At 38.0% G+C, this 106,340-nt stretch overlaps 4 protein-coding genes and 1 long non-coding RNA gene across 18 annotated transcripts; 1 reads left to right on the forward strand and 4 right to left on the reverse strand.

Annotated features, from left to right (window-relative positions):
- Positions 1 to 1,418: 1,418 nt before the first annotated feature.
- brsk1a (BR serine/threonine kinase 1a) lies at positions 1,419 to 19,592 on the reverse strand. Of its 9 annotated transcripts, none has more exons than XM_084434864.1 (20): positions 18,538 to 19,592; positions 18,360 to 18,454; positions 17,668 to 17,753; positions 17,418 to 17,558; positions 15,758 to 15,874; positions 13,713 to 13,746; positions 13,543 to 13,611; positions 13,237 to 13,383; positions 11,811 to 11,842; positions 11,422 to 11,586; positions 11,240 to 11,337; positions 8,439 to 8,453; positions 8,174 to 8,324; positions 8,029 to 8,089; positions 5,243 to 5,522; positions 4,249 to 4,297; positions 3,581 to 3,704; positions 2,981 to 3,188; positions 2,199 to 2,288; positions 1,419 to 2,123 (listed from the first exon to the last, which is right to left on the reverse strand). In XM_084434864.1, the coding sequence occupies exons 1-20, from the start codon at positions 18,620 to 18,622 to the stop codon at positions 1,942 to 1,944; spliced, it is 2,229 nt and encodes a 742-aa protein (XP_084290990.1). In that variant the 5' UTR covers positions 18,623 to 19,592; the 3' UTR covers positions 1,419 to 1,941. The 9 variants fall into 9 exon arrangements, with proteins under 9 accessions (XP_084290990.1, XP_084290985.1, XP_084290991.1 ...); XM_084434859.1 differs by having other exon boundaries at positions 5,243 to 5,816; XM_084434857.1 differs by having other exon boundaries at positions 1,425 to 2,144; positions 5,243 to 5,816.
- Positions 19,593 to 21,274: 1,682 nt separating this feature from the next.
- LOC311306057 lies at positions 21,275 to 25,281 on the reverse strand. Its single transcript, XR_014630123.1, has 3 exons — positions 25,021 to 25,281; positions 22,055 to 22,158; positions 21,275 to 21,868 (listed from the first exon to the last, which is right to left on the reverse strand). It is a non-coding gene; the product is annotated as an uncharacterized lncRNA (long non-coding RNA).
- Positions 25,282 to 27,466: 2,185 nt separating this feature from the next.
- kansl1a (KAT8 regulatory NSL complex subunit 1a) lies at positions 27,467 to 52,920 on the forward strand. 2 transcript variants are annotated; one of them, XR_014630057.1, is made up of 14 exons: positions 27,467 to 27,913; positions 31,014 to 32,404; positions 43,662 to 43,803; positions 43,988 to 44,142; positions 44,620 to 44,755; positions 44,862 to 45,033; positions 46,395 to 46,595; positions 46,680 to 46,847; positions 47,709 to 47,839; positions 48,806 to 49,024; positions 49,105 to 49,162; positions 49,257 to 49,369; positions 49,446 to 49,698; positions 51,644 to 52,920. XR_014630057.1 is itself a non-coding variant. In XM_084433529.1 (14 exons), the coding sequence occupies exons 2-14, from the start codon at positions 31,062 to 31,064 to the stop codon at positions 51,794 to 51,796; spliced, it is 3,144 nt and encodes a 1,047-aa protein (XP_084289655.1). In that variant the 5' UTR covers positions 27,467 to 27,913; positions 31,014 to 31,061; the 3' UTR covers positions 51,797 to 52,920. The 2 variants fall into 2 exon arrangements, 1 of the variants encoding a protein (XP_084289655.1); XM_084433529.1 differs by having other exon boundaries at positions 48,906 to 49,024.
- A 3,312-nt stretch (positions 52,921 to 56,232) lies between these two features.
- mapta (microtubule-associated protein tau a) lies at positions 56,233 to 93,514 on the reverse strand. Of its 5 annotated transcripts, XM_084434249.1 has the most exons (15): positions 93,411 to 93,514; positions 84,761 to 84,967; positions 78,346 to 78,423; positions 77,328 to 77,396; positions 75,860 to 75,880; positions 72,452 to 72,486; positions 71,298 to 71,373; positions 70,036 to 70,295; positions 68,952 to 69,044; positions 68,061 to 68,153; positions 67,296 to 67,388; positions 66,969 to 67,061; positions 63,308 to 63,389; positions 63,066 to 63,172; positions 56,233 to 58,787 (listed from the first exon to the last, which is right to left on the reverse strand). In XM_084434249.1, exons 2-15 carry the CDS (start codon positions 84,945 to 84,947, stop codon positions 58,590 to 58,592), a joined length of 1,485 nt encoding a protein of 494 aa, XP_084290375.1. In that variant the 5' UTR covers positions 84,948 to 84,967; positions 93,411 to 93,514; the 3' UTR covers positions 56,233 to 58,589. The 5 variants fall into 5 exon arrangements, with proteins under 5 accessions (XP_084290375.1, XP_084290371.1, XP_084290373.1 ...); XM_084434246.1 differs by lacking the exons at positions 67,296 to 67,388; positions 68,061 to 68,153 and adding an exon at positions 62,420 to 62,564 and having other exon boundaries at positions 58,669 to 58,787; XM_084434245.1 differs by lacking the exons at positions 67,296 to 67,388; positions 68,061 to 68,153.
- Positions 73,566 to 74,772, reverse strand: LOC311305671 (uncharacterized protein; the record flags this gene model as incomplete). Its single annotated transcript, XM_084433485.1, has 1 exon — positions 73,566 to 74,772. Exon 1 carries the CDS (start codon positions 74,247 to 74,249, stop codon positions 73,566 to 73,568), a length of 684 nt encoding a protein of 227 aa, XP_084289611.1. The 5' UTR covers positions 74,250 to 74,772.
- Positions 93,515 to 106,340: the final 12,826 nt, after the last annotated feature.

The following is a 106,340-nucleotide window of genomic DNA, read 5'->3' on the forward strand; positions in this document are numbered from 1 at the left end:
CATGGATCCAATGTCAGAAAACACTTTTTCCTCATAATATACATTGCACATCACCTCATTTCTGAAAGAGTCTGAAAATGGTTAGTTTGAAGATTCAGTCTCTCTAAACCCCTACTTTCAGAGAGATGCTCTGCTCTGATTGGTCAGACGGCTCAGTCTGTTGTGATTGGTCTAAACAAAGCGCCCATTACCATATCTGAACTTCAGCAGCAGATCTGCCTGAGCGCTTGATACACAGTGATACGAATAGTAATGACGGTGACGGTTTTTCCGCATCAATTATAGCGCGAGTCCTCGTCCTTTTGTAGAACATGCAAAGCGGATTCGTCACACTGAAAACAGGAACTTCTCGACATGTCGACAACATGAACCAAACTCTTCCAGTCTCAGCAACGACAGGGTTTGAGCGCGGGTCAAAGCAGACGTTGTTCGAGGGCAGCCAATGAAGACCACAGGCTGGCATTATGCAAATTTGTTATATTGTAACAGGAAGTGAGACTGGAATTACTGACGACTCGTTTCAGCAGTTCAGAATCGATTTTTTTAAGGATAGAATAAGAATTAGAATACCTTTATTCTAAAGCACAGCTGCATTACACACTGCATAAAAGATAATATTTGAAAAAGCATTCTGGGGCACTTTAAAAACGGTTCATCCAAAGGTTCTTTAGGAAACCAAAAATGTCTTTTGGAATCGTTATTATATTCTCCCAAAATATGTATTTTTAATACCCCAAACATTCCAACACAGATATGTACACCTAATGGCCACTCTTTTTAAATCCCCAGAGTAATACACAAACAAATTATTTTCGATAAATCAAAATTCGTAAGTAAAATAGTCAACGACATTCACTTGGTTGGCTTCAACCAAAAGTCTTGCAGCAACAGAGAATTGGGATGAAAATCCTTTTTCGTATTTTGGAGAGATTCCCGTTCCCGTTCCCTTTGGCATTTAAAAGGGAAACGTTACATCTGAACTCTTGTCGGAGACAACAGTCATGGGAATCGTCCATTAGTCAGACGCTCTCGCATTTTGGAGCCGACAAAAGGGTGAATCGAGGCCAGATTTCGATGTGTAAACGCACGCACAATTGCTTTACAATCACATTCAGTCATTAGGGGCGACGCTTGCTGTGAGGGGTGATGTTATTTAGCATGCAGCATTTCTGTGGAGAGTGAAAATGAACTTGTCTATAGATAATGACGAAGGGCTGGTGAGCAACGGTACTATTTACGGTCATAAAATCATCATGAGTCTGTCCGCTCATAGAGGTAATCATGTTTTAAAAGATTCAGCGTGTGCAGCTTTGTTAAACTGAATCTTTTGTAGCTTATTGATTTTTATTGCATATGACTGAGCAGACTCTTGGTGCTGATAGCTTTTGGATCTGGATCACTAAATATTTTTTTTTGTTGATGTTAAAAACATGATTTGGAGGATAAAAATTCAGACTAATTGGACTAAGATCTCTGTTGCTATAATTACTGGATTGCTGAAACAGATAGCAGGACTGTAAGGAACAGATGGTGTGCTACCCACAACCGGAACCTTTCACGAATGTCATTATAAAGTCTTAAGACTCAAGTTTTGCACATTACATCCAAATCACATGAGAGAAAATACAGCAGAAATCAAAGCATTGTCCAGGATGACCAATTAAATCATTTCCAGAGGTGTTCCTCGGATCTCAGAAGTTCATGTTCAGTGGAGATAGATGATTCTTTGCTTCATTGCATCCCGTGTTCTTGCACAAAGAGGCCGTTTACTGTTCGTGTATCAGTATTTGGTTTCATTCGGCTTTCAAAAAGCTCCTTTAAAAACAATTTTACCATCATGCTGTTCTGAAGTGAGAAGGGGAAAAGGAAAGTTTGAGTAGTTTTGTCTCATATCATGGCTAATATCTTGATGGGTTGCTGATTATTCACAATATTTCTCGTTTAGGGCTGTGATTGTGTTCCACTGGAGGAAAGTAGGCGGGTTCTTTCTTTTCCCGAACCCCTGCGCTGGAGTAAAACCCCGCTCTCGCCGCGCTCCACCCATTCACACCGATCGCCTCCGCCCTCGGACCGCCGGGAGTTTTGTCTGGTCGGTGTTCTAGGAGGGCGACCGTTCTTCTCATCTGGCACAAGGCAAAAAAAGGCTACGGAGGAGTGGAAACAGGCTGGAATAATTCATGATATGTGTTCGTTCTTACCTGAAAGAGTTTGCGTCATGGACTGATCATGAGCACCGAGCAACTGGGCTTGAATCGTTTCAACAACTCTTCTAAATCTGCGACTTGGACCTACAAATATGAATTCACACACATCATTTAACGTCAGTGGTGTGTAGTTGGCCTCTGAAATGAGGTGGCAAAATCCCCTTTATGGGTTTGAGTGTTGTTTAGTCAAATGGAAATGTTATAAATGAATGGAAATAATGAAAACGATTTCCGTGTTCAAGGCACCATTTTTTTTTTACACTTGTAATACTTCTTTATAATCATACTTATTAAAATCAAAGTCTCATGAACATTTAACTTTTTTTGAGAAAATATGTAAAATACTGTTTACTATAAAAAAAAATTAATGCATTGAAATAGACAAAGTTTAATGATTTCCATTTTCCAGGTTAAATGGAAAATCGTTTTATCTTACCATTGCTATAACATTTATTTCAATCATGACAACTTTCGAAAGATTTTTAGCATGGTAATGGATAAGTAATTGAATACTGCTTAAGAAAACTGCAACAATGATATACTGTAAAAAAAAATTTTTTACAATAACTAGCATATTAATATTTGCTTAAATTTTTTTTATACTGGCTGCAAAACAAATGCTACCTCCTTCAGAAACTTTATCCGCTGGTGTCGCTGCTGGACGTTGTAAAATTGAGTGATTTAAACACTGTTTTGTTTCTGTACAACAAATGAAATGCTCTGATACTTTACTGGAAGTGAGCAAATAAATCATTTATAAAAAAAGCAGTTCTTACCTGATATGAGGCTAAAAGTTACACTATATATTCCAAAATCCTTCTGTCCATCCCTCTCTCTCTCCCGCTCCTGCTCTCTTTCCCCCTCAGAGAAGGAGATGTCTACCTGGAATTTGACGGGCTTCTGGAAGACAGACGGACCTCCAGAAGTCTTGTATTCTGCTCGGAAACTCGTCTGAGAGATTACGCTGTGACTGAGGGAGGGAATCTGAAGACAAAAGCAAGAGAGAAAGAAAAGAACTGATGCGTTTAGGCGTGTACATCATCACTGTTTATCAATCAATCAATCAGCTTATTAGAATGATTTCTGAGGGGTCATGTGACACTGAAGAGTAATGATGCTGAAAATTCAGCTTTGCATCACAGGAATAAATAAAAAAAATAAATATATTACCAAAAAAAATCTGTTTTATTGTATTTTTGATCAAATAAATACAGCCTTGATGAGCATAAGAGAGTTTAAAAAACAAAAAAACACCAATCTTTTGAACAGCAGTGTGTATGTGATTAATTTAGATGAATCTGATTCATGTCATGTAATACAATTTATTAAAATGTTTAATCCATCGACAAAAAGCTGCGCAAATCAGGTAGACTCACAGAGAGGAAGGCATGGACGATATCAGCTTTAATGGAACTAAGAGGTTTGTCTCTGATGACCACAAATATCTGCTCTTCTTTCTCCAAACTGATGAAATTCCCAAACCAGGACCTTTTAGCCAGCCTGCCGGAACACAAACACAGACAGAAAAGCTGTAAAACTGGTCAAAATAATGCAGCACACTGAAGAATTATAAACTACAGATTACTATTGTCAATATATTTCTCTCAATAGCACATACAAGTCACCAAGTCACGTCTATTCAAAATGTGAGTGTTGACATCTGGAACATTTCATGTTTAGAATCTGGAGGATGTCACTAAAATATTCCCTGTCGAATGTTAGACTGTTAGACATTGAGCTTTTGCAATATTTCTTATTTAGAATGTATGGGAATTGAATTTTATAAAGATGCTCAACAGCTTTAATGAAACTGTTTCTTTTTCATATGCTACCTAAAGGAACAGTAGCAAAAACAGGTAATAGCTCAATTGGAGGACAAAAACCTTTTCCTAACATTATAAGTGGACCTCAGGGAATACATTAATGTAACATAAACTGTACAATATACAGTAAACCCTTTAAAATAGAATGCAACTCTATCCCGATGATTCTTTGACAGACTTCTTGGCATCACACATGTGCTGGGATGGGAAATGTTTCTTACTCTGGGCTGGATTCTGGTGTTAAACTGGACATGTCCTCTGTGGTTGGCACTATTGGAAAGGTAAGAGTAAGAATGAAACATAGACCGAATACAACCTGACATTAACTAAATTTGATTATTTGACAGTTTTATATTTCAGGGGTTTTCAAACTGAGATCCAGGCACCACCAGAGGGACGCAAGCAGTGCTATGTTAGTATCATTGATATACTATTATATTACAGTTTTTGTTAATATTTTGAATTAGATTTCATTTTTATATGAAATATAATTTTTTTTCACTTTAATTGTTTTTGTTAAAGTTTCAGTCATTTTGTTTTTTAAATTTATGTTTTTGTCATTTTTATTAGATTATTGTTAATTTATTTAATTTTAGTAGTTAAACTTAAAGTAAAAGAAAATAATAAATGTTGAAAAATAATAAATAAAAATAAAATAAATTAAAGTTGTTCCTAGTGCTCTCAAATCGATTAATCGTGATTAATCGCATCTAACATTAAAAATTTGTAAAAATATATATATGTGTGTGTATACTTTGCATATATATTTACAAACGTTTATGTTTTGCGATTAATCGCAAAAAATTGTTTTACATTTAATTGTTATCGCAGTTAATGTTTATTTGATTTAAAGTAATGAAAAGTATGTTAGAAAAAATTGGGTAAGTAAGTAAGTAAATAAATAAAAATATTATTTAACTTTTACTGTTTCATTCTGGTATCCAAGGTCAGAAATAATGAGATTAATCAATTATTTTATTATTTATTTTATTATTAACTTCATTTTTCTTCAAGTTTATACATCTAAAAGTACTCTAATAATAGGAAGAAAAAAGATAGTGTCAACTTAATAAAAGGTAAATATATTCCAGATATAATATTTTTTATTTGTCACCAGAAATGGGTCTTTAGGGGTCCATGGCACCAAAAAGTTTGAAAACCCCAACTCTACTTGATTAAATACTTCCAAACGTAAAGATAGCCGCCTGCACCCACCCTGCAGCTTGCGCCGGTGGAACCGCGGCGACCCCAACAGGTTGTTCTTCAGTGAGTTGAGGCGTGTCCTCCAGTGGGCGGAGCTACTGGCCGCCATGCCACCGCCTCCCCCTGGACTAGAGGGTGGGGTCAAGGAGAGTGAGCCCACGCCCACATTTCCTCCCTCGGCTCGGGAGGAAGAAGAGGAAGAGGAGGAGGAGGGTGGGGTAGCGGTGGGGGGGTGGGGGTGATGCACGGGGGTACCCAGGGGGGTTGGCAGGGGAGAGCCCTGAGGGGTGACCTGAGACATGGGATACAAGCTTTTAGTCACCGACTTCAGCACCGCAGATGGAGAAGGAAAGAAGAGGAAACGGGGAATGGGTGACAAGAGGGGAGAAGGGGAGGGAGAGCGGGAAGAGGAGGCGGGAAGGGGGAGGGACTTCATGGACTGGAGTAGGGGGCGTTCAGGTGCATTTTTAGATGGAAGCGTCTGCGTTTTGGGTTCATGCGATCGATTGGGACGAGTGATGGTGCTGCCGCTTCCCGCTTTGGTGGCGGCAACTACCTCTGGCTCGCTGAAGGTAAAGACAGGGCTCTGATGGGATGAGGAGGAGAAGAATCGGGTGGAGGAGTGAAGGCCGTGGCAGATGGAGAGAGAAACAGGAGTGAAAATGAGCAATGGCAGGTGATACGGATTAGTGCACAGTGATGGTGTATGGGGACGTGTGTGTGTGTGTGTGTGTGTGTGTGTCTAAGACTGACTGATGTGCATGTTCGTATTAACTAAGTTCAGAAAATGTGAATGATAAAATGGCTAAATATTCAACTTGTGTCATAAAGATATAAGAAGCCCTTTTGGAAAAATGACAAACAAAATACTACCTCAAGGCATAGTTCATCCCAAAATTTTAAAAAGTGAATGTATAAATCTAAACTTTAAAATAAAGTCTCATTAGTTGTTTAATGCATTGACTAACAACGAGCGACACTTTTTATTAATCTTTGTTAACATTAGATAATAAAAATACAACTGTTCATTGTTAAAGGGATATTTCACCGCTGGAAAGATGAATGTGTATTTAAATTGGGTCATTTATGTAGTAGAAATGTGAAATTATTTTATAAGTTGGTGCCTTCTAGACTGAGAAAAGCCAGAAAATGTATTTTTGGCTCATGTGGACGAAAGACAACAACTCCCAGAATGCACTTGCTTCGCTGCCCTACGAGGCCACTCCCAAGCCACGCCTACCGGTTACAGAGGGCAGTATCGGGTGAAATGATACAGCTAGGCTACTAGTCGACTGGAAACTGAAAAGACGGCGTTTTATCGTGAGATCCCCCTATGGGCGGGTTGAACACATGCGGAACAAGCTCCTCCTACTGGCTGTAGTCTCTCGCCTCTGGACAAAAAAGCCTCTGATGCTAAATGAAGATTTTTGCGTCATCTGAGGTTTTTTTTTTCCAGACACACAATACAGAAATCTCTCGTCTCAGGGGGACATGAGGGAGGGAAGCACGGTCATGCGAAAATACTACCGGGTTTCTACTGATACAAAGCTTAATGCTAATCGGTGAAGTATCCCTTTAATGTTAGCTCAGATCCATTAAATAATATTAATAGATAGCTCTTTTGATTGTAATGCATTAGTAAATGTTGAAAGTAACATTAACTAAGATTTATATATGCTTTAGAAGTATTTTTCATTGTTAGTTCACGTTAACTAATGTAGTTAACTAATGTAGTTAACTAATGTCAAACAAAAACTTATTGTAAAGCATTACAAAATTATAGTCTGTTGCTCACACGAGGCTATTATAGAGCTTTAGAAGACTTGAAATCTAATACACAAGTCATATAGACTGCTTTGTCTATTTTTTTATTATTATTTCGAACAATTTCTAACTTCGATACAATACCTTGAAAAATATCAATATTCAATACCATTTTCAAAGAAAAATGCCACAACATTAAGGGCATAAAATTGGAATACTAAGGTCATTTACTTTTGACCACAAACAAAGTATTTTCTTATAAACTGAAGCTGTTTGAGATTACGCAGGCCTGATAGCTCTGAGTGGGATGATATGATAAAAACAATAATATATTATTATTATTATTATTATTAAACATATTACTATTGTAATACAACTGCACTGTAAAATAAAAAAAAATTATTTCATAAAAAGTACCTTAATTATTTTATTTTACACTGCAGAAGTAAAATTACAATACTTATGTCTTGATATCTTCACTTGCAAGTGTTGAACACTCAGGCTTTTATTTTGGCAAAAAACTTTAGGGAAGCCTTTTACATTTTTGTGACAACAGGTTTACAAACGTATCTCATTACAAATTTAGTGAAATGCAGCAATCATCTGTCCACAAAATGTTGGAGATTATGCGATTGAGAAAAAGCATAACCGGCACATGTTGCATTCCCAAATGCATGTAGAATTTGCTGAATTTATTGTGAATCGAGCCACTCTGAGACGCTTAAAAAACACTTTATCACAACCTGCTAGCATGTAAGAATACAGTGCTGTGCTTTGCTCTTAAACACGCAGCGCAACAAACTATATACTTATACTAGAAGAGCAGAAAATACCTGCAGAAAATGAGTATCAAAACCATTGCAAATATTTCAGTATCAATATGTATCGGGAAAATTATATTTTTGTCAACACCGCTGCTGAGTAACTCTGTTTGTATTCATAATAACAATATAAGGGTGACTAAATTATGATAGAATTGTCATGTTTGGTGAACAATCCCTTTAATAGAAAAAGGTTGGCAAACAGGCACTTACCCTGGGACTACTCAGAGGACTAGAAGAAAGGCCAGTTGATGCTCCACTAACAGATCGAGATCTGTGGTCGAGAGTCAACAGAGCTAAATCAATATTTACAAAGTTCCATATGTGCATTAAAGCGTGTATATGAGTGTGTGTGTACCTTTGGCTGTGCGTGGAGGTGTCCAGCGCTCTGCGTGGGGGTGTTGGAGAGCCCTGCTCCGTCACACTCAGCACCTCCAGACTCTTCCGTTCGGGCCGGCAGCGGCCGTGACGGGTTAGCATGGGTGAGTCTACACGCTTCCGCGGAGGGTCTATACAGAAAGACAAAACGTTCGCAGTTTGCCTGTAGCTCAAACAGCAGAGTATGGCGCTAGCAACGCCAAGGCTGTGGTTTCGATTACCAGGAAAACTGATAAAATGTATACCATGAATGCAATGCACTGTAATTTCCGGAAAAGGCGCACCGGATCCAATTGCATTGTTGAAAGCAAAAAAAAAAAACATAAGTCACATTTTATCATTACATTCAGAAATATTGTAAAATACTTGTAAATGAAACGAAACGTTTACAAACATTATAAACACTGTAAACGTTTTTCGTTCCACTCACTTCACAAAAAAATCCTTCAAATGTAACAGTATACAGAACAAGAATGAAAACTGTACATATTAAATAAAGATAAATTGAGCTCTTTAACTTTTTATGTTTGGCTGACTGCATTTTAGTTTGATGATGTATAGGCTGCGATGTCAAGTCGTGTGCACTTTGCGTTCTTGATGTTAATTGCATTATTTAAAGCGCCCCTCTTATGCTTTTTCGAATATTAGCTTTCATAAAGTGTGTAATGTAGCTGTTTGTGAACGTAAAATGTCTGTAAAGTTTTAAAGATAAAAGTGCATGAAAAAGAAAGTTATTGGGCCCTATCATACACCCGGCGCAATGCAGCGCCATGCGTGACTTAAGTGTTTTTTGCTAGTTTCAGCCTGACGCAGTTATCATTTTCACGCCACGTTGTTTAAATAGCAAATGCATTTGCACCCATTTATGCACACATGGGGCCCTATTTTCGAAACGCAAGTAACTTTGTGGGCGGGTCTTGGGCGCTGTTGCTATTATACCGGCGGGATAAATGACTCTTGCGCCCGACGCAAATCTGAAATGGGTTGGTCTGAAGAAGCTTCATTATTCATAGGTGTGGTTTGGGCGTTACGTGAAATAAACCAATAAGAGCGACATCTCACATTCCCTTTAAGAGCAGGCGCGCTTGTTCCATGGCGGTTTGCTATTATAACGGCGGATTTGCCAGGCGCACGCCAGGAGCGGTTCACAGCCGAAGAGACCGACGTTCTCGTCAGAGCCGTAAAACACAGAGAAGTGACATTGTATGGGGATGGGAGAAACCCACTCAAATTAGTTTAGGTTAAACAGGCGTATAAAAATGTGGGTAAATGTGTAAGCTAGATTTATGCCTATTTTTTCACATCTTCATGGACACAATGATTTCCCTCATGTGTTAATATTTTTCCTTGTAATAATGTATGTTTTTCTAAAAATGAGAACTGCTGCGTCTGTGTGTAAATGAGATAAGCAAAGTGTATGCGTGTTGTGCACACGCTACATTGATTATGGCCAAGCATGCACCCTTAAAATAGCATATGAATAACATGCGCAACGCGCCACTGACTTTAGACTAGGTTTTTCCTGGTCAGTGGCGGAACTGTTTTCTAAACCTGCAAAATAGCACCAGGGAACCTTTGCGCCGGAACACACCTCCTCTTTGCGCTGAACCGCCCCCGGGAGCGCAAGTTCATTCCCTAATTTACCGACGTGCGTCTGTGGAGGGAAAAGTCCGCTGTGCGCGGGTGCAAAATAGGAATGATACATGCGTCGGTGTACAAAGTCAATTGTGCTGGGTGCAAGATAGGGCCCATGGGCTGCTGGTCTGAAAACGAGGTGTGTTCAGGCGCATTGTTGGCGCGTTGCTAGTCTTAGGCAACTGAAAAGTCTAAAAGCCTGGTCTAAAGTCAATGGCGCAGTATATGTTTTTAATTTAAAGAGCGCGTTAGTAATGTGCGCCTATAGACGGGTCCACAACACTCTGCTTATTACACACACAGGGATGCGCAGCAACACACAAACATGCCAAATATTAAAAATAAAAGGATTACAACGTAAAAGATTAATATTGTGTACATAAAGATATGGTGGAATCCGGCTTGTCCCGTAGAAGGTCTGCTCGCACCCTTTAACCTCGCACACGAGCAGATCCGTTTGCTCTCTGGAGACACGTTCAGTTTTTCCGTTTGCAAATTCCGTCATGTAAATAGCTAATCCGCCATGGCGCAAGCACAACTGGCTTTTAAAGGGAATGGGAGATGAGTCTCTGGTTGGTTTATTTCACGTTACGCCGAAAACACACCCATTTCTCATTAAGAGAATAGGGACAACCCTTTTAGACCATGTGCCGCGCGCGCCGACCATTTTTCCGTCGTTAAACTAGCAAAAGTGGATTCCGACACGCCCAAACTGCACTTGCGCTGTGTGCTTTAGACAATGCGCTTAGATCGTTAAAATAGGGCCCTCTGTCTCGTAAAGGAAAGAATAGATTCTGAACTGCTGAAACGAGTCTTAAGTAACTCCACTCTTACTTCCTGTTACAAACCTACGTGACAAAGTAAAAAAATCCAGCCTATGGTCTTCATTGGCTGTCTGTGAACAACGTCTACTTTGACCCTCAAACACTGTAGTTGTAGCTGAGACTGGAATGTTTGGTTTGTGTTGTCTACATGTCGAGAAGACGCTGTTTTCAGCGCTGCGAATCCACTTTTTTTCCCCTGCTTTTTGAGAAATAAGGTGATGTGGAATGTATATTATGAGAAAAGTTTTTTGTTTTTTTTTACCTTTGATGCATGTAAACCCCATGTAGGAGACCTCCAAAACAAAATTAGGAACCTTTAAAGTAGCATAATAGGGGCACCTTAAGTCGCTTCGGAAAATAAGTCGCAGCAGATTTCAGATGTATTCCGGAAAATACAGTAATTTGCTTTGGATAAAAGCATCAGCCAAATGTATAAATGTAAATGGCCACATGGTTTCACATGAGTACCTGTAACTTGATGCTGACCATTAGTTAATCTGTCATAAATATATGATTCTATAAACTGCACTTTATTTAACCCTTCGTTTAACTGTGTAAATGAACAATCCAGGGGAAAAGACACAAACCGATTTCATTTCTTGGAGGAAGATCCTCATCCTCATAGCTGGGATAGCGCTCTTTACGGTCTAACAGGAGATAATAGATCATCTTCTCTTGGTTATCTCTGAGGAATGGAGCGAGATAAATAATAAAAACGTTAAACATTAAGTAGTTTTCTGGCGAAAATGTGCATGGTACTTGCACTCACTCTTCACACTGCAGGTCTTGGGCCAGTTTAACCCGGTCCCTGAAACAGCCCAGAGAATACATGCTGTCCAGCACATCCGGGTCCAGCTCTGTCAGAGACATGATCCGGCCCATACACACACGCCTCGGGGGCGGCTGTTCCGGACACGGCTCATTGCGTCCAGCTCTTGATCACACACACACACAAACAAACACACAGACCAACGTGAGCTGCCTGCACAAATCATCTGCGATTTTGGCAGTTGTGAAAGACACAGGCTGAAATCATTTTAATAGAAATAGAGATCTATTCATAAAATACAGCCATAAACACACAAATAATATGCTTTCGCTAACCTACAGTGATAGTAAGAATATAAATAATCAATAATATAAATAATCAATACTTACTGATACCAGGCATGTGTCTGGATGGCCTCTAGCTGCAGGGGGAGGACAACAGATGGTGTAAATAGTGTAATCTGCTGACAGGCAGATGGCGCTATAACTCGAGTAGTGTTGTAGTGAAGACCACTTAAACCGAGACCAAGTCAAGACCAAGACCAGTGCGTGTTGATACCAAAACAACAAAGCTCATCTTTGCACTGCAGAGGTGTCTAAATTGGTACAATTACACCTGCATAAATAATTAAATTGAACATTTGTATAAAATAAATATCACATTTGCAATCGTGCTCATATATTAATAATATTTATTGCTTAATATTATTAAATGTTATATACTGTCGTCTTGATCGGCCTTGAGATAAAATCCACAGTCCTCTTATGCCAGACTGTTTCGATTTCGGCAATCCTGTAAAATCATTGTACGACATGGATCTAATAAATTTGGTTACGACATGTACGTAGACTGTACGATGATGACACTTATTAAATCGTAGGCTACGACGCAAGTTAGCATAGAAGAATAAAACGTCATCAGCATGTGCCAGTGGTAAACAAATAGAGCAAGATGAATCGCACTTTGCAATTGTGCTTTTTATGTGCGCTGAAAAAAAAGGAGGAAGTGAAAGAGGAGAATATAGACACGGTCATGGCTAGGGAAAAGCAAATGGAGCTTGAGGTAAGTAGAGTGCCATGTCGCGTTGATCAATACGTCATTTCATGGTGCACTTTTATTGGCTAGTCAGCAGATGTAGGTCGTAGCAGCAAACACACTGTGAGATGATCATGATACATGTCTGGCTATCTTTGGCCGCAAGACAGTGACAACGACCGTCTCTCACTGTACGATGTAGGAGCAACAACCACAGAAATCGCCACGATTGGTCATCATCGTACAGTGTGTACCGGGCATTAGTCTGAGACAGAGACAAGACTGAGTAGACTCGAGACCGAGACAAGACCAGGACCTTCTTGAGTCTTGAGTACTACAACACTACATGATGTTTTATTAACAAAGTTCGGGAGGAGCACGTTCAGATAATTGAACCTATTTAAACACCTCTGTGGAGCACATTCAGATAATCAAAGCTAATTAAACACTAGGGAAGCACATTCAGTTAATCAACCCAATCAACGAGTTAAGAGGTATATATGTACAGCAGACTTACCTCCGTTTGTTGACAGTTTAACAGCATCCCTCCACCACCCTATCTCCTCACTTCTAGTCCTAACTACTCTTACAACAACCAGAGGGAGCACTCTGGGTTCGGACAAAAAAAATCGAGCTCGGAGCCCTCCCCCCGGACAGCGCGCCAAATATGCATAATCTTTACTCTGTTTAATTTGATGTAAGTGTGAACTCGTGAAATTGAAGCAAACAGCCAAGTGTAACAACAAGTATGCTTATTCAGAGTCCATAGTACGCCCTCACCGTGAATCTTTTTTCAGGGTCGACCTCTATCATGCCCCGCAGCAGAGCCTGGCAGTCGGGTGGGATGAAATGGGGCATGTGGAACACTCCACTCTTCACCTTCTCCAGCAGCTGCCGCAGGTTATCGTGGTCGAAGGGCAGAGCGCCCTGTGGACGGCAGACAGGAACACCCACATACATAAACACAGATGGTAGTGACATGCAAGGAGTGTTGCATTTATTTGCTTAACAACCTTTGAGCTAAAAATGAGTAATAGGTGATAAGTGAGGAAAATGCCCTTAAAACTGAAGTGATTTCCTCCTCACCACTAGCAGAGCGAAGAGAATGACTCCACAGCTCCATACATCAGCCCGTCGACCATCATATTTCTCACCCTACAGTAGAAGCCAAAGAGGGTAGTAAGGTCAATGGTACACCTTCAGACAAAATGATGCTTTAAAACATCTATGTTACTTTTTAGGATATATGGACCTACCCTGATAACTTCTGGACATGCATAATGAGGAGATCTGCAAATAGTTTGGGAAAACAGAGTATGGAAGGGTGTGAGAAGGTATAGTTTTTTACAAATATTTTCGTTTACAAAAAAAAAAAAAAAAACCTCTACAGCATTTATTTATGGAATTGAAATATAGTTAAGGAGTAAGGAATAGGAATGGTGACTTGATAAAATGCTGCTGCTTCTTCTTCTGAGTCCAAGGACCAGATTTAATAAACAGGGAAAATTAGCGTGAGAGCGCAATTCCAAAAATAGGAGTGGAAAGTTCAAATTGAAGAACACAGACATAGCCAAATCATTTCCATAATGACCAACGCAGTCTACCAAGAGCAGCGCAAATTAGCATCCGGTGGTTTTGGGGTGGTAAAATAATGGTGCAAATACCAGTAAATTGACAAGCACAAACCTTACTAAATCACCGTGCATGATTCAATAAATACTCTCCTCCCATAAGTTTTGTGTCTGAAAGGGAAACTCCTACAAATGCATATGCGATAAGGTCAGCCGTAAAAATAACCCTGTTCATGCCTTGTCAGCGCTAATATTTCACTGCGTGTCTTTAGTAAATCCTGACAGTCGTTTTTTAATGACAAATGAGGGTTTGCGCTGACGCACGCTGTTAGTAAATCTGGCCCAAAATTTCTAAAATTAATGCAGCCTTGGTCCAGGGTTGCCAAGTTCACGGTTTTCACAGGTTGACCCCCGTTTAAAGGTTTGACATATTGCATAAATTGTATTTGACTGAAATGCTTGTATTGGATTATATTCAACCAATGTTAAAACTGTACTAAGTGTTAAGTTTTGTTAAGGAGGGCCTCTGGTAGGGAGACTTTTTGAGCTGTGTTTATGATCACTAAGTATAACAATGGCAACATTTTGAGTTTTGATTTGTGATATAGTCTATCGCAACCCTGCCTTTCAAGCTACGACCACCAAACTCTGCACAGACTTTCAGGCTGTTCTGACTTAGTGTGATTAAACATGCTAGAAGCACGCAAGCAATGTGTTAAATCTACTAATTTAACACAACAGGTTAATCTAAGCACCAGGCTAGTGTTAAAAATGTTAGCAACATGCTAAAAATGCTAGCAACATGCTAAAATATAGTAGCATCATGCTATTTATGAGCTAAAACATTCTAGCAACATGCTACAAAAATGCTAGCTACATGTTAAAGCATGAACACATTATTTTAGCAGATTCTAAAAACCAGCTAAAACATACTAGAAACATGCTAACGACTTCTAGAAAATTGCCAGCAACATGCTAAATTACGTTAGCCAAATGTGCTTAAACATGTTAATAATAACTAGTAGCATGCTATGTTAATGCTTTACATATTAGAAATCATGCTATCAATGCCTAGCAAGCTAACTGGCTGTTTTTCTTATAGTATCTATTTAAACATCAAACTTTAAAAAATATTTACAACTTTTAAACAAGCCTTTGTCAAGCCAACTTTAAAGTTTGTCCTGAAGAAATCGAACCTACTTCTCTAGTTGCTAGATTGGGCTATATAAAATTACTTTATATTAGCCTATTGAACAAATTCATTTATCAAGTTCTATCCTACTGCAAAAAAAGGCCTAAGCTAAGTGAACAAGTCTTCTTACAGTAACCCTATTCAAGGTGCATTCAGTAGTTCTTTGTCAATCATTATAATGTTTTTCGTGTACTTTAAGTACCGCTACCACAATGTGTTCGACGATGTACTGCCATCTTTCGATATGGATCAACATGATCATATTTTGTCTTTTTGTAGTATCTTTTGATGTACACGTGAGTTTTAGAGGGTGGTTTGACAGCACTTTTAAAATTTTTAAAGTATGAATGTCATTGCATTAGATAACAAAACATTAAACCAAGTGGCATTTGCTAACAATTATTTTGATTGTGTACTTTAACAAAGCTGGAAAGCTCCATGCAATTTTCACAGAAATATCCATGTCATAAACCATATTGCAATGTGCAATTAAGCAAGCAATAGTATTACAAACCACACGCACATACAAAATACTCACCCACAGCTTGTCTCTAGCAGACTGTCTCCCACCTGTAGTGAGGCCATGCCAAAGTCTGCGATCCTGATATTGTTCCTCTCATCCAGCAGAAGGTTTTCTGGCTTTAGGTCTCTATGACTACAAGAGCACAGAGGACAAGCGGTTCTGAACACGTCGCACACCAACAACCCTCCACAGAAAAAATACTTTGAAATAAATACAGCACAGGGTACAAAATATTCAGAAACATTAATACTTCACTCATCCTTGTCTTTAGAGGGGCACACACCTGTATCTGCTCAACTTCGAGACTAGAGCTACAACCATCACCACATATGGAAATGAGTGACTAAAAACTCCTCACTTAATGCTCATGTTGAAAACAAACCATTATGTAGATATACATTATCAAACCACTCCACTATTTGAATGAGATTTTGTTTTTTATATGGTCTTTATATTTTTATATGTTTATAGTGCCCCAATTATGCTATTTTAAAGGTCCCTAATGTTGTTTTGGAGTCTCCTACAATAGGTTTACATGCATCCAACGTCAGAAAACACTTTGTCTCATATTATATATTGCACATCACCTCATTTCTCAAAGAGTCTTTAAACCCCTCCTTTCCGAGAGCCTACTCTGCTCTGATTGGTCAGACAACCCAGTCTGTTGTAATTGGTCGACAGCGCGTCAGAAATGAAACGACCATTACCATATCTGAATTTCAGCTCTAGAGGCTTCCTCAGCACTTGATACACAGTGATAGGAAAAGTAATGATGGTGTCGGTTTTTCCACATCGATTATAGCGCGAGTCCTCGTCCTTTTGAAATGAATGCAAAGCGGATTCGCCGCATTGAAAACCGGAACTTCTCGACATGTCGACAACATGAACCAAACTCTTCCAGTCTCAGCAACGACAGTGTTTGAGGGTCAAAATAGAAGTTGTTCGAGGGCAGCCAATGAAGGCATAGGCTGGCATTATGCAAATTTGTTACATTGTTACGTAGGTTTGTAACAGGAAGTGAGACTGGAATTACTGACGACTCGTTCCGGCAGTTGAGAATCGATTCTTTCTTTTCGGAGACAATAACTTTATTTGTCATGCACTTTGATCTTTAAAACGTTGCAGACGTTTTACATTCACAAACAGCTACACTGCATGAAGGGTATATTCGAAAAAGCATAATAGGGGCACTTTCATTTTAGTTTTTATTAATTTGCATTTAGCATTTTAATAACCTAAAATTATATTTATTTGATTAAATATTGAAGGAGCAGCATAATTTATGACAAAGGAAATGAAAAAGAAGGTTTTGGTTCAAAACAGCTTGGGGCAAAGGGCCATATGCAAATACTTTTGTCACCATATTCAAATACAATTGAAAACCTATTCAAAATAACCACCAGTAAATGGTGTATTTTCCAGTATTATATTTGCTTTTAATACAGCATGATTTTGGAAATACAATGTGAGTAAACAAACAAATCTCATTTATAATGCCTTCAATGTGGGACCCCTTTAACAAAACTGAAAAATATGTTCATGATTTTCATGAGCTAACAAAATATTAGGAGAAAAAAAAAATGAAATGGCTTCACCCCAGGGCACTGTTGTATTTTATTTATCGTTCTTATTTATATTATTTGTGTATATGTGAGTATGCACATTTGTGTCTTACCATATGGAGTGACTATGACAGAAATCCAAAGCAGATATGATTTGTCTGAAGAACTTTCGTGCCTCTTTAGGCGTCAGTCTGCCCTTCTTCACCAAATAGTCAAACAGCTCTCCACCAGAAACATGCTCCAATACCAAATACCTGCATGAATGTGGAGGAAATGTTTTAAGAAGGGACAAATAACAAGCAGAAAGAACAATGTGCTCTGAGTGAAGCCTATAAGAATTCATGTGAAAGGGTTCTAACTCACAGGTATTTGTTATTCTCATAAACATCATGGAGTTTCAACACGTGTGGATGTTCGATCAGTTTTAATATAGCAATTTCTCTCTCCACCTGGTTGAATGAAAAAAAAAAAAACGTTATAAATAGCAAATTCTGAAGCACAATAAAGTAGCTTTTCATTAGCAAGACCATACCACAAAAATACCAGGGTGTTCCTGTGTTTTGATACATGTTCCATGGTAATACTATGTTTTTTGGCCTTGGAAAGGCATGTTAATACCATAGTACATGACGTACATGCATAATTATAATTAACCAAATCTAAAACCATAAAAAAAACTTTTTTACTTGAAACGTAACTTAAAATAAAATCATCATTAACTGAAATATCTAACATTTTTTAACATATTTTAAAACAGCTAATAAAATGGCAAACAAAATAACCAAATGTAAAAATGAAAAACTAATTCTAATTATTAATAAAAATTATAATAGGATCTCAGTGATACTAAAATAACACTGGAATATGATAATCATGCAGTATCCCATAGTATCTGATACCATCACTGCACCATGGTAAAACATAATACTTTGAACAGGTAGAATATTATCACTTAAATTGAATATGAATTGAAATTGAAATGAATTATTATTAGTGACATGTGTGACACTACGAAAACTACAGCAATAAAAAGTACAATATTACTGTTTCCTTACCTTCATCAACACAGATTCTGACAGCTTTTCTCGGTTGACTATTTTGATGGCTACTTTTTGACTAGTGATGCAGTGAATCCCAAGCTTCACCAGACCTATTGACATTCACCAGACAATTCATCAGCGATGACCGCTTTGAAAACAGTAGAAATTACAGACGAAAACGACGTCTCCTTACCTGTCTGGCCCTTCCCGAGAGTCTTTTCGAGACGATACGGCCCCACATACTGAGCTGTCTGGGTCACTGACAGTTCCTTAGACATAGTGGCGGCCTGGCTCCTGTTAAACTTGCTACTGCATGCAATATTATCACAGCGTACTGTTTCTGAGCTGAGTTTTTCTACAATAGTCTTGCAGGGGTCTGCAACAACCCGGAAATATATCCATGCTGAGCTTGGGATTCCCTAAAATCTGTCTCGGCAACAGTCACACGGGCCTGGTAATTATTCTGAAATCTTTCAGGCTTGTACTGTGAGTCATGTATGTAGCAGAGTGGAAAGATACAGATGGCAATGTAAAGATAGAGTTAGGTCCATAAAAGCAGCCTAATTCATAGCTTTGCCAATCAAAGTCACCCTTCTCAGACTTTTAATTCACAGCGCATGCCATGACAGAGAGCCAGGTGCAGTATTGATGAGCTGCTGTTAGTAGACTTATGATCAGTGTTTCTAGATGTATCTACCAGCTGGCCTGTATCACCTCATAACAAACACCATTTAGAAAGTCCTCCTTACCGGTGTATAGGCTACTGTATATACAATATAAGTGGACTCAAGCCTTCAGGACACTTATGCTAGGCCTGAATCACAGGTAAAGGAACCAGAATCTTACCATTTACTGTTAGACAAACAGGTAAATATAATCCCGATTCATATCTAGCAACATATCCCAAAACTCAAGTCCGATCGTGTGTCACTGTAAGGAGATCCAGGTTGCGCTGCTTGCTCTCGCATCACTGTAGCGGATCTACCCGATCTGTTTCATCTGTGCTGCTGATGTTGAGCTCAGACCGCAGCATCCTCATCCTCATCCTTCTCTTCTCCGCCGGTCCCGCGCACGCTCGCGCCCGCTGGCCACTTTTGGGCTAGGGATTTGATGTTTTTGATGCAAATGTATACGTTGCGCACTGATCGCTGATATCTTGTGTGTCTTGACGGTATTTGCGTTGTAAAGCGTTATTTTCTCCGTTCTGGTTCCTCGCATCAGCATCCGGGTCCCACACCCTCCTCCTCCTCCTCCTCATCATCATCAACCCTCCCTCTCAACACACTCACCCCACTGCACCTCTCGCTACAGATCTGGACATTACAGAAAAAAAATGTACCACAGCGGTACAGTCATGGTATCAAATACTCTTTTAAAGTAAAAGATTCTTTGGATTTTTAAAATAGCCTATTCTAAAAAAAATTTAAGAACTGGTAACAGATAGGCGTTGGGGAACCAAAAATGGCATCACTGCGAAAATCCGCTCTTGGAACCTTTATTCTTTATTTTTAAGAGTGAAGGCTTCAATGATAGGCTATTTTATACGTTGGTGCACTCAATAATTTACACAGGCCTATATTCTTTTTCTCTATTGTTTTTAGCATACGCTTTTATCCAAAGCGCGCGACTTACAAATGAGGAGATAATTTTGGTTTGTATCAAACAAACTAAATTTATCAAATAACCAATATAGAGCTCCAAAGAACGCGGGTGGTATCACAGCTAACAGGGAATGTTCTCGGGAGTCGGGACTTTGGCTCACGGTCTGTTAAGGTTCTCTCTTAAATGTTATTAAAAAAAAACATTCTTTAAGTGACGTTAATAGAATGTTAGTTCAAAGTTGTCTGGTCTGTAAAGGTTCGCCCAAAAGTGAAAATTCTGTCATTAATTAGCCTACTCGCCCTCATCGTTCCAAACCCGTAAGACCTTCGTTCATTTCCGGAACACAAATTAAGATATTGTAGCTGAAATCCGAGAGCTTTCTGACTGTAACGTTATTACCACTTTCAAGATCCATAAAGGTAGTAAAGACATCGTTAAAATACTCCATGTGACTTCAGTGGTTTAATCTTAATATTATGAAGCAACGATAATTATTAACAACTTTATTCAAAAATGTCTACTCTTATGTGAGTCTCTGACGCTGTTCACGTGAGCACCACAGTGATGCTGACAGGAGCAGGCCAATACTCTGAAGATGAACAAAGGTCTTACAGGAATAATTAATGACAGAATTTTCATTTTTGGATGAATAATCCCTTTAATAATCCCTTTAACATTCTCAAAATGTTAGCACAAAAACGTTAGGTATTGACACCTAATTATTTTCTGAAACGTTTTAGTTGAACGTTTGACAAATACTTAACTAGCCTACTTGTATCAGAACGTTTAGAAAACTTTTAAAAGTAATGTTCCCATAGCGTTTGCAAAATGATAATGAAAATAGAACAATCCCTAAAGGTTAGTATACCCCTCCCAAAAAAAAAAAACTTTTTAAAAATATTTAAAAAACGTGAAGTTTGGAACATTCAGAAATAATGCTTTCATAACTTAATTAGAATGTTACCAAAACGTTCTTAGAACATGTCCAAAAATATGGTATAGGTCATGGAAAATATATATATATATATATATATATATATATATATATATATATATATATATATATATATATTTTTTTTTTTTTTTTACATGAGAATACTTTCTCTGTTTTGAAATGTACCTTTTCTATAAGTATAAAAATAACAACTCAGGTAATATCAAAGTTTTAATATACCTCACCTGTTAAGAGTTAAACAAGGTCACACAGGCTCTGTTGAGTTTATTATTTTTATTTTATGTCATTGTGCTCATATATTCTGTCACAACCATGATGCGTCAATCCAGTTATACAAATTGCATTTTTTGTGTGTGTGTGAATCTTTTTCTAATTTTACGCAGGTCCTAGCCAGCAGTATACCATAAAAAACTACATGGCAACAGCATGATTATTGTGATGAGAAATATGAAATTTGTTTTGTCAGCACCTTTAGAATTTCTTCAATAGATAGTGCTGACAGCCAGTTGCACTTATGCCGAACGAGCAGCACTGCAGAGTACTTGGCATGAGTTATCAAGTAAGCAGACCACTGCAGTTCAAGGTAAATCAATCACTGCATACAGTTAATTATTATGAAGACATTTAGTGTCAGTTATTTTATCACTGTTATATACCTCTGAGTGTGTGAGAGTAATGGCAAAATAAATAAACAATTATAGTAATTTATTCAAAATCAGATGAAATGCATTGTGCTTTTTCACAGTGTACATCTGAACAAAAAAAAACAAAAAAACTGGGTACTTCTTTCTTTCACAGTTACGCATAACATGGACGACATGAGGGACACCGAGAGGACTTCTCAGGATCAAAATATACAGTTCCATTGCTTTCCAGGACTTGCACCCCTTTCACTGTCCTTAAAATGGTTCAGTCCAGTACAATGTGAGGGAATGCAAGGACACTGGAGGACCCAGAAAGGAAGGACCTTAGTTAAAAATAGCAGAAGAAAATCAGAATGGACAAATCAATGCATTCATCCAGACTGAAGACATTATCATTTCACGATACTATTGTAATGAAATACTCTATGTGATACGAATAAAATGATCAAGTACTGCAAATACATTTCCAAGAGTATAAAAGTTCAACTAAAACATAATAAAATACTTACATGTAAAATCATGTCCCCCTCACGAGGCGGCCGTGGCCCCCTTCACACAGGCCTCAAAGGCTTCCAGCAGCTCTTTACAGCCCTCTGCTCCTTTCCCCTGAACACTGCAAATATAGTGTGGTTAATATGGTCATGCACCGCTCCTTCATCAAATGAAAGAGTCTTCAGAGTTTAGCTTTTTTAAGATATGGGTTGTTGCTTTTTCGAATATTAGCTTTCATGCAGTGTGTAATATAGCTGTTTGTGAATGTAAAATGTCTGCAATGTTTTAAAGATCAAAGTCCTAAAAGAAACAATCGATTCTCAACGAGCAATTCCAGTCTCACTTCCTGTTACAAACCTACGTAACAATGTTACACATTTGCATAATGCCAGCCTATGGTCTTCATTGGCCGCCTGTGAACAACGTCTATTTTGACCCGCTCTCAAACACTGTTGTAGCTGAGACTGGAAGAGTTTGTTTTGTGTTGTCAAGAAGATGCTATTTTAAGCACTCACAATCCACTTTACAAAAGGACTCGCGCTGGAAGTGATATGGAAAAATCCGACACCATCGTTCATGTTCATATCACTGTGTATCAAGAGCTGAGGAGCCGGAAGTCAGATGGCTGTTAACCGTCGACCAATCACAACAGACTAGGCCGTCTGACCAATCAGAGCAGAGTAGACTCATGGAAAGGCGGGGTTTAAAAAGACTGAATCTTTGAACAAACTGTTTTCAGACTCTCTGACAAACTAGGTGATGTGCATGAGAACATCAATGTGTTTTTTGACATTGGATGCATGTAAACCTATTGTAGGAGACTCCAAAACAACATCAGGGACCTTTAAAATAGCATAATATGGGGCACAATTGTTTTTTGGAAAACTGACAAGTCCTGCAGTGTGCACTTAACACTTAACTTATGTTGAATTACATCTTTCACATTTATTTAGAATTAATTATAAAGCCAACATGACAGGTTATCCCACCCTCACTTCATCAGAGAAGAGAAGAGATTTTGCTGCAAGAGGGAAGACAGATGAATTTTAAAAAAATGATGATGTTGCACGGATGAACCATTTCCATAAATGAACCATAAATGCAATATTTCATAAAAAACAAGAATTGTCTATTTTGATTCCATGGTGACTTTATAAACTAAAATGTATACTACTTTCCCATATAGATTCATATCATGATGTAATTTGAAAAGTCTAATGGACATGTTATGCATCAACTACCCTAGCTTTATATGTGCTAAAATAAAATAAAATAAAAAGATAAGAAATATTTCTTACACACTAGCCGGGTTCTGCACGTGACAGCACCCTTTACCCTCATAAATAACGCAGACATTGCAATACAGGAGATGTAAGGCGAGCTGTGAGCACTCCCTCGCCGCTCCATGTGTGAGTCTATTTAAAACCACATCAGAGATATACATTACTTAAAGTTCATGCTAAATTTGGCATCAAACGGAGACAGCATTTCGCTCTGAAAGTTTTTGCATTCAAATATAAGACATATTTATATGTCGGCCTGCACGTGTTTATGCATACAGCCAGACCTATCTGACTTAACTTTCATCCTGCAAAAACCCTTGAACGGTGCCGTGTGCTCATTTTTACAGGACAATTTTAAGTTTTTTTTAATTTATTTTTTATCGGAATGGTACGACACTTGCTATGTAAACACACACACACAAATCCTGGACACGATTCAAAAAGGTTAATGGTACTGAAAAAAATACTTGTAGGCTACTGTTCGCAAATGGCCCCATTGGAAACGACTGGGAAGCAAATGTCATCTAATGGAAACGTTTGGTACTGCGCCCAAACAAAATCTTACTGAAAGCTCATTTTTTGAGATACCAACCTCAAATTTGGAACAGCTTGTTTAGATTTCTTTTATTTTCTCACCGTTTTAGAGTGAAACTTGTTTTGAAAAATATACGTTTCATTTAGAAATTTAAAATCGTACTTTTATGCATTTTTCACAATAATAAACTTAAACGTAACTATAATCTGTGTCTTCTTTAAAAAGAGACCAAACTTAAGTCTGTGCTCCAAAGCAATCAAGATGTACCACGGTTCATTTTCAGTTCTATGCTCAAAAAGTGATTAACAGGTAATAAATGGATCATAACTTTTCTACAAATATCATTTAGTACCACAAAAGCCTCTAAAAATACAAAATACGAAAAAAAAAACCAATTTCATTTACATAAAATAAAACAAATCTGTAATTTGTACCGCCATCTGAGCAGAACCAGATGGTTAATTGTATTCTTTTTGTAACTCAAATACTGGATTTGCACTGAATGATTATTTAATTAATTAATTTGATACATAATGCAATGACGAGTGCTCTTGACTAAATCAGTTAAGAGATAGTCATTAAGTAGATTGTGAATGGAACAACTTGTGCAACTCACCGTAAAGTTCACAATATTGTGCCATTGTGTGAGTGCATTGACCTCTGACCTTTTGACCTAGAAATAGAGTACTTTGCTTTGTTAACAATTACAGATTGAGGTTAATCATTTGTGCGTGAATGCGTACGATGCGGGCAAAATGACATGAGCTTTATTCAGAACCTACTGTAAAATGCATTACCTAAACTCTGTTGACATCAAATGTACTAAGAGTGTTACAGCCACATGCTTTAACTTAGCAACATGATGGCTAACATGGGTAATTTTCCACCTCCATCATCACTTCCAAACCCTGCTCCCCCCAGCACATGTGCTCAATCTTCTCTCCTGTCATTCTGTATCCAACACGTCTCATTCACAAACCACTACAGATAACCTATATACACACGGAGGTCTTGTGATGCATGATAAAAACTTTTGTTACAAACAAACACACTCATGCTATAAAGCATGTAACAGGCTCATCAAAACAGCACCAGATACAGATTCACAATTCAACTTTGCTCTAATGTATTTGATTTTGATATATCCTTACTGAAATATACTCACCATTTGTCCAGCTCATCTTTGGTAACCTTGCACTGAGCAGGAACTTCTTCTGGCATGTTTCTTTGTTTGTGTGACAAAAGTCAGAGAGCTGAGGAAAACCTTTAAGAACGTACAGGGTGAACGACCCATATATATAGGATTACTTCCCAGACTGTGGGTGGGAAGGAGGAAGAGAGGGAGGAGAAACAGGCTGCAAAAAGTGTCAGAGAGGGCTGAGATATGGTAAAGGTGACCTATAGGCAAAATTAACCTCAAAGGAATGAGCTTACTGGGTTAGAGAGCAAGTTTGAAAAAAAAAAAAAAACCTATTTGAAGACACTATTTAAACTATTTAAAATAGTCGTATTATTTTTTATGTGTAACCTTTTTTCATATAAACTGGCTAGTCTTACATTTTGTGTATTGTTAACAGCAGGGCGAGTATATGGTGTCTGAATTAAATTGCAGTTTTTCTTGTTAGAAGTTACTGTATAGTGCCAGGGGAGATTCTCAAATATGATTTACATTTTTAATATTACCAAATATATTAAGAAGACGTATAATAGTGAAATAGCTACTGTATAGCAGGAAAGAGCCGAATGAAACAGCACACTCAGCACTGTAGCGCGCTTTCCCTCAATCAAACACTAGATGGCGCAGCGCTCTACAACGGCCACTGCAGGGACACTCTGTCCCCGACACAAACTGAAATAGGCCAAGGAAAATTAGCGACAAGACCTTAGATACAACCAACAAATGCTCCGACTTTTGAGAGAAAATACATTAATGATAACAAATTAATTTAATATGTTCAAAAACAGCAGTTTAATGTTGATCAAAGGCCATTGCATGCCGTTATTTTGTAGTTCTGGGCTGGCGACACGTTTATCTGACGTAATTTCCTAGCTGCTGACGTAATGAGCGCCGTTTTTTTTCTTTTTCTTACTGACCTCATAAACCTAATCTAATGGATTTTACCATTAGTAGCCCTATAAACTGCGTTCAGTGCCTATATGAACAAAAAAGACAACAAAACATTATCCGACTGGACATTGGAATATAATATAATATAGCCTAATATAATATAATATAATATAATATAATATAATATAATATAATATAATATAATATAATATAATATAATATAATAAACGTGTTAAGTTAGCTAGGCCTACTAATTACATCATCATCAACCGTGTAATTAGATTAGGCTACTGTAGTTCTCTCTAAAAAGTATTGCATTAGCCTACTTATTAATTACTTTCTAAAGCCCATATTAACCTTGACCAGTTCAACAATACAAGGAGAGACATGAAACTGCTCTTTTAATTCTTTCAAATAAATGATGTAAAATTATTCTTGAACTGACCAAAGTATTTAGGTTACATTAAAAACATACATTTTAACAATATAGAGGTTAAATTTCAATGTTAAATCCACTATTGTTTTATATAGAATTGTTCTATAGTCTATACAGTATTTCATGCAATTACATCAAACTGTAATTAAATTACAGAAAAATTAAGAGTAATCCCTTACCTTTTTTTTCCCAAGGGAAAAGTAACTAAATTACTTAGTAATGCATCACATCCAACACTAAGCCTACATAACCACTGTCTAATAATGCTGTGAACATATCCTGAATGTTAGAAGTCTTTTCAATATACAAATCACCAACATTTACCATGGATTTACAGTAAAACATTGTTTTGTGTCAGAAATATGGGATAATCATATCGTATTATATTATATTGTATTATATTATTAATGTAGACATGTATTATAGGCTACATTTGTTATTAAGTTGATATGATCCCTCAGAAATCATTCTAATATGCTGATTTATTATTAATGTAGGAAACAGTGATACTTTTTGGTTCCCAAAAAATATTAAGCAGCACAACTGTTTCCAACATTGATAATAACCGAGTATCAAATCATCATATTAGAATGATTTCTGAGGGATCATGTGACACTGAAGACTCGAGTAATGGCTGATGAAAATTCAGCTTTGCATTACATAAATAAATTATATTTTAAAGTATATTCAAATAGAAAACCATAATTTTACATTTTAATAATATTTCACAATATTGCTGTTTTTTCCAGAATTTTTGATCAAATAAATATAGGCTTGAGGAGCATAAGAGGCTTCTTTCAAAAACATTAACAATAGTACTGTTTACAAACTTGACCGGTACTTTATAGTTTTTATTTCTTGTGAGTATTGTTGTCATACTCAATGTCTCTGCGCTGTTTTCCACAATAAATATATAGGCTACCACATACCAAAAAAAACAACATTGAAAAACCACATGTTTTTCCTAAACACAACCTTCTCAGTCCACTCGCAGTCCCCCTCTAGTGGCCAGTCGCTGCGCTGCGGCTCTGCGGTCACTCTAGCGGCGGGCGTGAGAATGTCTCCCGCCTACAGGCTTCTCTCGCTACACGCTCTGCATCTGTATTTGTCAGGCTCAAATCCAAGGGAGACGAACGAGGCGCCATCTTTCGTGCGTTTCTCCCTCCAACGATGAGAAAATGATCTCGAAACCGGTGGTCTATGACACCTCAAATCTGTAAATAAAGGCGTATATGAAAAGAATTCGTATCTGAGCAAACAATCGATTCATAATATACAACAAAATATATATATTTGCTATCCATAATCCACTGAAGGGGACAGCAGCAGCAAGGTGTTGTCTAGTATCGCCCATTTCGTGATTCCGGAGCCGATAACGAAAAGGGGTCCTGAAACCGGGTTGTTTTTCACGAAGCGGACACGGATATGGCACAGGCGGCGGGGTTGCCTGACCAAACGGCTTATTTTGTGCTTTGGTGACATTATTGTGCTATTAAAGCCAAAGGTCGGTGGAATAGTTGCCGAAATTCCCTCGGATCGCGCGCCCGTCACGTGGTAGGTTCCTCCTTTTTCTTTGTTAGTGGACGATCTCGAGCAGCAACACTTATGTTACATAAACCTAATCCTGCACACATATCTTACCTTCCTGTTTAACTCCTTTTATACCGTTAACTGTTGTATTTGCAAGAACAATATGTACGGTTTTATTTATGCGGCGTTGAAAGCTCGCATGGTCGCTTGTTCCTTTAAAACGGATTACTCTCTAGTACTTTGTCATGCAATAAACTCGCACGTGTTCTTTTGTATTATTTATTTCCCATTTTAAGTGCACGGGACGCATATATCCTCCCCTTTTTTGATGCTACTACAACACGCGGCCTCATTTTTCTACTAAACTTATCAGTTTAAAGCCGGCTCTCTTTCAAATTGGTGGTTAAAATGACTTGCATAACGTAATCAAGGCCGTATTAATGTCCCTGCTTACTGTACGGTGCTTGAGAGATATCCAGGCATGCATTAAAATCAACTTTAGCCCCTTTACAATGTATTTTATGAGCATCTACGTCGAGTCTAAGCTGAAATGCTATTTAATTTATGCACGGAAGTGGTGTGAATGTTCATGTGGTGTGTTCAGCGGAAAATTAGACTTGTGCGTTTTGGTCGTAATAAGCTAGACAGGCATTCGTGTGTGAACTTTTATAAACGAATTTAACTTTAATGTAATACACATTCCTTATTTATGGTGATCTTAAGTGTTTATTATTCTTATATTTCCTGTATTATTTTTCTGGAGGAGCTCGCTTGTTATGCTAAAATCCCGCATTTATTTGATTTTATTTGAAATTACTCGCGCGAACACAGACTCGTGGGTTCTTTAAGGTACGCTCGCTTCGCCCCTTCCCTTTGTTAAACCTTAACCGGATTTGTCATGTTTACTACATTGACATATTAACCTAGTTAGGATCTTCAAACGCGATAACTGCCGGATAATACACACGGCACGGCGTTTCGTTTGAATGTTTATAGATTAAAGGTGCACTCGGTAATTTATTGCTAATAAAAAAATGACTTAAGTTCACTTTTGAGAAATATTATTAAAAACATCAGTGTTCTAGAAAAAACGGTTTAATTCTACATAGCGCGGGGTCGCCCCCTCATGGGCACCACCATGTTGACATCACATGACCACCAGCCCATTTCATGCCATGTCATGGAATTGAACGAGTTACTAAAAATATTAGCTTTATTAATAATATTATTAAACGTTGTTGTTGTTTTTTTACTGTTTTTTTTTTTCTTTTAGCTTGTGCTTACAAAGCATATCTGAGAGAGGCACATGAAAATAAACAGCTTTTGTGTAAATCTGCAGCAGTTGGTAATTTGTTTAAACAAATATCATTTGTCACCACTGGTAGATCGAATAAAAGCTAGCTTAACTTAAAAAAAAAACTTATTTTTAGTGTACTTCTCATGTGAGACTGCTGCCAAGTAATATCATGACATATTAGTAAAATTCTTGTCATGTCAGTACTTCCTTTGATAACGTAAAGGCTATTAATTTAATTATGAAGCAACACTGACATGCTTTATTGGCAGTGAAATGTTATAATGCTAATGTTGAGTTATGGTATTTGTAAGGCAGTAATTCATGAGCAGAACCTTCTACATGTACTCATGGAGAGATAGTCTCTTATCTGTTGAGGCCTAAAGGCATATCCCTAATTCCGTTGACACAGATGGTCTGCTGAGGAGGGGAGGGGACAATGAGGAGGCTTGCTCTTACATAAGCCTGAATAGAGTAGGTCTTTCCATACTAATGACTATGATAATGGTCCCCTCTCTGTTGAGGTCCGTGAGTTTATTAAGGTGAAGAGCATCAGGGCAAATAAATTCAATTTCAAGAAGTGCTTATAAAACAGAGTCCTGTTTGTGTTCATTCACTCTGTTATCTCTAGTTATCTTCTGGCCTGTATTTATTTTAATTTATCTGGTGTATTGAGACTAACAATTTAGTTCAAAGCCAAAATGGCACCACAATTGACCCAATTCATGTACTTTCCTGTTATTTTGTTGTTTTGTTTGTGAATGGTTCAACAGTGCATGTTGTTCCAAGGTGTTTCCCTCAAAAACTATTTCCCTATTTCAAAAACTAATCTTGTTAGGTCTAGGCCTATTGGAAAGAGGCCTCAGTTGTGTTTCGGGTATTTTCCTCATGAATGCCTCCGAAATCTGAGGCTTAAAAATAAGTCCGGTTGTAAGAAAACCTTTAAGATAGGAAAACTCCTTATACAATTCATTTTTTGGGGGGGAGGTCATATCCATTAAATATACTATTTCAAACATAACAAGGCAGATAAAAGAACTGCATTGGGTTGGAAACTATTTTCTACGCGATTCTTTTAAGTATTACACATTGAGTGGACTAAATAGCTTGTCTCACCAGCAGGTTATTATTAAATGTTAATGAATAGTTAGGTTAGGAATGGTGGAAAAAATCTCAATTGGGTTTCAGGTATATTACTCACGAAAGCCTCCACAATTTCAGGCACAAAATGAGGCCTTGAAGCTCTGTGCCTTATAAGAAAACCGTCTGGATGAGAATTTGTAGTTAATAATGTCACACAATTCAATGGAGATTCAAGACCCACTCATTGAATATCCTTTTTTAGTCATAAATATGCAGATTACAGAAGTGCAATGAGTTGCAAACCGCTTGAGTATTTTCTGGTGAAGTTTTAGAAATGAAGTGGACTTATTTAAATAGCTTGTGTCTCCAGCAGGTCATTATTAAAGATTAATGACTTTGTTTAATGCATCCATTACAAAGGTATTCATTGACGTACAATACATTATAATGTATATTATATTTTCATATATAACTGTAATGTAAAATGCATTATGATATTTGCCGATTCTTGTTACATCTGAAATTGTTTTTACTCATACTTTCTAAAGGTGTGTTCAGTGAATAGTATTATAATTTATACAGTTATTCATGAGACCATACAATGCATCATAAGGTTCATTACGAGGCTCAATTAATGCATCATAATTAAAGGCTTTAAGTAAAGTGTTATCAACAACTCTTGTGATTTATGTCTCAAAATATTCTGCATATTAGCGGCCTCCTAAATGTGTTGTTCTTCCTTTGCAGCCAGGCTGTGCAGGTGGGCTGGAGTGAAGGTTTGGAGGTGCAGGCTGCATGGCTGCGATGGCGCCCGCTCTGACTGACGCCCCAGCCGAAGCCCGCCACATCCGCTTCAAACTCGCCTCTCCCTCGTCCACCCTGTCCCCCGGCAGCACAGAGAATAACAGCAACGCCAGCAACATCCTCATCTCCGACTCCGTCTCGGACTCTGCCGGCGCCCACAGCAACGGCAAGTGTCACGTCAACGCCGACGACGGACAGAACTTCACCCATTACCACAACGTCAAGGGTCAGGAGCAGGATCCCCTGTCGAAAGCCCCATCTCTGGGCAAACTGGCACCGTACTTGTGCTCTGATGTCACATCATTGCCCTCGTCCATCAAAGTCAAGGAGTCACTGAAGCTGCAAGGTGTCCTCAAGCAGTCGGTGCTAAAGAGCCACGGCCTGCTGAGCGGCTCCATATTCCCTAGCGCTGCTGCCGGCAGCGACTTCTTGCTGCGAAAGCGTCACGCCCTCGAGCTGACTGGAGGACAACTGAAGAGCCTTGTCAACGGTGGCGGAGCTGGGAGTACCATGGTGCCTGTGAACGGACTCTCTAAGAAAGTGGCCGTACCTAGTGCTGCCGTGGCTGAGAAAGGCAGTGTGGCCACAGTGAACGGAGACAGCAACCAGCCTTCCACCAACGGGGAAGCGCTGTTATCCGTGTCCTCAAAGTCCGTCGGTACCTTCACAGCCAGCGGACAGAACGGTGATGTGAAGCCACAACAGAATTTGACACCAAGCATTCAAGGTGTGTCATCACATAGGGAGCTCACTGCTTTGTCTGAGGTTAAAGCAGAACTGGAGAGTCCCGTTGGTGGAATGGTTGTCGAAGCAAACAGTAGCAATATTGTTGGCTTTGACAACTGTCCCTCGTCCCTTAGCTCGTCCCCAGTCCGCGACGACTCAACCCTGCCGACACCCAACCTGGAGGCTCTGCTCAGGGATCGGGTTCAACAGAGCCAACACAGGCAAACGGACATCGAAAGCCGCCTGCTGCGTCTGCGCAAGCGTCTGCAGGTGGTGCAGGCCAAACAGGTGGAGCGGCATTTCAAACAGCAACTCTCTGGGTTTCTGGAGCGCACTCTGACCCCGACAGCTAGCCGTAGGGCGGAGCCAGGGGCATGGAGAGGGCCTCGTGCTTCTGTGGACACGCACGCACATAATTTGAGTCGGTTTTTGAAGGGTGGCAGGGTGGCCTCGGAACTGGAGCGACTGCATCTCAGCGGCACCACACATTTGCTCGCGACGGAGACTCAGTTTGACTCGGACGCCACAGAGAGCAGTTCAGGAGGAGAGAGCGACGTCGAGGAGGAGGAGCTTGTCAGGGTGGATGTGGACCAGTGTCATATTAAACTGTAAGTCAAATGTTTGTTTTCAGAAAGAGCCTACTTTTAAAGTCAGCATGAAATGGAAATTTCACCCTATGCGTGTTGTAGATCTTATTGTGAACCATTCATTTTACTTTAGAGTCTCGCCCACACCTCTCAAAATACAATCAACAACCAAGTCCATGCCCTACATTGTTTCTTTTCGATAATACGTTGCACTCAGATGTACGTCACAACACTGAAGGAAAAATCCTAGTAAAAGGCTCTGTTCTAAAAACCAAGTGAGCCCCCTTGTTTCGTTCTGCGTACATATGCGGTTTTGAAACTGATTTTTGATTATAATCAGCTTTTTAGGTGTTTAATGAATTTGACTTGTGACATTCTTTTGCATTCCTGGATTTTTCACTGATCCACGTCACTAGTCCCTCTTGAATTTCCTTTGGAACAAGGCTGTTAGTTGTGTCCCAAATGACGTACTGTGTTCTCTAGTGTATTCATTTTATAAATGCGCTACATAAGAACAGCTGCGATTTGTTAAGTGCATAAAGTGTCCATCATTCCACATGTTATTTTTTTCAGTTTCATGTGCATTTTTTCTTTTGGGAATTTTCAGTCTGAACACACTAGTTATACACTAGTTATTCTATTAAACGTTATAAAACAGTGCACAAGTAAGTGAATTACGACGCACCTTTTGAATTAGTCTCATCAAACCATTGTAACTTCATTGCTATCACAAAGCATGTGGGCTGTTCACGGGAGTCCCAAGGGAGCGTGGGGGCATGTTTGTGACTGTAGGCCTGTGTGTTCATGCCCTGAACCTTGTGGAGAGTCACTGTTAATTTCCCCTCCGACCTTGTTTGTACAGTGAGATCATAGATCTTGTTGTCATAATGGACTGAGTCTAGTCTGAAGTCATTTGGGCTGTCCTCCTCGGCTGTGGACTTGTTTGGAAACTTAAGCAAGGTTAAATTTCCTGCTCGGCCCCCGAGGGAGAGTCTGGTTCATCGTAGGTGAAAATAGAGGGGGTGAAACGGAGAACCCTGATGTTTGTGTTAGTATTGAAATCAAAGTAAAACCACAGGTGATGAATAAGTTTTTCTAGCTGTTTCACTTTCATGTGTAATTTTTGTTCATACTTCCTGTTTTCTTATGCATATACAGAAAAGAGCACAGAATAACAGTTTTGGTATTGTGAGCTCTGCCTAACAGAAGCACACACATTTCAGACCAGTTGTGTTGGAAAATTGGGAAATATTTATATATATATATTTTTTTTAAATATTGGTGCTCAAATCCTGTTGCTTTGCAGATCAGCCCAATGAGCATTTAGATTAATTTTGATCATATTTTATCTGATTAAATATTTAGGGAATTAACGTAGGAAGCGGATTGAAACCGATGTTCGTTTTTTTTTAAGTTGTTTTATTAATGGAAGCTGTTTTAAAAGGAGCCGTTTAGCAGCTTGCTAAAGAGTTGGCTTTACACCTTTGACCTAAATAACCAGGCATCCGTGAATGCAGATTTTTAGATGTTAAATTTGAACTCACTGAAACATGCCCCAGTTTCACTAAACAGCATGATCACATGTGCCTGAATCTGTTCCTGGTGTGTGTTTGCTGGCTGAACGCATGATGATCCTGCTCTAAATAAGTGTTTGTTCTCATGGTTGTTGATTTTCATTGCCGTTTCATCATTTGCAAGCAACGTTCTCTGACTAATCTGTCTGGGCACATGCTTTTGACATCACAGTGTGACGGTTGGGAAATTGGAGTATGAGGAACTGCTGCTTGTTGACCTCTGACTGCAGTTAAATCAAGATGAATTTAAACTTTGTACATCCAAGGACATTGATCCCAAACACCCACACTTATAATTGGAAGCTTTTAATGGAACACAGCTGCTATGCAAATGGTAGATTTACTATCACTGCAATTAAAGACCACTTTAATCCACCAAGAGCTGAAGTGAATGCTGTTTAGTGCTCTACAGAGATGGGTTTTTTTTTTTTTTCAATCTTCCATTTACTGAAAAATTGCTAACCAAAAAAAAAAAAAAAGTTGTCTATTTTCTTTTGAGTATGTTGACAGATGGTGGAATGTTTATTGGCTTATGTTGATAATAGTGTGGGTGAATCTCACAAAGATATGCCCAGGTCATGTTTCACTTCAAAATCAAAAAGAAAGAAATAGGCTAGCCTAACTTTTTGCATATTTTACATAAAGTTTGTGGTCATTATGATTTAAAGGGATAGTTCACCCAAAAAATGAAAATTGCCATCATTTACTCACCCTCATGTCGTTCCAAACCAGGATTACTTTTTTTGTTTCTTCTGTGGAACAAAATTATTTAGAAAAAAGTCTGTTTTTTTAGGGGTTTTTTTTGTCCATACAATGGAAGTCATTGGTCACCAAAACTGTTTGTCAGATGCAGAAGAAAGAACATCATACAGGTTTGGAACAACATTTTCATACAGAAATATAACGTTAGTACTACACGATTAATCATATCGTAATCGCGATGTCAAGCCTATGCATGCACTATAATAATATAATGCACTCTATTTCGTTGCACAGGTTGTACTTGTGCAATGACAATAAAGTTGAATCTGAATCTGAATGCGATTATATGACGCAAAATGCCGCTGATGATGCTGTCAACGTTATATTTGATTAAATATTGATAAAATATTGAACGCAATCAACACAGCATCCGTTAATTGTTATCAATTACGCGCTGCCTGTGAATGTCCGGACTGCAGTGTATCGTGCGCACAGACTGCACGCCAGAATACAGTTCTCTTTCACGCTTGAACGAACAATAACACACGCAATTATACCAAAATGTCCGTTTTGTTGAGTATCTTCATAACATAAGAGCAGTCTTATGATGAACGTGAAGAGTTGTGAGAGAATGAGTCGCGTGTGGGACCCGCGGCTGCTCTTAAAGGGACAGCAGCCAATACAACTTTATGTCAGTTAATCAAAGAACAAAGGGAACAGATAAAATTACTCACTGCTATTAAATAAAGATCTTTTGTAGCTTCAATAAGGATTATTCTATATTTAATTTATAATTTATGCAGTGGAGACTGTGATAACTTTGTTCAATTTCTGTGTACACCCTACCTGTTAGACAGCAAGGGCACATGTAAATATATGACATTTATTTTATACTATTGTACTATTGAGACAATAACAAGTTTGCAGTAATGCAAAGATGTTTAGTTGTTGTTGCTAGTTTGAGTTGAGAAATACACATTTCAGCACTATCACTAATCTGTGTAGCATTTTACCTGAGAACCAAACAAGTTGACTCTTGAAACCATTTGTTTATTATATCGCAATCGCAATATTGACCTCAATAGTCGCAATATGACATTTTCCCCCATGCAGGCCTACAGAAATACTGTATTGCATGATTTCATTTATGGTGTATAAAGAAATTGAGTGGTTGTGAAATATAACCCCACATACTCTTGTCACGAGATTCACACATAAATGTGAGAAAAAGACAAGCCTTTTTTTGTTCTGATAAAGACGAGTATCAGTGTATTTGTTTGTGTTTGTGTTGCGATCCAGATAAACTTTGTGGCTGTCATGTTTATTGGTATTGTGTCTACATTTATGAAAATAGATTTACAAATTAGTCTTACATCCACAAATCTGCTGTTGGCCTTTGACAGGAGCTGATATATCTTTTGGGGATGTGATGTTTGGAAATGTAACCCATCATAAACACGCGTCATTTTGTCAGGGCTTTTATGATTTTCCTTTTTTTTTCTGTTCTTTCTGTCATGTCTTTATCTCTCTCATTGTAGAATCCTCCTTCTCTGTTGTCTGTCATGTTCTCCTCCCATTCCCGCTGTCTGAGCCGAGCCCACTCGTGTTACGTAACTTTTTCCTCTCTCACTTTTTCAGACGCTCTCTTTTTCCACTTGCATTCCTCCACCCCTTTTCACCATTTCCCCCCCATAATTCCTCTGCATTTCTCTGCCAAGCCTAACCACCTCACATTCTTTTCTTTTTATCCCCTCTTTCTTTCTCTCCATCCATCTGTTCCATTCTTGCTTTCGTCCTTGTGCATGTTTTTGCGTCATTACTCAAATATTACAGCTGTGCTTTTGACCCCGATGCTTAATTTTTTTTCAGATTTGTTATATATATATATATATATATAGCCCTCGTTCTACAAACCTATGCTTACAGTTAGGACTGCACGATTTGAAGGGAAAAAAAATCGGGGGAAAAAGTTGATTGCAATTTAAAATGCAATCAAAAATATTCCTGGTTTGCTGTGCTTTTTAGTTGGTTTGATTTGCAAGTTTAGTTGAGTTATGATTTTCAAAATGGCTATATAAATCATTTGAAATATTATTGTTATAATTTTGACTATACTAAATAATATAGCTAAACATTTCTAAATAAAATTACAAAATAATAATTATTACTTTTACAATATTTTACTGGAAAATGATTTTAATAATAATAATTTAAATTTACATTACAAATGTAAAATTACAATAATAATATTTATTTCTGTCTTAATTCCTTCATTTTCAAATGTTAAACCGTTTATCTTTTTTGACAGAAAACTGCAAGGAGCTCTTAAAAAGATAGTCTTGCAAGTCTTGTTTAAACTAGTACAAATAGATTTGTATTGCTCATAACGTTATAATATAAATATTTTAGACATTGTTTAGTGTGTGTGTGTGTGTGTCGAGGGCCTGTGTTCGCAAATGTTCAGCTCATGTACACATTCAGCTGTATGCGTACTAGTACTTTGTTTAAAATAGAGATCACGATTATCTCTTGATGTGGAATAGACTACTAAACAAAACAGTCTATTCAAATTTTTTTATTATTAATTATTAAAAAAAAATCAGTTTTGAATGAATGATTCAATGACTCTCTCCTGAAGACTTCACTTTTTCATTACTGGATGAATCAGCGAACGAATCTCTTGAATAATTCAATGACAAATCATTTTTTACAATCACTTGTCGCCAGCTACTGGTGTAATTGATACAATCCAAATTTAAAGTGTTGAGTTGGTTTCAAAAGGTGATTTATTCGATATTAGTGCTTATATCTGAACTATAAACGTTTATCCCAGTAACAATGTGATTAGGGATGGGACTTTTTCTCGACAAAACGACCGACATTCGACACATGCTCCACTCGACAAAAAAAATAGAGTGTCGACATGTCGAGGGGGCGGGGCTTGTGGGATTTCCAAATTGCATTTTTTTTTTTTTTTTTTGGCTTTTAATTTATTACATTTCCTCGGTTACTTTAACCTCGGTTCCCTGAGAGATAAGGGAACGAGTATTGCGTTGCAAACGCTATGAGATAACTCCTTTTCTCGAGAAAAGAACGACCATGGTGTGTAAACAGAAGCAGCAGCGGAAATATGCACGATCCGCGAGTGCTGAAGACGTTCTGCACGGCTTTGATGGGTGCGCAGGAGGAGGACACAAATGGGCGGCGACAGCTTCTTACAGTGGCGGGAGCTTTTTCCTCAGCGCCGTCAACAGAAAGAGCGTTAACTGTAGGTACGTACACACCGCCGCCGACTTGAGCTGCAAAGAAGCTCTGGCCGCCCTGTCAAGGACGCTTGTCAAAAAGTACGGGGAAGCTTGACCGCTCTGAATGGTGAGTGCGCGCGCGCGCGGCCGGGACTCGCTCTCTCTCTCTGCTCGTGCGTGCGCGCTTAAAATTTCATATTTTGTTATGAACATTCACCCGCCAGTGTGGCGGATAGCCTTTTGAGATTTACTCGCCAAACAGAAAATCTACCCGCATTTGGCGCTTGGCGGGTGTTAATTTCGGACCCTGATGTAGAATATTTTCCACCCTCCGCATTGCTGCTGCTCTTTAAAAAAGAAAATAAAAAAAAAGGCCGACAATCCGACAAAAAGTCGACACATGGGCCTCGACAGTCGATTTCCCAAATCCCGTGTCGTTCCCATCCCTAAATGTGATGATATGAATTATTGTAAGACTTAAGAATTATTGATACGTTTGGTTGAAAAGACTGAAGCGGTTTCATACCTATGATAACTGCTTCCTCTGGGTCAGCGCAGCGACAGCGTGAACACAGATTTTAATGTTCCTCTGTGATTTTTAAAGGTTTAATCGAAATATCTGAATCATTGACATTTAGGAATAAAATTGCATGGGTGTTTGAATCGAGATTGTGATCTTTTTAATTATTAATCGTGCGGCTCTATCGCGTACGCTAAGCATTCACGTCAAAACTGATTCTGTATTCCTCAAGCTTTAGATTTCTTTATAAAATCACATTCCAGAATGCACTGCGCAGAGCTCAATAACAATACAGACAAAGTGAAAATATACTTGATTATCAATGAAAATGTATTAGTTAATAATTCTGTGCAATTTTAAAATGGACTATTTTAGCCCAGTTTTTGTGTTAGCTTTGCAAGATGCAATTTTAAAATGGACTATTTTAGCCCAGTTTTTTGTGTTAGCTTTGCAAGATGCAATTTTAAAACTCACTTGAAAGTCTTTTATTCAGGTTTTATTTCCGTTAGCAAACTCCTTAAAGGGCAACCGCCTATAGCAGCAGAAAAGCTCACTAGACTCACTAGTTACAGAGCAGAAATTCATCCCTCCTTGTTATAACTGCTTTCATTCTCGCTTTAACCTAAAATACAGTGTAACCCTGGATCTGTACGAGTGAAAAATAACAGACAGGCCTCCATATAAAACAGTTTGATGAGCCAGCTGGTATTTATCTGTGTTTTGGTTCATCCAGTCTCTTTGTCTCACAGTCTGAAATCCAAGAACAAAGGCAGGAGAACATTCATGCTAAATGACTCTGTCTTTGTACTCCCTCCATCAGCCCAATGTGATTTATGAAACACAATTACGAGATGATTCACTTCACAGCAGGCACAGCGAGGGAGGACGACTCCTTTGTTGTTGCCCTCCCCGTCGTCCAAACGCACACGTCCATGTGTGGAAGAGTAGATCGACCAATGACAACAATCGAGCAATTGTTATATAGTGAATAATCACGGTTAAAGGGGCAATCACGCTACACTTTTCGTTCCTTTGACTTCCATTCATATGCATGTAAATGCAGGGGACAGGAAAGCGAGTTTCGCTGCGTTCCAAAGTTCAAGTTTTGTGAACATTGACAGCAAATTTGTACATGGGAAGATGTATGACCAATAGAAGACCGATCCATCTCGGCTTGACCTCTTATGCCGGTTTGTGTAGCCTCAATGTTTTTGTCTGTTAAAATAGTCTGCTTTCATTCTCGCTTTAACCTAAAATACAGTGTAACCCTGGATCTGTATGAGTAACAGGCCTCCAGATAAAACAGTTTGATGATTATGATTATGCAATCTTGACTCATAAATTTGTGTCGTGGACAAGAAACGTCAGACTACACATTGCTTCCCGACCAATCATCATTTTCTGTCTTTAATGGCGCGCGTGATGTCGTCGAAGCTACAAACAATGGCTACCGAAGCTGCGTGTTAGCTTAATGCTAATTCCGCTGCTCACCGGGTTGCTGTAGTGCCTCCGCTATTGTTCGTCATCATTTATCTTTTTTCACTCTGTCGTGGTCGTCCCTCGAGAGAACCTAAATCATGAATGCAGGAGTATTGTTGCCATAGCTAACAATATTAACAATTCCACCTAGCAGCACCACTACCATCGGCTCTCTTTTCTTATACCACCATGTTTGAAAGCTTCTGTGCGCCTATTTGTCAAAACAGATGTGAAGGAACCCCTTATGGAGGACCAAAAAAAATGAAACGTGCTAGTCTTTCTGTCCACTATGACACACTATAATTAAACAATTGATTCTTGTGTCCCAATGCCCATTGTTATTTACGAATCACCTCGACACCCTACGTCAGGGGTGTCCAGACTCAGTCCTGGGGTTGGAGCTAAACTCTGCAGGACAGTGGCCCTCCAGGACTGAGTTTGGACACCCCTGCCCTACGTCAAACGCATCGTGCCAAATTTAATCAGGCTCATATCGTGTAGTCTGAACCCGGCATTAGTTGAAACAAAAGAAATTTGTAGGGTTGCAGTAAAGTGGAGCAGAGTGTATTTTACCTTCTGGACATATTATAGGTTGAATCATGGCACCTAGTGTGGCACCTTTTAAATGGGCTGCAGTCAATAAGCATGAATAATTCAGTCTCTTTATTCGTAGCAGGACTCAATGTAGGCCTGGCTTTTGAAATGATGCAACATGGAAGTGATAATGTACAGTCAGTTGATCATTAACACAAAATAAATGTTTTGTGATCATCTGACTGTACATCATCCCAATTTTTTTTTTTTTTTTACATGTTAATTCATTAAATAAATAGGCCTAGATGTTAAATGTTGATTTGAGTTTAAATTGATGGATTTTGTGAGGAGAAAAAATCTACAGTCATTAAATAGTCATTCTACAAAACCATTCGACCTCAGGTCAGAACAGAGTAATATTTTTGATAATCCCGTGTGTGCTGGTGGTTCACAGGGCTCAACAGTGCACATGTAAATTTCCACTCCATTTATCTTTCTTACAGCGAGTTGCCGGATTCCACGTGGGCAAATATGACCGTATGAGGCGGTGCTCATACTGAGGCATTAAGCAGTGGGAATGTGCTGAGAGGGACATTTACCATGAGATGCTGGTGTTCTTTTGTGTAGGAGTGTACCGATCACACTACAGGAGAGTCATGAAACCCTGATAGACCAGCATGGACAGCCAGTGTCATGTTTGTAGTCACAATACTAGCCATACACCTTGCTCGAGAACGTTCTCTTTCAAATGTTGACTATCTCACACTACACAGATTTTTGCCCAATGACTTGACCTCCCCCTAAGCTATTAAACCCTCCAACTAGCAATGGCAAATCATGGGTTGTAATAATGTTATAATGTTATATAAATGGGTTGATGCACACAAAAAATGGTTAAAAGAATGAAATTTTGGATTATCATCTAGTGCGGTTACGCTCACATGACTGCAGTGTTGCGTCGCCATTTTCATTTTTTAAAGCCTTGCCAGTTTAGACCATTCAAGCACAATAAGATAAATTCAAACAGAATTCAATTTGGCACTTGCATGCCGATCTGGCAGACGTTTTTTCACACAGTGTAAGTTATGAATTTGTCTTCTTCGCTGTTTATTGTGCTTATCTTTGTGAGTATTTCACTGGTTATGAAAATGGCCGTTTTGGCGAGTATTCACATGAACAGTCATAAACAGTTGGGATGTGTACCGGTATATTGGATCTGTGTATTTTAGGGTCTCAAAGTGACAGAAGCCTCATATACGTGTTGCTGTCTCTTTAACGTTAACCAAACAACAACAAAAGAAAAATATAAAATCACTCTGCTCTTGACTGAATAAATAAAAGTGCATCTATTCATGATAAAAGTGCATCTATCCGTCATAAAAGTGCATCTATCCATGATAAAAGTGCATCTATCCGTCATAAAAGTGCATCTATCCATGATAAAAGTGCATCTATCCATGATAAAAGTGCATCTATCCATCATAAAAGTGCATCTATCCATGATAAAAGTGCATCTATCCATGATAAAAGTGCATCTATCCGTCATAAAAGTGCATCTATCCATGATAAAAGTGCATCTATCCATGATAAAAGTGCATCTATCCGTCATAAAAGTGCATCTATCCATGATAAAAGTGCATCTATCCATGATAAAAGTGCATCTATCCGTCATAAAAGTGCATCTATCCATGATAAAAGTGCATCTATCCGTCATAAAAGTGCATCTATCCGTCATAAAAGTGCATCTATTCATGATAAAAGTGCATCTATCCGTCATAAAAGTGCATCTATCCATGATAAAAGTGCATCTATCCATGATAAAAGTGCATCTATCCGTCATAAAAGTGCATCTATCCATGATCAAAGTGCATCTATCCATGATAAAAGTGCATCTATCCATGATAAAAGTGCATCTATCCATGATAAAAGTGCATCTATCCGTCATAAAAGTGCATCTATCCATGATAAAAGTGCATCTATCCGTCATAAAAGTGCATCTATCCATGATAAAAGTGCATCTATCCGTCATAAAAGTGCATCTATCCATGATAAAAGTGCATCCATGATAAAAGTGCATCTATCCGTCATAAAAGTGCATCTATCCATGATAAAAGTGCATCTATCCATGATAAAAGTGCATCTATCCATGATAAAAGTGCATCTATCCGTCATAAAAGTGCATTTATCCATGATAAAAGTGCATCTATCCATGATAAAAGTGCATCTATCCGTCATAAAAGTGCATCTATCCATGATAAAAGTGCATCTATCCGTCATAAAAGTGCATCTATCCGTCATAAAAGTGCATCTATTCATGATAAAAGTGCATCTATCCATCATAAAAGTGCATCTATCCGTCATAAAAGTGCATCTATCCATGATAAAAGTGCATCTATCCATCATAAAACTTCAGTAAGAATCATTGTGTATTCAGTTCAGACCATGAAGACTACACAATTTCTGTAGTATTTATTCCTGCACTATGACTAGATTACGAATGTTCGATAGACCACTCTCATTTCATTTTTATCTTTATTTTGTTGTATTTATTTGTCTTATTGCTTGTGATTTAGGTTCTTTATTTTGATTATATTTCTGACTGTTTACTTGTCTTTGGTAAGCTTGAACTTACATTAGTTAGGCTAGGTTTGTGTAGAATTTTGGCATCATAACCTTATTTACAATAAAAATAACTATATCATGATATATATATATATATATATATGGTTATTGTGAAAAAAATACTCGTATTGTGATATATTTTGGTCTTATTGTCTACCCCTTGTCTTATGTTATTTCCATTTTCTGCCATCTCTTGGTTGCAAAGGAAGTGGTTGAAATTTAAGGTGGCAAGTGTTGTTTTGCAGGGCTGTGACATAAAGACTATGACTGTATTTAAAAAAAGGGATGAACAGTATTGTGGCATCTGTAAGTGGGTGTCTGTGCTGAATGTGTTTAACAGTGCCCTCTATGTGTTATGCATCATTATTACAGTCAAAATGATTGATTAATGTCTGTAATCTGGACCATCGGGGCTGGAAACATTACAGAGAATAATTTAAAGGGTTTCCTGTTTGTTTTATCCGAGTCGTCACAGGCAGTTCCTACTCACTGAAGTAAACAGACCATGTGAACTAACCCTCTGACGACTCTCCTAGTTAGCTAAACAACTAAATGTCTAACTTAAAACGTGTTTAACTGGATTGTTCACTTCTCTCTCGCAGATGGAGAAGAGCAGAAGGGCGGTTTGCCAGGGAAAGAGCCACCATCATCAGTCACTGGACATGGCTGCAGGCTCAGATATCAGACCTGGAGTACCGCATCCGACAGCAGGTCGACATCTACCGCCAACTGCGCGCCAGCAAGGTTAGCAGACGCTTGATATCTGCTGTGTGTGTGTGTGTGTGTGAGAGATAGAAAGTGTTTGTGTTATAAGAAAAAAAAATTTTTATCCAGTGTCACGAATGTTGGGAATTAGTTTAATGGAAATATCTGTTTATTTAGCTGTATAAAGTAGTAGTTTTTTTTATTTTTCACATGCTCTCTGCAGGGTCCTGTGGAGCTGGGAGACTCCGCCCCTTCCTGCCAGAGAACCATAAATATAATGGAGGCTAATAAGAATGTCCTGACCTCACCAACATCCCAGAATTTCACAGAATCCCAGTCTCGTTTGACAGACACATCTGAAAACGACATCTCTTTTAGGTTTGGACAAAATGCTAATATTTCATATTGTGTTGGAGTAAATATTTGAATTTACTTTTTAGTTGTTACCATATGCTAACACATTATTATAACTGGACCCAGTTTTTATTGTCTTTAACTAACTATGTACTAACATTTAAATTAATCATTGTAGATTAGATTAAACACATTACAGCAGCACCATATATGTGTATATATATATATATATATATATATATATATATATACACACACACACATTTTATACTTTAAGTACATGCCTAACAGCTCCTTTTTAGATGTAAATACATCTAGGCATCTAATATAAATAGGCCCTAAAAACTTTATTACATTATTATATAACTTTAAATGAACATTATTAACCAGCCATTATTGCAGAATAAACCCAGACAGGGTAAATGCAGTGGTGTCTTGTATCACAATGTCATATTATCCATTAGCTTGGCAAAAACTGCATTTTACATTTTCTGATTTCAGTAGCGTGGCAGAAATGTCCGACACGTGTCCTTCGAGTCTGGACAGCAGCTCTACATCCGCACGAACACGCCCGCTGGTGACCTGCAGAAGACGACGTTTAATCCACCCAAACACTTTCCACAATCTCAATGGCAAGGTGTGTGTGAAGCTTGGTGGTATAAATGAATGTATTAATTATTCCAGGAGAACCTTTTTTGGCTTATTTTAAAGTGTATCTGAAGTGAGTTTCCTCCTCTTATCAGGTTCAGAGAGCGTCGTTTTCACCTCCACTAGGATGTGAGGTCAATGGTTTGTGTGTCATGTGTGGGATTGCTCGTCCCCTCTCCAAAGCAGACTTACCTTATGGTTGCCCTCTGCTGGAGAGAGTTGCACATCAAGACCACAGCATCCACCCCGTTCTGTCCATGCAATCGGGTGAGATGTAGACACACACATACACACACATATATTAATAAAACCATTTTAAATGATTTAAAATCACTATATATAGATTACACATGTGTGTGTGTAGTGAAATAAAATATTTTAAAAACATTTTACCAGTCATAAGTCGCACGGGCATATTTGTGGCAATAGCCAACAATACATTGTATGGGCAAAATGATAGATTTTTCTTTTATGCCAAAAATCATTAGGCTCTTAAGTAAAGATGTTCCATGAAGATATTTTTAGCGCAATTTTCCACCGGACAAAATTGCGATTGTTAACTCATGATTTCTGTTCGTTCTGTCTGTGCGCACCAATCTTGCACTTCTATCTACTCCTCAACCAAACCACCTAGAGACTTCGGGTTTTCGGCATTATGTTAAGGAAGGTCTAATCTCGGGAACGCACAAAAAAAATCCAGGAAAAGATTTTGGATTTCCTGGAAATTCCAGAAAAAATTCCGTTTTTTGCAAATTTCTCGGCAACCATAATAGCTATCGAGTTGAAACAAATTGCAATCGATAGCTTCTAAAATTTACAATAATATTAGAAAAAAAGATTTGATCAAAAAACGTTCCTTTATGCTTCAAAAATTGAATTTTGAGTGTTGTGATCCCATGACGTGAGAAAATTGCGCTAAAACACTCACTGAGTTTTTATTACTTGTTTTAATTTCCTACCGTAAATATATAAAACATTTATTTTTGTGAGTGAATGCAGCACAATCGTGAACATAAATGGACAACTTTAAAGGCAATTTTCTAAAAGTTGCGATGATTTTTTTTTTTTTTTTACGCCCTCAGTTTCCAGATTTACAAATAGTTGTAGGCTATCTCGGACAATATTGTCCTATCCTAACACACAATGCATCAATGGAAAGCTTATTTATTCAGATGTATTCAGATTTGATGTATAAATCTCTATAAATAAAACAATTACCCATGTGACTGAAGTCACAAAAAAAAAAAACATTTTAAAGAATTTACCAAGCCTGAACATTTTTTATGCACTTTAATGTGTTCTCTTTGCCAGAAATTCACGATCCACAGTTTATCAGTTTGATTAATTAGTTGGTGCAGTCCTAGGCCCTGTTTACTCCTGGTATTAAGATGTGTTTTGGTCTATCGGATCACAAGTAAACGAGGCAGACACATACCCGTGTACACCTGGTGTTAATCCGTCTCTTTTGTCTACTTTCAACCACTTCTGTTCTGATTTCTTTTGTGATCCGATCGACCAAAACGCATCTTAAAACCAGGTGTAAACAGGGCCCTAGATGTGATAAATATCATTAATTGTAAGAATTCTGTCTTAACTCTTTCTTCTTCTTCCTCTGGTTGGTCTCTCAGACTTGGCTCTCAGCTTACAGTTGCAGAAGGTGTTGAGGTCTCATTGGCAGACTCGTCCCTTTGACAGGATCAAACCGCCGAAGAAGATCTCTCTCAAACACAAGCTCTCCATCACACCACCACCATCATCATCATCATCGTCATCATCCTTCCTCTCTAAACACAAATTCAGACTGTCAAATTCGCATGCGGCCGCAGTCCGTAAGTACACAAACATGTTGATTCTCACAGTCTGCGACAAACTGGCCAAAGTAATTCACTTTTAATTCTCTCTCTCTCTGTCAGGATTGGCCCGTCACAAGAGCAGGTTGGAGAAGCTGCACAGGCAGCAGGTGGACAACATCTCATGTGTCCCAAAGCCGGACACACTCACACCCTGCAGGGCGGATCGTGTGCTGGTCCGGAGTCACAGCAGGAAGAGAGTCAGAGAGCTCTCACTGGACAGAGCAGACTGTGAGTGCACTGCCCTCCATACAAAAATGACTCCAAATATGTCCTAAAGTGGTGCTATTATGCCCCTTTTTAAAGTCTTGATTTTATTTTTGGGCTCTACTAGAATAGGCTTTCATGCCTGAATGTTTAAAAAACACTTTTTTCCCCACATATTTGACATTGTTGCAGCTCCTCCCTTCCCAGTCTGTCAGTAACACTCTGTTTAGTTCCTATCTTCCAAAAAGCTCAATGTGCTCTGATTGGTTGGCTATACTAGTATTGTGAATGGTCAACCGCTACGAGCATGTGAAAATGTCACTCCACTTATCAATATCACAACACACTACTAACGCAAATCAACCAGGCATTGCTCCATGTTTTTGTGTATGCCTTGGCCGGGAATTATTTAAATGAGGAATATTGTGACATGTTTGTTCCCAGAAAACTGAAGGCTTACAATAGAGGCGTTTCAGGAAGTTCAGAAACAGTCCTTACTGATATTACTGATATACTGACTCCCTTTGAAGTGACTTTGTAACTTTGCAGACCTTTTTCATGCTCAAACAGCATCATTACACACTAAAGAACGTTGAAAAAACATAAACATAATAGGACCCCTTTAAATAGTCCATTTCTAATTAATACTTTTACTTCATCCATACGCAACCACCGGCAATCTCATTTCAGTTGAATGGCGTGTACACATTAACATCAATTAATGGGGGCTCGGGGCAAAAATGGTATCAAAATTAAATTAAAGATACAGGGCTAAAAAATGCACCTGTACAATTAAACTAAAACGATTACAGTTTTGAAATGAAATGTTTAATAAGCACATATCAGTGTCTTATTTGTGTGTATATATTTCCTTCTCTCATATAGCACCAAAAGTGATGATGGATGCAGGCAGTCCATGTCCGTCTCTGTCCAGCCTTCACTCCTCCAACACCAGTCCCTTGACCAGACAGCTCTCCCTCCCCGTTGAGAGCAGCACTCCTCTGGGAAACAGTGTGGTACGTTCATTATTTACAGCCGATAGCACTCTGGAGCTTGGCACAATTCAAACTTTGGGCGACATTCAGAATACGAAACCCAGCTTGTGGTCCTTTCCGATCCCGTCCCCCTTTCTTGCCACTATACTATCGGGGGGGAAAGCGAGAGAGAAAAATGTACAAAATAAATCTAAATGAATTTAAGTCTTAATTATGATTTTAAGAGGGCTTAAATTTAGGGACAGAAAAATACTATAGCGATGGTTTAAATTTGAACCTTCTTCTGCACGTTCTGATGTATATATTGTAATACGTTGTAGGTGATTGTGTAGTGCATATTTTATCTCACTAATCTTTTTCAATGAGCAGCTGGAAGTAATAAAGCATTGATATTGTATTTCAAACCAATATTCCCAGAGTATTTCAGGCTTGTGTCATGTTAAAAGCCCTGAATTATGCATAAAACCTTTTTTTTTCTGGATATTATTGATATTTTGGTTACACAATATACAGCATCTGGCATTTCATTCAACACAAACTCTTGTGGCTTCTTTCTGGGCCGCAATGTCACAGGAAGAAATGACTAAGGACATTAATAGATTGTATTAGTATCAGCTCAATAATCTTTCTATTGCCTTTAGTTAAACAGATTATCATCATTTCAGTAAAATACAGTATTGGTTGACCTCTAATTGGTTTGATGTATAATTTCAGTGCATATGTATTATTGAATAAAACGTGCCTTGAGTATTCTAACTATTAATTGAATATATGGGTTTGTACTGGATGCACAGAATAATCATTTTATTTGTGCAGGCCTTAAAAATGGTCTTTGAAAGCCTCAAATTTAATTCTGCGGATACATTTGTAGTGAGCAGTGTTGTTGTACACTTCAGTTTTGATGTGAATGTTAAGCGTATACTTGCGTCTCTAGTAAATCGTTGTTTTTCTGTCTCATCCGTTTCCTTTTCAACTGTGAAACATCAGACCGAGCCAGTGTTGCCACCAATTTCCAGTGTGGATTTAAGGTACAGAGTAGCTGTGATCATGTTTCATTTATTACTTGCATTTTTGTTCTTTTCTACAGCCCATACGGAGGAGAAGAGGCGAGAGTCCGTTTGACATCAACAACATCGTCATTCCCATGTCAGTGGCCGCCACCACCAGAGTGGAGAAACTTCAGTACAAGGAAATCCTCACACCCAGGTGTGTCTCCAAGTCGCTCACAATGTAATCCACATTATAATATCTGTTATACATTATATAATGTCTACTCTGTTTTTCAGATGGAGAGAAGTGGACACCTTAGCCCAACCACTGGCAGAGGAAGACGATAACATTCCGGTAAAACATCCATCTTTTTTTCTCTTCAAGCATTTCCAAATCAAGCTATTGTCGATCCTTATTAGCGATGTCACCTAATGATTCCTCCGTGTAGGTGGAGGACCTTTCAGATGCCATGTTCTCGAAACACCACCAGCCGTGTGAGGACCAGGAACGTTCTCGCTGGCGATGGACGGCTCTCGCACCCGCCAAGAGGAGATGCAGCAGGTGCTTGTCCTGCTTGATTTTACCAAAGAAAGGTTTTCCTGCTTTTGAGTTAATAGTTAACCATATCGTTCCTCAGGTCCTATAAATCCCTGGACGGGCGAACGACACCATCAATAGTCGGAACGAACCCTTCCCAGCCCTCTTCCCCGGACGCAAGTCACTTCCACCTGCTGCAGGACTACGGGCCCGTGACGTCACCCCTGAGCCCACCCAGCCCCGACACGCCTTGCTCGCGGGACGCACACACACCGTACACCAGAGACACACACAGACTGCTGTACAGCGAAGACACGTGCGGCTCCACTTCAGACTGCACCTTTGAAGAGAAGGTAACATACACACGTCACTTCTACTGTGCTCAGTAGTTTAGAAATCATCCTCCATAGAAAAATGCTTATAAAGTGAGAAATACTCTTTTGGTGTACATTCTGCTTTCTAAAGAACAGCCTAATTTAATCTGGATTATTCTATTGCAACAGTAAAAAAATAATCCAAATCTTTCTGGAGTTTGTCTCAACAAAACAAACTCCTTTAAAAAAAATTATTGATTTAGTCCTGTGATCAAAGCATCATTACTCTAGTCCAGCCTTTCTCAAAGTGGGTGCCGCGGCACACTGGGGTGCCCCCTGACTGTGTCAGGGGTGCCGCCAAAAAAATTCGTAGGTAAAAAAAAAAAAAAAAAAAAAAAATTCGGACATTTCATATATAAATATATTTGAATTTACATAAATACATTCTTCTTCTTTTTAACCCTTTCGCACGTACGACCACACCGGTGTGATCAGTCTAGGCTGGTCCCTGGAGCACCGGTGTGATTAGAACGGTCAGTGCATGACGTGATCAACTGCTAAATTCAAATGTGCTTTCGCGCGTTGGCTGGAGCTGAGCCAGAGACAGGCGCGCTCAGAGCTGTCATATATCACAACTTTTCAGTGTTTTCATCCACATAATGTTTGTTTTAGGTTTCAGACATAAGTACTGAAAAACAATACATTTAGAGTTTGTAAAATACACACTGATGTCAAAGGAAGAGGCAATAATAATCCTTTCCATTATAATTAGTTTTATTCATATCAGATACACATTGTGTAAGTAACTTTAAAGTTTACTCTGTTCTTCTCCCAGTTCACCTGCCACTTACTTTTATGTATTTCGGGAGAAGTGGATGAATTCACTTGTTGTAAATCCAACAGATCCGATTCTCTGAACTGCATCTGCGGCACAAACTAACATGGCGGCGCCCATCGCGCATACAGCTCAACTAACGCGATCGTTATAAAGGTGTTCAAAAAACAAAACACTTCCACTTGCATATATTTGACAATCGGAATATCAGATATTTCATGCCATATCTAACAAATTTGTGAATATTTTGAATAAAAAAGGAAAAATGACATAAAAGCAGATCATCATTCATTCAGCTCTGTTGTTGCTGCGGTGTGTCACGTGACAGGCAATGACGCGTCACCATGGAAACCATGAAGTGACACATTCTGAATAACGGTCACCTTGAAAAACTCACGCTGGGGGGTCAACCAGAATATTTTAAATTTACGTGTGAAAGGGTTAAACATATGAACGGATTAATAAAATTGTAAATTCATTTTATATATATATAAATATATAAATATATATATATATATATATATATATATATAATTTGCATTACATTTGGGTTATGCAGTGTTTTTAAATTATATTTTACACTGGGGTGCCTTGAGATTTTATGCACTTTTGAAAGGTGCCCTGACGGAAAAAAGTTTGAGAAAGGCTGCTCTAGTCTTCAGTGTCACATGATCCTTCAGAAATCATTCCAATATGATGATTTGCTGCTGAAGAATCGTTTCTGATTATTATCAATGTTGAAAACATTGTGCTTCTCATATTTTAGCAGGAAACCGTGATCCTTTCAGGATTCTTAAAGTTTAAAAGAACAGCATTTATTTCAAATAGAAAACTTCTGTAACATTGATCAAAAGTGACAGTAAAGACATTTATAATGTAATATATGAATTTCTTTTTTTTTTAAGTGTTACTGACCTCAAACTTTTGAACCGTAGTGTATATAGTGCCGTTTATATTTTAGCTATTAGTTTTGATTCAAGACTTATGACTCTTGACTTTTTTTTTAAAATGCCTATGGAGAAAATGCATGGAAAAAACACTTGCAGAACCAAGGGTGCTGAAAAACCGTGTGAGAGGCGCTGAAAATAGATTTGCCCATTGATTCGATCTCATATGCTGTTCTTGACGCTCTGCGTGTTTTCCTGGCAGACGGTCCAGCCCTGGGAACTCAGGAGTTTTCCTTTGCCTGAGGACCCAGTTGTGGAGCCTGAGATGGACAAGGATCAACTGAGCTTTCCCACTGTCATCAGAGCCGACGCCCACTGCAGGGCGGAGTCAGAGAGTGACGCCTCCTCGCCGTGACGACGAACTCATTAAACCTTAAAACCACACCTCCTATGGCATTAATTGAGAAAAAAACTCGTACTAATCAGAAAAAAAAAGAAAAAGAAAAAAAAGATTCTGTCGGGACTTCTGTTGTTTGATATTCAAACATCAGCCAATTATTTTCACAGTTTTTAGTGAATATTACCGAACATAGTAAAGCTAAACCTGAAAAATGAAAGAAAAATGTAAATGAGATGTATGAAAGTCGTTTCCATAAATGTTTTCATAGTCAGCTAAATATATCATTGGGACTTAGTGTGGTATTCTAACCTGTCAGGTGAACACTATGTAGTGCACTGTGTAGCAGACTTAAAGAGGGCTTGACCAAAGGGTGCCTCTCTGCTGACTTGTTATAAATGTATTCATGTTTTGTGAAGTGAAAAACCAAAACCTGACAAAAATACTTGCCGCATTATTCTCAGTTGATGGTCGTGCACCAAGCAGAGATATTCTCCTCAGTTAAAAAGCACTTCACAGGGCGTCAATATCTTGTTCTCTTCCTCGACCCTCCCCCCTTTTCTCTTTCTTTTTAACAATTTCCCACCAGCATTTGGAGCATGCTAATGTTCATGACATCATGTATCACAATGTAATGGAAAAATCGCAAGCTCTGCAAAACAAAGCCTTTAGTGCACATTAGTTTAGATCTGACACTTCGGTCCTTAAATGTTCCTGGATCTTTCTACATCATCTGTTGAGATTGTACTTTGTATTCCTTCGTAAAGGAGCCAGATGTTTCACGCAGACCTGCCCTTCTCAGGTTATGGAGTTTTACGGAATCTTGTGTTAGCAAGGTGTCTGTTTTTCCTTCACTTAGTCAATGTTTATGTGACCCCATATTAGTGTTCTTACTCAGCACTGTCGCCCCTTCGAGAATCTACTTGCTATGCAACTGGACATTATTGTGGTGGCCCTGTCTCTTTCTTTTTCATACAATCACAATGTCTTTTTTTATTTCTTTGATGTGTCTTTCTCTTCATAGCTATTTGAGACAGGTTTCATTGTAATTTGGACTGTTTCAGAAGTTAAATCATTTGCAGAAAAAAGAAAAAGAAAAACACCCTTTTGTAAATAGTACCATTAAATCAAATCAAACTCCATTCAGATTGTACGTCTCATTTGTTTGATGTCACGCTGTCAACATGAATCAGCATTTACCCGGAAATGATTCCGACACGACAAAGGCCAGTAGAATCCATTATTGTCTCAGCCTCAGGCCCACTGTCCCTAAACACTCGAGGTCTTCCTACAAGTCCACACTTTCGTGATGTAACACTGCTTTTGATCACTAGATCACTTAAAATAAATGGGACAGCCAACGGTCTCATTGACTTAACACATACAAGCGCGATCACTATTGTAAGTCCACAAGACCGAAAGCGCATGAAGTGTGCCATTTGGGACCAGGGGGGTAATCTATCAGCCAGAAACTGAAGCTTCCCCGGGCGCCGCCATTGATTAGCGGACCCCCACCTGCTGTTAGCATTCCATTGACTCCCATTCATTTTGGCGTCACTTTGACAGCGAATAACTTTACATCTGAGGCGTTTAAAGACTCCATTTGTCCATTATTTATTTCTAAAGAAATACAACAATGTATAAAAGGCTCCATTACCTTGTAGCTTACGTTATGGCCCCGTAGAAGCAATTTTTGTAAAAATAGGCTAACGATTGCGTCATAACCACGCGACTCTCTGTCGCACAGTAGAGAATTACCGTATGGACAGGAGGAGAAGCTCGCGGGCAATCGGGGGGACGTGGAGGCAAAGTGACAAAATAATTAATCAGAATACTTAAAAGTGTCTCCTGCTCCTAGCTCATGAACACCTCCTACTCACACTCTCCGTCTCTGCAAGTTTCGGAAGGGAATGATTCAGATTTCTCTTGGCACAGCTACTAGAAGACAGACGGGTTGCTCACGTCACATCTACGTCGTCAAGCTCAGTTTGAGTCTGCGCAGTACGCTCGACCCCCAGGAAGTAAGAGCTTCTAATTGACTTCACTTGTCTCCGTTGAATCCAATGGGGTCGCTGTGTCCATTTCTTTTACTGTCTATGTTTGGGACAGGGCCTCAGACGTCATGCCCACAGACCACTGGCTGAACACATAGACAGTATATAAACTGGACACCGCGACCCCATTGGATTCAACGTAGACAAGTGAAGTCAATTAGAAGCTCTTACTTCCTGGGGGTCGAGCGTACTGCGCAGACTCAAACTGAGCTTGACGACGTAGATGTGACGTGAGCAACCCGTCTGTCTTCTAGTAGCTGTGCCAAGAGAAATCTGAATCATTCCCTTCCGAAACTTGCAGAGACGGAGAGTGTGAGTAGGAGGTGTTCATGAGCTAGGAGCAGGAGACACTTTTAAGTATTCTGATTAATTATTTTGTCACTTTGCCTCCACGTCCCCCCGATTGCCCGCGAGCTTCTCCTCCTGTCCATACGGTAATTCTCTACTGTGCGACAGAGAGTCGCGTGGTTATGACGCAATCGTTAGCCTATTTTTACAAAAATTGCTTCTACGGGGCCATAACGTAAGCTACAAGGTAATGGAGCCTTTTATACATTGTTGTATTTCTTTAGAAATAAATAATGGACAAATGGAGTCTTTAAACGCCTCAGATGTAAAGTTATTCGCTGTCAAAGTGACGCCAAAATGAATGGGAGTCAATGGGATGCTAACAGCAGGTGGGGGTCCGCTAGCCAATGGCGGCGCCCGGGGAAACTTCAAAATAATATGAAACGCTGCCCCCTTGGCTGAACATCACTTCAGGAGTTTCGAAGTTGTCATCTAATGGGCTTTATGCACAGCTGCACTACTTCCTGAACTTCAGGCAGGTCCTCTGTTTCCTGTCTGACATTATTGGACAAACTGATTAATCCAGGTGGCCAGGCACACCTGGATTAATCAGTTTGTCCAATAATGTCAGACAGGAAACAAAGGACCTGCCTGAAGTTCAGGAAGTAGTGCAGCTGTGCATAAAGCCCATTGGGTGAATTCTACAGGATTTCCGGGAGACGTGTGTCACATTCTTTAACGGTCTGCATGGAAACAAAGATGCTGTGATGCCAAACCCCCTCATGGAAGAAGAAAGCTGTCGTGTTTAGAACTGTGACAATGAGTGCTTATCGGGATCAACTAAATGCTGGATTTCATCCGGTCCACACTGGATGCGGACAAAGACTTTATATATCGAAAGTCGGTGCACTTTGGCGGAATAAGACATAAATAAAAAATATACAATCATCACGTCACTGCAGCTTCCATTGCTTCCTGATGGCCTGTTCTATTTATGCTGAAATTAAAGGGATAGTTCACCCAAAATTTTTAATTCTGTCATTAATTACTCACCCTCATGTCGTTCCAAACCTGTAAGACTTTCGTTCATCTTCGCAACACAAATGAAGATCTTTTTGCTGAAATCTGAGAGCTCGACAGTCTACGCAACTACCAGTTTGACACTTCAAAACATTCATAAAGAGATTGTCAAACTAATCCATATGAATCGAGCATATAGTCCAAATTTTCTAAAAAGACACGATTGCTTTGTATGATGAACAGATTGAATTAAGTCTTTTATTCACATGTAAACATTGATCAGCGAACAGACCCAGACAGCAGCATAGTGTCTGTCCAGATCCGGGCCACATCTGGTACATGTGGAATCCACGCGTACTGTAGCAGATGTGGGCCGGATCTGGGCCGACACTTTTGTGTTCCGAAGTTGAACGAAAGTCTTACAGGTTTGGAACGAGATGAGGGTGAGTAATTAATGACAGAATTTTCATTTTGGGGTAAACTATCGTTTTAATGCACTAGCGCTACTTACGACAACAGGACAAATGGATTTACAATGGTCAATTTGATGCTGTTGCAACGTGACGTGGCAACATTCATGTCTGTGTAAAAGAAATGTCTTATTATTCAGTTATGAGGAAATGAGGCAGGACTTGATTTTATCCCTCAGGAGTTGATTTGATCATGAAGGGATTGCAAAGGAGTATGGAGGCAGACCTGAATGTCTGCAAATAATTATGGAGGACTATACTGTCCTGAAACCCTTTTGAGAAGACTTTCCGACAGGGACATGGTCAAGTTCACTGCAGTGTATTCCAGTGATAACCAATTTATTTTTTTAATTGTTATTTGAGTTATCAAACTGCTTCATTTACTGAAAATTGATAACTGACAAGATTTTAAGCTTTTAAGGCAACAGTAGCCTAAAACTAGTTTTCAAGCCCCAAATATAATGTTTCTAAAATATAAAATGCTTTTCATGTAAACAGATCCATTTATACTCTGTGAGAAAGTCTAATATGAACTGACTCCTTTGCAAAATTAATTAAGCTTTATATATAAAATATAAGTATTTTGGGTAATAATAAAAAGCATAATAAAAAAAAGTAGACATTTGCTTAATATCCTTTATTTCCAAATTCACATGTACATCAACAAGAATATTTGTAAACCAGTTATTAATAAAACACACAAACAATATTGACAACCACAATTCCCAAGCTAAAATTTACAACCGCAAAAATGGTGTATGGAGTCAATGACAACAGGATGGCAAAACTGCGCCTAAAACCACGTCGCAGATGTGCTGCTATAGAGTGAGACATTTAAACCAAAGGACAGACTTTCTTTCCCTCTTCTGTCTGCTACACACTCACTTCCCCCCTCAACAACAACATCACAAGCGGAACAAAACACTCTCATCCCATATCCAAGCTCAGCCGACCTTTCCAAAAAACACCCTAGTTAGAAAACGTTCAGAAACGTGTCGCCAATCCATGTAAAAACTCAGCATGCAGGTTAAAGTGTTGCAGGCATGGTCTCTGAACTTCTCTGGTTTTTTTTTTATTTTATTTTTTTTAAGTCCTCATAAACATACAGTCATAAACATACAATAAACATACATTAAATATCTAATGGTAGTTACACAGCTCCTTCTCCAACACAAAGAAACAGGGGTCGCCGTCTGAGTAGTGCTCTTTTCCACTACTATCTACATAGATTCCTAATAAGCACATCAGCGATTACGGGATATACGCAAAAGTAGGCGCGTAAGAGGCAACGCCGTATCTCAGGCTGCTTACATGAAATGCATGCAAGGAGCAAAGATAGTGTGGAGTGGTTCAAAGCTCATTAAAACATTCTGCGATAGTGCAGTGCAAAGGAGAGAATTTAAGCCATATGACTGGTTAAGGTCATTACATCATCATTCAGTAGAATAGAATACCTTGACTTAACATTTTACAGCTCTAAAGCGGAAGTGGAGGATGTGTTCACGAGGAGGTGAGACAGACCATTGTTTAACGGCATGCTTGTGCTCAGGTGGTGGTTTTTCGTGAAGATGTTGTCAGTGTAGTGGGCAAATTTACAATCCAGTTTGGCAATTCATCTCAAAAATGATAACTCCGCTAGAACTGGATGTCATGGCAGGAAAAGAGAGGAACTGTTGGCAGTATTATAGGAAAAAATGACAGATGCATAGGTTGTGTTTTTCCACAAGAGATTTCAAATAATGTCCAGATTTCTCACCTGCAACCTGCCATTAATTAACATCAGTTAATGCATTATGACTCAAACGACAAAGAACAAATTTTTACAGCAATTTATAATCTAGGTTCATTTATTATTGTTTATTTTTAGTCGATAAATGAAATGTTAAATATGTATTAGTATATGTAGAAATGAACATTTACCCATATTAATAAATGCTGTAGAAGTATTGTTCATTTTTATTTCATGACGACTACTGCATTAATAAATGCTGAAAACCTTGAATCTTACTGTAAAGCGTTACCAATAAAAGTGTCCGAAACAGCTGTAAACAAGTAGCTACGATTTGAAGATATTTTGTTTTATGCATATGTTAAAAATATAAATGCAAGTTAAATGTTCTGTCAGTTCCAAAAAACAGAAGGAGAGGCATCTTCAAAGAAGCACTGACATAATTCAAATCAATAATTTAAGACTGCCAGTAGGCACACAAAAAAGTGTTTTCATATCATAAACATCTCATATCCGCAGAATAATACTGTAAGAGAGTTTCTTTATGAATCACTCTGAATCTCATGGTTCACTGCAGGAAGTGTAATCTCTGACCAACAGCACAACAGAGATCCCTTTCAGCTTCTCTTACGCACCTGTTTTTCTTCACGTAAGCCTTGCAAATCATTTCAGAAATGGACTGTGGGGCTTTAAGCTTCTTTCAATCTCAAAGTCAAGATTCAATGCTCTAATTTTTATTTTAAGCACTGCTAAGCGACTTATTCATAATCTCTATCTAATTTTATCCTGATTCAAAAATGAGAACGATCCTCTCTGAAAGTGAAAAATGGGTTCTGTTCTGAACTGTCCTAAATCCAGTCCTAACCAAAAACCAGGCATGCCTAGAGAAAATATAAAATGGTCACCAAAAGGCATTCAAATACATGAACGTCATTTTGTGCTGCTAAATATAGTCGAGGGAGGGCTACTGGAAGAAATTCCCAGTTGTTAAATTCCCTGCCTTAAAGCAAATGATGAGTGAACAGGCAAATTCATACACGATTCACAGTTAAAACAGCTTCATTGGCCTATAACAAATCTGAAGTATTACAAAATCGAACAGTGATTGCCAAACGTTACTTGGCGTTGTTTTCTGGGCCACAAAATGACTTTCAGAGAGAGGTTAGAATACCATCAGGCAGGTGAAAGTGTGTGTTCTGTTTTTCTGGGGGTGGGGTTGGGGGGCGTGGCTTGGTGGTGGTATGGTCCAATCACAAGCCCTGCTTGGCCAGCGATGCAGACACCTGGTCGGCGAGGGTGGAAAGCTGCGGCGGGTCTGCCATGTTGAGGCTGCCGGAAGAGGAGACGGTGCTCAGGCCGTGTGGAGACTCGTCTAGAGACACGATTTCTGCGCCGTGGTCGGTCCGCGCTTTGGCCTGCTCGCGGAACAACAGTTTGTGCGACTCAATCTGGGGAAAGGAAATATATGAAAACTAACGAGAGCAAATGAAATGCCTGAGGTGAACTGGATATTGGTTCAGAGGGGACCTGGGAACACCCATAAAACCACCATACATAGGCATCCAGGATCATTCTGTACTGAAAAACTCCCAGAAAGCAAATACTAATCTAAGTCCTGTGTCCTGAGGGCCATTCCATCATTTGACATCACTGTTGCTCTCTAGTGGCCATTAAGCTGCAGGTCAGGACTTGGATGTTATAAAATCAGAAATATTTGTTGTGTACCCTCAAAATGCTAAATAATAACATGTTCGAATGATCAACGTATAATAATCAATTTGTCAAACAATAAAAAAATGTGTAAGATGGTGTTAAAAGGGATAAAGCAGCATAAAAAAGCATGAGAAAATAAGTCAATAAAAGCTTTTTGAAATAAGTTTCTATATAAATATAAACATAATTTAAACTAAACATATTTTTTTAAATCTTAAAATAAAGTTATCATTTGTTGGTCAGTTGATTTCCCATCACTCTGTGCCAGGAGATGGCACCCAAGATGCATTTCACAAGGTACTTGTGCAAGCTTATTATAAGCAATAGGCAAATTATTTTTAATTCATTTGTATGAAATATTTTATCTTTGTTGATTACCGATCCATCTACAAATTTGCACATTAATTCACTAAGTGGTTTCTTATTTGCAAATGGATTTATCAAGTGATTATTTGATTGTTTTAAGACACTACAGACAAAACTTTCCAGTTTTACTCCTATATATTCTGAAGGTTTTTACAGATGGGTCTGTTAATAACAATATATTCATAAAACATAGTGAAAATGTATTTTATTCTGACTGTTGACAGTATTTTCAGTGTTAAAAAAGAGACATCCAAAGTCCCCTTTGTAAAAACCTTTAATATATCAACAAAATGAAAAGAATTTTAAACCTGGCTTTATCCAATGTTCAGATTTCAATTCTGGAAATGTATGCAAATTAGATTTGCATATTTAAACAGTACATTAGGAAAAAATTTGCCTCACAAGTTTTCTGAAATGTTATGTGATTCATCAACTGAGCTTCTCTAACATATTCACCTGTAGTGTCTTAGAACAGTTGAAACTTAAGTCCAATGTAGTATGTCCTTCTTTCTTTTTTAGACCACAAAGGACAATAATAAAAAAAAAGTATTTGTAACAAGTATTGTACCGTGTAATGGCAGGGATTAGCGACCAGCATCAAGCTTTTCTTAAAAAGATGCATTGAATGATCCTATGCGACATGTGCCATATATCCCAAGTGTTCTGGGGGTATACCATAGGGTTTGGTGAAAAACAAACCGACATTTAATGTATAATTTAAAGTAAAATCCTGACCTTGGCCGTTCTGTGCTCGACTGTGCGTTCGTAAGACTCTATTAGCGCCTCAGTTCACTCAGACTCGCCCAGAAAAACACACAAAAAATGCAACATGAAATACAATCCATGTACTTTCTTCTCTGAAGTGAATATATCCATTGTGTTCGTCGCAACAAACAGTTCACATCTGTCAACTGTCATTCGGACAGTCATGAGACAAATGGAGTTCCGGTCCAGAGATATTTAACTCAGTGAAGAAAGAACACGCATACTTTGGGATTTCTAGGCATTGTTATTAATCTTGATTTCTCCCAACTTGTGTGCTTCAGAGTCTCATGAACACAAGCACAGAAGACCAACAGCCAAGTTTTTTTTTTTTTTTTTTTTTTTGCAGTGATACCATAGAAGAACCATTTTTTGTTCCCCAAAGAACCTTTCAGTGAACAGTTCCTAAAATAACCTCTTTTTGTGTGTGTGAATTTTATGAATCTGAAGAACCATCACTAAAATAACTTTTTGTGCATTTAAAAGTCTCTATGGATGTTAGCACCTAAACTCCTATTTAGCACCAAAACTTTGGAACAATCTTCCTAACATTGTCCGGGAAGCAGACACACTCTGTCAGTTCAAAGCTAGACTAAAAACACATCTCTTTGACCTAGCTTACACATAACACATTATCAATTTCTATAATTCAATGTTAGGCTGCATAAACTAGGTCAGCCGGAACCGGGAACACTCCCCATAAATCCTGATGTACTCGTTACATCAAAAAAAGAATGGCATCTACGCTAATATTAGTCTCTCTGTTTATCCCGAGGTTTACCGCAGTCCGCCTATCCAGGCCGTATCCAGATCAGATGAAGGACCTGCCTGGACATGACGACAACGCAGTCCTGAAGTGTCAACTAGTCTCTCCCCTGTGAAGGCCTCCCTCCCCTCCCTTTACCTCTCTACAGATAATACGTTGTCAAAATGATTCCAGTTCACATGGATAAACAGAAGCGACAAAAAATTCTTACAACGGAAGTGAATCAATCCAAACTAACTTTAGCTGGACTATAACTTTATTCTAGAGCTGCTGTAAAGCCAAAACAATCTATGTTACTTTAAAGGGATAGTTCGTCCAAAAATGATATTTAACCCATGATTTACTCACCCTCAAGCCGTTCGAGATGCATATGTCAATCTTTTTTCAGACGAACACATTTTCAGTTATTTTAGAAAATGTCTTAGATCTTTCGGTGGTTATAGTGTGAAGCTATGGGGTCCACCTCCTTCAAGTCCCAAAATGTGCATGCATCCTTCACAAAAGTAATCCATCCGGCTCCAGGGGGATGAACGAAGGCCTTCTGAGGTTAATCCGTGCGGTTTTGTCGTAAAAACATACATATTTAAAACTTTATAAACGAAAATAACTGGCTTCCGGTAGCGGTCGACGTGCGTTCACGGAGATGGATGCTGGCGTATGACGTAGGACGTAGCGTAGGAAGCGTCGTGACGTAGAACGAACGTGACAGCGCAGCCAGAGAGCAGAGCAAAACAAAACTCTACGTTCGTTCTACGTCACGATGCTTCCTACGCTACGTCCTACGTCATCTCCGTGAAAGCGCGTCGACCGCTACCGGAAGCCAGTTATTTTCGTTTATAAAGTTTATAAACCCCATAGCTTCACACTATAACCACTGAAAGATCTAAGACATTTTCTAAAATAACTGAAAAAAGATTGACATATGCATCTCGAACGGCTTGAGGGTGAGTAAATCATGGGTTAAATATAATTTTTGGACGAACTATCCCTTTAATTTCCTATTATCACTGTAAAACTGCTTTAAAACAATCTATATTGTTAAAAGCGCTATATAAATGAAGGTGACTTGACTTGACTTGACATGTTAAAGGTTCTTCACGGATTCCAATAAAGAACGGTATACTCCCAGAACACTCTGAATATATGACATGTGTCACACTGGATAGCCTACTTTTGCATATTTTTTTAAAAACCTTGATGCTGGTCACCATTCACTGCCATTAGGTGACAATTAAAAAAATTAAAAAAAATTCTCTTTTTGTGGTCTGAAAAAAGAAAGAACGGCATTAGAACAACGCCAGGGGGAGTAAATTTAATTTTAGGGTGAACTATCCCTATTAATAGTAATGTGTCCCCATATTTGAGCACTCTCCAAATATTATATTATAAAAATATATGAGAGTACAGTGATGGTTAATTTAATGTGGATATCTCTGTCTATTTCGGGCACGTTGCCTCTCTTTGAATACTTACTGGAGTCCTCAATCTTTATCTGGGGGTTGCTGAGGAGGATGGGCTCTGGGGACATACTGGCAGATGAGAGGGTGGGGGTATCAGAGGGGTCTGGGGTGAGGAAGCCCTCATCTTGGGGCGTATCTGCCCCTCTCCCCTTCTCTCTCTAGAGACGGACCCCAGGGTGGCCAATGAGAGGTGAAATGAACACCATGGTCAACCAAAACAGAAAGAAACACAAAATGATATGGGTTCAACAAAAAGGAAAACGATGGCAACACAAGTGTAAATAAATGAAAGATGAAGTATGTCATGTTTTCTCTTAAAGTACATTTTTAATCACAGTTTAATATGCAGAGCCAAATAAAAGCAAAACATTATCTCCTCTTAAAATTCTGAAGCTCATGGAATCAAAACAAAGGGCAATGAGATGGGAATTTAAAGGAGTTAAATTAGTTCAGGGGATTTTGTTAAGCCTAGCCATCTAAAGAATTAAACGATTCAAACCCAGAGAGCACCTGAGACAGATTTACACAGACATGGCTGTAAAATGATAAGGATTTATAAACTTTCATATTTAACTTTAGGGTGTGTAGGTTCTACAGTAGAGGTGGAGAATGAATAGTTTGAGTATCGTTTCCCATCAGTGGAGGACATGTCGTCTTACCCTCCTGCTGCCTCCTCCAGCCACGTGTTTAATGTTGTCCAGAGATCCAATCTTTGACTGAGCCTTGAAATCAAGCTTCTCAGACCTGATCTCAATGTTTCCTCCACCTTGAAAAGGCAGGTGAAATTCCTCATGACTTATAATAAATGGCAATTATGCACATGCATTCAAAATGCTGAGTCCAAAGCTTGAGCTTCGATTGTCGGTGGCATTTAAAATCCAAAGTGGATGTCTACGGTTACCTGGTTTGTGACGTAGGTTGTCTTTCGATCCGCACTTTGACTGCACGTTGCTCAGGTCAATCTTTTTGTGGAGGATTTGGACCTTTTCCAAAACAAAAATACAAGGGTTTTAATGTTTTTCCAGGCAATTATAAAAAATTCTAAATTCGTTCAAAACTATCCAAACACACTCCCATTTACATAAGAAAGAGAAAAAGCGGTTACACTTTATTTTAACGTGTCAGTATTACAGTGTAATTATGCATTTAAGTACTGAGTAATAATAATGAACTACATGTACTTACTCTAGGGCTAGGATTAGGATGAGGGTTTGGTTTAGGGTTAATTGCATGTAATTATGCATTATGTATAGTTATTACTACAGTAATTACATGTAACATATGTAACAATGACACTGTAAAATAAAGTGTTACAGAAAAAGCTTGAGAAAATGCCAGACAGGTGCTAAAGTGCAGTTGGTCAGTAAACTTTTCAGTCACTTCAATGCAACACCCTCTTGGTGGTTTAGTCATCTCTGAGAATGTAATCTAACCTCAAAGTATGATGAACCACAACATTAATCATATAGTTGGTCACCGGTTCTAAAAAGATATGTTCTTCAATGCTCTTCATTTTAGACTATGGATTGAAATCACAACATGAGAACGGTACAATTGTGTACCATTCCTGCTCCAGAAATAGAAGCAATGACCTCATAGCCACAGCTGTTGGGGTTTTTTTCTGCATAAAAAGGCCTCAGTGTCTTCAGAGTGAGGTCAACTTTTAGCTCGAGCCAACTGCTCACCACAAAGACAAGCTCTGCTGACCAGAGCGCTACAACAAGACCCCTCTGTGCCTTCAACAGCAGAGGAGTGCAACTCCTCTTGAGTGCATGAGGAGGATCTCTAGGGATCCCTCGCTGGTACTTTAATAAGTGTAATGACTGCCCGTAATGACAAGCCGGTCGGCATTAAGGGTTAGGATTTCAGTGGTGGTCATCTGTTTTTGTAAGGAAAGAGGTTTTCCTAAAAGTCAAAAATCAAAGTCTTCTAATTATATGGAGAATTGTTTATTACATGCTTAACTTTACTGAAGTAAGGGAGGTTTCTGTTTTTAACATGTCTTGCAGGAAATGTAATTCCTCGGAATGTCAATGCCACAGAACAGCCTGTATGTTCTTCTGAGTCACGCTTAAATGTATCGAGGGTCACAATTAATTGATGTTCTTGTTCTTGGGGGTTTGGAAAAGAAAGTGTGAAAAAGCTAAGCAATTAAAAAAAACACACCACAAAAACAGTAGCTATGCGTACATCCGCCCAAATACTCCATTTATAATCAGATTGATGGACTGAAAAGCCTTCATGCAAACACCCCAATCGATTCAATTGAGCTTGATCTGAATTCAATTTCAATCAGACTGGAAGAGATCTGAAATAATCCGATCAACAGGAAAGAAGAAAACATGTAATCATTAAATCCGACTATTTTCTCAATCGGACGCATGTTTAAATGTGTTTTACGTCACACGAATGTACGTTTATGTCTCGCGATCATAAGTATGTTTACCTACGTCTCATGTCCAACAAACTGTTCAGTGGAATGAGACTAAATATCCTTTTTTAAAAACCCCTTTTTTAGATATGTCATCAAGGCAAAACCGACAACGGACTCCATTGACATTGCGGTGGCTTTCTCTGGTTCTGAACGCTTTGTTTGGAATAAATGTAATGCACATGTAATCAAATATATGACTCAGTTTGTATAAAATAAAGATTACAGACTCTGAAATCAGATTGGATTCATTCTGATTTACAAAAATTAGTGCATGCAAACATTCCTGTTTATGAGTTTTAGAGGGTGAGTGGTCATCCAGTCATAGCTAAGAAACCAAGCGGGATTTAAAATAGGGAAACACATTAGATCGCTTCTATGACTATTTAATTATGAATGCTCATTTCCCATATGTTTACATTTAGATTATCCCAAAAATTGTTTAGTTTATTTCACCCAAAAATGAAAATTCTGTCATTAATTACTCACCCTCATGTCCAAACCTGTAAGACTTTCGTTCATCTTCGGAACACAAATGAATATATTTGAATGAAATCTGAGAGCTTTCTGTTCCTCCATTGACAAGTCTACACAACCACCACTTTCAAGCCCCAGAGACGTCATTAAAGTAATCCATGTGACTCCAGTGGTTTAACCTCAATTTTATGAAGTGACGCGAGTGCTTTGTTTGCGCAAAAAAACATAATTTACTACTTTATTAACAAAACATGAACACACGTTCACACAACAACGTCTGCTTTCTGGGGCTTGAAAGTGGCAGTTGCGTCGCTGCCAGTGGAGGGACAGAAATGTCTCCGATTTCATCAAAAAGATCTTCATTTGTGTTCTGAAGATGAACGAAAGTCTTACGGGTTTGGATCGACATGAGGGTGAGTAATTATTGACAGAATTTACATTTTTTGGGTAAACTAACTCTTTTATTAATGCTCACTAGGGTGGTCCTTATTTTTAAAGTCTCCAATTGTCATGCTCTTAACCCTTTAAATTGTTCCTTTATATAAGAAAATACAGCATGCCAATTTTTATGGCAGTAACATAATAATTACTGGTAGCTCAATAGCTTTAAACTTTCTGAGATTTTGATGATTTTCGTAAAAACAGATCATTTGAATTGGTATTGTACCTGGCTAGTAAAATTCCCAAAAAAATCTCCATAAAAGCATCTAATGCACCATATATTCCTAAATATGTATTTTAGATGCATATCTCAGTTTACTTATTGTAGAAACTAAATCCAAATTAATCCATCCATGACCCGGTTTAGCAGATTTACCTTTCCTGGTGGAATCAATACATATTTCTATTGATGATCACCTTGGTTATTGTTTGGGTTTAGAGCACATTTTTTGGTTTAAAAAATTACATTACGTTCCTTGAAATTGACCCGGAACTTTGGCCGAATCAAGCAGATTATCAGGAGGCACAGGCAATGAAAGTAGTCAATGATCACGCCGAGAGAGGAGTGGCTCTGATTCAAGAATACAATGGCTATCTCACACACTCTGAAGAACAATTGCAGTTTCTCCTTCATGTGGTGGAAGATCACCGACGGATCTATCCAGACTGCAAAAAGTCAACACTGGCTGCTGAGCATCAGAAATGAGGGATTGTTGAAAACTTTGTGCTTTTTTTGAGATTGTTGTCATGTCAGTGTTGCTCTGATTTCAATAAAATGTAGTTCATTTGCAGCAACTTTTAATATTACTTGCATATCACAATAACGCCGCACAGCTTAACATAGGCAATCTTCCACATGATTGAGCTACCTCTAAATATCATTTTTTTGTCAACATTTTTGCATATTTCTAATTTTGAAGTTAAAAGGAACAGTTTAAGAGGTTAAGACACTAACATTTTGCAAAAAAAAAAAATTGGACTTGATAAGGACCACCCTAATATTAGCTCACTACAAGTTATACTCTCTCAAAATAAATTTCTATCTTTTATATTGTACATTATGATGTTGAGACTTTAACATTTGTCGGTTGTCGTATACTATAATCAGGTTATTAGTATCGGCCAGAATTCTAATTTCAGTGCATCCCTAGTATTAGTCTCTTTAGTAGGATTTTTGGTTAAGACAACAAAAAACGGTCCTCTGTTTACTCACTTTTCCACCTCCGGGTACATGTTTGATATTATCTTTGGAACCACACCTAGGCTGCACAAAACTTAAGTCCAACTTCTGATCGAGAATTTGCACCTGAAAGAGTGAACAGTTTGGGGAAGACAAGGAGTTATCTGTCTTTTTAGCTCAGGACCAGAGAGGAACCCAGAGAGCAACCAGAGGAAACTAAGTTCATCATTAGGAAAGGCTTTTTAGAGCAGGACTTTGTGACGGGGTGTCCAAATTGTTAATCTCAAAGTTTCCACAAATGAAAATAACTTCAGGAAGAACCAAGACTGAAGGTGTTGAGTTCAACCTATAGTTACTCACATTGCCACCTCCTGGTACATGTTTGATATTGTCTTTGGAGCCACACTTTGACTGGACATTACTAAAGTCCAACTTCTGATCCAGTACTTTCACCTGGAAAATGAGAAATTTGAGGAAGAGCAGGAGTTATGTTGCTAATTATCTTAGAGGTAGAAAGAACTGCTAGAGAGGAAGAGCCATGAGTTTGTGAATGGTAAAGATAAAACATCACTTTACTATAATGGCTTTGTCTCCCTCTCACTTTTGACTGTCTCGTAGTTTTTAACAATCAACTCAAAAGTAGTAAAGACCCTCTTTTTCAGTTCATTATCAATCTAAAAGTGACTGTGTAACAGACAGACCTACTAAATTGAACGAGATTGTTTTTACAAGGTTTTCACAAATGGTCATAACTTCAGGAAGAACCAAGACTCTTGTTGAGTTCATCCTATAGTTACTCACATTGCCACCTCCAGGTACATGTTTCACATTGTCTTTGGAGCCACACTTTGACTGGGCATTACTGAAGTCCACCTTCTGATCAAGAATTTTTACCTGAAAGAGTGCAGAGATCTGAAGTCATACAGTGTTTCCAACTTCATGAGGAACATTTCAGGAACATCTTGAGTCAGTAAGGGATGGTTGGGAGTTTGATTAGTCTTGACTTCTTTCCATCAGTTGGAAAAGGAGCAGGTTGTTATACTTTTTTTGGTAAGGAATAAATGGCTGATGGTAAATTTAGGTGTGAACCGGGTCTGGATAATGGTTTATCTCATAGTAACTCACATTGCCGCCTCCAGGTGTGTGTTTGATATTGTCTTTGGAGCCACACTTAGAAGGGACATTACAAAAGTCCAACTTCTGATCAAGAATTTGTACCTGTTTAAAGCAAACGTTTGGAAGTTTTCACGAACGAGAACATCAAATGCTAAAGGTTCCCCGATTCTCATGACGCATTAAGACATGTTATTTGGAACGGCATGCATTTTAGTTTGTTCGGACAACTGGATAGTTACCATTCTTGGAGAGATAATAATATTAGTCAATTCTTACCATGGTTATTATAATTAACTGAAAACTAAAACTATAACCATTAAAACATTTTCGGAACTTAAAATAAAATAAACATTAACTGAAATGAAATGTATAAAAAACTTAAACTAAATGAAAATGAGAAATGTTGTCTTGGCAACTAGCTGTAATGCATTGATGTACTAAAATAACTAAAACTGAAATAAAAATTGATGAAACACTATAGACACTTTAAAAAAAAATCTTATAAAACACAACGACATTACTAAAACTTTAAGCAAAATGAATATGGAAAATATACAAAATTAAAAAACAATTTCAAAATGATTGCTTCTGCCATGGAATAAAAAATGTAGATAATTGTGACTGACTTTTTTCTCAGAATTGCGAGATATAATATCTAAAAAAATCTGAATTGCGAGTTTATATCCCGCATTTCGGACATTATAACTAGCAATTCAGATTTTTTTCCTCACAATTCGGATTTTAACTTGTGAGATATAAACTCGCAATTTGCAAAAAGTCAGAATTGTGAGATATTTATTTTTTATTCAGTGGCGGAAAAAAGCTTCCATATTTTACTGATAATGTTGGGATAGCCACTGATAAATACTGTTTGGTTCGAATCATTCCGTAGTTACTCACATTGCCACCTCCTGGCGTATGCTTGAGGTTGGCTTTGGAGCCACACTTTGCCTGCACATTACTGAAATCCACCTTCTGATCAAGAATTTGCACCTGTGAAACACAGAACATTGGGAGAGTTGACTTAAAAACTATCGTTGTAGGGAAGAGAGAGATGTTTGAGTAATAAACAGGTGAATTTTCATTAGCTGATGAGATTGAAACAATATGCAAAGACATAACATCGTGTAATATATCAGCGATTTTGCAATTACTGATAAAACAATTTCAATCATGACAACTCTTGGAATAGTTTTAGCATGTTATTGAATATGGCGATGTTGATACATTTGGTCTTGGCGGACTAGATCTGCTACACTGCTGCTGCTGAGCAAGTATGGACTTGCTACTGCTAACAGATACACAGATACACAGACACGCTGCTGTGAGCATGTAAGATATGCTGCTGCTGCTACTGCATAAATAGACATGCATAAGTCCCGTAGCAGATCTAGACAGGTGGAGCTGGGGGAGGTGGAGGGTGAGCAAGCAATCTCATTGGCTGCAGGATCAGCAGTGGCCAATCAGCTTGCATGCCATGTGGTAATTATGTGATATGTGATTGCTAGTAGATTGCATGTTAAGGACCTATCAGCCTGCGTCGAGTTTCATTACTGAACTAAATATATATACTGAACTGTGAGATTATTTAACAATAAATACTAACAACAAATTGTCTTTCCCATACACACTGATTCTTTGACCACACTGTAGAAAAACTATATGATCAATAAGTCATGGCAATATGTTTTTCCATTACTTTAACTCATCATAATCAACATTAGTATAAAAATTATACATAACTCAACAGTTTAATATAATGCAAGCAGAAATGACTTGTACAGCCAATTTGATTTTGATTATTAAAAACTTCAGGTGAAATGTTCAGTTGCTGCCTTAACTTTTTAAGTTGAAGTTGGCGGACATTTTTCCACTGTGCAAAAATATATAATATATATATAAAAACCGAAACATCTGATTTAAATCTGATCTCAAACCCAACTGCAAACCGAACATTGAAGTGAGTCAAATCAAGATGAATTACCCGGCCGCCTCCAGGCTGGTGCTTCAGGTTGTCGGTGGAACCGACTTTTGGCCGCACGTTCTTCAGATCAGGGAGGGGGGCAGCGGCGGACAGCGATGTAGGAGAACGGTTCTTCGGAGATTTAGGGGTCGAGCGAATCACTGCGACCTTCTTGATTTCATTTCCTGTGCTTGGAGGCTTGCCACCCGCAGCTTTACTGGCAGGGGATTTGGAAATCCCAGGGCTGTTGTGCCCACTGGTCTCCGGGGTCTTTGGAGAGTCTGGGAAACAGTACAGTGTTATGATAATGATGACAATTATTTCATAATGAAGAACAATATACAGCAGTGGCCAAAAGTGATATCCGACAAGGGAAAAATGGCTTCTTTGCACTTTATTCAACTAAATATTTATTAAATATTTTGTATGCATGTTGTGAAGTTGAGCCTGCAGCAGTGTAAAACTAATGTATGCATTCCACGTTTCAATTGTATCTTTTGTCATGACGCAATGAAACATACCGAATTGTGCGGAAGTCATTTTTGGCAAAGTAGTCTGATTATTCCCAGCCTACAATTCAATTAATCACCGTGCAGCAAGGATTAGCTATATTATTAGATGTTGTTTTGTCGGTTTTAGTGTAAACGGCCAAATGGAAGAAGCTGTCCTCTGCAACGAATATTCAATCGCTCGGTCAGTCGCTTTTGGATATTGCTGATGTTTAGGATGTGAATTGTCACAATGTCCACATAATTATTTCAAAGCACATTGAGGCCATTGCCATGCAGAATGTAACATGCTGTGGCTGGTCAAGGAAGACTAGTGAGCATTTTTGCAGGAGAATGAAAATGATTGGAAGAAGGAAGATTGGAGCATGTTCTGCAGTCCGACAAGTCAAAACTTGACAACCTAGCATTGGATGGTGTCAGGTATGTTCGTAGGAGAAGACTGGAGTGTTTTAATACCAAATGCAAGCGTGACGCCATTAAGCATGTAGTCAATGTATGCTTTATTTCCTGAGCTTTTGTTTTTCTATACCTTTTTTTGCATAATACAATAAAACCCATATTTATGCTGAAGTTTGCCTTTCTTGCCAAATAATTTAGTCATTTTGATACCTTAATCAAGTTTAGGGTATTCTCCTTCCCAATATAACATAGGCCTACTCCTCATATTTTGAAAGTGTCATTAAAAGCTAATATTGTGCAAATATCTCCTCCCGCCACTACTGTATATAACACATTTATATCTAAAAACTCCTTTGTAAAATAAATCTTACTTACCTTTTCCATTTTTGGCAACTGCAGTCATGGCAGGAATCTTTGTACCAGCAGCATGAGGTCTACTGCTACTAGGAGCCTAGAGATATACAGAAAAAAAAGAAAGAAAGTAAGAAAGAGAAACACATTAATAATTATATTCCATGCAATTATGGATAACAAAACAACTGCAAATGTCTATACATGTCTCTATTATGACCCTTTTACGTCCCGCTTTTATATAATTAAAAATAACAGATACATGTTTTTCTTCATTTTGTTTTATGACTAATTTTTTATTACACTTTGGTAATATTATTTTGTTCTCAAATTATCCAAAAAGTGTGAAAATATTTTTTAAATTGTGGATACAAATGCTGTATAACATTAGCATTAATAAGACAAACTTAAGAGTTTGCCATTTTTATTCCAAAAATGTTTAAATGATGTGTTGGAAATGACATTAAATGATGGTTCAGAAAATGACAAAAATAACAAAATTCTCCAGTGATACATGCATGCCCATTGTTAGACATTGTTAGTAGACAACTAAAAGGAACTACTCAGAGTCCAGAGAGCCAAACCCACTCAAAGTTGAAGAGGCACTCATAAATAATCCTTATGACATATTTGCCTGCTCAAACATAGAGTTTGAAAGCACTTTCAATAATTATGAACCCATCCACAGGAAACACAAAAACTTTGCTGCAGCTGAAGTTTAAGTTTAAGTCTAAAAGCCTTTCCAGACGTCAGTGCTAATGAAAATTAACACCAACAATAGAATATTTGTGCGAATGAGATGCTTGTCAGTTAGCAAGAGGAGAGATGCAGATACTGTTAATCACACCAGACAGTGGGCAGACTGCCAGTAAAACAGAGGCGTAGACCATTCTCCACAGAAGTGGCAGGACATCGGCAGCTGTACTCACTCTTGGCCTGGATTCTCTTGGCCCAGCACTGGTGGCAGGTACTGAGGGAGCTCTACTAGAGGAGGCCAAGGACTTTTTTGGGAGGGAGGAAGGTGTTTTATGGGAGGAGGGTCTGACTTTGGTCTTCATATAGAGAGCAAAACAGTAGTGGATGAAAACCCCATGGTGTACAAATAAGCAAAATAAAAGGCAAGAAAATGAAAGTGGAGGAGAACAAAAGAATAATGCAAAATAGCTATTAGCACTCACCCTCTTCTCAGCATCACCATTGGTCTTGGACTGAGCTGTAAAGAACCAAAAAATGCACCAATGTGAATACAATCAATTTGAATGAACTTGAAAAGTGAAAAAACTACTGGACTCTCTACATGTGTTGTTAAACCTCTGTGTCTAACCATTATTAAACCTCACAAGAGACTAATTTAGAACACTGGAGACTTGACACACAATGGATTTTGACGCTAGAGTTTGACAATTCAAATGACGCTAAATACTGCTGAATAGTTTCGGTTTATAGTCAACATTTCTCTCATCTGGCCTGGCTGCCATCTTGGATTTATCACTGAGTTCAACGTTATGTATTCTGAGATTGCCTTTTTGTAAAGGTTATATGTGATGCTACTTTAGAATCTGAAGGCATAAATAAGATAAGAATGCACATATGCTTTCTTAAAACGCTGCCCCAGTACACTCTTAAAAAAAGGGTTCTTAATTGGCTTCAATGGTTCATTGCAGAACCTTTAAAATCTTTACATTGGCCATAAGTTTCTTGACAGTGGAAAAGGGTTCTTTAGATTATTAAAATGTTCTTTTTGCTATAGAATTTGCTGTGAAAACCTCTTTATTTTCAAGAGATAGGCAGCTAACTAGGTTGCAACTATACTAACAGTGTGGAAATGCCTTGGTTAAACTGACTACAGACTACTGTTTTTCAATTGAGAATTTCAATGAGACTTTGTATAATTTATGCTCTAAAGAAACATTTGAGAAAGGTAAGGCTGTAAATAAAAGTGAGGGGATCTGTTAAAGCAGTGCTGCACCAGATGATGGTGTTGTGAACACATGCAAACACACTCATGCACACAGACATGCCAGACTGAATCACGGCCAGCAAACATGGATTTCGTCAATCAGCGCAAAACAGGCTGCAAGAGGAAACAAAAGAATGACAGAGTGAGGCTGAGTGCCCAAAAAAGGACGACTTGTAGCAAACAATTGCAGGACAACAGACCGTTCTCCTCAGCGCGCCGCTTATTTTGTAGGATGTTCGTTATAGACAGAAAGTGGTGCATAGCTAAGCCGCTCTGTAAAACATAGGTGGAGGCAAACCAAGGAAGAGACACTGCACTGGGATTCTGTGAGCTTAACAGCACAGACCTTTAAACTGAGCCACCGGCACCAGGGATTTTCTTGCCGGGGAGCCGTGGACACCTTTTGGAGAGCCACTTGTGCTAGTAGGAGGATGAGTCTCTGCATCTTCAGCAGCAGCTCTAACCCCTGATAACGTAGCATCAACCTTCTCCTCCACTGCGCCCATTGTGTCCATGTGTTCATGAGGTAAAGTTCTCGTAAAACTATGTTCTCTGGTTTCAGAAGGTGCATATACAGATTCAGCGAGGGTTGTCTGAGCCCTGCTGGCCCATGCTGGAAGCTTTTTTTCTTCGGCATGGCTCTCACTGTCGTAAAATGACAGTTCTTCCTCTTCCTGAAGGGTCTCACTGTAAGCAGCCCTGGCTTCTACGATCCTCTCCCCGACGGATGTCAGGTCCTCCAGGGCGGCGCTGCGAACCAGGAAAGTCATAGGTTGCTCGTTCTCCAGAGAAAGGCTCCTGGTGCGGTCTGGACTGACAGATGTCCGCCGATGATGGGAATGGACTGGTTGTCCAGCCCAGCTGCTTCTGAGGAGGTCTTCGTCCTGCTCCTGTATTCTCTGGTGGTCAACACAGCTCCAGTCCGAGTGTTGATCATAACCATCAGATGAAAACCCTGCTGCTAAAGCTGGAAACAAAGCCGCTTTTGCCTTATAGTTGCACTTGTAATAATGCATGTCCCATTCACCATGGACACAGACTGGTCAGATGTTTTATAGAAAGCAATGACAACTTCTCCATTACTTTTCCTTCTCTAAAAACACAAGGTGTTCCAAGAAAACTGTCACATGTTAAGGAGGGAATAAAAACCCGTAGAGGAAAGATAACGAGCAAACATATCAAACTGGTTTGCTGGCCTTTGCTAACATACAAAACAAACAGTAGTGATGAAACCGGACTTCACACTGAACACAGACATATGAGCCGATAGGTACAACTGAAGAGCATGATTGCTTGCAAAACTTTTTTTTTTTTTTTTATAAAACTGGACAGAGGTGAAGCATGTCATTTCTGGGCCACTACCCTTGTGAAAGTACACTTGAGCATACTTTGAAAAATAAAATACTTCAATTTCAATTTCCTTTTTTATTGTCATTGCATATAATATAATTCCCCGGTTTCACAGACAAATCTTAAACCTAGTCCCAGACTCAAATCCATGTTTGAGCTGTTTTATCTGAAAGCAACTTGTCACTGCCATTGTTTTGTCTCAAGATGCACACCAGTAATGGTTTTTCTAAGGCACGTTTATAAATGTACTTAAATGTCTTAATTGAACTAAGGCCTAGTCCTGGCTTAATCTAAGCCCTGTCTGTGAAACCAGAACTAAGTGTGTATAAATTTACAAATTTATTTGGAATTAAATGAAAATGTATTATAATTTAAATTTATAATAAAATCAATCTTTATATGTGATTTCATAATTACTTCTGTTATCTTTGAAATATGGTTGAAGTGTACTGCCGAATGCACTGACAAGCATTTATGGTAAACTAAAATATACTTAAAAGTTATTTCTATTGAAACTTGTGTGTCATGCATTTAAATATATGTGTAATTACACATCTGTAATGATTCAGTTGCAATTTAGAATATTTAAAATACAATAACTTTAAACATAATATCAAATATAAAATACAGTTAAATTTTTAATAAAATGTTTTAGCATGTGAATCAAGACAGTCAAATGTTTAAAGCACAACAAAAGATGATTAAAACATAAATGTACTTTAAAGTAACACTTTTAAATTGACATTATTACAAAATGCACATTTTATTCCTTTTTATAATATCTGCAAGTAGATTTTTTTTTTAAATATACTAATAAGATTTAGGTACATTACAGTGTAGATTCAAGTGCATTTCCTTTTTTTACAGGGGTAGCTCAACAAATCTATATAAACGAATTAGGCTTCCCGAACACTCCCTTCTGCCATTGGTTGAGCAAATGTTACTTGATAAACAGAGAGACAGTGTTTGCACATTTGTGTGTCTGCTCTTTAGAAGTACCTAGTTGCTCCTGATTATTCAAATAAAATAAAATGGACAAATCTGTGTATTCACGAAAACCAAATAACCAATACAAGATAATGATCAGTGAGGTGGAGTACTACCAAAACATGACAGAAAAAACAAACTGTAATATTTAAAAATATATTTTGTATAAAAGAAAGAAAGAAATCTACTAGATCATATTTAATGTAGCATAATGGCTATTCTACAAAGCATGACACCAATGTGGTACAATCTGAGAATAAGTTGTGTAAGAGTAAAAATTGTGTTTTACCTGTGGGCGCCGTTCCTCCAGCTTAATAATGGTCAGGATATGCAGCAAACAGAGAGAAAAACATAAAAGACAAAAATTAGAGAATTGTACTACATAATATCTGGCAATTTCATCTGCAGGGCTGAATGAATGAATGAGGTATTTATATAGCACATTCCCTATGTACTACTTTACACCCAAAGCGCTTTACAATCATATCAGGGGTTTCTGCTCAACCACCACCAGTGTGAGCATCCACCTGGACCATGCTCACCACACACCAGCTATAGGTGGAGAGGAGAGAGAGTGATCGAGCCAGTTCAGTGGATGGCGACTGATAAGAGCCAATGGAGGGAATGTGGCCAGGACACCGGGGTTACACCCCTACTCGTTTACGAGAAGTGCCGTGGGATTTTTAGGCCCTGTTTTCACCTGGTATTGTGAGTGTGTTTAGGTATTTCTAACACACACACACGCTGTGAGTGTGTGTTAGAAATCAGGAATGGTGAGAGAACATTGTGCTTTGGACGTTTTTCATCTTCAAACCAAACTTGGGCCTTCAGCCGACAAAGTTTAAATCCCGTCTGACTGGAGCGGTTCCCATAATGTTTACGCATTAGGTCAGTAGGCGGAGAGACACATTTGATCACATGAGCGTCTACACTACAAAAGCAATCTGGTCTAAAGCGTTTTTATCTACCTCTGGAAGTGGTCGAAAGTGGACAAGCTCTAAACTTTTTATACTCCGTTTACACCTGTATTTAGCCTCGTCCACTTGTGATCCGATCCAAAAACGCATCTTAATACCAGGTGTAAACAGGGCCTTAATGACCACAGAGTCAGGAACTCGGTTTAACGTCTCATCCGAAGGACGGCAAGGCAAACACTATTACCTAGCATGAAATCACACCATCAAATTATACACAAAAGCAACAAATACTTGCAATTTAAAGCACTGTGACCTGTGAAAAAAAGAGCTTTGGCTAAAATCATATTTGGCACAAGGCATTAATTCCACACTTGGCAAAACATCACACCTAGCGTGTCAAAGACAGCTGAGCGGTCTCTGTGACTAATCACATGGGAAATAAACTGAAAACAGGGCTGGAGTCTCCCTTGAGTTTATTTTGATTTAAAAGCCTGAAACCTCTCAGCATGCCCTTGCAGTGGTATCAAAATGAATATGTGTGTCCTCACTGACATACATATTATCTCACATATATTATCTTTTAAAATCACCCCATTGTAAATGCAACATGAAAAGGATTTTCAAAGCAAGGAAAGGCGAGAGGTCCTGTTACCAGTATGCCCAATTCAAACAGAAGCCAAATGCAAACCAGCAGGCTTAAAATATGACAAAACATTACAAAATTAGAAACATTAGGTTGCAAGGCATAAAAGCATCCACAAAAATGAAGGCAGAAAAGGGCATTCGGGCAAAGCATTTAAAATCAAAAGAGGCTGCAGTGTTTGAGCAGAAGATCCATACCGCTCGCCACTTCCACAACAGGCAGGGGCTGATCTTCATTCTCTTCTGCTCTTGAATCCTGCGGGCCCTCTATAAAACATCATTTCAACAGCTTTACACACCAAGCTACCAAAGGAAGTCCAGGTTTTCATGTAAAAGTGAAGCAGCTGTTAACATCACAAAAGCAAGCCAGAAATGAAAGGTTTAGCTCCACAGCTCAGCTACAGTGAGACTTTAATTGAGTTCTGAAGCGCTCAGCTGAAAGTAAATAACTGGTTGATTAACTGGATTATTACCATGAACACCATGACACAACATAAATTATAAAGGAAAAAGGTTTTGACATTTTTACTGCGTTCCACATCAGAGGCTGCATCCTTCAAATGCCGAATGCATTACAGCGGCGCAATATAGGCTGTCCCAAATCAAAGGCTCCTTCAAATACGGCCTACAAGCGCACTCTTGGAGAGAACGAGTGGATCCTTCAATCCCAAGACTCATTGCGCGCTGGAGTTTAAAAAAAATATATTTAAATAAAAGATTTGTTTTTTAGCTTACTGGAATATCTAAAGATACAAGTGTTTAAAAAAACAAACATATTAAAGCGGTTCAAATGTTGACTTATCTTACCAAGGTGCGATTTTATAGATAATTTATACTCTTTATTATGTACATAAATTGACCAAAGTAAACATATTGAGACAGGTTGTGAAGTGAACCCTGTTTTGTTTTCAGACAGACATTTTCAAAAACCTCCAGTACAAACATTGCTGCCAATCATCAATGTCAGCTGTCACAGTTGCAACTAACTAGGTGACGAGAGCAGTCCCCCGTAGGCTACAACATCCCCTTTAACACAACATCCCCTTTAACAACGCTCGTTCTGACCTTCGTGAACTTCGAAGAATGCAGCTTCTGTATATTTAACAAGGCAAAGTTAGTAAGAGGCATTTCATTACATCAATATAAGTAAATAAAAAAAAAGGGCAAACTGAAAGAGAACAGGGAAAGCATCTTTATTAAGGGCTGCAATGCATACCACATTGCTTCTCCTCAGAAGAGGAGGCTCCTTCAGCCTTACTGAGCTCAACATCCAGCTGTTCTTCTGAAAACTCCTCTGTGAGAGAATTTTGGTTAAAAAACACAAATAACATTAGAGTTGTTTGGGACAATCTATATTTATAAAGACATGTTTAACATATATATATATATATATATATATATATATATATATATATACTATATATAGCAAAGAATAATTAAGTTCTTCAAAGGTAAGAAATCAAATTCAAATTTCACATCCTGGAGCAATCAGTCACAATATACTGTGACCTCAGTGCAACCTTAATATAGCTTCCCTAGCTGCAACTGGATCCCTGAACTTAGCTAAGAGAATTAATTCAACAATGTTTGTTGTAAGGACACGTGTAAAGTTAAAAAGACACACAAATTTGACTAAGTATAGAAACAGATGGCAGCTGAATGTACTGGCAAACCATTAAAAGAAACAACCTGCAGTGCTGGAAAGTAACTGCTTTATTGAACTAACAAGAAACGAACTTTGTGCAAAAGATCTAAAAGGAATTTAGTCAATATTTTAAATCGCTTTTAAAAACTTTGGCACTCAAACAATATACACTCACCTAAAGGATTATTAGGAACACCTGTTCAATTTCTCATTAATGCAATTATCTAATCAACCAATCACATGGCAGTTGCTTCAATGCATTTAGGGGTGTGGTCCTGGTCAAGACAATCTCCTGAACTCCAAACTGAATGTCAGAATGGGAAAGAAAGGTGATTTAAGCAATTTGGAGCGTGGCATGGTTGTTGGTGCCAGACGGGCCGGTCTGAGTATTTCACAATCTGCTCAGTTACTGGGATTTTCACGCACAACCATTTCTAGGGTTTACAAAGAATGGTGTGAAAAGGGAACAACATCCAGTATGCGGCAGTCCTGTGGGCGAAAATGCCTTGTTGATGCTAGAGGTCAGAGGAGAATGGGCCGACTGATTCAAGCTGATAGAAGAGCAACTTTGACTGAAATAACCACTCGTTACAAGCGAGGTATGCAGCAAAGCATTTGTGAAGCCACAACACGCACAACCTTGAGGCGGATGGGCTACAACAGCAGAAGACCCCACCGGGTACCACTCATCTCCACTACAAATAGGAAAAAGAGGCTACAATTTGCACGAGCTCACCAAAATTGGACAGTTGAAGACTGGAAAAATGTTGCCTGGTCTGATGAGTCTCGATTTCTGTTGAGACATTCAGATGGTAGAGTCAGAATTTGGCGAAAACAGAATGAGAACATGGATCCATCATGTCTTGTTACCACTGTGCAGGCTGGTGGTGGTGGTGTAATGGTGTGGGGGATGTTTTCTTGGCACACTTTAGGCCCCTTAGTGCCAATTGGGCATCGTTTAAATGCCACGGCCTACCTGAGCATTGTTTCTGACCATGTCCATCCCTTTATGACCACCATGTACCCATCCTCTGATGGCTACTTCCAGCAGGATAATGCACCATGTCACAAAGCTCGAATCATTTCAAATTGGTTTCTTGAACATGACAATGAGTTCACTGTACTAAAATGGCCCCCACAGTCACCAGATCTCAACCCAATAGAGCATCTTTGGGATGTGGTGGAACGGGAGCTTCATGCCCTGGATGTGCATCCCACAAATCTCCATCAACTGCAAGATATTATCCTATCAATATGGGCCAACATTTCTAAAGAATGCTTTCAGCACCTTGTTGAATCAATGCCACGTAGAATTAAGGCAGTTCTGAAGGCGAAAGGGGGTCAAACACAGTATTAGTATGGTGTTCCTAATAATCCTTTAGGTGAGTGTATATGCTAAATCTTTGAAGAGAGATGTGAAGTGCATTAGACACTGAGGTCAACACTTCAACGCTTTACTGAATTTTACTGTTTGAATCTATTGTGTTTTTGTAGTATTGCTTTTTTCCCAGTATATAATATGCATATACCATATGGGACAAGACTGGTGAAAACATTGGTTTGAGCATTCATGACATTCGGAAACATGACAATTTCCTATTATTAACCATGCATTTATTTTAAATAAATGTGTAACACTATGAATTTTACAGTTTGTGTACTTACAGTGTACTTACCTAAGAAAGTACTTAGGAATAAAGGGTACCAAGTTATTGCCCAGTTATTGTAACTTTTATTACTATTATATAATATTATACTATTTAGTAACTATTATATTACTATAATAAGTACATAGTATGTACATGCGCAACAGGACTTTAAAATAAGTGCTACCGAAGTTATGTTATTTGTAAATAACCATTTTCATGCTATGTGTGAACAAAACATTAGATTGTCATTATAAGCACGTATGCGGTCGGTACACTGATGAAAAAGATTGGTTTGGGCCAATCATCAGTTCTGACAGAGATGATGTGGTTAATCCACGCTGTTTAGTTTAAGGTTAAGGTTCAAATGAGTTTTTGTCATGTAAACATGCACTAGATGGACATCTTTGACCAGCATCTCGTATATGAGCAGTGTGTTTATGCGTCTCGAGACTCTCTCTTTTTTTCCATTCATCAGTGCTGTGGCTCTACAGAGGATACTATTGTGTGGCACCTTGCGCTTTCAAATGCAAAAATGTGTTAGGGTTAGGGTTGTTTTACGGGCTACGTTCACACTGTCAGTCTGTGTGATTAACAACCACATTTACCACAAGTGCGAGTCTCGAAATGTCCCGTTCACACAGTAACTTCCAGTAGCGTCTCAAATACTGTCTGTACGAACATGCAGCAGGAGTCAAGCCCGTATTTTCCTACCAGTAAGCATAACGACAGTGACCAAAGTAATAACAAAGATGGCGACATTCTTAAAACTGAGAAGTCTTATCACTTTAAATAATCAAACTGAGTGTGAACGTGAACGTATTAAGGACTCAAATACAGGACTGACAACCGTATTGTGCTGCTGTGTGGCCACATTTTACATGTGTGAAAGTGGCTAATGTTTAATACTGTGCTTCTACAGTCACTAATGTGCTAGTTTTACTATCTATAACATACTCACTCTCTGCTGTGCCATTGCTGTATGTGCCATTTATTTGTGGAAGATTCTCTGAGTAATGTTTCCTCCTTGAGTGGGCCATTACAGGAAGAGCAAACGGGGAGAAAGTGTGCACTAGTGAAGGCTGTAAACTAGGGAAATATAAGCTACGCACTAAAGAATGCAAGGGGGTCGCAGAGGAAAAAAAGAGAGAGTGTTATGGTCCCATTTAGGGTATGTGAATACATACAATACAACAGAAGACTCCGCTGCAAGCTGGCACCTTTACAAAAGACTGTCAGTCAATACAACCACTGTGTTTGTCCTTCCCCTCCTTACACAAGCTTGGAGTTCAATGATTGGCAGTGGCTTTAAACAAGCCACTACATTTAGAAAAAAAGAGAGAAAAGCCGGATTTTCCCAGGGCTTTCAGACAGCATCATTTATTTAAAGTGTTGGTTCACCCAAAAATGAAAATTCTGTCATAATTTACTCATCCTCATGTCATTCCAAACCCATAAGACTTTCATTCATCTTCGGGAACACAAATGAAGATATTTTGAATGAATTCTGAACGATTTCTGTCCCCCCAATAAAAAGTCTATTCTACGCTTCAAAATGTTCATAACACGATTGTAAATGAAATCCATATGGATTGAATGGACTTCAACATGATTGATTTATAAGATAAACACATATAATGTAGGTAAGCTTTTATTCACATATCAACATTGATCAGCGAATGCTCATAGAGCACTCGAATTTGGTCACGGATGCTCAAGCATGCTTACTTGACGCGTGACAAGGTTAATTCTCGCACGTTTCGCCAGCACATTTGAGCACGAGAACCAATGAGGTTTGTTCTTGCACATCAAACAAGTACAGTTTCAGAGATCTATATATGTTTGCTGATCAATCTTTATATGTGAATAAAAGCCTCAATAAATCTGTTCATCAAAGCAATCGAGTCTCTTTAGAAGACTTTGATTAAACCGCTCGATTTCATATAGATATTTATTGTATGATCTCTTCATGAACCGTCAGAGTTTTGGGTGAACAGACTTTCAATGGAGGGACAGAAATTCTCAGATTTCATTAAAAACATCTTCATTGGTCTCAAAATAAAACGAAAGTCTTATGGGTTTGGAACGACATGAGAGCGAGTACCTCATGACACTATAGCTTTATGAATCTAGAACTAGTTCAGATTACACTATACGCTAGAACGACTGTGGCAATCACACTGAAGTACGCCAACTGTGCAAAGTTTCATTGGTTTAATTCAGTTACTGACAACTGTTTATACTTTTGGTAGAACAGTGAATGAGGCGGTTTCAAACTTGCTCAACATCCATCGATTGTGTCTTTACATGCCTTCACTTATACACTGTCTCCTTACATTTTCTGTAACCCGACTGAGAACCAATTTCATTACTGTGTGCTTTTCAAAAAGCCTCAATGGTCTGTAAACAAAAAAACACAAAACCACACACACATGCAGAAGAAAGCAGGTTGTGTGAAGGCGTTGAATTAGTACCAGCGAGCGTCCTGAGAAGAGCGTGACCCACATGCATGGATTACAGCACGACGCAGCTGCAAAGCCTGGATTGAGGGCCCAGTCAAGCACAGCCTTTGGTTTATGTAAAGGAATTAATACACAAGGCTGTATCAAAGAGTTGCAGTCAATGCGGCCACATTCATAATCTGAAACAACACTAAAATATGTGTTAAGATCATACGCCCTTCAATGCCTTTGAGCATTTAATCTCCCTCATTTGATACGTTTATTTGCTCATGACAGGAGGAAACACACGTTAGCGGTCATGCTAATTAATATTCGGTGGAATAACACATCGACATGCATGCAGTGTCACGGTGAATTCATGTGCTAATGAAATCATTAATATAATCTCATTATTTAGTAGGAACTGTGCAAATCTTTCTCTGGTGTATTATCCAGAACCATACAGCCTAATAATATCTTTCCCTGGCAGCCATGAAATATTTGATTATGTCTGTCATAACATTTGCCCATGTAATATTTAATAGTGTGCACTACATATTAATAGATATTATTTATGAAAGACAGTAATTATGTCTTCATCCTTATTGGCTGTGGAGGAAAGAAAGTGTCTTTTATACAGTCTAAAAACAAATATTTAGGCTCAACAAAACAACAACAGTGTGCATCAATCTTAGATAACGATAACGTCTAATAAAATTATGTTCAAACAACAAACTACAGTAGTCAACATTTGAAGTGGATCAAAAAAGTTCATCAAAGTTGTCCTAAGACAAATGAAAGGTTTTGATCCACTTCAAATGTTGACTACTGTACATTGAGTTAGAGAAATTCGCAGCATAAACAATTTTTTGAAGCTGGATACTCAAAAAACTAAGATGTTCCTACTAATTTCAGCACAATCGAGTGGTGGTCCTCAAACCAATTATTCTTATTTCAAATCAGAATAACAGCAAATGTATATGCTAAATATTACTTGTCTCATTAGGTAATTACTTGTCTCATTGCTCATTAGGCCAGAGTAGTTTCAATATAACATTAACTCTTTTAAATGTCAAACATAACAGCAATAAACACTAACAAAAAAAAACATAAAATAATTAACACTCAACTTCAACATTAATTCTCCTTCTCAATTCCTATGCTGGGAACTAGAATTCTAGTTCTGCCGCTTCTGGGAATTAATTCTGGGAATTAGATTAATTCTGGGAATTAGAACTAGCCCAATTCTCAACGTTATCAAGACAATTTCATTAAGTTAATATTTCCTTTAAAAAAAAGAACCCAGAAATTTCAGTTTGAAGCTGTAACTTTTGGCGCTCTAGCGGTTAATAAACAGAACTGCGTGCGTCTTGAGGAAGAACATTGTAGCCGGAGCTCCTTCTCTCTGTTTATGTCTATGACGAGTCACACAGGTGCTGGACTACTCCACAGCGGTGCGACCCAAACCAGTCTAAAATAGTCCCAATATAAACACTTACTACAGGTGTACCATTGTGATAAAACACGGTTTGGAAAATGGATTCATGATATACTCACTCATTATATCTTTTTTTTTACATTTTGAACACAAAAAAGTTACAGACTGCAGCTTTAAATACACACAATATAACATTGATGTAATGTAAAGTTGATTATTATGTCAACATAACCAGGTCCCCTGAATTTCTTTTAGACTGTAGATCATATTCCACACCAGTACATCCTTCAAGAACAATTAAACTTGTCCTTTAACTATATTTGAATGTGTCATGATAACATACACACCCTGTTCACACTGCAGAGCTTGTTTAATAGTTCTGACTAATCAGGTAATCGGTGTGTATTTATTTTGACTTGCTGTGACACAATGAACCTGTTTTCCCACAGAAGCAAGCTCACCTTTCATTGGACAATCCCCTGGTCTCACAAGCCCCACCGCAATTCCATTCTCCTTATGGAACTGGTTGCCATGGTGATGATCATTGATGGTCATTCCAGAAAGGGAGGTTGCCATGGTATCGCCAGAGTTGTAGTGAGCTGTGTGGCTATTGGGCGAGGAGCTCAAGAAATCGTGCTGCTGGTCCATAGCAAGTCCAAATGCGGATACTGGGTGGAGTGGGAGGGTGAGGGATAAAGGTAAGGGAGAAAGGAAGGGTAAAAAAAGCAGAAAGGGAAAAAAGAAAGAATAAGTTAGTGGTTGTACGAGAGAAAAGCAGTTAAAAATGCTTTTGCCAGGCACTGATTGTTTTGCTCTGATTCCTTGCAGCAAAAATGGGTTTTCAGTGCTGACAGAAGAAAACAAAATTGGTCAAATCCACTGAAAATCCACAATCCATTAGCCGAAAACCTCCAAAACAACTCTCAGTTCAATGAGTCAACAGTAGTGGCGTCCTCCGCTAACTTTTCCAAGGACAACGTGGGTTGAATCAATAACCAATCGTCAGGATCCGTCCCTTCCGCTGGCTTCACACAGGGCTGTCACAAGCTCAGTGTAAACAGAGCCAGAGTGCCGGTGCAAACCTGGATATTTATACTGCCAAACATGCAGGACTAGCTTAAGGTTACTGCCATGCGGCTTAAAATAGTGCAGTCAAGCCAATGTGTCCCCATGCACCTCCTGCAAGCCTTTCTGTAGCCACTTTATTTAAACCATTGTAACACACAACATAACATAGTGCACTTGCAAAAGTTCTCATTTTCCAGGTAAAAAAAAAAATCACGCCTTACATAATGACACGATGTAATTAACAATCACATTGTGAAATGATAGAAAACACACCTTTTTGCCACTTAAGGCAATTGTTGTTTCTACACGGGACAATCCGGCTCCAAAGCATCGAGGTGTTAAAGGTGTTAATTATTTTGTAATACTATAATCACTGATACTGAAAGTCCATCTGATTAGTGATACATATTTAGTTAGCTACCCAGCCCAAAGAAGATTATACATGTTGAAAATTTCACAGCTGTCCTGATGCACAGCGCCCAGCCCTGCAGACATCCTGACAGCTCATTCTGATGTGTACGCTTGTAGCACTTAGAAACAGCTTGTTTTTTTTTGTTTTTTGTTTTTTTTTAGCGCAACAATGGGAAGGAAATGACTTTTCAACATGACATAATGATATACACTGTCCGGCAAAAGTCGCTGTTTGGATTTAAATAACCTTGGCTATATTCCAAGATGACAATGTCAAGATTCATCAGGCTCAAACTGTGAAAGAATGTATAGGAAGGAACATGAAGAATCATTTTCACACATGAATTGGCACATTGAGTCCAGATCTTATATTCATTGAAAGTAGGGATGTGCTGGAGGAGACTTTACAGAGTGCTGGACTCAAAAATTGAAGCACCTCTTGTGTAAAAATGATTCTTCATGCTCCCTATGTATATTTAAAACAGACTATATACTATGTATTATATATTATAAATGAGACTATATACAGTAGGTTCCAAAAGTCTTCCAAATCAAAACTGACCCTATTTACTTTGTTAGCGCATATTACTAGTCACTGCATGAACAATTAATCCATGCAAGTTAATACACAGAAAAAAATTGTTTTCCGTGGCAATCTTTAATCAAAATCTGAAAAGTTACTTCCGGTCTGGAATGGCGTTCCCTTTCTGATGACGTCAGTTTGACGGCTTGGGCTGAAAATGCTTAACCACTCCCCTCAAACCACTAGTCTGCTATGAGCAAAGATGGAGAGGAGGAGCGCTAAAGTAAAAACCCTGACCTCTGTTCAATATTCCGTTTCACTTGGAAAAACGTCACAACGCTGGAGAAAAGTCGTTTGCAACTTCCGGTTCACGAGGACTTTTAACCACACAACTTGTCTGCTCACGAGGCCATCGGCTTTGACTCCTTTATATTTTTATGTTTCTTGTATAGTCGCAGAAAAAACTTTCATGCATTGCTTAGGTTTTATCATATGAGAAAGAGAGTTCAACACATCCATTGGAGTGATGAGGAGCATATTATAGTAGAGAAAAGAGAAATCAAGAAATGCGCCAAAGAGGTTGTTTACACAACACCGCTTTTAATTAAAATAAAACCTGAAAATTTTTTATGTGGTTTGGCTCTTCATTTACACGAGAACAGAGTTTTGGCGGCCTGAAACCGTAAGCTTTTGAAATCGAGTTTCTTAGTGCAAGTTTATGAAAATGATACCGTTATCGTCTCCATGTAAACAACAAAGATGCAAATTTGTGAAAACGGTGACGTCATGCGCATGCGTATTACGTGTTCGGTCGTGTTTCTTTACAACGTGACATCGCCAAACTGCTGTACGTGAGAACCGTTTCGTTTTTAGTACATCATTGTTGTGTAAACGTACCCTAAGACTGCTGTAGAGCATTAACAGCACCATTACTGCCATAGCAAGCAGTGTGACTGTACAACACACAGCTGTTGTTCTATCCCATTAGCATTTATTGAATACTTTCCCTGTTATATCAAACTAATTGCACTTCTCTTTGATCTTATGAGTTTTCCTGCCATGCTTACTCTACTAAAATCCACAGTTCCCAACAAAATCCTGTCTGGAATCTCCATGGCACTGCATTTGGGCAGTGGGAAAAATCTCACCTGTTTTATGCGCATCTGGCACACAAACCGTCTGGAACACAGTGTTTGCACAAGGATTCAGGAACTTTGCTCTCTCTTACCTTTCCTCAAAGCTTTTTGTTCACTGGGAATGTGATGACTGCTCAACATTTATTACCATTTACCCAATATATATCATCAAATGGAACAAATGAATTCTGCAGTAGAACAAAAAAGACAGAAGGATCCACAACTCCTTTGCACTTTTCTAATTCATATACAGTATATTATTTTCAATTACAAGTTAGATTATGATCATCACACTTGCAGTAAACAGTAAAAATATTGTACGTTTTTCAGAATGTCTTTTTTGTCACGGTTTCCCATTAATTACAGCAAGAATCAGTCATGATCATGTCATCCCATTTAATAAAGACCATCTGTCACATTGATCAATGCAAACTTCTTATTTATAACTTTCCAAATTAAAATTAAAATTTGAATTAAAAACTGTATGTGCACCATAACGCCACATGCCTCCAAGGGCAGTTGAAGAGCCCGTCTAACCAGGCACTAACATCTGTTGTTTTTTGTGTAGCGGTGCCTTGTTGTGAGTGTTAAAGCATAAAAAATATGCACAGTTGGCTCTCTAATGAGTGTGTGTGTGTGTGTGTGTGTGTGTGTGTGTGTGTGTGTGTGTGTGTGTGTGTGTGTGTTCAAAGAATGAGAATGATGTACTTGGCACGCTCATGGCCGTTCTGCAAACCAACCTAAAAGCGGTAATGCAAGGGTGGGTGCGACTACAGAACGCACAAGATCAACATAGATGTTTACACAGCACCTGGGATACTATGCAAAGACATATTCGCCACAGGGTACACATATAAAACCATCAAAAGTGTCAGTAACTGCATTCAAAGGCGAGGTGAGGGTTAACACGGGTAGTTGCCTGGACACAAGATCAGATCGCAGCGGTCTTTCCTTCTTTATAGACCTTATTCAAAGCAGCGTCATGACAGGTATGATAGCGAGGCTGATTACAAAAACAAAAGTCTCACTATTTAAAGCCATGTCCCAGGCACACAATTCTAATGATGTTCTCATTATAATTTTATGTGACCTATTTGACAGACTTGCGCCGCATTTGTTGCACTTTACTGTATTTTCCCTTTTGAACTGATTTCAATCATATTTCAAGCAATTCAAAACCATCATGGCGAACAGTGCGCATCTGAAGAGTCTCAGCTGAAGGAAATAATCCATTTATCGGCTTTAATATATCGGCCAAATGTTTTTATCGAGCCGATAACGATAACATTACATAAAATCAACAAAATGTATTTACTTATTTTGATAATGCGTTGCTGCTTTCTCCATTACACAAATAATTAGCATGACACTGAAGCTTAAACCGGTGTTCTGAGATGATTCAGACTGCAAACTAGACTGTATGCTACAAATAGATGCAGCTGAATGCTTCCTTGTAAACATACACTTCCCCTTTCTTTGAATTCTGTGAAGCTGATCGTTCAAATAGACGTGGGAGCATTTGATTCTTCCCATGGAGTGTCAAGACGTCTTATGAAACAAAGATCCCACTGTTACACTGAAAGGATGTCAACAAACTTCTGGATTTTTTTGCTGTTCTGTTCTTGCCAGTGTCGTGTTTGTAGTTTTGTGGGACATTTCAATAGCCGTGCTTAAAATTTCGCTTCTAACACCAAGACATCTAGAAAAATCACCAACAAAATGTAATGTAAAAACCTTCTATTCTTGCAGATTGCAAAAACATACATATACTGAGGCAAGGACACAAACATGTTGCAATTGTCCTTTTATTTAAAGGAATTTAATAACTATAGGATTGAAATGGATTTGAGGGGATGAAGAAAAAGAAGAACAGTTAAAGACCAAGAATAAGAATTATCTGTAAATTAATCAATTTGAATTCATATTTTTATTTTAGAATATGCACACATTCACTCTAATTCATATGCCTAATATGTTCAAAATGCAAAACAGCAAAATATTTCTTTTCCTGCCACATTCAATTAGATTTCTATTGTAAAACAATTGTCAAATATTAAATGTTAACACCATGCACTCTTTCACAGTTAAAAACTGAAGCACTCAGTATGTGTAAACAGTAAAGCACAACTTCTTTGATTTCGTTGGCCATCTCAATTATTTTGACACTGACAAGTGCTGTTAAGGCCCGTTCACACCAAGAACGATTACGATATTAGCGTCCACACAAGCGGACTTTATCGTTCTGGGCTTAAGCCAAAGTAGATCGTACAATCAACTTGGCTCTCGATGCTTTTGAGAAATGCAGCCCTGTATATTCTAAGCACACGCTGCAGTTTATGAATGCTTGAGCTCTTTAAAGCAGGGTGGATTCTGATTGGCTGTCAATGTTTCTATCTTTCATCTGAAAGTGATTCCAACGATATCATTTATCTGTGCCGTTATCATTATAGTTGTGTTGAAGACTCTATTTATATCGTTATAGTTGTCATCCTTGGTGTGTAGGGGCCTTTAGACCGCTAAGGCAGATGGTGGTTATGGCCATTCACTGAAATCCTGTAGGCTGACAATCTATCTTAAACAAACAAAAAAAAAAATCTGTATATAGCCTACCAACTCAGCAGGTATTATTTGTTATGTAAGCAGGCAAATCTGTAATCAGTAGATCTGACCATGTCAAAAACTGCGTGGTTAGCAGTAAATCTATGGATGGCACCAGGAAAGGTCAGAGTGTATCTCCTTAGGCGTTATTGCTTGTTTATCTGGCACCAAACTGAAAATCGCTGCTCTCCACTGGCTCGCACTGGGTTTGTGCTTTAGAATAGCTGAAAGTATCTGATGCTCTCATCACGGTTGACTACCCTTGTATCCCTGACCTAAATTTGCTCAGCATCGCTATGAAGCACAGTTACTCCTCTCTCATATTCTCTCACTGCTTTCAATCCCCGCCTCCTTTCGGGCAGGGCCAGATATGTTCTAATTCAAACACAGTCCCATAACATAACAGACGTATCACAAAATGACTCATTTATGAAATCAACCAAATCAAGATTACATAAGACCCTGGCAGTCTAGTATGTAGAACCCAATATTGGATTAGATGACAAGAATACAGACTGTAAATCTGATGCCAGAAAATGTATTTTGACTGCTGTGATGACATAAGCAACTTCCATTATCCCGCTAGCATGCGAAATAACTCTTATGATGAGTCACTCCCTTTATGAGCAGGGTGTAGAATGGTTTCACTGTACTGTGGTGGAAAGACAAGTATTAATTTCAGAAAATGATGCACTTTGTTAAATATATTGTCTATTATTATTGCAGAGCACACCAATCAGTTAAAAAATATATTCATTTTGCACAAAAAATAAATAATTATATGCTAATATTGAACATTTTTATATGTAAGGAATAATTGTCAACGGACCGTTGAATTATTAGAAAATAATGCACACCCAAGGTGGTAATGCAGCCACAACGCGAAACAGAGTTACACTTCAGGTGTGCATTATTTTCTAATAATTCAATTATTCCTCTTATACGGTTACCACACAAAAGCCAAGTCATTTAAAATGAATAATAAATATTCATATGTAAAAAAAAATGTCTTCCAATGTAGCTCACAAAATGCTCTTGACATGCTGTATAATATGGATCAGGTTTTGCATAAACTTTTTCGAGTACAGCAGATGTCATTAAAGCAAACGAACAACCCGAATACTGAAATCTTGATTCATTTTTCAACTCATCAATATGCTTTTGATCGAATCATTTGTAGTGATTTTATTAAATTGCCAAAATAGAACATAGAAAATTTTTTATTAATGGTCTCAAACTTTTGTACCCCACTTTACATGTGTTTCAGATCATGACTAGCAGCATTCCAGAACAGTCATGCATAAGTTCTCAGGGCAAAGGACCATGTGGATGCATGTAGACGTGGAATTTTGGAATTCTGCTCATCACGCTTCTGTCGGAGAGGTAATGGCCTAAGTCTCCGCAGCTGCAAATTCACCTCAAATTACACGAATCACTTGGTCTGTGGCAGAGATCCCAATCACACCCTCTCATGCCAACTACTCTGAGGAGACTGATGTTGCAGCAAACTAAACCCCTCTGTCAGTGCCATGCCAATTAAGCACTCATACCGGTCTGAGAGACTTCATATGGCATTATGTCAGAGATGTTATGCTCTTTGTAAGCCTGTCCATATCACTAAACCACAACAATTTGCTCAGATGTTTCCATGGGGCTTAGTGACCATTAAAAATAATAAGCTCACATGGCAAATATCTATAATGCTGGGGCTAAACATTTATCTTCTATCATTTTTGCAACAACATGTTTACACAAATGGCACAAAACCTTAATCAAAGCAATGTTTTTTTGTTCTTCCCCAGAAGAAAGATCATAGATCTGTCTAATTATATGTGATTTTGATATTTGATTCAGTGGCCGCAATGTTTTATGATTCTACATATTCTGGAATGGCTTCTGCTGAAATTCCCCATCAGAAATAGGCTACCCCTAATTAGTCAATCTAATTAACTAACCATTTTATGAATTAAACTATGACCGCTTCAAAAGATGATTTTAGTGTGACTTTTGGGACACTAAAGGAGTTGTAAAAATGTCAGCTGCTCTTTTTCATACAACAAAGGTGCATAATGCCTGTGGATACACCCTATCTAGGGTTCTTTGCAGGGTCTCTAAACCATGAGAGTGGCTCGACTTATTCTATTATGAAATAATTATTGAGATTCAGTCATGACAATTAAAAACGTCAAACCGAAATCGGACACTGGCAATGGCGGTACATTCATGTAATCGATATAAAGCTGTAATGAGGGAAAAAGGCGAGGCACCTTAAAACCCTCAACTCAACCCCCATTTTAAACCGGATTACAGTCCACAAGGGATGCAGTTTAACACAGTGATTATATACATTGGGTACCGCTACCAAAACGACCCCGCGTGCTAAGCGCGCATTGAACATGAAGAATAATGCTGGTTACTAAATGAACCCATGCATCCATGAATAGACAACTGTACAGTCGTTGACGAAAGGTGTTGCATAGCATTATTAGAACACATAATCAGCACTCGGTCAGCGACGAAGCGTAACCATGAAAATGAATTAAAAGCGAGTCGCCTATAAATTCGACAGACCTCAAGTTTGATATCAGAATCATAGACACCGTAATGGCTGAATTCAGACACATGAACACAGACAGACCAGACGACATGAAGAGCTGGAATCATGGCCGCATCTCTGTTCTGTAGAGATGGAGGGAGGTGGTGCGTTCCAACAAAGCATCCTTCAACAAAAATCGTTTTACAGTGTGCTCGAACTTGCATGGGCACACGCATTCCGTTTTTGGAGCGGAAGAAACAACCTCGCTTGAATACAGTATTTCTTTTATTTGGAATTATTCGCATTCTTTGTAGCAGTCCGTAAATATTTTGCTAGAATAAAAATGACACATTGTGCGTAACAGATATAGCGATCTGCGTTGAACTGATAATATGAAAATAAAGGTAACGTGCAGGAAAAAAATAAAATAATTGTTTACACGTCTAAAGGTCTAGTCTTGAACATGAGCACGTTAACAGATTGGCATTTGGTGAAAAGTCCCATAAATACCGTTACATGTACGCTCGGTTTAGTCTGAATAATCTTGTTAGTCACTTAACGTATTTTTCTTATGAGACCGGGCATTTTCTCCTAATATTTCAGCATATTTCATATACATTCTATATTCAGAGCATTAGTTTATTAATACGTAAGCTGCACAGGCCCGATTTAACAACATGACTTGACCAACGACGATTTAGAATTGCGACAAGGACACGCGCATGATGTGTGTTTGATTCAATAAACCTTCTTCGAATACAGTGCATGAAAACCAGCATACATACACAAAGAAATCGCATTTAAAATCACAAATGGCAGCTTTGACAGGTTCTGCTTACCTGTGCACGGGTCGCTGTTATTGTCTCTCCAGCTGCAGTCGCTCACTGAGCGTAAGACTAGAGCTCGAGAGCTGCTGTACCTATAGCAGCCTGTTCAAGAGAAGAGGCGCTAGAGAGACATCAGAGAATCAACTGCTTTTCTTCCTAATCTTTCACAAATCGCCGCGCTCAATAATGAAAACTTGTTCATTCGAGGAAAATCGAAGACGCGAGCGTTAAGTTGAGTGCAGCTGTTTACTATAGGATAATGTGCTGCTGTATGCGGATGGGACCAGTAGCCTACGTATTTGGACACTTCAAAATGTACGAATAAATTCAAACAAATTTACTCGCCATTTGTTTTAAATAAAGATAGATTATAATAATAGGTTTATTATAGAGTGTGGATTAGTGTAATGTGGGACATTCAGTGCATTTGGGGGAGGTTAACAATTTTTGTTTGAGCATCAGTAATGCAGTAATGTGGTTCCCAGATAGCAGACCAACACTGAATCAACATTGAATCAATGTTAATGCATTAACCAAAAGATCATTGAATCAAATGTTGAAATTTAACATTGATTTTTTTATCAGGTTTGCACCCTGAAATAATGTTATTTCAACGATGAAAAATCGATCAAGATTGACATAAAATCAATCATTTTCAACCTCAATCAAAATGATGATTCTGAAGGAATTTCAACATTGAATCAATGTCACCTTGCTATCTGGGTTGGTTGTGCTATAGATCTCTCAGACTTTGATATATGGTTGCCACATTTGTCTAACAAAACTCACTTGGACATGTACATGTACGTCTGCAAGATGTCTGTTAAAGATCACTTTATCTGGAAAGCATCTGCTGTTTATTGACATCTGATAGACGTCTTTAAGATGTCAATTTTACATTCTAAATCATAAACATCTTCATTTTCTAAACGTCTATTTGACATCTGGCTGGGAAACGTCCTAGACGTAATCGCAGATGAGCAAACACTCTAAAAAATACGTCTTCCAGATGTAAACACACAAATCTATCAAATAGACGTCTCCGTGATGGAGGCTATGTGCTATCATAGTTAATGATACAAAGAGTTCCATTGTTACAACCTGGGTGAGTTGTAACACTAGTTTTGGATAGATGTCACAATGAGAGGTGATTTGTTGAAGTAATATCCACATTCCACACCATCTAATTTATGAAAGAACTTTATTGAAGAACAAAGAATAATCACTTTTGAATAAAGTGAAATATTTTAAATGACAAAAAACAAACAAACATATTGTATTTCTTTTAGGACTTTACACTGTTTTATATCACAAATGTTACATGAATACACTCAAACACTCAGGACAGTTGTTTTTGTATTCACTTTAATGTTGTTATAGGTAATGTGTCCCTCATCCATTAGGTGGCGACCAAGTGCTTGCTAAGAGTTAAGTTGCAGTGTTCGAAGGATTGAAGCAAGTCTGCCAGTGTTTCTGAGTAGTCACATTTTACTCTTAAAATATTTTATGAATACAATTACTAAAAATAAGTGTATAAAAACATCTCTCAAAAAAAAAAAAAAGTCATTTGTAGAATTTAATGTTTTATTTTGTACAATGTAAGATCAGTTATACGTTTCCCCCAATATCTGTTTGGCTTATGTTTGATGTTAAATGTCATTGTATGCTTTTCTGAAAGTTAAATAAAAAAGAGTAGTCACATTTTGTGATCTTGTGTACATTCAAAAACTTTGATGTTAATAAATCTCGGATGGAAATGAAACTAAGTCACGTTATAGACACATCACAACTTTCAGTCACTAGCTATGTTGCTATCCATCTATTTTTATTATAATTTTATGATATCACATGGATTATTTATGATATCTGAATGGAAATGCCAGGATGCACATTAATTCAAAAACATGTATGCGCTCAAATGAGGCAGAACTCATAGGTTGTAACATTTTTTAAAAAGAACTGTTTGATACAACCATCCTCATTCCAAACAGCCATAACATACCTAACTGTTTTAGCATGTGGGTTTGAGAGAAACAAACAGATAGCCTACTTTAGGTTATGCAAGCCAATGTATAATAAAATAATTGCTAGGCAAAAAATAATCTTGACAAAAATGTGTAGGGGGATTAAATGTAACACGGACCTTTTACATAGTTAGTCAGGGTCAAGCAGGTTGTGTTTCCGCTTATTTTCTCGCTTAGTTTTGATAAGATTTCATGAAGATATTGGACAAAGAGTGTTTTGACACCATGCAAGTAAATTTTTCATCATACGTTTTTTTTCGGTTTCTGAGTTGGGTGTGTACGTCACCAAATCTAACTTTATATTAGCCTACCTTAATCACTGTCTTGTTGGCTAAAGCATAGCACCGTTTTGAAACATGCATGTCAGGAACTCTTAGCAACTGTTAACTATAGGCTTAAATATATTTTTTTACACAGCGGGGTTAGTTGTAGCACAGTGTTACAACTAAGCCGCCAAGTGTACAAGATAATGAAATGAAAACAGGGAGCCACAGAACTTTTCAGGTTTGAGTATTTATTTAGCCACATTTAACTTTGTTGGACTCTCACAAATAATCTTGGAATTTAAATGTCAAAGTATGATTTTTTTCCACATTTGTTAACTATGCATTGATCACTTGTTTATTTATTAAAAAGCCTGTTTTCATGCAATAAACCCTTTAAATAATTCATTCACTTTCTACTGGATATGAGGACTATGCAAATTATACACAATCAAAGTCACAACCTTTTGCACAATTATTAACAACAACTTTAAAGTTGAACAGATAAATTCATTAATTGTAATCTATAAACATAATATTCTGGAATGTGTCATTCTGAGTTTTTACTTTTGAAGGTGGTAATAATTTTAATTTACACAGTTGACCATAATGGGCGAATACACAATATGAAACTATTCACGATATTGTTTACAGGAGAAGGTGACAAGAAAGTATTTTAATAGCCTATTATTTTCAAGAAATAAACAATGAAAAAATATAAGACAGGGAAATAGTCTTTTAGTCACAAAATGCAAAACAATGTAGGTTCATGTTCAAATGTTCAAAACTAGGGCTGTCAGTGTCGACTATTTTATTTAGGCCTATATATTTTTTGGTCTTAAAGATAGATCTGAAGTGAACAATAGCCTTTAGTATGACTTAAATACATATTACAAATGAGGCAATATAATTGGTTCAAATAAAGTAGGGTATTAAAAGTAATTAATTATTTTATTTTATTTAACAACACTATTAAAATACATGAAGAAATATATAAACAATGAACATATATATATATCATGTACAAATGCCAACAGAGGGCGCAAGAGGGCTGACGATAATTGTTACACTTTACATCAAGAGCAGTACTACGATGACGCATAGCTGCCTGCTGCCACATACATATTATTTTTTCCCCTCAATTGTGTTGTAATAACGAGATCTTGTGTCGTTTTAACGTCATCTTTTCTCGTAATAACGTGATCTTATGTCGTTAAAACGACATATTTTTCTCGTAATAACGAGATGTCGTTAAAAACTACATCTTTTTTTGCCTTTATAAGGACATGTGTAGTCATGTACAAAATATGCCTTTATCCACATAAAATTGACAGCCTGTAGCGCCTTTATCACACTTCTATGTTCAAAAAGCTTAAGCAAATAGTAACAGCCCCCAATCAGGCAAAATGAATCAATGAATCAATTTTTTTATATATTATATATAGCCTAAGATTTATTTTTGTTAATAGGCTATATCTTCATTACCTAGAGATATAATTAAACAAAAAGTAGTCAAAACACATCTAACAGAACATAGCCTAAGTTGTTTATTTTTTACAACATTGTGTTCTTATTTTGTTTAATTAACGAAATGTCAATCTTCATCTTTATAACAGAAGATACAATACAAAAATCTTCAAGATACAGCCATATAGGCTACAATCTTCACATGTATAACGGATTGTCACCTTATAAACAGTCCTTTGTGTGGTGGAATAAGCAATGCTATATAGAAATATATGGTTACCGGTAGTATAATTTAAACTTTATTTTATTATTTTATTTGTTCATTAACTAATTATGCTAACTCAACTAATTTAATGTAAAGAGCTGGATACTAATTACTAATTAAATAATGTCAAATATTAAATGTAGGCTATTGATTAGAGTTGCCATAGACTGAAGGATTTTTCTAGACTAGTAGTAATTTATTTAAGCAATTAGGACTAATCGCACGTTTAAATTCAATCCTGGGTGTATATATGGCTATTCCGCGCTCAAGCGCATAAAACTTGCCGCAAAGCACCGGCAAAAGTAGGCTAATGATATAATAAATGTGTCTGAAAAAAATAATGAAGCATTTTAATTGTTTATTAATGAACTAGTCTTTTCTAAATCAGTGTAGGCTGCCTGCAAACATATCTACATCTCCGCTGTAATTTAGCCTCTAGAGATGCGCCTTTCATACGGACAGGATCACATAATCAGATGGTAGGCCTATACCGTATTTGCTTTCGATTGGATTTTTTTTTCGTTGGTGGATAACATTTTTTTTTTATATATAAACTTTATATAGATAGTTATATTCCTCATGTCTGTGAGGCTTGTCTATACACTGTTTTTCGGTTCATTTTTGAGACGCGCTCGAATTCACAGAGATCATGAAAGCGCGCCCTGTTCGTTTTATTTTATTTTACAAAAGCACAACGTTTTCTTGTTGTTGAGAGTTTACACAAATAAAAGTAGTTGCGACTGATGTATTATTCTTTTCTGTATGACCAGAAATGATGGAGTATTTAAGTTGTTTCCACTGTTGATAGGAAAATGCGAGTGATGGCACCGGCGCCTCCATGTCATGCAGTGCGCGCTCCACACTCCGCACAAACACGATATGCGCTTAATAATAGCGAACATTTATCTAGGTTAACGTTAGAGCGAGCGGCCATGCCAGACTGATAAGTCCTCTTCATGTTTAACAAATCAAATTCTGTTTTATTTTATTACGCCAGTTTGAAAAGGACGACTGAAACACTTAGCCTATATAGGCCTAGGCCTACAGATAAACGCCCAACGCTGGTGTTTTTCTTTAAACAAATTCGTTTAGTCTTTAAAATAAATATTGTTTGTGGGCTAATTAATGCCACAATAATTTGTTTATTTTATTGGCTACTTTTATTTTTCATTTTTGTTTTGCATTGAATACCATTTAAAGGATTTGCTGTGCACCGCAATGCCATCCTCCCATAGAAAGACACGTTAAGAGCCCTTTATTTTCTTTATAATAAAGGGTTTCTATCGGAAAACGCTTAACGCATAATTAAATGCATTGCGTTCATATTCTGGGCTCATCTGCTTTTCTGTAGGATAGTATGGTTTATTAATAAGGTGTGTACAGCATTTGATCTTTATCACTGAAGTAGCCTATTAAGCCACATTAAGCTTTTTCTTTATTATAAGGGTTTTCTATGGGAGGAAAATGCTTAGCCTAATATGCAATTAAACACAATGTTCGTATTCTGGGCTCATCTGCTATTAATAAGGTGTGTACAGAATTTGATCATTTAACATGAATGTCCGTTGGGGGCTGTTATTTCGTCAGCTTTTTGAACGTATGATAAAGACATGATTGGCTATCAATTTTATGTGGATAAAGGCATATTTTGTAGCCTACATGACTACACACGTCCTTATAAGGCCAAGAAAATATGTCGTTTTAATGAAATAAGATCTCGTTATTACGAGAAAAATATGTCGTTAAAACGACATTAGATCTCGTTATTACGACATAATTGGGTGGAAAAAATTATATGTATGTGGCAGCAATGCGTCACCGTAGTTTTTCATAAACTTCGATTTATGAATAAAGAATTTTCCAAGCAAAATTATTAAGTTGACTATATATTGTACAGAGAAATTTGAGTCAGAAAATTAAAAGAAGATATCAAAATTAGATAAATGTAGGCTATGTTTGAGCCAAGTTGTCCATTAATGAAACATTGTAGGCTATATCATTCCACAGAGAAGAGCTATGTGAGCAATTATAGAATAAATGGTCTAACGTTTCCGTTTCCATAAAGCAAAAGCTGCATTTTTCGTCTACGGTATACATTTTGAGATAATCTTGTTACAGGGGTAATAATGGTAAAGAATTTTAAATGATATTTCTTTTACTTTGTTTGTAATTAAAAATGTATGTGGGTTACTCCATGCTCTATTCCAATTAATATTTTCAGGGGGACCATTTGTATCTGGAGGCAGGGATAGATTTAGCAAATAAAATATTTTTTATTACTTTGTTGTTAACTTTTCTGTCTAGAAAAGATAGACCATTTATTGAAACACTGCTGTAGAAAGACCAACAAGTTAGAGCCTGTTTATGGAATATTCACTTCTTTTTTGATGACAAATTTAAAATTAAGATAGGCTTTAATATTAAACAAAAATTCACTTTAAAGAAAAGCTTCCTACAAAACAAAACAAAAATCATGTCTCCCGATAGGCCTATAGCCTATTGCAAATCCAATCTTACTCATGCTATTCACTTTTCGTTATCAACATGGGAAAAATAACATTATATTGGGACGACGTGTGTATCAGGCGTCTTATTAGGCGACGTACTGAGGGACGACGTGTGTATCAGGCGTCTTATTAGGCGACATACTGAGGGACGACGTGTGTATCAGGCGTCTTATTAGGCGACGTACTGAGGGATGACGTGTGTATCAGGCGTCTTATTAGGCGACGTGCCTGGTTCAGACGTTATGATTTTTTTATACATTTCTCACGTACGCCGTCGCCACGTCGCCGTAAGGTATACGTTACTACTGTGACGCCGCCGTGACGTCGCCGCCGGTCTGTCGTCTGACGTCTCTATCAATCCCATTCAAAAATAGACACGGACTGACGGCGACGGAAGGGTAGACTGCTCCTTCGCCTTCTTCAGGGTAGACTTAGAAAAGGCATGATCTACCCGCCATAGGGAGGGGAGGGGAGAACTCCCTCTCATGGTATAACCCATGCAGAGGCTGCGCGCTGCGGTGTCAGAATGAGGAACGTGTGTAGCCTAATGTAACTAACGTGACAAATGTGGGGGAAAAAAATCCTCGACCGGCCCAAAATGAATGTCCCCAAAAGTGAAGCGGCCCACCGGGAATTCTCCCGATTACCCACCCCGGGCCTGGCTGGAGCTAAACTCTGCAGGACAGCATGGCCCTCCAGGACTGAAGTTGCCCTGATCTAGACTTAAGCCGGGCTCAGACTACAGGGGTTTTAAATCTTAACCGATTGTGAAATCTGGTTGCTTCACAGATATTCTTCGATATTCAAATCTCAAACCTGCACACACAAGATTTGAAAATCATGGTGCATCACACACAATATTCTTAAAGGGCACCTACTGTATTATGCAAAATTAATTTTTTGAACATGAATGTGTGTTGGCAGAGTGTGTATACAACCACCCTATAATGATAAAAATCCACCCAGTGCTTTTTTTAATCCCCATAAATCATAAGCACTGTCTCAGAACAACCTGTTCTCAGAATCGGGGCAATGTGACGTACTTTTACACAAGCCCCTCTCACGACTGTTGACTGACACTACATTTTAGCATAGACCCGCCCTGAGTGAGCTAAACACAGTCCGCCATTGTTTCCACGCCGGAGCAGCTGTAACGCTAGACAATGATGATATATCTTAGGTGGGGCTGTGACATATTCAGTCAGTTTTAATAGTCTGGTAACCATAGGAGTCAGGCCATCAGGTCTTTTAGCGTTGTGGCTCTTCCTCAAGACATCCGTCAAGCATCCACCCATCTCTCAATCAAAAACCTCTTAAAAACGATTTTTTTTCTCTGAATATTACTCTAAATTACTCTTTTAGTGTACTCTCAGTAAACTACTAGTTTAGTAGTTTTATACTGCAAGTATACTTGCAAGTTTTCTTTTAGTGTACTCTCAGTAAACTACTAGTTTAGTAGTTTTATACTACAAGTTTTCTTTAAGTGAACTTAACGTTATACTTATAGTTTACTATTTATATATTATTTTTGCACTTGCAGTAGGCCTATACTATGTTCAAATGTTATTTTTTATACTTGAAAAATACCTTTAACTGTACTTTAATTTGAAAACATTTTATTAGCTTCATGCATCCTTTTTTATCAACACTTGAATGTTGGTAAGTTTCATAAATAAAGGTAACATTTTAACAAAAAAAATATGAGAAAATCTCATTTTTGTCAAAGACTACGCCTTGATCAGATTCAGAAACGTGATCAAACACAGATGGAGTAGATCGAGTCCAACACCCCCAAAGCTTCACAGTCGGTTTCTCTTCATGGTTTACGCTTCATTTCATTTGGAAACATTAAGCAGTTTTGATTTACACGCTGTTTAATGTTTGATGATCACATTATTTTACATTTGAGTGAGCAATCTTCTATCACTTGTTTCAGCTTCTCCTGTGTTTTGATCCAGAGATTCTGTACTAGAAGATGTGTCATAGCGCCCCCTACCGTATAACAGTGAAAACATGGATAGCTGATAATTCAGTCAATGGTGGGGAAAGAGTGAAGTAGAATTAAAGTAAATTCCTATGTGCACTACCAGTGGACTAGCCTATCCAAAAATTCAGATACGCAGAATTAGAAACATATCTGTTTTATATCAATATTTTAATCAATATTTTCAAATAATGTAAGTTTCATAAGACTGTATATGAAAAACTATGTAAAAAAAAGTATATTTAATAGGCTACTCGATCAAAAGAGTTAACAACTACAAGCCAAGTATACTTTGAATAATAAAACTTTTAAGTATATCTCGAACAAAAGATTGAGTACAAGTACAGGCCAAATATACTTGGACTTTTCTCTCAGTATAACTCAAGTTACACTTAAGTATAATTAAGTATATTTCTGAGAAGTACATAAAGTATATTTTTGAGAAGTAAAATGTAGACTGAAAGTATGCTTTCTTCCTTTTAGTTTTAGTTAACTTATTTTTCGTAAGGGAATTATTATCGCTGTGTACAAGATCAGGTTCAGTTCTATGCTTATTTTATTTACTCTATAAGCTATTCCATCCGAAAGCTTGTTACTATATAAACTTGAACATGTTAGTTTATAATACAGTGTGTAATATTATGTTTTTTGTTTTTAATGAGCTACTCAATCAAAATAGTAAACAAAAGTACAAGCCAAGAATACTCAGAATACTTAATTATACTTTTAAGTATATCTCGATCAACAAGTAGAGGCCAAATATACTTAGACTTTTCTGTCAGTATAAGTCAAGTATACTTAAGTGGAATTTGAAGTATATTTCTGAGAAGTACATAAAGTATATTTCTGAGAAGTACATAAAAAGTAGACTGAAAGTATACTTTCTTATTTTTTAGTTTAAAAGAAGTATACTAATAGCACACTTGAATAAACTTCTTTTTCGTAAGGGTCATTATTATTATTATTATTATTTTTATTAACACTATACAAACTGCAGGATACCACCAGTGCTCTGTGAAAAAGTCAGAAATTTACATTTTTACATTTAGTCATTTGGCAGACGCTTTTGTCCAAAGCGACTTACAAATTAGGACTAAATTAAGCGAGTCATCGTGAAGAGGCAAAAAACAACGCAAGAAGTGCTCAAAATACGAAGTTCAGGCATTGTTCAGAGTAGCATAAGCCCGACAAGCGAGGATTTAAAGCAGTGATCTCAAACTCAATTCCTGGAGGGCCACAGCTCTGCACAGTTTAGCTCCAACCAGCTCCAACTCACACCTGCAAGGAAGTTTCTAGTAATCCTGAACATAGATATCATATATAAACGCTAGATGTCTTATGGCGCAGTCACTTCCGGCATCACCGTTCGGCCATCTTACGGCAGTGCTCTGTGCATTAAGGTGAATGATCAGCACGTACACAAATCCTCATATCTCGATGAAATCTCGACGGATTTACAAACGGTTTGGTTTCTTACAAACGTTATTAACATGGCTATAATTCCGAATGCTTGAACATGCATGTTATAATTTTTCATATGTATGCAGTTTATGTATGCAGTGTCGTAACTACATCTCTGACGTTTATAACAAACCAAACCGTTTGAAAATCGGTAGAAAATTGAGCAAGTTATGGTTATTTTAAAGTACATGCACCATTAAACGAGTGAGCGAGCACCCTGTCGCAAGATGGCCGCCGTGTGCGGACGTCGACCTCCATTGGCCAACAGCGCGTACGAGGTATCTAGTGTTTATATATATATCTGTGATCCTGAAGACCTTGATTAGCTGGATCAGGTGTGTTTGATTAGGGTTGGAGCAAAACTGTGCAGAGCTGTGGCCCTCCAGGAATTGAGTTTGAGATCACTGATTTAAAGGAAAAGGAAAGTGTTTTTTTTTTAGGTTAAAGGGCTAGTTCACCCAAAAATGAAAATTCAGTCATCATTTACTCGCCCTCAAGTTGTTCCAAACCTGTATGAATTTCTTTCTTTTGCCGAACACAAACAAAGATATTTTGAAGAATGTCGGTAGCCAAACAGTTGATGAACCCCACTGACTTCCGTAGTATTTATGGATGTCAATGGGGTCCATTAACTATTTGGTCACCAACATTCCTTAAAATATATATTCTTTTGTGTTCAGCAGAGTAATGAAATTCATACAGGTTTGGAACAACTTGAGGGTTACTTCTCGTTAGTTACTTCCTCAGACAGGTGCTTCATATCCCTCACTCCGGTAACCGTCCATGCTGGATCTGTCCCCATTGTTTTAAAACGTAAGAATGGAAAGCAAAATAAGGCATTAGCATGACCGCATCCAGCTAGCCAGGCCTTTCTAGTGTAGGCTACTTTATTAATCAATGTCTTTGCTGCTGACCTTTGATGATCCAATTCAACCATATAATAAACAATAATTACTTTAGTTTAACATCACACATGTGTGTTTCTTTTTCTTTTTTCTTGCTGAACTAAGAAGGCAAATTCCAAACTGAAGTGAGCATGCCCTACTCCCTTCGAAGGGCAGAGCCCTTGAAGTGGGGACTTTGGAGTGAGCACATGGCACTTGCATGCCATCATGTAGCCATTTGGAATGCACTTGAGGAAGGAAGCAATGAAAGACAACGTAATTTCCACAGCTGATTAGCTGTTCTTACGATGGAAATGTCTTATTGTTGTTAACATAACTGTTGCAAATAACCAAACATTTTATATAAAAAAGGTTTTAAAATATGTGTTATAATCAGTGTCTCTGCTCTAAACTTTAAAACTTTTCGTCTCATCTTTGGACCCTGCATTATCTAACACATGTCTTACATATGAAACTTATTTAAACAACATGATAAAAATGTAAGACATAATCATCACAAATACTTACCTCTTGCTCCATTTCTGTAAATCCTTTTTTATGAATGAGTGACTCTCTCTACTCGTTGTTTTAGGCCACATCCACACGAAGCGTGTTCCGTAAACACGGCGTTGTCTCAAGACATATCTGCGTACACACGAAACCACTGAAACCGACTCAAAACGATGTAGTATACTATTTCAGACCAGTATGTGGCGCTGTAATTCTGCCACAGAGATACACTAAAAACGGAGAAGACTTAGAGCATGCGCATAAACCTTGCGCGCTGTATACAATAATATTAGGCAGTAGGCACAGTAGCTTCTTCTTTTCTTTTTTACCAAGAACTTTATTGAACAATATGAACAGCCATAAATGGCCTGGTACAAAAAATTACATAAACCCCACAAAATTTACATAAACCCCGCCCCTGGGAACATGCAGTCCATGTTGGAGGTTATGAATTGGCAATCTTCTGATATTCCTGCAGTTCCCGGTGTAAAATGTTGAATTTTCTGTCGAATTTGAACCACTGAATTTGTGGATCAAATATATCAAATATTTGGTTCAATATTTTTAAACAGAATGAATATTTTGAAAGTGAATCTGAAAGGTGAATATGGATTATTGAATCTTTAATAATGAAAATATGTGTAAAATGTTTTGAATGTTGAATTTCAGCCCATAAAAGTTCAAGCCCTAAAAATACAATGCATTAAAATGCCAGCACGGTTAATACAATGCATATTTTTTCCAATTAGTGCAATTCAACAAGCTTTTTTTTTTTTTTTCAAAAAACATTTGCCATTGTTTTACTTCCATAATCTAGCCTATTAAAAGTTTCTGTACTCTTAGCCACAGGTCAAAGGTAGATTTATTTACGTTTTTTACTACGTAAACTGCACTCTCTCACACCCCAAACGTTCCTAGTTATTAGAAACATGTTTTTTTTTTTTATTAAAATAACAGCTTCAAAATTCACATTTTAGTCCCAATTCAGAGGCTGCATCCTTAGAAGGCCATGAAAGTCAGACTGAGCGTTGTTAAATGGGACGGTCCAGCCTAAGGAGGACTGTTCTTGTCGCCTAGCAACTGTGACAGCTGCCTTTGAAAAGTGACAGTAACATGTACAATACTATTTTGTAAGTATATTAAACTTTCTGAAAACAAAACAGGGTTCACAAACTGTCTAAATGTTCACCATGGTTCATTTCTGTATATAATAAAGAGTATAAACTATATAATTGCATCTTAATTGCAACAGTAACAAACCATTGACAATCGACAATAGAACCGGAAGTGATAAAATGCAAACTCGTTTCCTCATTTCGCCGTTTATATACTGTCTATGCATTTCGCTCATAACTGCACCACTCTGGACCCTTATCACAGACGTGATGACGGGTTTTAACGGTCATCAACACCGTAAATCCTGCAAATTTTTTTTCTTTCATTAAAAAAAAAAAAAAAAAAAAAAGTATGTAGGCTACATTTATAACAATATCCACACTTTGTATTATATTACTTTTGCATCAAATTGCAAAAAATAGTTAACGCAGCTGTGAGGGTGATGGTAAAATCGACATGTT

The sequence above is a fragment of the Rutilus rutilus genome (assembly GCF_951802725.1).
Source record: "Rutilus rutilus genome assembly, chromosome: 16".
Taxonomy (NCBI): domain Eukaryota; kingdom Metazoa; phylum Chordata; class Actinopteri; order Cypriniformes; family Leuciscidae; genus Rutilus; species Rutilus rutilus.

Bases quoted from the DNA above. Each gene is read 5' to 3' on its own strand.
- brsk1a (XM_084434857.1), bottom strand. From the start codon at position 18,622: ATGTCTAAGGAACTGTCAGTGACCCAGACAGCTCAGTATGTGGGGCCG. The intron at 13,747-15,757 runs GTGAGTATTTTG...AACTATTTGCAG, and splicing joins CTGCTAGAGACAAGCTGTGG to ATCTCCTCATTATGCATGTC. The intron at 5,817-8,028 runs GTAAGTGCCTGT...TCATCCCATCAG, and splicing joins GTCCTCTGAGTAGTCCCAGG to AGCCCTGTCTTTACCTTCAG.
- mapta (XM_084434249.1), bottom strand. From the start codon at position 84,947: ATGGACCAGCAGCACGATTTCTTGAGCTCCTCGCCCAATAGCCACACA. The intron at 69,045-70,035 runs GTAATTCATCTT...TGTGTTTCACAG, and splicing joins ACCAGCCTGGAGGCGGCCGG to GTGCAAATTCTTGATCAGAA. The intron at 68,154-68,951 runs GTGAGTAACTAC...TGCTTTAAACAG, and splicing joins ATACGCCAGGAGGTGGCAAT to GTACAAATTCTTGATCAGAA.
- kansl1a (XM_084433529.1), top strand. From the start codon at position 31,062: ATGGCTGCGATGGCGCCCGCTCTGACTGACGCCCCAGCCGAAGCCCGC. The intron at 45,034-46,394 runs GTGAGATGTAGA...TTGGTCTCTCAG, and splicing joins CGTTCTGTCCATGCAATCGG to ACTTGGCTCTCAGCTTACAG. The intron at 49,163-49,256 runs GTAAAACATCCA...TCCTCCGTGTAG, and splicing joins AGGAAGACGATAACATTCCG to GTGGAGGACCTTTCAGATGC.